This window comes from Dermacentor andersoni, chromosome 2 (genome assembly GCF_023375885.2).
Source record: "Dermacentor andersoni chromosome 2, qqDerAnde1_hic_scaffold, whole genome shotgun sequence".
NCBI classification, from domain to species: Eukaryota; Metazoa; Arthropoda; class Arachnida; order Ixodida; family Ixodidae; genus Dermacentor; species Dermacentor andersoni.
The window spans coordinates 42,473,221-42,617,399 of record NC_092815.1 but is presented as its reverse complement, the minus strand read 5'-3'; the positions used below and the strand labels follow the sequence as shown (position 1 = coordinate 42,617,399).

The 144,179-nt window shown below is 45.5% G+C and overlaps 5 protein-coding genes across 10 annotated transcripts; 3 read left to right on the top strand and 2 right to left on the bottom strand.

Annotated features, from left to right (window-relative positions):
• Window positions 1–7,765: 7,765 nt before the first annotated feature.
• Window positions 7,766–42,721, bottom strand: scramb1 (scramblase 1). 4 transcript variants are annotated; one of them, XM_055077220.1, is made up of 8 exons: window positions 42,617–42,721; window positions 39,709–40,017; window positions 36,336–36,440; window positions 32,559–32,636; window positions 28,395–28,534; window positions 25,612–25,776; window positions 18,253–18,414; window positions 7,766–17,698 (listed from the first exon to the last, which is right to left on the bottom strand). In XM_055077220.1, the coding sequence occupies exons 2-8, from the start codon at window positions 39,977–39,979 to the stop codon at window positions 17,639–17,641; spliced, it is 981 nt and encodes a 326-aa protein (XP_054933195.1). In that variant the 5' UTR covers window positions 39,980–40,017; window positions 42,617–42,721; the 3' UTR covers window positions 7,766–17,638. The 4 variants fall into 4 exon arrangements, with proteins under 4 accessions (XP_054933195.1, XP_054933194.1, XP_050045393.1 ...); XM_055077219.2 differs by lacking the exon at window positions 42,617–42,721 and adding an exon at window positions 41,933–42,020; XM_050189436.2 differs by lacking the exon at window positions 42,617–42,721 and adding an exon at window positions 40,944–41,321.
• Window positions 42,112–64,733, top strand: LOC126542385 (phospholipid scramblase 1-like). Its single transcript, XM_055077222.2, has 7 exons — window positions 42,112–42,203; window positions 48,703–48,818; window positions 52,748–52,825; window positions 56,801–56,940; window positions 61,420–61,587; window positions 62,990–63,151; window positions 63,800–64,733. Exons 2-7 carry the CDS (start codon window positions 48,728–48,730, stop codon window positions 63,857–63,859), a joined length of 699 nt encoding a protein of 232 aa, XP_054933197.1. The 5' UTR covers window positions 42,112–42,203; window positions 48,703–48,727; the 3' UTR covers window positions 63,860–64,733.
• Window positions 64,734–79,160: 14,427 nt separating this feature from the next.
• LOC126542379 (uncharacterized) lies at window positions 79,161–84,944 on the top strand. Its single transcript, XM_050189431.3, has 3 exons — window positions 79,161–79,584; window positions 83,728–83,982; window positions 84,048–84,944. The coding sequence occupies exons 1-3, from the start codon at window positions 79,285–79,287 to the stop codon at window positions 84,789–84,791; spliced, it is 1,299 nt and encodes a 432-aa protein (XP_050045388.1). The 5' UTR covers window positions 79,161–79,284; the 3' UTR covers window positions 84,792–84,944.
• Window positions 84,945–99,843: 14,899 nt separating this feature from the next.
• On the bottom strand, window positions 99,844–111,537 carry c12.1 (spliceosome-associated protein CWC15). Its single transcript, XM_050189439.3, has 6 exons — window positions 111,456–111,537; window positions 111,110–111,240; window positions 110,914–111,026; window positions 109,348–109,418; window positions 107,078–107,176; window positions 99,844–100,274 (listed from the first exon to the last, which is right to left on the bottom strand). Exons 2-6 carry the CDS (start codon window positions 111,238–111,240, stop codon window positions 100,041–100,043), a joined length of 648 nt encoding a protein of 215 aa, XP_050045396.1. The 5' UTR covers window positions 111,456–111,537; the 3' UTR covers window positions 99,844–100,040.
• Window positions 111,538–112,140: 603 nt separating this feature from the next.
• On the top strand, window positions 112,141–140,903 carry LOC126542382 (2-acylglycerol O-acyltransferase 2-A-like). Of its 3 annotated transcripts, XR_008614916.2 has the most exons (8): window positions 112,141–112,320; window positions 113,001–113,068; window positions 120,577–120,797; window positions 123,332–123,639; window positions 127,172–127,346; window positions 135,411–135,610; window positions 135,903–139,292; window positions 139,354–140,903. XR_008614916.2 is itself a non-coding variant. In XM_055077223.2 (7 exons), the coding sequence occupies exons 2-7, from the start codon at window positions 113,012–113,014 to the stop codon at window positions 136,052–136,054; spliced, it is 1,113 nt and encodes a 370-aa protein (XP_054933198.1). In that variant the 5' UTR covers window positions 112,141–112,320; window positions 113,001–113,011; the 3' UTR covers window positions 136,055–140,903. The 3 variants fall into 3 exon arrangements, 2 of the variants coding, with proteins under 2 accessions (XP_054933198.1, XP_050045392.1); XM_055077223.2 differs by having other exon boundaries at window positions 135,903–140,903; XM_050189435.3 differs by lacking the exon at window positions 113,001–113,068 and having other exon boundaries at window positions 135,903–140,903.
• Window positions 140,904–144,179: the final 3,276 nt, after the last annotated feature.

Below are 144,179 nucleotides of genomic sequence, written 5' to 3'. Positions count from 1 at the left end.
CACCCGACTTCGAACTTAAATGCCAATGCACAAGTTTACTTTCACAAACAAATTTGTGAAAACTGCTGCTAAATACATTGTGAATGCGCAGTGCATGAAGACAACTTCTCAATGTGTACAATACAGCGTGGCGTCCGAAACAGCCCGCAGCATCCGTGACTAAGACAATTTTATCTTCTTGGAATATTAGTGTGACAAGGTCACACAAGCACTTCGCTACCCTCTTTGCAGCGAATGTTCACTATCGTCGCTATATCAGCGCCAACAATATCAGACAAAATGGCGACACGCGCTTGCAACCAACGCTCTTAAATTCTAGTAACGTTGCTTGCAACGCTAGCATGCTTGTTTGTCTATGCTGCCTACACTAGGTAGGCGGAGCTACACTTTTCTACACCACAAAGGATGTGAAGTAATTGTATTAGGAGACATGAATGCGCATGTTGAAGATATGGATGGGTACACAGACTCCACAGGTAACATGCTGCTGGATATGTGTGAGAGGCTTAACTTAGTTGTCTGTAACTCTACTGAAAAGTGTGACGGGATCATAACATGGGAGGTAGGGGGTCGACACTCGACAATAGATTATGCGTTAATGTCACATAGGATGTACGATAGATTAGGAGCCATGATTATAGATGAACAGGGCTCCAGAAGTATAGGTAGCGACCACAAACGTATCAAGTTGAGTTTTAAGAGGGAAACTAAAGCACGAACGACGCGCGAGGAAACGCCAGATGTGATTTTTTACTCAGAAGACCAAGTGGAAATAGCGGCCAAACAAATTGAAGAGGAAATATCAGAGGGTACTGAAACTGATTGGACTTACCCAAAGTTAATGAGACTATTTGAGCGTGAGCTAGGTAAGGCGCGAGTCAGGAAAACAAGGCAAGGGATACGAAAACTCAAGAGCTGGTGGGATGAAGTGGTTAAGAAGGCCATAAAGAAACGTCAGGAAGCCTCCAGGGAACACAGGTATTCCAAAAGTAAGGGAGAACCTGAAGCAGAAGTAGAGAGGAAATGGGTAAACTACATAAAATGCAAAAGGGAAGCATCCTATTTGATCAACGAGAAAATCAAGACAAAAGGGTCACCATGGCTGTCAAAAATAAGCAATAAAAAAGATAAACAGGCAGCTAGAAAATTCTGGCAACATCTGAACTCCTTGGGTAATAGGACAAGCCTAGAGCAGAGGTATATAGTAACAGCTCAAGGTACTCGGTTAGAAGGAGAGGAGGCAATGGAGCATATAGGAACCATGATGAGGGAAAAATTTACAAAACAGAGAAATGGTACATGCAGTACGTCGGAGAGGGATAGCCCGGTCAACCCACTGCTTTCGCTTGGCCAAAAAGAGTGGGAAAGGGCTGAGAAGAGGGTACCAAGTAGCACATCGGCAGGCCCCGATGGTATTCCAATTACGTTAATAAAGAAATTGGGCCCGAAATCTAAGAAAGCATTGAGGGAGGTGGTGAGCAAAATGCTAGTGGATGGTAAAGTACCTGACGAATGGAGGCTAAGTAGGATGAGAATGATATATAAGGGAAAGGGGGACAAAGCTGACATAAATAACTACCGGCCTATAACAGTGACGTCAGTGGTTTACAGGGTGGTTATGCAGATTATAAAGGACAGACTGCAGGCATGGGTAGAGAACGAGGGGGTACTTGGAGAGCTACAAAATGGGTTCCGGAAGCATAGGAGGTTAGAAGACAATCTGTTCTCGCTAACACAGTGCATTGAAATAGCTGAAAAGGAACACAGACCCCTATGGCTGGCTTTTTTGGACATCAAGGGAGCCTATGACAGTGTACTTCAAGAGGGCTTGTGGGGCATTCTGGAAACTTTAGGAGTGCAAGATGGAGTAACCAATTTCTTAAAAAGATATCTATAAAGGTAACCGGGTGATTATACAATGGGAAAAGCAGGTTTCGAAGCCTGTAATGATTCGGCGGGGGCTTAGGCAGGGGTACTCATTGTCACCTCTGATGTTTATGCTGTACCTACAAGGTTTAGAGGCCAAAATACAGCAAAGCGGACTCGGCTTCAACCTATCATTTTTCAAACAAGAAAAATTGATTGAACAGTCATTACCAGGACTGATGTACGCGAATGGTATTGTATTAATGGCTGACAATGCAGAAGATCTGCAGGAATTAATGGACATATGTGGTACAGAAGGAGACAGATTAGGCTTGAAGTTTAGCAAAGAAAAATCAGCAGTCATGATTTTTAATGATAACATTTGCGGCGAGCATAAGATACAGGAGGCCACGCTGGAGATAGTCGATAAATACAAGTACTTTGGGGTGTGGATAAATAATGGCATTGAGTATCTGACAGAGTACGAAAAATATCTAACGACTAAAGGTAACAGAAGTGCAGCGATTATGAAGAGTAGGGCATTGTGGAACTACAATAGGTACGAGGTAGTACGAGGGATATGGAAGGGGGTAATGGTACCAGGCCTGACTTTTGCCAATGCAGTTCTATGTATTAGAACAGAGACCCGGCAACAGTTGGAAATTAGGCAACGTGGTGTGGGTAGGCTCGCTCTGGGAGCACATGGCAAGACACCAAATCTTGGAGTGCAGGGGGATCTGGGATGGTCTTCTTTCGAGGGCAGAGAGGCTAGTAGCAAGATAGCATTTGAGGAGCGATTGAGAAAAATGGGGGAAATTCGGTGGGCTAGGAAGGTTTTCAGTTACTTATACACGAGAAATGTTGACACGAGGTGGAGGAAGCGAACTAGAAAATTGACAAGCAAATACTTGGGCAGTAGCGGGGGGACAAGTAAGGAATCATCTGTCAAGAAAAAGGTTAAGGAGACAGAGAGGGGTATGTGGAGTACAGAGATGCAAACCAAATCGCCATTGGAGACATACAGGACGTTTAAGCAAGAAATAGCCAAAGAAAATATTTACGATAACTCTAAGGGAAGCTCATTGTTGTTTGAAGCCAGGACAGGTGTACTGCGGACTAAAACGTACCGAGCCAGATACCAGGAGATAGATTTGGTGTGCGAGGCGTGTGGAGAGGAGGAGGAAACGGCTGAACACCTGATACTTGCTTGTAAACAACTTCACCCTGCAGTTGAATCTAACGGGGAACTATTCAAAGCTTTGGGTTTTAAAGACAGTGAAAGTAGAATAGACTTTGAACAGGTAAAAATAACTAAACGGAGACTATCTGATTGGTGGATAATATCAACGCAAAAGTAAAGGAGTAAATACATAGGTATGCATGCATATAGAACCATTAAAGGCTAGGTGGCGCGCGCCGCCGCCGCCCGATTCAAAGGGTTGAGCCTCAATCATCCATCCATCCACGCAAAAAAGAATGGCGACTTCCTACACTGGCTACACTCGTGTAGCCAGTGCAGGTAAAAAAATAGCCCTATTGACTTGAAGAAGTGCCAAGTTTAAACCGTAAAGCGATTTATTATATCGTTCTGCTTGCTGCACTATACTGCTTATACGAAGGACTAAAAGAGACAGACACACATGTGCGCGTTTGCGGACACTCATTGCACACCTATGTGCAAGCAGAACAATGCCATACCATCTAACCCCAGTCGAAGCTTTATTGGATTTATTATAGTTGGCGTTGGAACGGTAATTGCAGAGCGAGTGTCATTCAGTCGCTTGCACGCGCAGCATTTTCAGGCAGCAGGGTGTGCGCACGTCTTGAGCGCGCGTGCATGTTTACTTCAGTTTGTGTGTGCATGCGAATTTCTGTGTGTGTGTGTGTGTGTAGTAGCTATTCCACTCTTTGAAGGTGGATGACCAGCTAAGCTGTAGCACATCACACAGGGTAAGACAAGGGGACATGTATCTATATTCATTATTTGCATGGCCATGGTAGTGACGATAGCTTTATTATTGTGATATACACTGATTGGTTCGGTCACAACTTTAGACAGAATCTTGGCCAAAATCTATACATGACTGCTGTTGAGCGACTTGGATCGGTGTGACACTTCGAACCAAACTCTTCTAGCACAATATGAGAGAACTGTTTCTTGTCTGGTTTTGAAATGTCCACATTGAGGCAATGATCACAGGGGTAGCGTCATCACGGCTAACCCAAGTGCGTGGTCATGAGCTTATCGATATCACACTTGGGTTTGCCTGGAGATATATACGCAGTGGATATCCCATTTCCATCTTTCTTTCATTTGTGCGGCACCAACCTCCACCCCCCCCCCCCCCCCCCATTGATATCTTGCGAGTCAAGGGAGTATCGGGGTACATACATTTTGTCCTTTGTGTATATGGCAATACTTCCCACTTTTTTTTATTCCTGATGATGCCAGGAAACCGAGCCTGACGCCACCAACGCTCAGAAATCTAATCAGTAGCGCGCACAATTTTCTCGCACACCTGGTGTGATGTACCATAGCGCTGAGCTGCTCCTTGTATAATGCAAGAGAATTGATTGTGCACTGTTGGGCACATACGTTTAAGCTCATGAACTTGATTTGCGCCAAAATAACCTGTCCAAGCGTTCACACTTGCTCTAAAGAAGTCTACAGCACCGTCGACATGTCGGCTATTATTTGTAACTGCACCAAATAAATATATCAAACCCGTATGAATCTTGGTGACATGATTTTATTATTCGAGTATTCACATTGGTAACCTCTAGATACGGAGTAAGTTGAGCAGTTGTTTGCATAGTAAACGAAGCTAGGGTAATTAAGTTTTCAACAATTGATCTTAGGTGGCGAAAGCGAATGAGTAGTTCGGAGCCAGCCCTCAAGATTATCTAGCTGAGCGAAGAAATGTTTATTCGACATGCTTCTCCAAGAGCCACGCGAACAAATATATGGCAAATAATCTCTTTGAAGGCATCACTGACCCAGAAAAAGAACTTCTGTGAGGTCGACCTGACTGCGCCCAGCCTTTTATTATAGCCATCAATGGTACGACTCCATGAGCATGTTTATGTTCCTTGCGGCCAGTCCATTTTCGATTTTTATTCACATGGTTTTTTTCGAACGCAAGCAGTTTAAAGGTTTGGTGTAAATATAGCAGCGAACGTGTGCCACCGCAAAGCTAGCTTGGTCGCAGAAGCGACGCACGATGCAGTGATGGTGCAGATTTAGCGCGCCGCTGGCATCAAGACAACACACTGCCACCGAGGGAAGGAAGATAACGAAGGTGAACAGCTAGGCAGTGCCGATGGTGTTTGCGCCATCGGACGAAATCCGAGGCCGCGGTCTTTACGCCTCAGGCGCTTTTTTTGTTCACGTTAGTTTCGCTTTCAGAAAAAGATCATTTAAATGCAGTGTCATTTGTTGTCTCGTGGATTTAAATATGGGTTTAAATAAACTCTAGATACAGTTTGTCTCCGAGCGTAAGGAAATGCACATATACACAAACACACCCTCATACACACAATATGCACTCACAGATACGCACACAAACACTCTCTCCCTCCACACACACACACACAATTTTTTATCCTTCACACACACGCACACAATACGCACGCACAGACATCCATGCACACACAAACACACACACACATTTGTTCGCACGCAGGCATGCTGAAACATGAACACACATTCGCACACATTAGCACGCGCCCACGCATGCACCGCAAGCATGCAAGCGCACGCACACATGCACTAACACGCACACGCACCCCAAATGCATGCATGCACACATGCTGCGAATGCTCACGCACACATACACGCACCCGCGCGCATACAACTGCAAATACGGAGGCACACGTGCGCACACAACCATACATACACGCGCTCGAGATGTGCACTCTCTCTCCATCCCGGCTGCCTCTCAAAAACCTGCGCGTGCAAACAGACTGCCTAACACTCCCTATACCATTATCGTTCCAATGCCAGCTATAATAAATTGCTTTACGGTTTAAATGTGGCACTTCTTCAAGTCAATGTGCCCTCTGCCGGGAGGTTGCAGAGATTTGCTCCTGTTTTGTGACTTCCCCACCCACAGCTGGCCAAAATACTGCTTTAACACAGCACCAATGTTACGACTAAATGCCATAAATGCATATATTGTTACAAGGGACTACCCTCATGTAGTCAGTTGAAACTTTTTGATCCTCGGCCGATATGTTGTAATATGTTTTATTTATTTATTTTTTTTAATTTTGCCCGTTCAGTTATGCTTGTGCATTGCCACGAACTTCCGAAGGGGAATGTCCCGAATTCTGGACAAAGAAAATCTAGGAACTGTATCCAAAGCATCCCTAAAATCTTGCCACATATAGCTTAGCCTCAGGTTAGTTAATCCTCTTTTTTAGCGATCGAAATATTAGATGTAACATCGCCACACCATTGCTGTTCACTGCAGGAGCCTGAGGCGGACACCGTGCCGCACCTTTGGCCATTCTTCGAAACGCACACACCAGCACAGGCCGGCATACTCACAAGTACGCTCACTCCGCAGTCATTTCACATATCGAGTGACGAAGAGTATGAATGGACGTTACACGGACGTTACGGAGTATGAGCGTGAGTGGGTGCCGATAAGTACGAGCATCGGTATGTGCGGGCACGAGTACGAACGTGAGCAAGTGCACATGAGTGTCAATGCAAGAGTGTGAGTGAGCACTTAACCTAGAAAAACATTAATGAGTATCCACTAATTAGAGCACTGCACGGGTCCGGCCCATGGGCCGGGCCGGGCCGTCCGAATCATTTTTCGAAGGGCCCGCGTCGGGCCCGGGCCGGACTCGCGCCCGCTCACTAAAGGGCCTAAGTCGTGCGTTCGAGCCCACGCGAACATTATGCATTCCATGGTCCAAGGTATTCTGTGCCAAGCTTAAGTGACGTGTGGAAAGAGCTGGCTCTTAGTAAACCTTAGCAAAGAAAATATAGACGCAGATGTTCCAATTTTTTTTTTCTTTTCCAGAACAGCAAACATCATTTCTGCGTAAGAAAAAAAAACTAGTTACACAGAAAACCGCTCTTTAAAGCATTTCCCTGTTACTTTTGCGATTGCACTATTACAACTCTCGATGCTAATATTTTAGCTCTAATACAAGGGGTGTCTTTCTACTTGTGCGTTTATTTGATGCTTTATTCTCGTGAATTCGCATTTATATATATATATATATATATATATATATATATATATATATTCACATGCTAAATTGCTTCATAGGGCCAAATTGCACGATCAAGGTAAATGCCTGCGCACCAGCGGAAAAATAACAGCCCTGGCAATGGGCCAGACCATTGATGTTCCCATGGGGGAAACGAAGATTTTGGTCTTTTATTGCTTCTACACTGCAGCTCATTAGACCCTGAGAAGGTGAGGCTGACACGTACAGTACAATCTGTAAGCAAAAATCAATGTATTTTTTTTTACTTACAGCCTGGGCCTGGTCATGCACATGCGGCCCCTGGCTAAGCTTAGTAATGAACACCTGGGCCCGGGCCATGCTAGGGCTTGGTATCACGGGATCGGGCTGGGCTCGTCTTTCATAAAGTGGGCACGGGCCAGGCCCATGCAGTGCTCTAATCCAGTTATTTCCCCGACGACCAAAACATTGCAGCCAATGTCCTCCTCAACTGCGCTACTCGTCTCTCTACTCCTCGCACACAACACCAGACAAGGCAAGAAATTCACATGCGCAAACAAGGCCACGCGATCGTCCAACAGCTACTGAGACTATTTATGACGCCACCGCTTTCACCGGCTAAGCTTAGAATATGTGATGTGCCAAAGGTCATGCGGGTTGTGCGATATATATTGCAAGCTGAAAACGAGCTCACTTATCCACGAGACAAGTATTTGGCTTTATTGTGTATGCCAAAAAGGGATTACAAGAGCATGGAGGTTACACGCAAAGCCTCGAGAAACAGGCAGTAAATACGTTTGAAGCTCTTGCATTTGCCAAGTCATAAAATTCTGATATACAACAGCTCTGCCGCTGCACATTACAAGAATATTAACACAGGCCTACAGTGCAGACTACTTGTAAAATAACCGCTTAAGGTGCAATACCGGACACAGTGCAGCTTTTTTTAGCCAAAATAGTGGCAGCAAAGCAAGATTGCTCGCCACACCACTCACATGTTCAGTGTGTGTTGCACTTATGAATCATGAAACCAAATAAGACCACCGCACTGCCCCTATAGTAATTAGTTTTAGGAAAGAGGGTCTACTGCAAAGCCACGTTAGATTCTACAATTAATGCACAATGTAACAAAAGAAGTTGTCCATCTGGCTTGTACACTGATTATAAAAATAGATTATCTATTTGCACTGCGGCTCTCTTAATAGCATTGTTTTTCGTGACTTCTATGGCATATGCTAAAAGCAGTCTACACTGTATGTGAAAACTCCATCGCTTAAACAGTGCTTGCAATTTCAACGTACAGCTTCTTGAACAATGCAAGTACAGGTCACAATTCGCTGGTCAATAACTCCGACCCAGTCGAAGGTCGAGGCATTGAAAATGGGGCGAAACCTCTTGCAAGCTGAGATTCAAAAAGTCGTGCAACTAAGGAAATACTGCCCACAGCATACTACTAAAATGGGGCTAGTGCAAGACGAGACAGTTTGTTCATACATCAGGCTTATAACAGCCAAACAACACAGGCTGCAGAATGCGGTTGAAAAGTATTTTCAGTGCGTTAAATGGCGTCTTCAAGTTAACAGGTAGCCATGCACTTTCCAACAACATATGACAGAGGCACAGGGAAAGCAGTCTTAGCAAGCTACACTAGACTGCAGAGCAGCATTTTACTTAACAGATTGGCCCAGCTGCACGAGAGATTGGCTGTTAAATTGTCGAAGCAATGCATGCGACCCAAGTACTTCTGCCGCACACTGCCGTGTATCTTATATGTGCAAACTTCCACTTGCGCAGAGAAGCATGGTTGCTACAAATTACACATGAATGATACACCAGGAAAACATCTTGCAGATGAATTGAGCCAGAAATAAGTTTAGCAGTAATAGTGAATGCATAAACAGGAGTCCATGCCCTCCATGTTTGGTAAAGGGTTAGGCACAAAAGTGATGTTGCATGGCAAACTGTACAGGAAGTGCTGAACACTGCTGGGTATACATGATTGGAGACAAAAGTGGCAGTATTTAGGCACTACTATTACTACAGTTTTCTGCATTACTGTTACAAAAAAAAGTGAGATTAGTTCTTTGAAGGAGTTCTGCATTAACTGCAGCGTACACAAACCACTTAATATTCAAAGGGTGCACCAAGCAATTACATAGAGCACCTATGACATATGGGAGTCATCGAGAAATACAGCTCAAGGTAAAGTGGAAAAGCACAAATTCAGATGTTGGGCACCAGCAATGAAATTGTCTTTCTAGTGGAAAGCTTTGTTGGACTGAATTCCCCTTTCACATAGATCTCTATGTAAGAACAGAAATAAAGCTTTTCGGCGACTAACATTCATGGCGACTTGAATATTGTGCATGAAAATAACAAATGAGCATTTCAGCCACAATTTCTGGCAACAGCTATGCTACTTAGGTACATATGCCATCCCATTGTGCAGTGGTGAGTAATGCATTATGCGACAATTCCACGGTTACATGCAAGTGCATCTGCAATCTAACTTTCATGTTACACTCGGAGGTTGCCACGAGCATTTTGCAATTCCCAGACAACTTCTTGCACCAAATGCTGTTAGTTGGCAACATCTGTTTAGCACCCAAGGCACAAAAGTTGACAAAATGCACTGCTTAATTACCTTCTCAACTATAGGAAATGCTATGTTGTCTCATACTTGTGCAAAATAGAACAAAGAATGTTTGCTACAATGTGATGTTCATCAAATCAAGGTTTGTTACACCATGGTTCTGGTGCACTATGGCACAGCAAATTTTGCCAGTGCTGTCAGCCAGCATTTCACTTTTTTATAATCCATATGGGATCCTTGACATGATAGTGTCAAGATGGAAACACAATATGACAATAAAACTACGCACTCGGAAGAACATAAAAGGTAGGTAGGACTGAAAGGAAGAGAGATAAAAGGCTAAAGAATAAAAAAATGCTTTTGCACTTAAGTAAAAAAAATGCCATTTAGAGGAAAGCAAGGCTACAAAAACATGACAAAAACCTGCCATGTTACACTATGCAGCAATTCTTATTGGCTAGTGGCATTTCATGTTACAGAGAAAAGCATAACAAAGAAAAGCTGTGCTTTCTTTCGAAGAAAGCCCATGAAATTTATCACAAACAAAAAACATGGCCATAGTGTCACTTCTGAAAAGTTGGCAATGTTCACAGACAATACACTCAGTTGACTCAAGTGAAACTAGAAAAAAAATTCAAGAGTACAGGTACAAGGTATAAAAGTAAAGAAAGATATCACACAGGACCTACTTAGCAAACCACAGTTTAGCATACAATTGTAAGGCAACTAAAATGAACACATCTACATAACACAGTGAATGATCTTGTGCTGCAGTGAGACTCATCAGGTCAAAAATCTGCATCAACCAGAGCCTGCATGATGCAAGTAGCAGTATGCAACAGAGCCCATCTGAATGCTTTCCGACTAAAAGAATATTGCCACAGTTAATCTATAGTTGTTTCTGTACGATAGCACAACTAACAAGGTAGTATAACAGGTCATCCTCAACAATAACATATTTACCAGCTGTACCTATGATAGCTTTACGAAAGCTTCAGCTTTCTTCAGGACATTTTTCAGGTGGAAGATCACAACTTAGCTGCAAAACTAACCACATGCTAATGACCTGCAGATTCTAAGTTCACGAACAAATTGCTATATTATTTGACGTATGCAGCATGACCATAAATACTAAAGAAGAAAACACTCCTTAAAGAAGGCGGAGCTCTCAAACTTGCATTGGGCCCCATACATTACATGCAGTTCCCTACAGTGCATGCACAGTTGTCAAATGTTCAGTAGAGCAGTAGCCACTTACTGAGGCCAATGCAAATTAATGGAGAAGGCAAACACTTCAGGAGGGCCAGTCAGGCTGCAGGCAAGAGTTCAGCAAGCTGCCTGTGAACTGTTGGACATGTGCTTTAAAGTGCCAAGAAGCAAGGATGTATTGCTACTGTAGTGCAGCGCAAATTATTGCCGCAACAGTTAACCATCAGTGAAACAGAAATATGCAACTAGTACTTTCCTTTTCAAGTGGCACAGCAGGCGGGGCCTGTTGGCATCTTCAATTAGCCATTACAGAGCCATTACAGTGGTTGAGTATGAGAGTAACTGAGCTTTATTGAGAAAACGAGCCTGTACGAACAGCTATAATGAAACCTAGTGGTAATTACCCTACTCCATCTCACAAGTAACTTGCAGCACTGCCGAAGGTACAAAGTGTACACAGGCAATATCCTTGCCCCACGCAATAGCAAAATTAAGAGTTCTATTTTTGCTTAGTATGCGATACTTTAGAGGTATGCGACATGTTATGCCTTTTGTGCAAGCACATCATACACCACAAATTGCTTCGGTGATTATTGCTAGTAACCGTAATAGCCATCCTAACCATGATTACATAGCAACATGGCAGTGCCCATACAGCCAGTGACCACCCGCTTCGATCCGAATCCACGCTTGTTACTGGCTTTCCACTTTGACAGCAAGATAGTAATTGTAAAATCAGTCACCACTTAGTCTCATTTCATGCTGAAGGCGAAGTATTAGTTTTGTCATTACTATTGAGATCAGCTGTTTGTTTTGACGCTGCCAGGACTACAAAGGCAGCGCTGAGTCATAAAAGTAGTCCAATTGTGGAATGCTATGAAGGCCCAAATTGTTCACTGCATCATAATATTACTACTCAGCTTTGCTATGGTATGTGATGGCAATGGCGAGCAAATGCCTAACAGACCCTAAAAAGACGATGCGGTGCGGGTGAACATTTACAAGGGCATTCCCCACTGCTACTAGCTAAGGAGGCTGTAAGGAACTGCTGAGAAAGTGTATAGATTAAGCGAAGCCCAACTGTCACATCTATGTAAATGCAGCTTGTGGTTACAATGCCAAAATATTTATTGCATCAGTCCACCAACTGTGAAGCATGTATCAACAGGATGGCAATACAACGGTACGCAGACGATGCAGTGCAGATGAACACATACTGAGGGGGATTCGGCTTTCGTATTGGCTAAGGAGTCTTCCAGATTCCACAGTGCTGCTAGGAACTGTTGAGATAGAGTATAGAGCACAATTCTTGCAATACAACTTGAGTGCTGCACTTCCCAATGTTCATAGCCTTGTCACAGCATTCAGAAATGACCACTCAAAGGTACCATGTGTACCATATCTGCTAAAGATATCATGTAAACTTAGGCTAGTCATTGTGATTACACACCTTAGCATAATCCATAATAGGGCACAGTTTTCATGCCATCCAATGTGCTAGCTACCCACAATGTATGTACAGCAACTGATTTCAATGTGCAACATGACAGTCAAATGGTCAAACGTAAGCTGCCTACGAATTGAGCCTGTAAATATAAATTTTACATGTTTAACACCTACTCATCTAAACTTACACTTTGTTACATGCTTGGCAACTGAGATTTTCTTTCTCACGTATTAACTGCAAATATGTTACTGGAGTATGCAACTTCTAAAGTGTAAGATGGGTGCACCATCATGAAATGTTAACTGTTTGACACTACCCTAACAAAATTGCTAAAGAAAGTGGTGCCTTTACATAAAAGTGTATAATCAAAACTGTAAAGAGACATTCTTAAAGTCACTCCATATATAATGAACGGTTATGAAAATCATTTTCCTGTGTTGTGCATATCAGTATAGGTAGACTGAACTGTAGAGCACAGAAGAGATGTGCAAGCTTGATCTTCAAGCATAGCAGGCCCCTTGAGGCTAGCACCAATAAAAGAGCAGACCCTTACAGTAGCTTGAGCTCTTCACATTGTCACTTGCTCCGAGTGCATGCTTTGACAAAGTTACTCAATTCTAACAAAAATTTCTCTCCAGAAAAGAATCGACGACAATTACGATACTTCCTACTACAAAATTAGAGCACAGCTCTATCCGTGTTTTCATTTCGCAATATATTAAGGTAAACAATTGGAGAGATACATGTAGCAGAGTCAGCGACTGTCAAAAATCTGATCTATGAGTCGAGCGCGTCGGCTTTTATACATGACTCATCGAAGGTTCCTGTGTAATCGCTGGTGCCCGCGTGGCTTCCAGAAAGTACTACACAATTTGCGTCGCACATAAAATCAAATTACAAAAAGCTTTGGTGATAACAGCCAACTGAAGAACTATCTATAACATTCGAGAAACTTTGATACATGCAGGCGTGTCGCGCGTCGAGGGATAATGTTTAACACTCGTTAGCCGATGAAAAGCAGTGACTGAAGAAAGATAAAGAAGTCATCAGTGCACAGATGACGGTGCGCTACTCTGGCGCCATCTCGTAGCGGTTGTCACCGCAGGCACTATGCTTGCGCAGCACGACGCTTTTCTTCTCACGCTTTTGCCATACCCTCCTCTTTCACTTTCCGCCTCATGCATCCGCTGCACCTTTCTCACCCCACTTTCCTCCTTACGCTCTTTGCTCTTGCTGCTTTTTTTCATGCCCCGCTGCGCTTGTTCGCTCGGCTACACCGGGAACGCCGACACTCTACGTAGAAACGGCCGCCTAAGAACTGCACTCTAAAATTCATTAGGATGCGAGATGTGCTTTAGAACCATAAACGAAACCAAATCTAAGATATGTGTCAAAATCCCACCTCCCAATCTTGAAAGGTATGCTTTGCCATAGTGCAAGTGCCAGAAGTTTGTCATTGTTGGACACCGTCTCTAAGTGGGGTCCAAATCATTCCTCTGACAACAAATCACTATTTCTCTGTTACCAGTGGCGTAGCTAGGTCGTCTGGCACCCGGGGCCCTAGGTCTTCTGTCACCCCCGTCTCCGGGTGTAGCCGGCGGGAAGGGTGTCTTCAGACGTATATGACACCCCTCCCCTCTCAGGCCCCTTGCACCCGGGGCCCACGGCCCCCCGGCCCCCCCTGTTGCTACGCCACTGTCTGTTACCAATAAAATCTGGTAAGGGAATAATCAAGGGCATTGCATTTAATATTTTTTGAAGTATGAAAATCAGGCTGCATATTACGATAAAAGGCACTGCATTTTACATTTCCACCTATGAGAAACTTAGTGTGCATTGCAATCAGACATTTTACTATCGAGTGTAAGTACAGTATTTTGGACCAGTAGGTGCATGTTCAAGGAATGCGAGTTCACGCAGCTAAAAACAAGGTGTAAAAACTACAGTAACAGAAATGGGCATGACCTACAGCCTCACTTTTCAATTCTGCACTGAGTGGTTTCTACACTTCGCCAACAATATATTCATGACATCAATAGTCGGTGTCTTGATACAGGTTAGGCAAAGGCTACTGCACCCTGAATAGGACTTGTGCTTCATTCAATTTCTTAATGTGACAAATTATTTGCATCATTGACGTCGTCGCTGATTTGTGTTGCCAACACTTGCTGCAGGCCAACAGTTCTCTGTTGCCGATACCTGTAGACAGATTGGTATACAGTCGCTGCTGAATATGGCTCAAAGCAAATTTCAAGCATTAGTATCAGCACTGGTTTATGAATCAACTTTCAGGTAACGGTCATGGAAGTCAGACAGCCTTTTTTTTTAATTCTGGGGTTTTACGTACCAAAACCACAATATGATTACAAAAGCACGGCGTAGTGAGGGACTCCGGATTAATTTGGACCACCTGGGGTTCTTTAATGAGCACCTGACGCACAGTACATGGACATTCTTTTTTGCATTTCACCTCCATTGAAATACAGCCACCACAGCCGAACGGCTTTCTTTTTTTGTCCTATCACACTGAAAAAAAAAAAAACTGTCAAAAACATGAATAAAAATAGTCACTGTTTCGGCCAAAAGGCGAAGCATCAATTGTGATAGCAAATTAGTAGACAACTATACAAAGTAAGGATAGTAGTTTTATCAGCTGTATAAACTTGCAAACATTCGCTTACTAACTGTATTAACTAGGCTGGTGTCAGCACGCGCAAGCAAACATGAACACATCAAATTCGATGAGTGCAGACACTCACTGTCAAAATGCTGGTGTGAACAGGTGCGGCAGCAGCAGCAAGCGAAGTGACCTTTGTGCCGTCTATTGCTTGAATGCAAGAGTGGTGAGAAAACAGCGCGCACAAAGGTATGAGCTGTCTACAGATCCCTTTCAAGATACGGTGTGCCCGACCGCGTGCAGCCATGCAAAGTATGCACTTGTTGGCAGAGTCGAAGCCGGCCCCCTCCCCCCCGCGCTGCCTCCCCGCTTTCCTCCATATATGGCATGCGAGATTGAGCCGTGATCGTCAGTTTCCCTTGCACATGGTCGCCAAATATGCAGTTGCTGCCAGAGCACAACGCCGCCGCCGCCCGCCCCCTCCCTCCCTCCCTCTTTCCCTCCTATCCTCCCCATGGCCTTTCGCGCTACAGAAAACAACGCATTTGCTCTCCGCTTTCTTCTTTCACGTGCGCAAGATTGAGCCGTGATCACCGGCTCACCCTCGCACACTTTAATTTGCATACACAGCATATGGCGTGCTGTGACGATTTTATCACCCTTGGACTTATAATTAGTGTCCATATAATTGCTATCGCAATGAAATGTTACATACCCTATTTTCTTTATTCCGTGCCCAAAATACTACAGGCAAACCATGACGGCCTAAGTGTGCACCTGGCCAGTTCATGGAATTGGCATGACTTGCCTGTGCTCAACACCTATGGACATACTCAAGTGAGAGGAAAGAGGCTGGCACCAAAACAATGCTAGGGCCCTCCAGAAAAGTTATTAATCCCTCTAGGAATGCCCTAGTAAGAACTTGTAGCATGTTATGAATTTGCTCGAAAATTTGCCAAATTAATGACCCAGCTGCACTATCAACACATCAAAAGCACATGTAGGCCATGATAAGGTCACCTCGAAGTGAAAGAAAGCTTCCTCTATATCCATTAAAGGCGTTTTTACCAGTATGAATTCTGTGTTGTTACAGGCACATTAAATGTGAAAGGGAATGCCTTCCCCGACATGTGCTTCCAAGTTCTGCAAGTTCAACAGCTTACCTTTGCACATGCGAAGTTTCATTTCTTTCTTCCACTAGCATGAAGCTGTATGAGAGACTTTTTAGAGTTCAGCTTCCAGCGAGGAATCTGTTTGAGATCTCTTTTAGCAGATAAAAATTAAATGCAATTAAATCCTCTATCAATTATTGAAGAGCTTGAACATTCAGCTGTAAAACTGAGGTATGGCTCATACCACAGCTTTGAATATAGCAAGGGTTGCATTTCAAGGCAAGAAATAGAATTAAAAAAAAAAAATTTTGTATTAGTCATGTAAGTTATTGACTGCCAGTCTGTTAATGTTATTTACAGTCAGGAATATGCTATATATTGCAGTAGAACACAGCTCTAAAATGAACACATCCCAACGGTTCAATTCAAACACCAGCTTTGCATGACCTGTGCACCAATTCTATTCTACAGCACAGATTAAAAAGTTTCAGCAACCTCCAGATTCATTAGAAGTTTCTCAGTGATTCGCTTCAGCAAGATCCACACTTGCTATGAAATGGCAAAGTTTTGAGCTATAATTATTTTGCTTAAACCTTCTAATCATGTACAATCACGCCAAGAAGATAATTGGCAATGACACTTGCTGACTATCCCAAGCTTCAAAGTTTGAAAACCTGAGAAATGCTTTAACTGCTCAGAGGAGTTTCCTATGTGTACTTGGCTTCTCTGCCTTGCCCAACCACCACCAATTGGTAATTGGTTGTGCACGCAGCACATTACTATGCCCAAGCATTTCTAGGCTCAATTTTACACCTCTACTACAATTTCAACCTAGGCTAAAGCAATTTCTCTATTACTTCGTTCTTCATGCAATGAGGAATGTGCGATTCCAAATTCATGCTCGGTGTTGCAGAAAATGCAACAAGCAAGGAATCATTCCAACTAAACATTTGGTAAGCCAACTTCCCAACCTCACTGATCACTGCAACAGAAGCACGTCTGTGCTACTTGAAAAGCCAAGAATATGAGCTCAACATCGAAATAAGTAAAAACTAACCAGCCAGAGGGCTGCTAATCTTTCGTGCTGGCTTGACATGCACAGAAGTGTCACGCAGCACATGAAACCACAGCAACCGGACTAGTTTGTGCGTCTGAACACACTCCATTACCGCATCGTATACAAAAGTACGAAGGTGTGTATATAGATTAAAGGTAACTGAACCTAGGAAGAAAAGGAAAAATCTACTACACCAAAATGCAAGAACTGCAAGTAAGAAAATTGTAGACAGGAGCGCAGTGCTATACGTAAATCTGTGCTGAACATCCTGCAGTCGGTAGCCTGGAACCTCGCCAAAAAGAATGGATAAAAATGCAGTCAACTTGTGTTTAGACTAGACGACAACTGTACATGGACAACAGGAAAGTTTTTAAGCGTAGTTTTGGAAATGGGTAAAAAAAGAGGAAGATTCGAAAAACAGGAACGATAACAGTACATGGTCAATATGGTGGCATGAGGACACGCTCCACACGTGGCATACAGCAAAAGCAAGGACATGTGGATCAACAGTTGGCTGCTTCCCGGTGATGTACTACAGCATGCCGGGTCTGTCATTCTCCTTGTTCCCAGACTTTTCAAAGAACATGTAATCCTAGAGCAAAAAAGTAAGAAAAAGATGCATTATCTTCAAAGCTCCGATGAAACAGTGTATGTGTAATGACAAATTAAGTACATTGTACACATTTAGTTGCAGGTATTCTACATTTAAAGAAGTCTTGCAATGAGATGAATGGCATTTAACAAAGACAGCATTGACCTTTGATATTTATTCATCCTTGAGGCACCAATTAATTCAGCCAGTTAAAAACTTGGTTTAGTCACTTTCTTGTTTCCTAAGGCATGCAGCAGCACCATAGACTTGAAACAGATTTTGATGTGCCCACACACATGGGCTCTATGCGACAATGCCAGAATAACTGAGATGCAAGAACCTTATAGATTATTTTATTGCAATTTGTGCATGGAGATTTGTGCAATTGCAGATGCCATTTTTATCTAATGATGTTAGATACTGTATTTCTATGATACAGTGAACTAATGACATAAATGCGAATAACATTCAATTACAAATTGCATAAGATCTCCCCCAATGTGAGAGGGGTATATTAGACACCCCACAGACAAGCACAAAATGTGTCTGCTTACGATCAGGAAAAGTGCTCCAAGCAGCACAGCCTTCATTTTAACATCCAAGTCCATGGGAAAACTGATGCCAAAATTGTCCGCGTCGGTGAAAGACTCTTTCAGCAGCCCAGACCACTGCTTGCTAATACGGCCGACTTCTACGGCACCATCCTTTGACAGCACCTAAGATGAAGAAACAAAAAGTAGGGCATGCGTTACAGATACGTTTATTAAGTGTATCACCTGCCAACACATATCAGTACTTTCTTAAACCTAACTTGCCCCTTTATATAATTTGTGCCCCCAATACCGCACCCAAGAAATAATAATAGCAATAAATCCGAGCATATTTGTGCAAACCATGCAGCATTAACAAGTTCATACAGTTAAACTTCAATATAACAAAATTCCCAATATAATGAAGTATTTAACTTTTCACAACCTTTTGTCCATAAAACACCAATTATTTCGAACCTCAATAAAAGGAAGTGTGTTTGTGTGCAATTTCAATATAGCAAAATTTCACTGCCGCCGCAAAGGAATGCCGAGACAATAAACGTAAGCTTCCACGGTCGCAGACAGTCAAATGATTGAACTACAAGTGGTTGCTTGCAAACGCACCTCTCAAGTCGCCCACCACGCCACAAGAGCAACTGCCAAAGTGGAGCAGCATCATGTTCCGCATAAAGTTCAAGCACAATAAGATACTATCGCACCCAACACACTGTTTGCTTTAGGTGCGAGTGAGTGTGCAAGGGTGAGACAAGAAAGATGGTGGCTTCATGAGTGCCGCCTTCTCGCACAAGCAAAGAGAAACGGGTGAAGGGGAGTGAGCTCGTGCCTCTTCGATCAAGTGTGCGCAAGGGGGCGGGGGTAGGGGGGGAGTGGAGGGCAAATTGGCACCCCTTTTGGCCGTGGCTGAGTATGGCTGCAAGTAAAACTAAGCACTTATCCAGCCGCACACCCTACTTTAGAGATAATCTGCCACCTGTGCAGAGTGAGCGTGCTGAGATGGCATGGCACCATGCAAGTTATCTTACTACGCGTTTAGTATTGGAGGTTGAATAATCTCGAATTTCAGTGACCGATTGGAGCGAGAGCTAGATGAAGCATTCGCTTACTGCTGCTGGCACTTTTCCTGATAGCGTCGCCCCAGTGCAGGAGATGCCATCAGCCGCGGGGCGGAGCGCATGCTAAAGCATGGCTGGCTTCACTTAATTTGTACTGGTGAGAAGATATCGTTGACGTACGTGCCATGAAACCATATCATTCGTCTCCGACTCCCAAATTTAACCAAGTGAATTGTTTTCTCATCCAAATTTGCCTTTTTCCATTGCCCATTAATTGGGAAAATTTTGCAGCTCCTTTGCAAGCAATAAAAATCGATCGGCGTCATCATCATCAGCCTGTTTTATGTCCACTGCAAGACAGATTGCTGATGATATTACCCTGCTTATCTTTCAGTGTATACATCTTGGTTTGTCCTATGCCATGTTTCCTTCTCACTGATTTCACGCTGCATCCATTTTTTACGGCCTCTTCCCTCTTTCTCACGTTATAGTTTCAAATATCACTTACTTTCGCCTTGTTGATCAGCTTTGACAGTGCCGCAACTTCTATCTTATCTCTGGAGTTGGACACTTTCATTCTTTGCCATTTCTTTATTAAGTGCTTTGTTACTTTGGAAAGCTTGCCTAATGGTTGCCTTGGTGCCTTACCTCCCGCTTCAAGGATTGCCTTTGAAGCCAGCCTAGTTACGGTTTCATTCATTACTTCTGTGCCAACTTCATCTCTCTGTTCTAAAGGCTGCATATTTGTCTGCAAGTACCAGCCTGAATTTGTCTGCTTTTACCCTTACTGCATCTAGGTTGGCCTGTTTCTCCTTAACCAATTTTACTCTTTCGCTCTTCAAATTGCGGTGAATCCTGGCCCTCACTAACCTATGATCACTGCGCCTTTACTCTACCTAATACTTCTACATCCTCCACTATGCTGGAATCGGCAGAAAGTATGAAATCAATTTCATTTCTTGTTTCACCATTAGGGCTTTTCCAGGTCCACTTTATGTTGCTACACTTCCTGAAGAAGGTGTTCATTATTTGCAGCTTATTCCTTTCTGCGAATTCTACCAGCATCTCTCCTCTAGCATTCCTAGAATCGATGCCGTAGTTGCCAATTTCTTGTTCACCAGCCTGCTTTTTCCCCACTTTTACATTAAAGTCACCCATTACTACAGTATACTGAGTTTGCATAAAAGGTCGAATTTCAGTATAACAAGGTTTAACTGTATGTGGCAACTCATTCCAATTGTCAATTCAAAGCAAAGCGTCACGAACATTAAGCTTGTTTCATGTTTGATCATCACTGTCTTCACTTCTGCTTACTGTTTAGAAGTTGGACAGTTTTTTGGCCATATAGAGTGCAAGTTTTACATGCAGAAGTATGGTAGATTCAGGCTGCCTTCAGACTTACTTTATCCCTTTGTGTCACAGTGACTAGCACAGCACACAAAGAACATACAAAAGAAGCAACAATTAACACGCTGCATCATCACCAATTTGTACCTTGTGTGTCACACTGCATGTGATTGGTATGAAATTTCAACTTGGCCAGCAGTCCAAGATATGCACAAGTTTTGCTCATTTCGCAGAGCTCACTATGACTGAATCACTAATGCAACTTCTGGTACTGCATTAATATACATAATCTACGGAGTGAGCTACATGAAGCTACACATGGGCTATGGGAGATGCCATGACAGAGAGTTCCTATCAATTTAACCAACTGATATTCTATATGCCTAAATCTAACTACAAGCTCATTTTGGCATTCCACATCCATCGGAATCAGACTGAAGTGGGCAAGGTTTCATTTCTCAGCAATGTGCTTAGCAGTAGCTAGAGTTCCAAGAGCAGTCAGCCACTGTCCCCAACAGCACCAGCAGCTTGGCATTGTGTCCCTTGAAATGCAAATGGCTGCCCGTGCTTCAACTACAGTATATCTCCCGATGGACACTGCCCATTTTGTTTTGAAGCCCTAGAGATGTTTTGCAGTATATCGACTAGAATTTGTATATTCCGCTAAAAGTATAGAGACATGCACTCATTTCGGTGCCTATCGTCATACCTGCCAAACCTCTCAAATGTTTCATAATGTTTACGAATTTCAGCTAGTTTTACGACTTTACAAATGTTGTCAAGTCTTACGAAAAAGGCTCAGTTCACAAAAAAGATTTCCAGGTGATGAAGAATGGAGCACAAGTTTTAAAAAATATGCATACAAGAAAGAAATTGTGACAGTGTCTGTGTCACACTATTGAGGCACCACTAGTCACTCTATAACTAGAGGTGTGCTTGCTTTGAGCAAGCTTATTCAGAGGATATTCTGAAGTAGGCAAATTCGGCAACAACAGTAACTAAAAGGTCACACTAATCTAAAAAAATATGTGTTGCTTGCCAGCCTAAAGGTAAATCATCATTAATAAAGTATGCATGTTTTCCATAAAAGGTGTGCACTCAGAGAAAACTGTCCCCTGCTTGATGTTACCTCTCTTTCTCTTCCCCCCTTTTCCCTTGTCATGTCCACAAAAGATTTACAAATTCTGATGTACACAGGCTGCCAGGTATACTATCATGTACATGTGCTTAAAATTTATGGTACCGATAGTACAAACTTTATGAACGCGCCTCATACTAAAATAAGAAGTGGCTTCAAATAATGAACTCAACGTTCAATGTTTGTCTCAAAGAATAGTAAATAATAAAGGGCTGGTTGGAGGCCATATGCAAACAACTCACATTTAAAACCTTTAATGCGTCTCGCACAACTGCAATTGAAAGTTCAGTCAACTATGCAACTCACAAATGAGAAGCAATTAAAAGTGATTACATTGTGTGTAATCTCAACAATGACTGATGAAAAGAGAAGACTACGTGCGACCAGATGCATGTAAAGTGTCTATCGCGTCTATTTCATAAAATGCTGACATAAGGCTGAAAATCTACTGTCTAAATGATTTAGAAAGGAGTCAAATGTAATAAAGCAAAATATTGTTAATTCAGATTTCACAGGACAGGAAGAAATGTCTGAATTAATTGAATGTTAAATTATTGAATTGTTGAAGGAACCAAACAAGTCCCCGCGACATGAACATGCCTTAATTACAGAAGAAATGCGTTATCTTTATATCTATTTTGTACGAATTCTCTACAAACACCACAATTCTTGTCATCTCGTAACAATAATAATCACTTGCAGCGGCGACGACGTCATGACTTCCTTCACAGTGAAGCAGCAGTGCAAGACCAGTGTCATTGTCCAAATAGGTAATGTCCAAAACATATTGGTCATGACATGTTTCCTGCTCCTGCAATAACTTCCGGCACTTGCAGTACAGAAAAGCATGGCCTTTAAGACTGGCTTTTGTTACTTCGAGATTGCGTGTCCATAGGCCTGATGGACACACCTACACGCTATACTGTGCGAACCTCAGCAACTAACTGTCCATCACAATGTAGTCGCCGGCAGGTTTGACCCCAGTACTTCTTCCACCATAAAATTGTCTTTCTAAATGTAGCCACTCATTTAGTACATATACAGTCGCCGACCGTTTATTCGGACCTCACGGGGACCGCGGAAATGTCCGAATAAACAGGTGTCCGAAAAAACAGATTCAGAAAAAAAATCCTTTATTTCCACGCCCTTATTTGGGCGCGGCAGCAGGCGCGAAGAAATCGTGAATGCGCCGTTGCACGCTGTTGCGTTTACGCGCAATTAGATCAGCCTCAATCTCAGAGAGGGTCGTGCGGTCACTGTAGGCGGCTGAAAGCACAGTCACTGCTTGTACAAGCTCCGCGTGCGATGGCAGCGGCGCACATGGTGCGTCATCCTCGGACTCAGAGTCATCATCCGGCGGGGCAGCACAAACCTGACGAATGATCTTGTCGTCGTCAAGTTCTGCGCACGTTAGTACAGCACTGTCAGCATCTGTAAAACTATCAAATGAGACAGTGTCCGGAATCGCAATGCCACCACTGCGCAAGTCTTGAAGAACATTTTCGGCTTCAGTAGGGAGCACATCTGAAGGCGACAGATCTGGGGCCTCCATGGCACTCACTTCATCGGTTATAACAAATCCAGCGTGCCGAAAGCAGTTATATAGAGTGGCAGGGGCCGCCGCCTTCCAGGCATCCGCAAGCATGTTTATAGCCGACAGAAGGCTAACAGCGTACTGCTTGCCGGCGTCGATGCAGACGACCATGCGGTTCAAGAGGCGTGCTCGGTATAGGACCTTCAAATTTTTTTATAATGCCCTGGTCCAAGGGCTGGAGGACACTCGTGGTGTTGGACGGCAGGAATTCCAAGCGGATGCACTCGAGATCATGGATGTGACCGTGTGCACCGCAGTTATCCACAAAAAGCAATACCTTCCAGTTTTGCGACTTGAACTTCCTGTCAAGTTTGCGGACGTAGTCGCTGAACAGCTGCTGAGTGATCCATGCTTTTTTGTTGGCCTCATACCAGACGGGCAGCGAGTTCGCTCCCTTGAAGCACCTCGGTCTTTTTGATTTGCCAATCACAAGTAGCGGAAGCTTCTCTGTCCCGGACATGTTGCTGCCTACCATGATGGTGACGTGCTCTTTACTGTGCTTCCCGCCGTGGCAGGGATCGCCAGACACAGAAAGGGTCTTATCAGGCAGCATCTTATAGAATAGGGCGGTTTCATCACAGTTAAAAACGTCGTCTGGCGAAAACTGGGACAACAGCGACTCCAGAGTCTCCGAGCGATAATTCGCAACAAGGGTCCGGTTGACAACACCACTCTCGCCGCACATCCTCTTGAAAGCGAGGTTGTACCTTTTTTTGAAGTTACGGAGCCATCCGTCACTGAACATAAAGCCCTCGATGTTCATCCGGAGAGCGAGCGTCTCTGCCTTCTGCTTCAGAAGGTCTCCAGACACGGGAATCCGCTTGGCAACTGTAGCACACAACCACATGCGGAGGGCTTCTTCGAGCTTCGGGTGGCTGCCGTCTCTAAAATTTTTCCTTTCCAAGCTGGAGGAAGACTTCGTTGCTTCGCCGAGAATCTTCGTCTGGTTTCTCATGTAATCCGAGACCGTCTGCTTCGAGATGTTAAATTCTCGAGCAACTCCGCTTTGAGACCGGCCGCTCAGGACTTGCTGCACAATGGCGATCTTTTTCGCCATTGACATTGTGGTATATTTGGTACCACGCTTGCCAGCATTTCCCAGCGCAGTCTGCGCGGGCACTATCGGCGCCATCGGACACTTGACGCGATGTTTCCGTATACTAAAACGTTCGATCACCGCGACCTCGACACAGCACACAAACACCACTACGCTGTCACGCCGGCACCATTCACACAAACTAAAAACGTGGCCTACTCGCAGCGTCGTGCACAAAGAAAGAAACAAATTAGCAGCTGGATTGCCTTGACATGGCTATGGTGACATGGCTTACTAAGCTGAGACCGGAACTGCTGTAGTCACTCATAGCCACTCTACTGAACCAGGCAGAAACGATGATGGGCGGGGATTTTCAGTAGCGCCACCTCGTGGGGCAGCAAGGAGGCTCAGTTCAAAACAAAAATGGCGTTCAGCAAGTCGAGCCTTGCACCGGACAGAGTCGGTGGGGGCGAGTGCCATCGATCGAGTTGGCTCAAGGAGTGTCCGAACAATCGGACGAGAGGTTGAAAGGTGTCCGAACTTTCGGCAGTTGTTATACATTGTGGTCTATGGGGAGAATGGCGGTGCCACGAAGCTGACCGAATAATCGAGCATGTCCGAATTTTTGGAGTGCGGAAAATCAGTCGGCGACTGTACACAAATATCCAAGAAAGTGTAAAGAAGGAAAAGACGCTGTCGCAGCTCAATCGGTGGAGCATCGTATGCGTGATGCGGTGATTGTGGATTTGGCTCCCGCTGGTGGCCGATTGCCTTTTGCCCCACTTCTATTTTCCTTTGTGAAGCTTACAGCAAATTTATTTATTTCTACGACTCTACTCTTTTTTTTTTTTTTTTTTTTGAAGTGGTTCATTTCCCCGCACTTACACTGTGTCAGTGACTAAGTGGCGATAGTCTTTCAGTCTGAGGTTGTGGGTTTGATTCCCGGCCGTATTCAGATTCGGCAAAATGTAAACATGCTTATGTACTTACATTTTGGTGCCCATTAAAAAAAATTCACCTAGAATACTCTATTACGGCGTCCTTCATTGTCTTGCCCACTGAGCAGTTTTAGATCCCACAATATTTAATTTTTTTTTTATTTCCCCCCTACTTTCCTTGGTTTCATTGTCTGTTGGCTTGCTATGGTTGCTACTAATAGTCGAGCCCCTCAGTTCCCTTTACCCTACTCACTCACCTTGAACTCGACATCTCCGCAGATACTCCAGGTGCAGATTGGGCCCTCAATCTTCAGCACACACTCCCCCTCTGCATTTTCCACTCGGAACTTGGGTGTGAGGATGCTCCATTCTTGGATCACATATCCGATAGGGGTGTATGGAGGTGATGACACTTCAAGCTTCTGCAAGGTGAAAGGACAGGAGCAATTACATTGTGACACCTAATGCAAAGGGGCTGTGTTAAATTCAGACAGCAAGAAGACCGGCATAGTACGCCCAACAGTAAGCACATATAAACATTGGTGGCACTGAACTTGGGTGTCGTGACTTGGACATACCTGATAAAGTAAACGGAAAAAAAAAAAATCTAATGTGAACCTACAGTACACTCGCGGAAATATCTGCAGCACCTCATCAGACCCTTATGTATGCTTATATATCTTGTAGTAAACCTGTGACAACTGTGCAATGATCTGCGATTATTATGCATGAACCTTGTAGCAAATTTGGTAGCCGATTTCAAATAGATTCAATGCTTAATACAGTCAACAAATGAATTTTCGAACGCCCAAATGTTCGGACATGCCTGATATTTCGGACGTCGTCGCAGCACCGCCACGAGCCCCATAGAATCAATGTATAACGACATCTGAAGTTTCGGATGCTCGAACCGCCCGCTGTCCAATTTTCCGGACTTTTTGACGCGACGGAAGGTCCTTTGGCTCCTCGCGCAGCGCCCTTGTGAAGGAAATCGACTTGCAGCCGAAGCATATCACCGCTTTGAACCACAACTAGCCGAATCTAGCAGTCACAGACCGATTTGGTCTGGCCACGCTGGCTATGTTCATCGCCGCACTTCCACCTCCGGCGGAGTTTCCAGAGCGGTGCCATTTCGTTTGTTTGTGCAGGCCACGTTTTGGCTAGTGTGGTGTGAAGTGTGCTCTGCGACGCTAGGCCTAGGTGCTTCGACGCTCGTCAGCGAACTCCACTGTTCGCAACTTGAGGATTTCGCTTGCCTTCGATGGCCCCCACTCTGTCTTCATTGCCCTCACCGATGGCATCGAAGCGCGGAAAGCAGTACCGTTGGTTAACGGAGAAGAAAGCCGCCATACAACAATCAACAAGTTCTTCAAGTCACTGCAACAATAACACCGGCTGCCCGACGATGCACATGTACATAATAAACCGGCAGTCGGCTGCATACAGAGTTTTTGAACGCCTCTTTTTATAACCACTTCACTGATGCCTTGGCAGCGTTTCGGAAGCCTGGTACTTCACCCTTTACCTCTAGATCCGAGAAAAAAAGAAAAAATGGTGTGTTTTTTTGCATGCATTCATTTTTTCCGACTACCTGAATTTTCGGACGTTCTTACGTTCCCTAGAGGGTCCGAAAAATCGGTCGTTGACTGTATACTATTTCGAGCCAGGCTCGCTGATATGAGTGGCTTGTTTCCACTGCAACAATTGCCCTACATTATTTCATACCGGGGAAGAGCCCATAACAGCTGTCACAATAAAATGTAGAGAAATGTTTGTAACCATTGTCACAGTGTGATGATGGTGAAGAAGTAAGAACATTACCAGAAAGGATCAGTAAAGAATGAAGACCTTCTGGGCAAGCTTTTGCAAAAAAAACAAAACGATACCGTCGAACCCTGCAATAACAACAGCTCGAGACAACAAAATCCTTGTCGCAACAAAATATTTTCGTACCCCCAGCAAGCACCCATAGGATTCAATTCATCATGTATCTCACGACAATGAAATGTCCCTACATTGCAATTCACCATTAACGAAATTTACCAGAATGTTAGTCCCCATATTATCTACCTGTGTGACGTTAAGTGTCCAAAAAGTACTCAAGTGCATTTGCTGACCAGTTAAACGGCATAAAACACCACCACAACATACGCACACGACCGTCGCCATTTTTGTTTACAGAAGTAGCAAAGCACCGGAAGCGATTGCAAGTGCCCGAAACACAGTCTGACCACCATCTTATTTGTCGATTCGATGTTTCAAATGGCACAACCGCATCACCTTCGACCTGGGATGTTATTCTAGACACATTAAAATTCCGTCATGTTATCGAACAGGCTATCTGGTCATCTCTGGTTAGCCCATAGAGCTGCTACGCCCCCTCTGATTTGCTCAAACTGCCACCATTACTGAATTTAACAACATGATGGAATTCAAGAACCTCCATAATAGCAACCCTGTACGGCATCCAATGAGTTGTGTGTGTGCATACTTTGTGGCTTGGCGTGCATTGAAGCTGACCCGTGATGTGCAGAGAAAACAAAGTGCAGCAAAAATGAAAAAGTCCATGTCCAACCGACGTGGACTTGTTTATAGCGCTTCAGATGGTGGCCGTTTCATGAGACGCCATGCCTCCGGCCATGTTTGAGAATTGGGGCCGTATTCTGTCACCGAGAGTGATTGTCTGAGAACGTGGCCCTTAAGCGTAGTGGTTTCAGTACCACACAGCAGGCATTGCATGAGGATTTTTACGGAGACATAACAAAAAACGGCTGTATTCTCAGTCGATCACTTTCGGGGATACGCTCACTTATGAGACTGCAAAACACTGGATGCGTCGGAGTCTACTGGCAACAGCATTCCTGGCATCATGCCAAGACGGCGTGCGTAGCACTACAGGAACGCTGTAGCTCAAATGCTGACATGCCTGGTGCTGATTAAAGTGAAATCTCATGAAAGTTCCTTTGCTCTGTGTAGGCTTGTGGAAGGCTGAACAGCAGTGTAGGTCATTTCCAAAAGGGAACTGCATGAGCAACCATACCTGCAGGCAGCATGGAAAGCAGCAGGAACTACAGCGCAGATTCCTCTGCAGATGAATCACTTCGTTTCCAGCATTGTCAGTCAGCTTGATGTCAAAGGGGCGGTTAGGACCGCAGCAGTTTCGGGAGCAACAATCAGTGTCTACGGAGAAACAAAATGTGCCATTAAAGTGATGGCCCCATGACGACGGTTTAATGGACTGCTGACAAAAAGATATAACGGACAAACACCTACGTCTTTCACCTGTATACACTCATAGATTTGTCCAAGTACAGTGAAATCCCAGTTACTTGAAATCTCTACATTAATACTGACGAATAATTTTAATGGATTGTGATCGGTTGGTCGCAACAGAGTCATCTGTATTTGAATAGGCTAAAGCTCCTACAAGTTCAAGCCACTAGAACCACACAAGGTTATTTCTAATGAAAGCCTCCTAAAGGGTACCTGTAGTACTACGCTTTGAATAAACTTCACTCCATTTCAAAATTTATCACTTTTATCAGCCACCTTTCAGACAAACGCGAGCCAAAAGTTAGCCTGATGGGTCGCTAGGCACCATAATGACACATACCACGCAAATTGAGCTCTTTAGCACTGAGTGAAATGCTAGGCCAACAGCGCATGCACCAGCTCTCCACAGAACCAGGGTAATGTACCATGCGAGCAGCATTTTAGCATATTGTCATCACACCACTGCTCCAGTGGATAAGCAAATTCATTATACAGTAAATAATTAGCCTTTTAAGGAATTCCTCATCACCCTAGAAATGGCTAGCTTTAAATGCAGTAGCACTGATCTGATAGGATCCGATAGACACCTAGTCTATGGGGCACACCAGTGCAGTTATCCTTGTCTTTGCATTCTCAGCTTGAATCAGCCACACTTGCGCAGTGATCCCTGATTTCCAAGAGAGCACTTGTAAAACTGCATGGTAAGGCACTAGGCCTCGGTGATATCGCACAGTCACCCACCAATAATTCGGACAGCTCCAAGGACATTTCAGACACCTTACAGTGTGCCACTCAAGAATTTGGACTCCACCCCACTTCACCTGCACGACCATCTGCCAATTCGGCCACGAGTTGACCAACCCAAGCAGAAAATCAACATTTTAATATGCTTCCAGCGCCTCCTCAAAATTGGAAGTGACAGTCTGACTAATCGCCTTGTAGATCCAGTCGTGGCTGATTGGATCCACGGCACAAGCCAATCCATAAAGTGGCCTATGGGGGACTGCATTTGTGGTTTTTCACTAGAGTTCCGGGCGTCCAGGTTTGTTCCTTCAATTGTTCAATTGTGACAGTCATGGTTGCCTTCTTTAATGCAATTACAGTTTTTTATCAGTTCCTATCATCAAACAGCACCAACCCCCCTCACAATGTCTCCATCAAAGAGGGTGGTGGTTAAGTAAGGTAACTATTGGACGATGACTGTAGCGAAGAACCCTATGCTCATACGGCTATCGCAGCACAGCCAGCCTTCGTTAAGTTACAGGGAAGGGAGATTTGGTGCATTTCGTGATCGTACTTTCATTTACCTATAACAGCAGCCGGGACAATGATCAATATACAAGCTGAACAAGTGACACTCAAGCATATATGTGCGTGTGCAGCAATGCATTGACCAGGTTTTCTCACCGCTTGTGGAATAAAGACTTACTTTCTGGCCAATTCAGTATTTAAAACTGTTTATTCTGAATATTATGCGGTCCTCACCAATTCCGAATTGCCAGTCAGCGACTGTACCACACATTATCAAGTGCATAATTCAAAGGGGCTCTCTTTCGTTTTATTCAAATAATTTTGTGGTCCCCTTGGAGTTTGATTAGTGAGGTTCCACTGTATTCGTGACGAATAAAGGTTATATTGCATCTTAATTTGGTTCTACAAACCATCCAGGTAATGAATTCAAACCGCAGAACTTCACAACATAGACGTCAAGGCAGCTCACAGCATAGTCAAGCTTTTGAGATATTCACTGAGTGCCAAACAGGTGCTAGGTGGAATGCAAGTGCAAGCAGCTACTGCTCTCGTTCCTCACTCAGGCCAAAGAGCAAAGCCTTCATTGACTCTGTACTGTCACTTTCAATGTATATCACCCCTTATCCTGCACATTGGCTTGTGATGTACGAAATGCAATAGATCTTAAAAGTGATGCAAAAGCAATGAACTGGTAAGACTTTACAGGAAATACCTCGACACATTTAACTCTTTTGTTACCAGGTCTATTAAGTTTTAACACATTTAAAGTATAACTGTGGAGCTCAAGTGAAGTAGATGAACGCTAAAGGAAGTGTATATATGTGAAATCTATAATTGGGCTACATCTGATTGGATGAGAAGTAAATTCATATTAGAAACAGAGGAAACAGAACTCTGACCAATATGGCATTATTAAAGGTGTTGGCAGAGTGAACAATGCTTCCATGTAGAAGCCAGAACATCAACCCCTTTGCAAACACCATTTTGGTCAGAGTTCTGTTTTTTCTGTTTCTAATATGGAGTACATATGTGCTGCAACTGACAGCAGGAGAAATGAGAATAAAAATTATGAAAATCAAAGCGCACCCAACCCAGGACACTTGCTGCATGGCTCAGTGAGTAACCATGATTACACTGTTGACCCCACTGAAGGTAATGGGGTCACTGGTCTGCACATATGAGCAGTATAATGAAAAAGTAACTACCACAACATATGTTACATTACCACTCTAGTCAAAGTTTAATGCATTTATTAATACTTGAAAGAAATCTTATGCTTAATCATTCAACTAACACAGGTATCATAGGTAGCACAAAAATTTTTTGGACTTTCCATGACTGTATCTTCTGCTAGTAATCTTTGTTCAAATCTCTGTCGTTCGTTGTTGCACTGTTACTTCATCACTTGACAGCAATGGCTACTCAGGGCTATCACTTGTGCAATATGTCTACTCAAATCTCCAGCTGGGCACAAGAACCTCAGATTGCAATTTTTTAGAGCGCAGCTCTTAGGCGCCCATTTCTGCCTTGAGCGTCGGCGTGCTTCGTCCTCCCTCGGTGTAACCGAGCAAGCGCAGAGAGCTGCGGTGAATGGAAGAAAGCGACAACTGAGAGAATGCAAGGAGAAAAACGAAGGAGGAGGCTACAGTGGAAACATGAGGTGGAAAGTGGAGGAGGAGAGTATGGCAACAGGGTGAGGGAGGAGCAGAAGACTGCGATAACAAAGAGAGCGTGAGGAGGAAAGCAGAGGTCACCACCTCGAAGCACCACCAGATGGCACTCGCATCTGCGCACCCACGGCAGCGGCTGCACCAGCCATTCGGGGGAAAGAAAAAAAACGCAGAAAGCTCACCTTTGCACACAGCGTTCAACGGATGCATTTTCTGGTAAAGATTACGGTTGCATAAGCTGCAGTTGCCGGGAAGCGGCAACTATGTGGCAGTCTATATATATAGTGCTGCACGTCTCGACTCTGCCAGTCAGTGCGGTGATCGGTGCAATGCCTCAATATATATCGAGAAATGAAAACACGTATAGAGGTGCAGTAAAATTTTGCATTAGGGAGTATCGTAATCATTGTTGCACTTGAATTTTTTTTATTTATTTACTTTGACTTGCACACAGTGTTTCACTAGCGGCATTTCTCTGCAGCTCCAGTAATGTTGAATACTTGCGCTGTTCAGGGCGTCTCTTCTCACATTCTTAATCAAGAAATGGTATGAATCCAAGCATGAACATTGCCCATGTGAAAGCAACAGATCGTCCTGGCACATGCATGACTGCTGAAATTGACATAAAATGTGCCAGCACTGGGAAGTTTTTTTCAGTAGGTAAAATGCACTGCACTCAAGTCATTGTGAAATTATGCCTAACCAGTATGGCAATGACAATGAGGCCTCAAGAGAGTAATCTCAGTGACTGTCTTCCTGCTAAATATATTCTGCAGACACAAAAAACTGTCCCTATCTGTACATCCACATGCCCTCATACATCTGCATGAAGGCCACTAGCATGTGCGCCATGCAATATTGTCTTAATACTGTAGTAACAAATTCTTAGAGAAAAAAATGAACTATGGTTTCTCTTTCTTAGGAAAGTTGCAGAGTTGTCCCTGTCTGCTCAATCAAAATAATTTCATAAAAGTACAGGATACAAGGTTATGCTATCTCTCCATACATACCTTCCACAGCTTTGTAGACCTTCTGGCCCATGCTGTTTTTAATGGTGTACTTGTTCTGAGTTTCAAATCCAAGAAATGCTGAAAAGCAAAAAATAATGAAATCCTCACCAAAGTCTCAAGGCCTAGAGCTTCTCACTTAAAGACACAAAAAGTATATAGAAGCTACACTTAGCAGAAAAGCCGAGAAGCGATGTGTATAAAAGTTAAAGAACAATAGTTTTGACAAGAAGGCGGTTAACTGAAGATGTTCAAACAGCTAAATATTTTAACATTTTCAGATACTAATTAATGTACATAAAACATAAGACATTTGCTCAAACCACCATCCAAGCAACAATGCTTACAAGTACTGCCAGCACTGTTGTAAGTAGGGATTCAAATCAGCACCAAAATGACATAATAAATGGCACTTGACTTCCACTCACAGCAGTGTTTTCACATTTTTACAGTTTATTTCTTGCACCATGTGCAAATCAAGTCAGCTTAACAAGATGCGTTTTGAGCAGGTTGGTTCGTGATACGGAATAAATTAAAAAAGCACAAAATGACAGACACAACAGGGAACAGCACAAGCACTAACAACTAATGCACTTCAGCAAGAAGTAAAAAGACAATCTAGAACAGTTCTCAAAGAATTGACTGATCTTTGTTTTGATCCCCTCTGGTGAAATTTGTTCTTGCGCATGTGCAGACCATGAACTGCCTGTTTACTTCTTCCTGAAATACTTCAGTTGCTTGCACCTATGCTGTATTTTCTTCCTGCCCATGCCTTTTCCATGTTCGCTTAGTTTATTCCAATTCAAGTCAGCCTATGTGCAAGCTGCATTCAGCCTATAGACTTGACGCACTCAGAATGTCTTCCGTATTCTCGTCTTCTCTGACAATGTGGTTTCTCAGCTTACAGAGAGCTGTGTGGCCACACTGCAAATAGATCTGCATCGACTGGGCACCAAACTGCAGCTTTCGTTGCTGAACCCCAGCGATGAGGTGCTGGTTAGGCCTAACGGAGAAGAGAATGTGGCCACGACTGGAATTTATTACTGGGCAGCATGGGAGTGTACGGAAAACTGTCCAAAAAGGTTTGCCGCTATGTTTATTTTTGCTTATGAGTGGCCGACATGTGATAGGGGGCCTGAGATCCCGCGAGTGGGCCAGACTAAAAAACATTTCATTCTGGGGTTTTAGGTACAACACCATGATCAGATTATGAGGCAGAACGTAGTGGGGGACTCCGGGTTAATTTTGACCACCTGGAATTCTGCAAGTGAACCCTATGCACAGTACACGGGCATTTTTACATTTCGCCCCCATTGAAATGTGCTCACCATGACTGGGATTTAATCCCTCGACCTCGTGCTTGGCAGTGCAATGCTATAGCCACTAAGCCACCACCGGTGGTCACGGGCTAGAATGAGGGCCATAGAAGTGGCATTCAGGTTCGCAAGCGACCAGCCGACAACTACAGCAAGTGTGTTAACCAAGTTCACCTCTTCACTTACTGGACAGAGTGGTTTAAGTTCACATATAGGCAGGCAGCACTGAGCTGAATTTGAGCTGCACAGCCTAAACTGCCGGCGTCATGCAGGCAAGGCTGCATGTGACATGCGCACGTCGCGACAACATGCGACACGCATCGAGCTGTGCAGAACATGGCCACAGCCTTAGTCATCATGAAATTTCAGGTATACTGAACTACACCATGGAGCAAAATTTTGTAGGTAATTTTTCTGTGGGATACTAAAAAACAAAGAATGCTGCAGAACTTGAAGTTATGCACGAAAATATCTCAATAACAGTACCTTGAAAATAAACTGTTCCGTGAAATGAAACTGTTTCTATTTTTGCAAGTACACACTTTCTTCAAAAAAGTAAACTTTTAGCTATTGAGCCAAATTTTTATCCAAATCCCACAGCTATATTTGAACTATTTGCTTTGAACATAGTGACATTATGCTTTGATAAATGTTGCAACCACTGTACTGAATGCACGATTATGCAATGGCATCAATACTGAAGCTGGTTTTTGTTAGTTTGTGATTATTTTCTCCTTTTAACTCCTGTATTCATAAATAAATAAAATAACTGCTTTTCATTCAGTGCACATCCCTATAAAAACTAAATTTTTGCAATCACCACTACAGATTTATTTATGCATAAAGCTCATTGTGTAGAATGAATCTTTGCAACGCTTGTAGTATTTGGCTACATCGAACTGTTTTTTTGCATACTGCCATATTTCCTTGCATAATGAACGGACCTTTCTCACGTAAAACTGAAGCAAAGTTTGCGGGTGCACTTAATAGGCCGGGTGAATTTTATGGGAACTGTTTCGAAGGAGCATGAATTGAAAAGGAAGTTGATAATGACCAAGGAAATGTGTAGTATGTAACTTAACTATCCAGTAAACATACTGCAAATATATTGTAAATGTAGAAGTAAAAATACTGCAGGTCCACTATTTGCAAATGGCGGGAGCTTTATTTATTGCACGTTACTCTGCATCAGAAGCCGACATCTGTAAAAATTGAGGAACTCCTAATAGCAAGACTGCATAATAGCAAGCAATAGCATAACTGTGTTTGAGAAGGCAGTCATTAAGAAAGAGGCATGCGCCTTCTCAAACACAGTCGGTTGCACCGCATGAGCTGTGTGGTCCACCCATTGCTCGCTTTAAAATGTGCGATGCCATGCTGTCTTGCCATAGCTTGTGCGTGCATCCTGATAATTTCATGCAAAATGACACAGCCTTCCTTTTGCCTAACATATTGGAACCGTCTTCCACACAAGAGAGCTTTCCGGTCCAGACCTCAGGAGGCGCGACACGTCCGATTTGTAGCAAGCTGCTTCTAATGCTGCTTCTGCCAGTCGTGCACGCACACTTCAACCACACCGAAATGCCTCCCGACAGCACGATTCCCATGCTCCACCGCAGATTCCATGGCCCTTGACTTAAAGCCCGCCATATATTAACTGGAATTACGGCCCATCGCCCACAGCAAAACAGGCAGAAAAGCAAGCAACAGATAATGCTGCCATAAAATGGATGCCTTCGAAGTGGAAAAAAGAAACTTGCGCACAGCTCATCACCGGCTCACCCGCTTCTAGCTGTGCAACTGTTATGCATTGTTTTGACTGGCCATTGCACTGGCACCATGGCAGAGAGCAATAATTTTTCCTCAGGGAGAGCACTTTCAATGGCATATACTATCATCATCAGTTGCAGTGAGTGAACTGGGAAACTGCGGCATGGTTGTTTGTTATCAGGACTACCGGGACCAAAGATCGGGGTACAATTATTACGAGGGGGAAAAAAACAAAATCACAGTTTTGAAGAGCAAAGCTGAGGGTGCATTTAACATTCAAGTGAGTTCAGTGTGCAAGTAAATACAGTAATCCTTTAAGTAGAATGCGTATATGTGACATGATCTGTATCTTTTTGATGCACTATAATGCGAAATATGAAATGCAAACAGACAAGTCCAAAGTACAATAACAACTCTTACAAGTAACAACTTAAAAGCACAATGCAACAGTGATATACATACCTTCACAACATGTGCATAGGCCCCAAACTAAGCACACAAGTTGAAATGAAATGAAGGCAGAAACGAAAGAACAAGCCCTAGGTAGCCCTAACTTGTTAGCTTTTAATTAGTCCACAGTGGTACTGTACCGTACTGTTTCTCTTGGTACAACCAATTGCTGCTATTGTTGCGATTCCCCTTACTGTGATATCCTCAGCCAATAGGAATACAGTGATAAATAATTTCGACTCACCTTCCAGCATCTCCACTTTTTGATGCATCAACAGTTGATCTAGCGACGTGAGGTATTCTAAACCGGGCGGGCAGCTTGGAACACCTGGCAACATCCCCACTGGTGCTGAAAAGTATGTGGCAATAGCCCAAATTTATTTGCATATAAGTGAGATCCAGTAGGGAAAACACATAATACCAAAACCAATTATTAGCAGTGGGGTTCCTAGAGCTACAAGAAAGTTTCAAAATTAACAAAAGGCTTCCAGAGTTTTATATAGCAGAAAAGCCAGCACTACAGAGCAACCATAGAATGTTCAAAAAAGGTGAATCCAGATAGACTTATTACAACTTAAAATAGTCACCTTAAAATATATCTCAAATGACCAGTGATGGCCTTATGTCATGTAGTCACTATGGAAAATCTGAGAGTTGAAAGAAAGGATAGTATGAAAGGCACACAAGCAGCCTATAATGAACAGAAATCAGACCACAGTGTCTTTACACAGCAAAAAAGAATGGAAAATGATATGGACTACAACAGACCAACCATTTAAGAAATGGTAAATGTAATTTCTTTTTTCTATGCAACTGGATTACAGGCGAAGGAAATCATCATGTTGTGCTGTTAATATGAAAGCAGTGTGGTCATAATGCAAATATGCAAGTGTTTAAGAAGTGCTTTTACGAAGTAAAATAACCCAATGAGCACGAGGCACCAAGGATTTTCACAATTTTTAAACCACACTTCAAACAAAAATGGTCTACAGAAAGCACTTAATTTCTAGAAGCTCCCCATTTTAACCTCAGGAATGACATTACATAAATAACAGTTCTTTAGGAATGTATAGACCGGTGTTTAAGCCCTGCCTTATGGCAGAAGAGACTTAAGCACCAAAGCTGCGAGTCAGCGGATGTTCATGGCATCTTCCACTGTCCTTCGTTGTTTGTGCAGTTCCCTTTTCCATTAAATGCTAAAGGCCACCACATTTAGAGCCTAAGGACAGTGTGCTACCTGTTTCTTCCACTTGACTGGGATGGCAGTCATCATAATGTACATTCAAATGAGTTGAATGGGGTGATAGTTCAGAAAATGTCAAACAAGAATTATAAGCAAACCAGATGAACAGTGGGCTAATACTAATGTGTAGGACAATCTGCCTAAACAAGTGAAAGGATTGGTCATGGGAGGCCATCAGTTTGCTGCCCATCAGATCTGAAGGGGCCCCAATGCCAGACTTGCATTTCAGGCACCACTTTTCCAGGTACTAGAAAAAAAAATTATAAGAAAAAGATCCCTTCTTAACCATTTAACCTTGCACCTTGCAAACTTTGCCTGTCTTAAAGGCTGAAGGGCACCCTTCATGATTAAAAAGTTTAGCTTGTTCTCTGCTGATGCATCAGCAGTACACCAAAAGGCAAATTAGACTCATAAAGAGGCACAACAGCCATGCGCTCATAGCTGCAATTATTGGGAAAATGCGGATGTGTCAGGTTGTCTACATTGCTAACTGCCAGGAAATTGAGCTTTAAAAAGTACTTCATTGAAAAACAATAAGGGAACCTCAGTATATTAATGTACTTCACATAGTACCACATAAAAAATGGACAAGTAATCAAACTTCGGTTAAATGCAATTTTTTTTTATTGTATTGCACCCTGTTTGTAATACCATGAGATACATAACATTCTTTTTGTGAGTGTGTGTGGATTCTAATACCACAGGATGCGATACTGCACATAAAAAAATCGGTACTTGAGAAGATGCCATACTGTTCCCACATCACCATTTTACTGGCTCAGGCATTATGCATCCCTGTAACCACACCATTTTTAAGAAAACCAGCAGCAACACATGTCATGGCATGTTAATGCTGTTGCTTTACAAATGACACAAAGTGGCACATTGTTAGGATTGAGGCTGAGTGACCTCTCTATGAAAAACAGCATGTCATGAGTCTACAGAGCAAATAAAATTAAAATAATTCTGTATTTCTGTATTGCCTGTTCAGAAAGCCCATCTAAAGAATAGCTGCAGTTACTAGACACAGAAAGAGTTACAACATTTACTGCAGTGCACAGTATTAAAATAAATCCTTTCATATTTTAGACCTTTTCACCAGATACAGCTTGCCAGTGTGCTAGAAAGAAGGAAGGCATCAAATGCCCTAGTTTGCTGCGCACTGTTACGAAATGCCCAATTCTTGATTTCACTTTCACAATCTTTACTGCAACCAATTTCAAGCTTGAAAATGTGTACCAACAAACAATTCTGGCAATACTTTCATATAGCCAAAGCTTACAAGGACAGTTTAGATGCAGATAGTCAGGATTTTCTCAAGCCATTTTATATAAAGCAGATTTATTTATCTATATTGTATTGTGTGACATGCAACATTGTTACAATGATGGAAATTTTAATTGAAAATCAATGCAAAGGCTAATACGATAGAGAGAAAGCTCATTTTCCGCAGTGCCAGGTGCGTTGACAGTTTGCATTTTTCTGTCACAACGTTTCAATGGCTCATAGTGGACAGGTGTATTGTCATCAAACAGCTGCAGCCTAGACGTTGTAGACGCGTTTCAAAAGTGTGCAGCGGCACAGACTGGGAAGCCTTGACAATGTAATTCTTTCAAGCGATCATGTCTACGTTGCCCATATATTTCACTGAGGGAGCACAAAGTGGCTAGTTCTCGCATATGGAGGCAGGGGGCAGGGGGGGTGTAGTATAAGCTAGAGTATGTTATCATAGCTGCAGTGAATTGAGGGATGCATCATTTTGACTGGCACACCATTTGTTGAACAACTGAATCAATTTCATCCCTCCCACCAAATTAAATTTTGAACTGAAAAGCATTAGTCAAAACTTCTTCACATTGCAAAGTACCCATGCACACAACCTTCAAAGCAACAATTTTGTGCACATTTTGCACAGAAATTCCCAGACAGCCACTATCACAACAGCCTTCATATTCGTAAGCCTGCAAAGCTTACACATATATTCACATTGCTTTGTAAGTTATTAAGGAAGTATTCCTAAATGACGCAAACCACCAGACTTTGCACTAATCAACCTCTTGACAAACTGAAAGTTAAACTCAATGACATAATCTTGCTTTCTATATCTCATTGTCGTAGTGCAGCTTCTTGATAGAATTCCTTCTACAAAAGGCATTTGAGCAGCAAAGCATACTGACACTTGTTCTTGCATTTCAATCTTTAAATTTTATAGATATTTCTTGAACAAAAAAAGTACTGCAAGCAACTACCTTTTTAAGAATATTTCCTACAGATGACAACCATAACTGTACAGCCTTTAAAGGTTATAATCAACCTATGTTTCAAAGAACATAAATCCTGAGGAAGACAGCCGAAAGGATGAAGTTCTGCTAACCAACGTCTCCACCAGGATGAGGGTAACCACCAGCGCCCATTGGTGGCGGCTGTATGACTGGCATTCCTGGACCCATTGGCATGAACTGCACATCTCCCTGTGGAGGTGGGTAGCCTTGGGCAGGTGGGTGGTACCCTTGTGCGGGTGGTGGGTAACCGTGGGTACCTTGAGGGTACCCTGGACTAGGCGGTGCATAACCAACATTAGGTGGCGGGTGGGGCTGAGCTGGGGGGTAACCACCGTCAGCAGGAGCATAGGGAGGATAGCTCATGGTGTAATCAGGAACTTGATGTGATCAACTGTTATAACCTGCATAAATAATATCCATCCTGGTTGGACGCACAGATGCAGTAATGACGTAACATAACCGCCGCGAAAGTGGGGCAGTGCTTAATGACAAAGGAAATTGTTGAGTATAAGTAAATTTCAACTATGTGGGCAACGATACAAGGCCAGTTCATTGGTGCAATTCACCTTGCTCAAAAAATGAAAGCGCCGTTTGACAAATATACGCTATGAAGAAATTAACAGCAGTGTTTATTCCAGAAAAAGAACAGTTTATATAAATCCTCCTTTATGTGCTGGACAAATATGTGGCTAAACAGTAAGTGTTGTGTTTATCAGTCAAGGTCTATCGGACTAAAAACAATGACTTTGCTTTCAATTCACTACAATGGTTCCCTTCCCTATGTATGGTATCGCTGAAGCTCCTACAATTTTTTTTCAACAGTGTTTACCAGACAATGACATTTATTTATAACTATGAAAATATGTATATAACACCTGCTCAAAAGCAGTCGAATATATATAACACATGAACGCGAAGGTGCAAGCCAATTCAACAGCATCTCGATTCAAACTGCAAAGCACTGTACTCCGGCAAATACAGGGCCGTGCGCGTTAAGGACCGCCGTATCACCTTGCCACAAATGTCATCAACATAGCGGCGGCATCTACGTGCTCTGTGCCGCACCGACTTCCTCGTTGAGTGGCATTCAGTGTCAAATCGCAGACGTGTTAAGAACGCAGAGTAATAAGAGAATTCATCTGTCTTTAGACAAGGTGACAAATGAAAAGGGTCAATAAGCGGAGGCCGGAGCCACAGGGATGAATAAAACTGATGCAGGAAAAACAGCAGGAAAAGAGCAATAGGTCACAGACGTCCATTTTGTTGCTGGTACCCGATCAAATCTTTTTTTAAAAAGAAGCAGAACTTTGAACGAGCTTGTACTTACAGAAGCGAGGTGATTCACTTTCCTGGCACTCGACGGCTCGTGGAACGCCCACAATAGCGACCGGCTCCGTGTTGTAAACAAACCTTCAGACACAACACGTATGTCGCGCGACGGGCCTGACGGGTACAAAAACGTACGAAGGCGGTGGCGAGGGTGTACCAAGGGAAAACAAGAGCCGAGCCAACGCGTAGTAGCGCAAAGGCACAGCTGATGAGAACAACTACGGGCGCAGCAGTCTGTCGACAAAATGTATCCAACAGTGCATCATAAGTGCACTTATGTCAGCAGGCCTTTTTACTCGATGTTATTTTTTGTAACGTCTTGGCCTGTTCGACGATGCAGACTCAGTAGTTGCAAGCAACCATATAAGGACGGAGAAGAACTAGTTTCGGTTTCGCTTCCGCACTGTTATGCTGTTTATGAAATGGAAACAAATGTACAAACGTTACCGAAATGTTTTATGTGCTGAAACATAAAATTAGTCTTCTTTCAGACTAAATTTCTGGATAAGCTATAGGGCAAATTACAAACTTATATTTCGTTTACGAAGAAGAGAGGGCGAGCTGATAAGTTATGATGGTCATGATCATAATTCAGCTTTTTGCAGTTGTGTCCGTAGTCGCGTAATGAAATTTTGAAATATTATGTATGCAAAGAGAAAAAGAAAAGAAATGCGCAGTGTCAACGTCCCTTCTATTTCTGTTGAGAGGTAGCTCGCTCGTGATCAACCACTTCTTTGACTTTATTTTTACTGCTTTATTTTTAATTTAGAGATGAAATGCTTCATTTGCGCTGAAATGATATTGATAGGGCACTAAAACCATTTCCAGGGAAACACTTGCCGCTGCATCGTATTTCGTTTTGAAGTTGTTGCAAATCAAATGTCAACAACAAATGATGCGTGCTCGAACGGTTGCGCATGCATGCGCTCTTTTGGTGTCTCCTCCAGTTCAAACACACCGAGAATTTCAGAAACGTAGCGCACTTACTGAGTCGCATTTCATAAACTGTATTTGTCCTTCGAGGCTTTGAGGTAATCTTTCTGAAGAATGATGCAGCCTTTCCTGTCGCCCGTACGTCGCGTGCATGTCGCACTAGATGTCCCCGTCGACCCCATGCCGGCACTCGATATCTGTAGATATATCTGGTACAGCAACCGCCACCTATTGACACCGCGGTGCTTATCGCCTACCGCTGTATGCCCTCAAACCGGCACTCTCGCGTTTTCCTGCTGTACGACCAAGACTGAGGAGAGCAGCGGTGAGTGGGGAGCGAGCGACTGAGCCGCTTCTGGCGTGCAATTCTTTTGAATGTGGTACTGGCAACGAAAGCGGATGTGCGTTCAAAAAACTGGCTGGAAATGTTGCTTCGCGTTATTTTTGCTTGAATGAACAGCAATTAATATCGGTGTGCGCAGCAGCAAATATATGAGGCAATGAAGTTCTCAAACGTACCTCTACGCTTGTTTATCCGCGCGCACGGTTAGCGACGACCCTGCTTTCTTTTTCATTTTTTTTTTCTTAAAACATGTATATATTTAGGCAAGCGGCACCGGTAAGCCATTTCCTAGTGTCCACAACACTGCTATATGCGACTAAAAACGATTGATGAGCGCGCCATGCAAGCATTAGAGCAAACTTTTGTAATAAGCGGCGAACATGCGGCGTACATACCTGGCTTCTCAGACAACGTCGATCATTCGAGGCGACATAGACAAAGAAAAAGCGCCGACAGTATACTACATCTGAATGTGTACAAATATACCCGGAAGTATTCCTAATCTAAATCACCGTCGTACATGAGCGTGTCCGGCACGTGTAGCCAATCGTCTCGCCGTCCCCGCCTACAACACCTCGCCCCCTCCCCCCCCCCCCCCCGTCCAACCCCTTCCTCCCACCGCTTTTCTTCGTATACTTCTTTTTTGTTGCGATGTCAATCTGCTTCAGAGTAGATTTCAGACGAAATGAACATTTTCAACGTGGAAGAGGCGTTTAAGTAGGGCACAATTAAATTTTGTCTATATTTTTGCCATGTGCGCTGTAGCTGTAAAATCGCAGCCGGGCATGCCCAAGGCCTGTTCGATCGACTATAATTTCGGAGGTTGGGATAATCGGTTGTCTTGCGATGCTTAATTGTGACCAAACTTGCGGTGATCAAACGCACTTTCTTTTTCCCTTTTATGCGGCTGCTACCTCCTTGTTATCAAAGAAAAAATTTACTTCAGCTGAATACCTGCACAGTATGTTCTAGTATAGTCTTGTAAAATGTATACGTAGTTATATACAAGGTGCTCGTTTTTTCTAGCTGCGCCAAGTTTTAAGAAATTGCCTGCGGCAGCTAGCACAATTCTAACCTTTGATCTAAATTACTCGATGAGGCGGCCATTAGTTCTGCGAGAATGGTTAATAGAACAATTAACAGAATTGCGCTAATTAACAGTTTAATTATTCACTTCACTGCACGTATTTCAGTCTATGAAGCGTAGCTAGTGAGTACACAATGATTAGTAACTAGTGAGTACACTTGGAACGAATTCGCAGTTTCGATATATCAATTTTGAAAGTGTCCGACGAAATGCACTGGCGTTCCAGTCACTTTTGTGTTTCAATGCATAAAACAGCGTTTTCTTTTTTAAAAAAGTAGGCGGAACAACGGCGCATTTTTACCGCAAGTTTGGCGGGGCATATCTCGAAATCGCGGTGCCATCCTCAGAATTCGTCCTAAGTCGACATACCTTGCATGAGCTACAATTCGTAGATTGAAATGTGTTCCGTAAAGTAATAAATTAAATGCTGCTTAGCGTAATTATGGTAATGATTCAATTAGGCATCTTGATTTCTCGTAGAAGTAATGGCGGCCTCATGAGTACCTTAGATCAAGGGTTAGGATTGTGCCATCTGTCACAGGCAATTTTTTCTTTTTTAACTGGTGCAGATAAAGTGAAGCGATACATTAACGGTGCGCATGTGCTGTTGCCGCAACGTGGGCACGCATCGCACTGGGCTGAAGTGAATTCTATGAGCGAGCTTTACACACAGCTAGAAGCTCGGTCACCTGTGGTCCTTATTTGTACCAGCTGTAAAATTAACTTAAATTTTGGCGTTTAGCGCGTCAAAACTACGATAAAGCTATGAGGCACGCCGTAGCAAGAGATCCCGGCTTAATTTTGGGTTCCTTAACGTGCAGCTAATGCGATGTACATGGGCGTTTTTGCATATCGCCCCCGTCGGTACCAATGTATAGGAATAGCCACACATACTTGTGTGTCTAAGTATGCACGTGATAGCTTGGTAAAGCTCCCTCGGTTGAAGCTATAGATACCCAGGTGTTGCACCTTTACAGACGTGTATTTAGTCAGTCTCTTAATGTATATTGAAAGTGGATGGAGGAAAAGATATCTAAAGATAATCAACAGTAAATTTTTGTGCACAGGATGTATACAGCCTGTATAGGTCAATCATACATTGTTTACAAACAGAATGAGTAGGCTGTGTGTTGTCTATAAGGCCATAAAGTTCGTGCGCAGTTAACAATCTATAGGACTTGTGGTCATACAATGACATGGTGCGACCATACGATTTCGTATATACAGTATTGTCTACGAAATAAATGTGGTTTTTGACGTATATACATGATGGACCACTATATGAAAGGGAAGACCTAATTTGCGTTTCTGATCGTAAACATGACTTTGCTTCACAGCGCTGAATTGAAACGGTACTATTTCATATTTGTTCGAACATAGGCCACTTAGCGCATATCATCAAGTCACGTTCCATCTCACCTCATACATCATCTACAGTAGTGGTTGCTTTGATATCGCTTAGGTGTTCCGCTTCATACTGATGCCCCTTGAGTACAGGCGCACTGAAAAACCCACATGGATAAAAAAAAAAAAAGCCTTTAAGAGACGTATACGGGAAATCTATTCTAGATTTGTAAGGGAGGATAGAACTCGTGTTTGAATCTTGACAGCTGGTTGCGAATGAAAGGACCCATTGACAGCTAATATAGTGCTCAGATTAGTTTATGCACATTTCCGTAACAATGTGGGTTCGCCCCTGGATTTGTGTAAATGGTTCTATGTACTGACTTTCGTCGTGTTACATTCTTTTCTTTCTTCTTTTCTTTTTCATTCTTTTATTGTTTATGCTGCTTTGTTTCTAACTAGCCTTTGTGCCAAAACTACGCAGTCAACTGTGGCACACACAAAAAAAAATAGCGGTCGTCGTTTATGAAAGAGAGCGGAGTTATGCTTTCCTAGTCCTCCAATTTGCAACTATAGCTTCCAGCATATCACCTCCGGGCCATTAGGATGTAAAGGAAACGGACCTGTCCACCGCACGAAGCACTCAGCGACATACGTCACCCAACGATGGCGCAAGACTTCCTTGTGCAAAGAGCGGGGGCGGGCCCGTTGGATTTCCCAGCGAGCACAAACTGTCGAGCTGCACTTTGGTCGCCCACACGGAGTGAGATAAGCAGCTGCCGCTGGCGACCGATATGAGACGATTACTCAGAGGCAAATCAATCCCCGTGTGCCTAAGCGGTGAAGAGTTGACGATACGAGGGGAATGCTTGCTTATGACGTTGATACGCCTCTGCCCACCCGCCGGTCTCTTGCGTCGCTTCTATTAGCATGGGCCTTACTGCGTTAAAGTTTACCTCAGCCGCGACCAAAGAAGTGGGACACGCGAATATTCGGTAAAAGATACGTGTCGAGACTACTTCACGAATATATATATATATATATATATATATATATATATATATATATATATGTGTGTGTGTGTGTGTGTAGACGCCAAACTATCTGTCTGTTTATTTATTTATTTATCTATCTATTTATTCATTTATTTAATTGGTGGATCAGTTAGGAAGTTGAAGCATATTATGTTACGTGCATAGCCATATAAACGGCCCCTTCCCTCCGCGCTCCAGAAGAAGCTCACATATGAAAGAGAGAGAGAGAGAGAGAAAAGGAACGATTAGCACGAAACAAGAGCGCAGTGTTGTAATCGCACCGCTGGCACGAGTTGTTGCAACCTCAGCGCTGACGCCCGTTGTTGCAAATGGGTCGCAAGCCCCAAGGGTAGCGTTGGCCTGGCGGCCTGGGGCACAACTGGAAGCATCCGAAGGTCCCGGCAAAGCATGAGTCGACTGGTAACAGAACAACTTGTTTATTCTAACATCGCAAAAAAGCGGGCGGTCAGGTCGACCGAAGTGGAGAGACGGGAGAGCACGTAACTCAACGGAAGAAATCGGAGCCTCTCTCTCGGCGTCCGGAGGCAGCTGCTCTTATACTCTCGGAGTCGAGGGCAAGAGGAAGGCCTCGTGACGAGACCACGTGACGGCGGGGCACGGACGAGCTGAGAGACACGTTGAGACGAGTGTAGTGACGCATCCGCCAAGCCGGCGCCTGTCAGACCTCCTCGCTTCACACTTGGGGAGCTCCTCTCCCCGGCTGCCGCACTTTGACAAGCGTGGGCACACACACACACACACGCACACACGAAGACACGTGGCACTGAAACACGCCTGGACGCGCTTGGCGGGGAGGCTTTGCGGGAGCTCCGAACGGGCCAAAATGTCCGCCGCCTTGAACGAAGCCCCGGCGTCCGTTGCATCCGCGCCGGCTATACCGCGCGTCGTAGGCGAAACGTAACAGCAGCAAGTTGCCCAATAAGAACAATTAACGTTAACAATGGATAAAGAAAGTGCAGAATATACACCAGGACATCACATAACGTTACAGTCGAAGTCACACAGATCTGAATATAGCAACTTAGCAACTATTCCGTAAAACGCAAGAATAAGGAGTCTGCAAAAGGACGTCGGTCAGCACGTATACAGTGTTAAAAGAAAATCACATGAGAGAGCGAATAGAGTTGCTGCATGGGAAAAAGAGAAGCACGGACTGGAGGAATATGCAAGAATCAGACCCGCGAAACCGCTATAGCAGGGTGGCCGGGAATATTTGAAGCGTGCGATGTCATTTCTTTCTTTCTTTCTTTCTTTCTTTTTAATGAGCAAAAGAGCGTCTGGGATGCCAGAGGCTTTCTCGCTCTTAGTAGTTTTTTTTTTTTTTTTGCCTCTAGGCAAGAAACGCGCCCTACTCAGTGTACTCATTATCTACACGAAAAGAGTGCAATGTAAGTGGCGTGACAAACAAGCGCTGGTAATTAGTAGCCCACGCTCGTAAGCAAATGACCTCTTCTGGCGTTAGCGTTCCGAAAAAGAAAGCTAACGCTGGAAAGCCTACCAGTTACAGAATCCGGGTGAACTATACCGTTAGTTGACCACCGAACAGTGAAGCGGCAGCAACCGCGCTGCGGCTTGCTACACTTTTTTTTTTTTTTTTTTTTGTCTTCAGCGAGATCGACGCACGAGAAAACAGGCTCTACGCTTGGCTCGCGTCGCGTGCACACGCCTCCGACATCGGAGATGCCGAGAAACGGCCCGCCGCTCCGCGTGTCTGCATGCGCGTCCAACCATCCCAGCGGCCCGTCACGCCTTCTCGCCTACACAGTTTCGCCTGCCTCACCGATATACACACTCGTCCGCTCGTTTATCGCGTATACATAGCCGCGGATGACAGCTGCCCAGGTGAGCGACACGTTTGGCGAGTTTCGCCAGGCACGTTTGATTTATTTCTCAAACAAAATGGAGAGAGAGATGGAGAGAGGAAACGATTGCGAGGACGAAGTCTGTATGTATATGATTTAGTGGCCCACGACCAACTTCTAATCAGCGACGACAGAAATAAGAGCCCCGCAACGACATCAGCGCTTCAACGTTTTAGTGATTCGATTAGAAGCACAATACGCAATTTGTCAATATCCTTCGGAACGGTATCTATGTACTCTCTAGGGCGACGTGTTTACAAGCGGTAGTGAGCATTGTTTCAGCGCCTCACGACCTCGATGTGTTGGTCGACTCACTCGTGTGCCATGCAAAGCGAAATGGCGCGATGTCGACACCAGCGTCGACGACTGCTTAACGGACGCGCTTGCATAGAAGCTCGCGCGAGGCTTGTCCGTAAATAGGGTGTTTCAGCGAACACTTTCAAAATTTTTTAAAGTTTGCCTGTGGCAGATAGGTCAATCTAAGTTTATGAGCCGGTCTACTCGAAGCGGCGGACACTACTTGCAAAAAAAATTGAAATGCGAAATTGGCTAATTAACAATAATTCACTAATTAACTTCTCAACGAATTATCTTATGACCCATATTGCAATTTACAAACTCTTATCAATGGTCTTCGCAAGGCGGATCCACTTGGAACGGATTTTCAAGAGGACACCAGTTTCGAGATATAAATTCCCGAACTTGGCGGAAAAATGCATTGGCGTTCCAGTTGTGTGATTCAGTGCATGAAGCAACGTTTTGTTAACAAATTAACTGGAACGCCAATGCATTTCTCCGCAAAGTTCGGGAATCTATATCTCGAAACTGGTGTCATCTTGAAAATTCGTTCCAAGTGGGTCCGCCTTGCTAACTCCACGGCTAGAATTTGTAAATTGCAATATGGGCCATAATGTAATTAGTTACAAACTTAATTAGTAAATTTTTATTAATTAGTCGATTTTGCATATAAATTTTTTGTGCAAGAATTGTCCGCCGCTTGGAGTAGACCAGCTCACAAACTAGAATTGTGATATCTGCCACAGCCAACTTTTAAAGATTTTTGAAAGTGTTCGCTGAAACACCATGTATATGCGTACCGCTCACGATCTTACTAAGTTTGTGCACGCCTGCAGCGCCTGATCTACTGCGGCAGCAACCATGATGAACCCGGCGCACATACCGCCAGGCCTCGAGTACCTTGGCATGGTCGACCAGATCATCATCAAGCAGAAAGTGCAGCTGCTGGAAGGTATGGCATGCATATAGCATATAGTGCACGGGGCTGAGACTTTGTTTTCGGTGCGTATAGTTCGAAAACCACCTTTCTTCCCTCGCGACGCTTCGACACTGACGGCAATTAAAATCAAGGTCTAACTGCAGATTCAAATCTTCTTCCCTCGTAACCTATAGTGCAGTCTTTTTTATACAACGCATTCGTCGCGGTGGTTATGGAGCTCCGCTGCATGAGCCAGAGGTCGCGGTGGACGCATTTCGATGGTGCGCGGTGGAATGCACAAACGCTTGTGTAACGTGCTATATAGGGTTGCACGTTATATAGAGAAATTCAAATTACTCCGTAGCCCTCCACTACAGCGCCCCTAATAAACTTCGCAGTTTCGGGAAGTTATAAGACCCCATAAATCCATTCACTTCTCCTTCCGCCCCCCTCTTTCTTTTTGCTTTACAGCTGAAACTCGATTTAACGAAGTGGTGACCACACTCGAATTATTTCGTTAAATAGGGAGTTCGTAAAATCGAGAAAGGAGTTTTTCTGTTCTTCGAAATCTAAAATTGTAACATAGCGACACGCAAAGGCTACCGCGGCATTGTATTTGTCACTAATCCAGTCATCTGTCGCATAAACCGTGAAGTAACGAAAGCAACCAGCGCCGCCTTTGCCGAGGCGGTGTTGAGTCGGCTGTTCCGTGCGTGGCCGTGGCGTGCGGCCTCGTCAAAATAAAGCTATGGATGCCACCATGGCGCCTAGATGTTTTAACGCGACAGCTTTCAGCGAACACTAGAGCGCACGCTCGAGGAAGAACCTGTCTGTGTAGAAATTAGAAAGAAATCATCACTTTTTTCACTCATTTCAGGAAAAACTTCGTTAAACCAAGTTCGGCCAAGTTTGTCTCGTTAATTAGGGTTGATGATAACATTGAACCCTATGGCTGCCTGCCGGGGAATGTAATTTATTCGTTAGATCGGGAACTTCGTAAAATCGGGTTTCGTTAAATCGAGTTTGAACTGCAATACATTTTTACCCGTCAACACAACTTGTGTTCCTGAAGAAGAGAGCGCATGGGAAAACTGACCTTAAATTTTTCTGATGTTTGTACAGGGGCACACATTATTAAGTGCGCAAATTCAGGCAGGTTTCGGTAATATACGTCAGCAGGGCTCGGTGGCAGAGCTTATGGAGCCAAAAATCGCAGGTTGGCGCCTGCAGTCCAGCGAGATGAAGTCCCACTGTTTGGCAGGTATATATGTATACCGTCGCCGAATCTGGCTGGGGCCAAGGCTTGGTCCACAAAAGGTGTTTTATGGTAGCTGTCGATACGGAAGCCGAACAATATTGGCAGGTATCTCCAAACGGTCCATGGAGATTTTGGAAAAACACGCAATGCACCTCACTTATGCTATTTGGTTAATCAATTTATGGTTGCAGCCACCGTAAACAGCCACCAGATAGCTCAAGTAGGTTTTTTTTTTCTTTTCAGCGGCGTTCTCCGCGTTCTCCTCCTCCTTGAGTCCGTATACCCAAGAAATGAATACACCTACAATTTTTAAAATGAGCGTAAATTAACTAACTAACTAACTAACTAACTAACTAACTAACTAACTAACTAACTAACTAACTAACTAACTAACTAACCAGCTAACTAACTAACTAAAATGTATAGGTGCGCCAGTATAAAACGCAGAAGTTTCATTTGTATGCCTGTCTCAAAAGTGCGTTATTCGCTCAAGGCCGAAAGCGTGCGAAACGCCACACACGTACATTCGTACATTTTCATGAGCAAACGCAATGTCACTTACAGCCAATATGATGTTAGCATGTTACGATAGTTACGAATACGTTAAATGTCTTTGTACGGTTACAAACGCTGGAATCAGTTCATACTTGATAGGTCTGTTAACTGAAAAAGACCACGCGTATATTTATGCGCTTGGTCCTTAAAATTCGGAACTTATAGGTCCCACGCCAACAAAGTACACCAGTACAGGTGAAGCACCAATTTGTCTGGAGTATCCGTAGTCGGTACTGTCGGTTAATTTCGAATCGCAAGTGCCTTCATGTCCGTTCTGCTGGAGTCCCCATGGGAAGTTCACCAGCGGCAGCGCAATACCTTCGGCGGAATATAAAAGCTTGACGAACTCCAAAAAAGCACGTTCTTTACGATACGCACAAATGTACGTCGTGGCTCTGTAATAAGGAAATATATTTGAAGTTATGTCTGCGAGTAAACACGTGGAAATACAGCGAAAAAAAAAAGAATCCAATTAGCACCACTAAAAATAACTTTCATCGGTGCGCACGTTGTTGCGTCAGACAGAAAATAGCTCTTGTCACTTCGTTGCACAGCTTTCACGTGGTTTACGATAACTGTGCCAGGTCGTTAAAGACTGCGTGCGTGTACTTCGAGCCAGCCGAAAGCGTCGGTGATAACGCTCCCATTTTCTACAAGTGGAGCGAGTGCGATACCACCGACAAAGAGAGCGGCATTCGAACCCACCCCGTGCGATATTCGGCCGCTCGGAACATCCGGCAGGGCTGAGGTTGCATGTACGTGTGACGAGGCGTGCGCAATAAGGGGGGTGGGGGCAACTAAAGAGGCTGCGTGCGCTCTTGGGCACGCATACGACAGTGAACTTTTCTGCGTTCCGATAAAAATTTACTCAGGCCAGCAGGTTTGGAAAGTCCCTGATATCTCACCAATAATTTGTGCGCAGTGTAGGTACAAACATGCAACTCTATAACGAAGAACACGTATACCGTACGTTTATTGAAAGCAATAAACAGGGCGTTGGGTTGTATACCTGCCATAACTACGTACTGTGTGTGCCAGCTAACATTAGCCAAGCTGTCCAACGAACAAAAAATATTTAGAACTCACGGCGCAAGATAATATTATCAGATCTACGGCGTGCAGTTGACAGCGTTCCGACAACCGAACACGGTATATGTCTTAAAATCGTTTCTTGCACCGTGTCTCTTTTTTCTTTTTTTAGATCAGTTTTTTTTTTTGTTGTTGTTGACCAGCTTGGGTAACGCTATAGCTGGGGCGCCCTATGCACACCGCATATTGCGGCGGCTCAACGAACTGATCGTAACTGGTGGAAAAGAGCGTGAGCCGGCCAGCGGAAGTTGCTGGCGGAAGCGGGCGAACACGCCGCTTCCTCTATACCGATAGCCCCTATACGGGGACTTGCTGGCAGAGCTCGCGTCCTGAGCTGCACGTAGACCCATCATGCAGCCGGCAACATCGGCACAAGCGGAAGACCAGCTATAAAAGAAGGCCAGATATATATATATATATATATATATATATATATATATATATATATATATATATATATATATATATATATATATATATATATATATATATATATATATATCAATTACGATAGGTTGAAGCTAGTGTAGAACTAGGTATTGTTTGAAACAGCTCTGTTTGCAATTTCGCGTTTGAGGCGCCGCGAAGGACTTAGAGCCCGAAGCTTGTGCTGAAAATTGCGCAACGGAAGACCGAAAATTTTGAGAAAGTTTATGGGGAAATGTGACATCAGTAGGCAGCCATTGGGTCGTCGTCTTCGTTATTTTATTCGCTACAACATTTCGAAAATCCATTAATCAGTAACGGGATTGCTGTGAGTACGACAGAGAGAAATAAAGGCAAAGGAAAGGCAGAGAGGTCAACGAGACGATATTTCCTGCTGGCCACCCCGTACCGTGGAAGGGGCCGGGAAAGAAGTGTGAAATATGAGAGCAAAATAAAAAGAAAAAAAAATAAGAGCAATACAAAACTGCGCTCTATTACAAAGTGTGAAGTCAAATAATAAGCGTCACTCTATGACGCGTTTAGAAACGACAACTAAAGTGTCAGTATAGTTGCATTTTATGTCTCGTAATGTGCCACAACATTCGTTGTTGATTTTTTTAAATTTGCTTTTCAGTGTTCACGGGCTTTGAGACGGCGAACAAGTACGCTATCAAAAACAGCATGGGCCAAGACATTTTCTACGCCGTTGAAGGTACGGGAGTCTTCGATTAACAGAAGTTATAACTTGCGGCTGCAGCGTCCCCAATTATCTGACACACGTGGGGACGTGTCAGCGGTCGAGAACAGACAATACAATGACTGGATTAGAACAAGAAAAATAAGTTCCTAGGTGAGGTAGACATACGTTGACAATATATATAGTAACGTGAGCTTCAGAATACTAATTAACAAAAATTCAAAAATTATCTTTCTTTATCGGCGCGTTCGGGTATATATAGTGTTCTAAATCAGAAACTTGACGGCAGTTACATTTCAATGCATCCACCATTTTCTTTATTTTTTTTTAATCTTGAAACTCGAATCTAATTCGAGATATTCATAATCGAATTTCCAAGCTCCATCGAGGCAACATAGAAACCGAGCGCGTCCCGCTGCTTCGTGTGACGGAAACGCTTCGCAAAAAAACTTGTGTGGCGCAGAGTTGGAATGGTGGCATCTCGCGGTGGCGAATCCCGGTATGGCCCGCAGTCACACGTGCGTGCCAGGCAAAAGCGTACCGTATCAGTAGCTGCCGCGACTGTGGTCGAGACGTTCAAACTTCCTCGTGCTTGTTTTCAGAGGACGTTTCCATACGGTGCAGCGCAGCCGCCTTCACTGCGTTGCTGGCGCGCTCGTTTACCATAGTGGCTGGATTTACCTTTGAAGTTCGATGGAGAACATCCCGAAATAATTAGGCGCGACTTTTGATATTCTTTTGCAGCGAAGCTGTTAGCCTCCAGTTGGTCGGGATATCTCGTGGGGCATCCGCGCGAAAAAAATAAACAAACCTGCAGCGATTGAAGCGAAAAGTGCATACCTTGGCCGCCATATTGTACAAGTTCGTAAAGCCGACGTTCGATTTCGCCTCGCGCGGTTGTCCAGGCTGCTCCGATATCGCGGCCTAGGCCAATCTAGGCCAATCGCGTGAGGCGAAATCGAACGTCGGCTTTTCGAACGTGTACAAGATAGCGGCCCTTCTTTGGTATCATGCATGCAACATACAGCGGAGCATTCGTTTCGATAAACAATGAGCACAAAACGAGCATTCAAATTACATGATCGATGATAAGGCGCTACTGCTAACAATGCGAAGCGCATAGCGCGTAGCGCATGCGTTTCCCGGTAAAGATTGCTTTTGCGCAAGCTGCCTCGGCGACGCGGGGAGTGATATCACTAGCCTTTCATATATAAAGGAACCAGCCTAGCAACCGATTTCATTGTTGTTGCAGCACCGCTATGGGTAGGCAACGCATAGTTGGGACTCCCGAGGAGCAGCGCGAATACGAGGAGCGGCAAAGGGAAAAGGAATGTCAATACGACCGGTGTCGGCGTGCTGCCAAAATTACCGTAACTCCCATTGCTGTCAGCACTCTAAAATACCATTACTACCATTACTCTAAAGCAACAAAGCATTGCATACGCCCCTCAGCAGTTGTAGTGGTGGTTTTCAACAGCTTCGCTGGACATCCACTTTTACAGGGTCGGTACCACGTGTCAACTTTTTTTGTTAAATATGAGGGTGTGCACTAAATTGTGGCTGCCTCCAAATTTACCATCTGAACAACTGTCCTTAAGGCACTAATAAAAAAACAACTAATTGATATATTTTGTTTAACATTTTCTAAAGCTCCCATGATTAGTGGCAAAGTATGCGCCCTCGCCTAGATACTATATATATATATATATATATATATATATATATGTGTGTGTGTGTGTGTGTGTGTGTGTGTGTGTGTGTGTGATTTGATTTGATATACCTGATTGATTATACTCCCGACTCGCTTGGATTACATGTTTGCGGAGTCCCCCTCGTCAGCATTTGTTATGAGTCGTTTAGAACATATACGTTCGCGCCGGTAATACCGTAAACTGCTTATAGTCACCGCAATGGCATAATTGCATTAACTAACTTTACCGTTACTAGCTCTACATAAATAAGCGCCTAGTATCATGATGCGACAGTGAATCACTTGCCTCACGTCAGGCACCTTGCTCACGTTAGTAACCTACATTTGAGTTTCTATCAACGTAAGTAACCGAAACACCGGTTCAACTATCTGGGGTTATCGAAAGTATTTCAACTTTACTTTCAGTCCGCATAGGCGTATAGTCCGCATTGTGCGAAAACTCGTCTTTTAAAGACGCGTGTGTGTCCTGCTGACCGTATGCCCCGAAAATAGGGTACTAGCCGAGGGCAAACGTAATTAGCGCGTGTCCTTGCTCCATTTCATTAGTGTTTGTTCCAATTATATGCTCGCGCGTGTCCAAAAGCGCCGCCACGCGCCATCCAGCCCAACAAGCTGTCCCGTTACGCTCAATAAAGGCGCAGCTCGACATCCGATTGCACGCGACGTGTCGACGCCCTGCCCGGCACGCGAAGGAGAGACGCACCCACCAAGGGTCTTGCAACAGCACCTTCTACCACTCGTCTGCGACATTCGCTATGTTATGCGGCGACTTTCCTCCTCATCGTCGCCGGGTCGGTGACGCTTCCTTCCGACACTGAAGGCCACGTCAGTCACCGGTTCAAAGCATATATATATATATATATATATATGAAGGATGAAGGCCAAGTATATCTCACTGTGGAGGCCTCACATGCGTAGCTCCAATACTGAGTTGGGTGTCCATTAACGCTAGTCAGCTACGGGATGCAATCGCATAGTGAATCAATGAAATATAACGAGAGCGAAGCTTACCTCAAGCACGACAGCCACGGTGCATCACGATGGCGTGTTCCACTTTGAAGAGAAAGCGTGATAGCTTCGCTGGTTTTTGAGACCAATGATGCTGCAGAGTCGTGCAGTCTTCTAAATGATTTTTTTTTTTGTATGTCGCGTTGTAGTGGGGCGCGTCCCCTAGACAGACGGGAAAGAGGAACGAGGAAAGAATACAATATTTTGGTGGAACTCGTCCCTTTAACGTGTCGAGTGGAGCAGCAGTGTATCCCGACAACTACATACACAAGCTTGTACTCGTTACCGACATGGCAGCATCATCAGGACTGCCCTACACTACACTAATGCGAGCGTTCGCGATCGCATTTTTTTTATTCCCACTGATGGCCGAGGGCTCGTCCCGCTTTCATTATTGCTATAGAAGGGCACAACCACGATTAACACGTGTTCCGACTTGCCACCAGCAAATCGATGCAAGAATGAAAGAGGGAGTTCACAGAAGGACGTGAAATGTTTATACGACGTGCTTATATACGTGGGACAAGAGAGAGAATATGAGAATAAGGAGAGATAACGGTAGCGAGGTTAACTAGTAAAACGTCTGGTCGACTTCTACACAGGAAAAGGGGTACGGGGAATAAAAATATGAGAAAGGGAATAAAATAAGACTTCATGTGCCTGCACGCAAACGCGGGAACACGGAAAGCGTCACATAGTCAAAGGCGATCACGCAGGCCTTTCGGCCTTGATACAATTACGTCATCATAGCCTCGTGCGCAAATGAAGGGTTAGGTGTGCGTTCCGGAATCTTCTCTGAAGACGAATCTCGGTCGTCCAATTCTACTAATGTAATGGAGAATTATTTTATTTCTGCGTCAAACTGAGCACAATCACGAAGCAACAAATCCATGGTCTCGGCACAAACAATTGTCTAAACTATACGTTGACATCGCGAGCTCACACTCAGTGCATGCTTGCGTCTCTCCCGTGTCCAGTTTCTAGCACTATTTTTGTTCTTAGCGCTGATTGTGCTGCAAGAGAGATGCGCCTATGGCGTACTCGTAAATGGCCTCGAATTCCAAACTGTGAGCATTCACTATGGCCGTTATATACCTTCGTTTTTATGAAGAGCACATAATGACCTAGTGCACCGGTCTGTACACATTTACGTACGTGTTCATGGTACGCTTTCTGTCAGTTACGCAATCCTACAGTAAGCACAGATTAAAAAGAAAACCAGAAAGCCGGACTGCAGTAGCCTCGCGTGCCAATTGTGTACGCCTACGCAGACACCGACTGCTGCACCCGCAACTGCTGCGGCCCTATCCGGCCGTTCGGCATTAAGGTGCTGGACAACTTCAAGCGCGAGGTCATGTACATCGAACGGCCGCTACGATGTGACAGCTGCTGGTTCCCCTGCTGCCTACAGGTATGCCGCACATCTCTCCATCACATCTCTCCATCAGCGCTGCATTGCGTACGAGGTCTTGCGAGGTCACAGTCTTAAAGTTTATTTAGCATAAGAAATTTAATGCAATTACAATGTAAACGCTGTTGGCATCCAACAAACTTTTAAAGGGTCCCTTACTGATTGTTATTAAGAAAAAAAAACACTTTTATGGCGGCTGCTATTTCTGCAGCGTAATTACTTAAAACAAAAACAGCTAAAGTAAACGGTAACACCTAGTTATAACGAAGCTGAAGGGGAAGCCAGAATAACTTTGTTATATTCGTCATTGCATGTTCTGCACTATGACTCTGCGGGGTTTTCAGGAAGAATTTCATTTACTTCGTTATATCCATTATTTCGTTATATACCACTTCGTTATAACGAGCTTTGACTGTAAAACAGGAAAGCTGTAGTAGCAAATAAAGTTTTGCACACCCTATATTAATTTCCTATCAGTTTTCTTTCGCATTCTCAGCACAATCTTCAGAGGGGAAAAAAGGTGAGGTTGCATACATGCGCGCGCAATGTTATGCATTGTCAATTAGTGGTTGCTTAACTATTATTTCTTTTCCAGGAATGTATGCAATGTTAGTAGAACTTAGTTGTTATCAAGGCTGTTCCGAACTAAGGCGCCTATAAACTGTAATGTATAGTTCAGCCGTGGTTAGCGGTTATCTTAGGCAGTGAGAAAAACAATAGCGCGACGCACCTTCCACAGCACGACGTGAGGGGCAAAGCGAGACTGTTGAGGTGAGTTTACATTAACTATTTGATGCATAATGCCGGCGATATTTTGTGTTGTCAAATTGTAAACACTGAGGATGTTCACAGCTTTAAATAAATCTTCGCTCCTAATGTGCGCGTTGTGGGGTGTTATAATGCAGAGACATTTTTTTAGAGTGTAAACATGGGGGGACAAATGAGTTTTGTATGTGCAAACCCAGATGGACGTGCACTAATTAATGTGAGAGTGAAAAAAATGCGTAATATAGGTTCATAAGCATGTCGGGAGTGAAATTATTTAGACATATTTATAGCATGTGCGAACCATATAATGCCTTAAGAACTACAGAACGCACATGAAGGTGAAATTTTGAATCACTATCTCTAACAAGGTCAAAAAACTATTTTTTTCACTGGATTGGTTATAGTATGGTTATTGTAAATGACATATGAATGGATAGTATTTCTTTTTCAGGTTGATATCAAATAAAAACTGTTTTCCTTGGGTTAACGGTGCAACATTTATAATTCAGAGACAAGCTTATTGATTAGGTTGTATTCCTCGCGTACAGCGATTACAAGGTTAGTGTCGTCTCCACAGAGTACTGGGGTAGGAGTACTTCTTGTTGGGCTAGTTGGTGAGACATAAGTATTAGAAGATGGGCGCAAATTAACACATACACAGACGAAAGAGACGGGGCGAACGCCTCGGCCTGCCTCCTTCGTTCTTGTCTGTTCTAATTTGCCCTGCTCTTGTAACAGTATCTTGAGGAACGCACACAAACTGGGAGGCCAAGTCATTTATATAAAGAAATATAAGTCCAAGTATAGACCCCTCGGGAACGCCGAGGTTAGTAAGCGTGGTGTTGGACCGAAAAAAGTTGCCACGTTCATGTGCGACGCCATGATCTCACGTGTGCAGCAGTTGCTCGAACGCCCACGCAGTTTTTGTCGAACGTGCATGCACGTTCTATCCGTGTAGCACATCCTGTCTGTGTCCGCCCGCATTTTGTCAAATTCGTATCTGCGGGCGTTTCGATTTTGTGTGAACGCCCTCTGCGCCGGCGTATTATCTAGGCCAAGCTCGTACGCGATTCACAGGGTTGAGTCGTTCAGTAGGAAGGCACTGGGACGTTATAGCACTCGAAATCAGTGTCGCCGTATTCTTTTGGCTTGTGTCGCTTAACTGAGGCAACGAAGTGGCTAAATTACCGCTAAATCTTGCATTAATGTCGCTAAAGTTGTCACTAAAATTGTCGAGTGAAATTAAATAACGCGGACGTTTTGGGAGCACTCGACTTCAGCTAACGTGACTTGAATCATGTACCGAAGCGTTTTAAGCGTGTATACTGTCCGCGCAGGTGAGAAATAAGCAGTAAGTTTACAGGTATGGGCTACAGGGTATTTAATTTACTAATATATCGGCATAAGAACGGATGAAACAAGCCTAAATTTTACGTATACCTTCATATTGTAAGACTACAAATCTATAACAAGAAAGAAATAACATGGGCACTGTCATTTAATTTCTCTGCACAGGAATCAATACACTTGGACCACCTTTCCCTGTAAATCTTGTCGTTGTCGGTGCTCGTGAAATAAGCCCAAGATTATTCCCCACGCATAGTCTTATGTTGTTAACATGGCGATAGCAATTGCGCGATCTTGTGCAGCTCAAATACTATGCATCTGCACCTTGATTCCTAAATACTTCGTGCAGTATTTAGTTGCCCCAAAGCTGTGAGAAACGGAAGAAGTGGTGCGTTCAGGTTCGCAAGGACGAGCCCAGCCGCTCCGACATGTGCGCCTTTCTACAGTCGATCTGTCTAATTACGCACCTGGCGCGTTCTAAATTTTTTCTTCCTTATTTTTATGTTTCGGCATCGAAAACGGCGATTTATGCGAGCTCTTTTGCGACACATCCACTCGTACTGCAAACGTAAAAAATCAGCGCGGAGGCTCTTTTGTATAATTATGGGACGCTCACCGGGACACACAGCAAATTTTGGTCTTACGCTGGGAGTTGTTACGTGCCCTCCAAGGAGTGTTCTACTGCAAAAACTTTTCAAATTAGTTCATTAATGACAGAGATAAGAAATATTTGAAGTGTCGCAAATCTACGATTTCAGGAGGCGAACGTCACCGCCAACATACTCGTAGATAACGAAGACCCCCCTGTAGCAACCGCAAGCGAAATCCCTTCCCTGCGTTCTACCATACCGGAGCCGGAGGATCGCGTGACGAATACGTACGGGCCCCGCCTTCTTTATTTTATAGCGAAGCTGTATATGGCTAGCCGATTCGTCCGTCCGTCCGTCTGCCACCTGTACGTCGAAAACTCCACTGCCGTACCCCCATACAACACCCTTCAACGGAGCGTGGGAGGAGCTGCTGGCCAACGAGAGCCTGGAAGATCAGCTGAGTCTGAGGGACCGGGCCCACAGAGCGGCTGCCGCAAGCGGAGCCCTGAACTGAGGGCCCCACCCATCGCAAGTCAAGAACCTCCGACCACTTAGAGCCTCTCCGCAGCAATTTCACTGGCAATAAATAAGTTCTCACCACCACCGGTGCAACCCCATGTGCATGCGCGAAAAAAAAAAAGAGAAAGAGAGGCGCGCGATTGGCTGCACCAATAGTGACGTCATTGCTCTCCGTCGCAGCCGAGCGCGCATGCAGCAGTTTCTCCCTGGCTCCGAAATGGGTAGGCCGCGCGTTATACGTACTCCTGAGGAGCAGGCAGCTTTCGATCAGCAACGCCGCGAGTAGAACCGCGGGAACGAGCTCGTCTACACCATGCCGATGCTGCAGCCCGAACACAAGAACAGACTCGTGCAGCCTAGCGCAAGCAGCAACTACGTACCGAGGGTTCGGCAGCCTACCAAGTCGTTGTTTAGTTAACCGTTGGGATTAACCCATGCAGTGATAAATATTGGGGCCACACGTTTGAGCTTCGCTGGTTAACCATCTGTATGGAGTGCTTAGGCGGTGAATTTTCTTTCTCTCGCGCGCGTTTTTACTGAGTGACGCACTTCCAGTAACGATTCCGAGCGCGAGCTGTTTGTCTCTTTCGCGTAGCGGACGATTTTGCGCGCTCTGCACAAGAACACCGATTAGCGGTATAAGTCAGTGCCACAATCACGAGCACTGAGGCAAACACGACAGGATGAAGGATAATGATCGCGGCGCTGGAACATGGTAGAAGGTGACATAGTTTCGTTCTCTGCGTGCGCGACCACTCGACGTGGTAACAAGCAGAGGAAACGGAAGTACATCTCTCTTGCTATGGTACGAAGCAAAATAAAAACACGCAGAAATTCGGTTTGTATGTCTGATTATTGCTCTAAACGTTCATTCGTCTATTGAAGCAACAGATTAAACAAATAACTGATGTTGCCTTGAATAATTCTCGAAGCCATGTGTCACTGGTAGTGACATCACAGCACTGCCATGTACGTAGTTGCACTTGTGCTATTGACATCGACTCTCCGGCTGGGAGCGCGGCGCCCTCGAGGAGAAGGGCAGACGTCATTTGGCTTGAAATTTAAGTACTTTCCGCGGCGCGTAGGGAAATACTAGTTAGCAGGCACGATCGTTAGCGTGCATTTTATAGGCGCTGAGCTTGCCAGCTCAAAATGGCCAGTCCTGGTTTAAACCATCGAACTAGGCTTCTTACGCGGTCGAAAATTTCGCTACAGATGGTCTCACACTGCTCCTTTTTCATTTTCCTTTACAAAGACCATGGAGGTGATGGCGCCGCCGGGAACGACCATCGGTTACGTGGTGCAGGAGTGGAGCATCATCTACCCGCGGTTCCGCATCGAGAACTCTATGCACGAGACGGTGCTGCGCATCGAGGGGCCTGCCTGTCGCTGGAACTGTTGCTGCGGAGACGTCGTGTTCCACGTCAGTTTGCGCATGCCTGTGGCAGGCTGCCAATGCTTGGAATTCGAATCTTACGTGCATTGCAATATGTAGTCGTCGCTATTTCGTTGCTTACACCACTTGCGGCTCCCAATACAGCTTCACATTACAGTGAGACTACAGGATCCCGATGTTCAGATGGTACAAAGGGGCGCGATCAAGCGGACAAGACGAAGTGAATCGCAGAAGAACCCCTTGTGGTCAAAAATTAACCCGGAGTTCCCCACTACGGCGTGCCTTATATCATAATTTTGACACGTAACACCCCAGAATTTTTTTTTAATTTTATGACGTAACTTTTTTTTTATGTTGGCTTCTCCCCACAATGTCTCTAATTGCGGAGAAGCCAGCTTCGACGTAAATTCTTTATTGAACCGGCGCGTATGCGCGCACACGTACGCAAGAAAGGGCAGTTATTTCAGGGGCGTCGCAAGCTATTGCCTGTAAGAGGAGCCCGCCTGCTGAGCTCAGAAACGAAGCTTGGTAGAATAGATTGTTAGCGCTGGTTAGTTGCCAGGAGCCTTTAGTGATCGCAAAAGGTGCGATAATGGTAACTATCCGCGCGTGAAAGCATTTCGGCCAAGAAAACTAAAGCAGCAGCAGCGGCTAAGCATTGTGCATGCTTCAACGTTTCTTCTCGAGTGAGTATTAAACATTCGCTCTCTCGGCATATTTTAGAGCGCAGCTCTTTAGGCGCCCATTCCTGCGGCGATCCTCGGCGTCATCCCTCGTCGTTCTCGTAACCGAGCGAACGAGCAAAGCGAAGGATGAAAGAGGGAACGCTAAGCGTGGATGAAAGACGGCGATAGCGAGGAGAGCGCGAGCAGGAAAGCGGAGCAGGAGGGTACAGCGGAATCATGAAGCGGAAAACGTAGGAGGAGGGTATGGCAAAAGGCGCGAGAGGGAAAACGTATGCCGCGCTAGACGGGCTTTGCGGCGACGATGGCTACGTGATAGCGTCAGAATAGCGCGCGTCATCTATTCACCGGTGACGCCACCGATACTACATGTGGCAACAAAGCGCTTCATGAGCGGATGTCTGTCTGCGGTGGCTGCTGTGAGTCGCGTCCACGCGTCACCTACGCGCTGCATCTCGCGATCTTCCGATTAGCGAGGCAGTCGTGCCACACTTCGCCCCGTTTGCAACGTTCCGCACGAGACAGATTGTCCGCGCCAGCCAATCTATCGCGAGATGAAAACACGTATACAGCTACGCACAAATTTCATATTAGGGAGTATCGTAATCGTCGGTATATACTTTTTCTTCTTCATTAAAAAAAAGTAGTTATACCCGGTAAACATATCTTGATGAAAGATCAGTCTTTGGGCATTGATGTCAAATCTGAACTATAAGCAATGCCTGTGATCGTGTTCTTACGCGCAGGTCCTTTCAAAGGATGGTCAGACGCAAGTCGGGAAGATTTCTAAGCAGTGGTCCGGTCTATTAAAGGAGGCCTTCACGGACGCAGAAAACTTCGGTATCTCGTTCCCAATGGACATGGACACGAGCATCAAGGGAGTGCTCATTGGCGCAGCCTTCCTAATCGTAAGTGTTGCTTCCGATTATTCGAAAAAGAAATATCAAACCAAATTTCGGAGACGCGGCGTTAATAATTAGAACCTTCTACGCAGCAAATGCAGTCGATGTTTTATCTATTCAGTGCAGTGGGCTTAAGGAAAAGAGCGTTGACTTGCCGCTATAGATGGATATTTGCACTAAATCGCCAAATTCACACCGCGTTGTTGGAGCAAACTGAACTTACCTTGTGGCTAGAACTCGTATTACACGTGCGACACACCGCGGTAAAGCACTTCCCCACCCCAAACACACTTAAAAACAATAATAATAACAATGGAATACCAGCTGCAGTGCAAGCACCAGCGCTTTATGATGATCTTAAATGGAATTTGGCGCTTTTGTATATATAAAACAAACTACAGATCTTTATCTTGCATGTGTGATCCTTGTTGTATGAGTAATATGTAGAATAACTTTCAGGCGCGGTGCTTGTCACATTCCTTCGTCCAGTCTCTAAAATTTCCTAGCTTAAAGGAAAGGCCAGCCGCGAATCAATTTTGCAGGCCCTATACTTAAATAAGTCGTAAGTGCAGCCTGAAGTCACATGACATTGTTTCTGGTCCATAGTTGTTGAACTCTAGCTCGAAATACACTCTGTACTTCTTTTCCTTGCAGGACTTCATGTTCTTCGAGAAGCAGGCCAATCAAGAACAAGATTGCTTTGGAATGTTTTAAAAGGAGCCACATGAAACGTGTTGAAGTGAAAGGATAATCGCGCGCTGGGCTTCTTCTTTCGTTTTCATGTAGCAATTGAGCAAACTGTGATTGCCATGCGACAGCTAAATGCACGCACATCGACACGGAGTATTTCTCGCGCAGATAGTTTCAGCATTTCGCGCAGTCTCTATAGTGAATAGCTGCGTTTACGTGAATGCGACAGTAGCGTGGAGCATTGCTCGCCGCACTACGCGACCGTGTTCGCATCTGGCGCATCCACCTTCCTGCGCAGCAAGCCGGAACCGGTTTCCAGCGAGCGCATTTCGCGGGTGAGCGGAGGAGGTCAAAAGGAGGCATGCGGAGGCAGCCGTCTGACTCCTTTCTCTCTCCCTCGATGCGATAAGCTTGCGTTTGCGGGCACCGCGTGAGACGATTCGACCTACCCTCTCCTGGCGCGTTAATGCGATTCGCCTTCGCAGCGTATTACCGACATTTATACATGAATGCGACGAACTAGAAATTAGATGCGATTCGCGCCGCTGTCTCATTCATATAAACGCCGCCTTTTGCGATGCATTGTGGCGCCATCGTGCGGTGGCCACGAGAAACAATTTGGCAGGCGCCGCGACAGCCGCCCCACGCGAGACTCGCGGCCAAACAAGCAACGTGTGAGACAAGACCGAAACAACGTGTACGCGCCGTCATATTTTGTCATCGTCAGCTAGCCATCGAGCCCGCTGGTGATTGCTTTGTACCCGGAGGTTTCTTCAGCGTGACGAACGGCTGGAAGAAGAGCTTCGGCAGCCCTTTACAAGCTCCTCCTTGGCCTGAAACCGTTGCACCTGTGGCGTAAAGTGAATAAGTAATAAAACAGTATGAGTACGCACAAAAATGCATGACTCGAATAGGGCATGAGGTGTAGTTTTTAGGGCAAATATCACGTTTCACCACTGCATGTCTTGCTTTATGGTGTGCCATAGTGCTAGGCGTACATACATACACAGGCAGTGTGGACGCCAACAGAATGCCAAGTTACATACGTTATTTACCCACATAAAGTGTGTGTACATCTACGAAAATGCCCAAAAAATGGTCAGAATGACCAAAATCGGTGATACCCCGTTTGTGGGTCGCCTGTCTTCCTCTTAGAACACGCCGCGGTATGAACATAGCGGTCGACCGCGTCCTTTTTTTGAAATGATGCGTGTACGCAAGAAAGCGTCGGTATTTTCACGTAGTAGTGACGACAAAGAACACAGTAGCATTACTGTGAATGAGTAAACTAGCTTTTATTGGCTGAACCTGCGCCTACAAAAACATGCTACGCTTAAAGCACAACGATAGCGGCGAACACTGTCGGTCGAAATCTGATCAGCGGGTCAAGCGCGTCAGCTTTTATACATGAGCCATCGAACGTTCGAGAGTAATCACTGGTACCCGCGTGTCTTGCAAAAAGTTCTACACCATTCGCGTCGCGCATACATGCAATCAGATTACACGAGGCTCGGCGACAAAAAGCAGCGGATAGAACAATCGATAACATGCATGCTGTCGCGTCCCGCGCTGAGCGATAACATTTGTTTGACGGTGAAAAGCGGTGACCCGAAAAAGATAAACAAGTACACGTGTCAGTATGCAGTCCAGATGTCTGGGCGACAGCGAAGGCACCCTTGAAATGTGTCAGTTACACAATAAGACTTGCCACTCGACTCCAAAAGACGCCGCATAAGAAAATGAGTCTTAGTACATACCGTGCTACATCCCTGTTCGCTAAAGGAACATAAAAGCCTTCTGCAAGTAAATATTACTTTGTGCCGACAAGAATGACGAAACGACAACTATAGCAACGATTGCTAACTCGCACCATCAGCTACTTCAGCAGTGCACGCTGTTTCCCACGTCAGCCCGGCAGTGCAGGCGAGCTTGGCTCTGTTGGAATCGCACCGCTGGCCCGAGTTGTTGGGGTCTCGGTGCTGACGCCCGTTATTGCCAATGGGTCGCAAGCCCCAAGGGTAGCGTTGGCCTGGCGGCCTGGGGCACTGGAAGCATCCGAAGGTCCCGGCAAAGCATGAGAAGACTGGTAACAGAACAACTTGTTTATTCTAACATAGCAAAAGAGCGGCCGGTCAGTTCGACCGAAGTGGAGAGACGGGAGAGCACGTAACTCAACAGTACAAATCGGAGCCTCTCTCTTGGCGTCCGGGGGCAGCTGCTCTTATACTCCCGGCGTCGCGGTCCAAAAGGGAAGGAGGGAAGGTCACGGGATGAAGGTCACGGGACGGCGCAGCAGGAGCCCACGACGGCGCGAACTGTCGGGCCGAGAGACCTGCTGAACCGAGTGTAGTGACGCATCGCCAACCCTCACCCACACGACGGCGCGAACAGTTGAGCCGAGAGACCTCCAGGCTCCTCATTCGGGGAACTCCGCCCCCCGGCTGCCGCGCTTTGACAAGCGAGGGCACACACACACACACGCACACACGAAGACACGTGGCACTGAAACACGCTTGGGCACGCTTGGCGGGTAGGCGTTGCGGCGGCGTCGGACGGGCCAAAATGTCCGCCGCTTTGAACAAAGCCCCGGCGTCCGTTGCATCCGCGCCGGCATTACCGCGCGTTGTAGGCGAAACGTAACAGCTCCGACAGATAACTACGCCGACATCACGAGCATTCGCTGAGTGTTTATAAAGCTGTAAGTGTGTACGGTATGAAGTTGCTAAATGACTGCGTTCTAGCGACGGACGCGCAGAGACGATAAAAAAAAAAAAAACAGTTCGCGTTTCGCTCAACCAGGGCCGCTATCTTGTACACGTTCGAAAAGCCGACGTTCGATTTCGCCTCGCGCGATTGTCCAGGCTGCGTCGATATCGCGGCCTAGGCCAATCTAGTCTAATCGCGTGAGGCGAAATCGAACGCCGGCTTTTCGAACGTGTACAAGATAGCGGCCCAGGTCGTGCGAGCTCAGAGATCGTTTGTTTCGCTAGCTCAAACATACATTTGTGCCTTCGTCGAGATTATTCGTATGAGTCAGTAATGACAAAAACGGAGAGGTAAACTGCATATGCCAATACATACCTGTCACAATGTGCAGCTCTAATCCAGGCTTCACTGCGCTTTCGATCGCGTTTTATCGACGGAAATCGGAAAAGCCGCATTATCCTGCTGGGATAGCCATGGGAGGTGCAGCCGCAGATGACACGCGACATTGGCATCGCGCCAAATCTATGGCAATAATGTTCGAAAGGCATTCCGTGTGCGCGGCAGCGAGAATGGCAAGGCTTACAAGTAAGTGAAAGAACTTTATTGGAATTCCGGCGAGGACGCGAACTCGTCGCGCACCCGGCTAGTCCCACGTCGGGACTGGCAGGTCTAGCCTACCGGGCCGGTCACAGGCACGCCGGACAACCCGGATTTGCTTTTCTAGAGTGGGGCTACGCAGAAGCGAGTGAATCGAGTACTGCCACGGCCGTACTCGATTCACTCGGAGAAGAGAGTCGAGTCCGGCCGTGCACCTGCCAAATTGCTTCGGTCATCAGCCGCTAGGGCGCTGCGCATGCGCAGTTCGTCGTCGCAAAAGGCGGAGCTTCCGATTGCTTGGGACGCCGCTCACCTGGCGTGGCTCCTTCATCGCCTTGTTTTAGGGCATTTTAGACGCCAGGCTATTAAGAGGACTTCCGCAACGATTTTCGTGCGGCTGTGAAGGCCGGCGCTTCGACGGCGTGGACGATATCAAAATTAAATGCAACGTAACGTGTTCGGAGCACCGAATTTGCTTTGAAACTTAATGATAAATTATTGCAAAATAAAAAGTTACATGGTGCATGTCTCCTTCGAACAGATAACTTGTATGCGCGTTCTCTTGTTTGTTTGTTTGTCCTTCTCATTAGTAAGGCATAATTTTTGTTTCTCACGTCGCATTACAAAGGCCCCACGTTGGAGGCTGCAGCCAGGAGCTATTACGACTTCGGAGGTGAAAGCTGACGCCGTGGTGCTGAAACACAGCCTGCGTGGGAGCCGTCACCAAGTCTCGAGGCCGTGAACCAGTAAACAGACATCCAATACTCCCGACGGGCGTGAGAACACGCTTACACAGCTTCCCGGCCTTTGGCGTATCAGTTGTCAGGTTGGCATAGATATATGGAGCATATATTTTTTTTTTATTGTAAGTCTCTGAAACCCTTAACTACGTCCTACACTAAAGAATAAGTAACTATGAAAGGAGGCTTCACTGTGCTTCGAGAATCAAACAGGACAACGACACCACACACTAGACAGTATACTAAAAGTTCGTAGTGATTCTTGAGCGTATTATACGTATGCACATTTTATTACTTCTGTCATTGGTCGCGAACGCAACCCAGCTGTAGGTACAGTCTTGATCAAAAGTTCCCAGGCCGCAGCGGCCGCGCCCGGAGCAGCCACGCTCCGCTATCGCGGCGCTGTCACAACGGCGCTCACAGACGCTCGCTGGTTGCGGGGATAAAAGAGAGCTAGAAGGAACATCGATCACGCTTTCGTACGCTCAGAGATAATAGAGTGTTTTAGCAGAGCGTTTACGGTCCGCTCCGCTCAGACCGGCCTATCACAACAATTGGCACGCAGCCGCTCAGCAAAACGCTACTGGGAAAACTGACGCGCGTGCGCACAGCACACATAGCGGCAGCGGAACGTGGGACGCTGACCACGTTCCGCTAGGAACCTGATTTAGCGGTGCGTCAGGGAGCGTGTAGTTGCGTTCGTAATCGTTTTACCGCCAAGCTGAGAACACGTCAGTGGCATCTCTGGGAGACGCTCTGGTTAGATAAGCGAAATCAATGCATTCTGTGCAGCCACCGGTGCGTGTGAAACGTGTGCGGAGCGGAGCGCAAGCAAGCGCTCTGCTAAAACTGTCTAATAAAGTGGCCCGTCGGCTAGTGTGTCAGTCAGCTGCGCTTTCACCTTTCGTGTTCCCGCCGCGCGAATGCGCTGCGGACAACAAATAGCTGCCGCCAAGGTGATGCCGCAATGCTCCGTAGCCTGCTGTTTAGTACCGCGAAGCTTAACTGCACGACCAAGGTGTTCTGGTGAGGTAAAGTCTCGGGTTTAAAACGCGATAGCAATTGTAATTGGAACCAGCCTCAGAGTTTCCCCAACCAAAGACCTACGATTTTGAAGTCGATGCCACTGCATGTTATGAAGTAGCCCTCTGATTTTTTTTTTTTATTGAGCTAAAAGCATTGTATGCATATAAGCCAAACCCAAGACGTGGGCTGGGCGAGGTGACACAACTGGTGTGAAAAAGCTTTGGAGCGCTCCGCCGGGAGCACGAAGATGTCGAGGGAACGCTCCTGGCGAAGCACCGCATCCACAGGATCGCCGCTCTCTAACGCGAGGAGTGCCGCGAGACTTGCACAGGGGCATACGGAACAGCTAGCTAGTTCTTGCCGCGCCACAGCATGACAGCGAGAACGATATTCCTTCCCACCCTCCTTCACTGATGGCAGGGCCGCCGCGATAGCGGAGCGCGGCTCCTCCGGGCGCGGTCACTGCGGCCGGGGAACTTTTGACCAAGACTGTACCTAGTAGATTTCTTTATCACTGATCGCGAACACAACCTACGGATGACTTCGAACACCCATCACGAGGCTACGGACGTCTTGGCTCTTTGGTTCCTTTCGTTGTTATCTGGGCGGTGACCTAAATTCCCACTCGTCGCGATTAAAGTTTAGCTCGGGCGTTACGTGGCCTTCACGCTACTTGATATACGCGCTCCTGAATGCGCAGATATGTTTCCGAAGGATAACATTTTGCCCTCAATATTTCTGATTTGTTGCTACAACATCTATGTAGATGTAGATCCCTGGAAATACTAATGCCGTCCATTTCCCCCTCTCGTTTAGTTTTGTTTCTTCTTCTACTTCTGTTTTTGTTTCATTTCTTTTCTCTTTCTTTTTTTTTGTTCTTGTTAATGGCTATATCATTTTGTAGAACTTGACAACAGAATGTTGCTACAGCAACAACAAAGTGTTGCACTACAAGGACACAAATGGACCTAGATCTTTCGAGAGTTTTCGCATCCGTGCATAAAACATCCCCCTTCTACATTGCGATAAACATACAGCAAGTAATAAAAAAGACAAAAAAAGAGAAAAAGATTTTGCTTATACTACTGGTGTTGACAGATTTCGTACGTTTGGTATATATTTTTACTTTTCCTCTGAAATTGCCACTTTAGGAAGCCTTCCGTTAGTATCATGAAAGTGCTCCCAGCCCGACAAAAGGTTTAAACTATACAACCGTTGCTCGTATATAGCGTCTCGGGGCTGAAATGGAACAAGCACGGGCACATGAAACACGGCGGCGTACGTCGTGTTATAAACGCACAGCTGTACGCGGGTACTTGACGCACAATGCACGCAAAGCGGTCTCCCTTTGAAGTCGTCATTCGAGTACCCTCGTAAATTCTCACTGTATATATTGCAGCACTATAAGTATACTGCTCGCAGGTGTAAACGAAAGAAAGGAAGTCCTACACGGCAGTTACCGAGAGCTTTCGGGGTGTAACGCCATTCGTACTTTACGAAATGTGAATGCCCCAATGCCTGTGCAGGTGCCGCCAACATAAATTGAAACGTGAACCGGAATTAACCATATCACGACACAAGTTAAGCGTAACCACGTAGCAGTGATATGTCCAATCGCTCCGTAGACGGTTTCTAAGCATGATGTAGTCCTAAACATAAATTTTATAGAGCCTGAATTAGGTCACTTACAAGTGCCGCTGAATGCGGAAACGCCAAAAGCGCAGTGTAGTCGATTTTCCCTTGTTCTCATTTGTATTACGCCACCAGCGCGTTTCTATGTAGTGTTCATACCAAGCAAACCTCAACGTATCCGCGACGAACACGATTGCGTCAGCGATGAAGCCATGTTACATTCTTTTTCTAGGAGCTTGTCAAGAATTATTATTATTATTATTATTATTACATTTTTATTTCACGAAAACTTCTTGTTCTTACGCGGAAACGTTATATGAAACTGCCGTCCTCTTCCTGTGAAAATCTGCAGCAGAATAAGCTGCGTCACATATCTATCCCACAGTCGGGTCGTGAAAACGAAATGCTTGCGAAATATTCTTTCCCAGCCACGTGTAAGTTCCCCCTGCTGCAGTAGTGCTACTGCAAAACGAAATTTTGACAACGGTTTACGCATGGCGCTTTGAGCATTTCTTTCCCTTGCATTGTGCGTCCGCGGTGCTTATTTTTTTCTTTCGTTTGATTTCCAACGCATAAACGTTTCATGGACAATTCTTTCGTCACCTTGCCAAGCAAGATCTCCACCAGACCTTCCTTCTCCACTGGCACAGTTCGGAATGTGTTCTCTTACTTCGCTGAAGTCGAACTGGGGCGCAGTTATACATGCATGATTACGGTAGCGCGGCGTTTCGCTCCGCGTTCATCTGCTTGAATTGGGGAATGAAATAGCGTTACATTTTTGTTTTCCTAAGGTGAACCCAGCGTTTGTACACTGTCTGTGACTCTCATTTCCAGAAGATAAACGCTATAGTTGTTCTTTTATTATGAAATAATAGAGCGCGCTCAACGGTTAAAAAGAGCGCATCGCAGTAAACGTGAACGCGGCTCTGCTACCCGGCAGTACACTTTTTTTGCTTGCTGAGCAGCAACGTTCAATGCATACACTGTTATTGAAGTTGGCCTTCTTGAGCAACCGGTAAGCAGAAGAACTTCCGTACATCACATGTGCCGGATCCACGTCTCGCTAACCTGCAAGTTATAACTAAAACGTATAGGCAAGCCCCCCAGTATAAGTACAACACTAAAGTTACGGAGGATTGAGTCAGCACGAAAGCACGGACCACAGGAAACGCATGCGCAGCGCTCGTGAGATACACTTTGCACAATACGCTCTCTGACCAAATATGCGAATCAAGATACTGTTCAGCTAGGCACCTGTCCATGGCTGCCCGTAAGAATAAAATGGCAGTAATGAATGTGTCGCTGAAACGGCGCGCACCAGCCATTTCAACACAGAGATGACGCGCTTCATCATTTCTGTACATTGCGCCGTGTCATCAGTAGAACGGTACTCGTAATCGATGCCCACAGGCAGCTGTGCTGCGCCTGGCGGAAGGGCAACGAATACATGATAACCCAAGTGTCCTTTGGTCGATAGTATCAACAGCATTACCTTCCCCATGAGGTGGTGTTTTACTTCTTTAGGCTGCCAAGCCAAAGGTACATTCGTAGCATTTTTTACTATATATAGTATCGCCGAAGGCAAGCATTTGCTCGTCCAGGCTGCACGCAGCTTTGCTTCCTTGTTTGCCAAAAGAAAAAAAAGAAACTATATATATATATATATATATATATATATATATATATGTATGTATACGATCATTATTAATTAATATATTTGATTAATTTAGCAGCTTCAAGGCCTTTCTGGCATTGTGAAGGCACGTCGAAGATGTGCTCGTAACATTAAGCGGTTCTCTGCACCAGAGCAGAGCAAGAAAGGTAAGGGGGAAATACATGCGGTCTAACATCGTAAAAGAGACACGTTAAACTCAACAGAATATTAAGTTAATTCACCAACTCTCAAGAAAGAAAATTAACCCCGTGAGATACGCGATACAGCTTTTACATGTGCTTTATGGTTTTTGTATATATTAAGGAGAGAGAAAATGTATTCTAGGAAATGTAGATATCATGGCCTGAATTGTTCTGGCCCGCTACTCTGAACATAAGATGGAGGAAATGGGACAAGAAGGACTTATGAAAAAATGACGAGGAGGAAAGGAAAGAGAGGCACGCATATACGTAAGCACTTAACGCAGCGGTTTCATTAATGTCTCGCATACAGTTCAGCGCTCCGCCGACAGTCCGCAATAGCCCTCGTAACACAATGCGGTCAAACTTCCATCTTTCAATAGCGCCTGCCTTCCTATGTCTGCCACGTCGTATAATCCAGCGTCTTCCGATGTGGCACGTAGGCAGGGCAGTCGTAAAACACATGCTGCAGCCTCTCGGACACCTGGCTGTATAAACAGTTCGGACTGTACCCACAGCGCGGTGAAGCGTGCGCAGCGTCGAGTGAAGGCTACGTACGCCCTAGCGAGTTTAATGAGTGCAGTCAGCGTATTCTCGTTCGATAGAAATCATACGCCTAGCACCACTGTCAATTAATACGTCCTCAATACGAGCGGCGAAGCGCACTGCTGTTCCAGTGAACATTTACGAGCACTGCATTTTTCTCAGTTCAGATAAGTGTTGACTGAAACGTCAATGCGATTGGCCCCTTATTCTGCGGGCGTATTTTTGGAAACGTGCCTCTAGATTTCTAATAAACGGAGCTATGCTTCTGACCGGCTTCCATTCTGCAATTGCGATACGCGTGCCTAAGAGTAATCATTTAAACAGTTGTTTACCAGACCCGCGAAGGAGCATAAATCATTTGTAAAAGCAGCAGTTGCGTAGCTCGCAGTCTTTTTAATAAAACTGGTGAAATTAAGCCGTGCGTCCCAGCCTACGTCAGCCAAGCTGTTCAACGAAAAAAAAAATTAGAAACATGGTGGGAAATACAGTTACAGGACCTTTGTTGTTAGGTCGTCAGAGAACTCCGTAGGTCTTATAACTGTATCATGCACCTTCTATTCCTAATCTTTTGATGCGAAAGCATTCTGTGCCCCATTGAGCGAAAATCCTTCGTCGACGTGACTGAAAGTTGGCACCAAAAATGGCCGACGGCGCAAAGAGTAAAAACACGTTTAAAAAATGCTCAAATTGACGTCTAAGTTCTCAGGGAGGTTCCTGTAAACAAAGTGAGTTCAAGGCTTTGATAAGCAGATTTGGTAAATGCGGGTCTGAGTGGGAACCGAACCAAGGCCCCCGGGATACGAGACGAACACGCTTCCCTGACGCCACGGTGGCGCTACGCGTCGCTGCACGCATCGCATCGCAGCCATCTGGCTGACTAAAGGTGTGGCCTAGTGCGCGCGTCATAGGACACGTGACAGCGAAGCCAATGGGGAGGAGGTGGCGCCACGTCATGAGCGTATAACATGAGCGCGTTCATCGCGTTCCGAGGTCTACAAACGGTATAATGCTTTCGCATTCTCACGCGCGAGCAGTCTCAGGTGTCTCTGTCAATTTCTTTTTCGCTGAACAGCTTCGGCGAACGTTAGCCGAGACAACACCCTATATAAATTTGAGAGTTCAATATACAGGGTCCTCAAAGTTATCAGTAATTTTAATAAAAATGTCTCTCACAGCTATTTTGCTTTCATAGGTGATCTATGCGCTTTGGTCGGTGGACGCAATTTTCGCGAACCAGTATAATTAGCAAGTGCATAATTAGAAAGAAATTATGTAATTTCATTTTAATTTGGGATTATTACATGTTTATAATAGAAGCTTGAAGGCAATTGTATTCGACGACAGATCCACTTCATTTGACACTTTAAAAGCGTTTATGTTCCGAGATATACAATATCGAACCTAATACGGATGTCACAGGGTGCACTTTCGATCGCGATTGGTTTCATTGCGCAAGCTGCGGAAGGGAGCCAATCGCGGTCGAGAATTTCTATCCGGGTCGGGTTCGATCGCGATCGAAAGTGACCGTGTGACACCTGTATAACGCTCGGTACTCTATCTTCGCATTCAGAGGCAGAAGTTCCGATACGAAGGCGAACCCCTCCCCACCCGTGAACCAGCCGACCGCAGAGGAAAGGGGTAACCTGTCTTCTTTTTACCAGCCGAGAGCAAAAAGAGTGCCGCTGTTGTCCGCTGCGTTCGGATTCTAGACTGGTATGCAATACAGAATCAGCTACCTCACATGTGTGTGCGTGCGTGCGTGCGTGCGTGCGTGTGTGTGTGTGTGTGTGTGTGTGTGTGTGTGTGTGTGTGTGTGTGTGTGTGTGTGTGTGTGTGTGTGTGTGTGTGTGTGTGTGCGTGTGTGTGTGTGTGTGTGTGTGTGTGTGTGTGTGTGTGTGTGTGTTGCGCATCAACCGCAAGATGGTCTCTTTTTCCTGGAAATGTCACTTCTGTGGCACGCTCAGTTCTTTCAGATCATTGGGAGCTTCGTATGCGGTTTGTAAGACTGAGCGGATACGCATGACACTTCTTACAATAACCAACGTGCCTCTCATCATCCCACATAATGAATCTCGGTGCCGCGTCTAACGTTCTCCAAGGACGTAGTACGCGATTCGAATAACTCACCTAAAGCAAGAGGAAGAATACGTTCATTCAGTAATTGTTTCCAAAACTCCGAAATGATCTACGCACTTGAAAGTTTCGGCGCAAATCACCCGTAACATGACCATCATTATCTCCAAATATAAAATTGCTGCCAGCCTTGCTTCTCCCAGGGCATTGGGGAAACTTTAGTTACGATACGTAGTGCCTCACACTCACACTCACACGCTTCCAAATTACCCTTTTGAGAGGCAGCTTTACCTTGGGGCCAAATCTGATTTCCCCATTCGAATACACGTAAAATGCGCTTACGAGACACCCGCTGGCCTACTTTGAATTTAAATCGGTGGCATCTGAGAGAGGAAGTTATATTTTAGGAACTCAAGAAAGCGAAATTTTTATTTTAGATCTCGAGATTTTCAAAAGAAAGAAAGATTTTATGGAAAATCGGCGAGCCTCCAAAAAAAAAAGAAGAAAAAGAAGAAGAAAGAGAAAGAAAGAAAGAAAATGAAGCACGTAATTAGGGTGGTTGCTTGAGCTAGTTGGTAAATCATGATCAAAAATCGCTGTGTATGTCTTCTTCGCAGTCCTTGTCCTTCGCGCTGTACGTTATTTTTGAAGCACGTAAGTTTACAAACCCCTAACTGCGCAGCAAAAACAGACATCGTATTTCTGTCAACTGCATATCTGTTAGAGAAGCTCAAGCAGACAAATGTGACATATGAATTTGCAGCTTGCGTGAAATTGTTACGATGTTTACGAGGGTGTTGCAGTTGTGCTGCTCACGAACAATAATGGTATATAATGATGTACATCAACTGTATCCCCGTTAGGAGTATTATTAGATGCAGTTTACAGAATTGTGATGTCATTCTTTATTGCCGAGCAACAGAGCTTTAAATTTCATACTTAATCTTTTTTGCGAATTTCAAGAATATTTCTAAAATATTTATAGCGTAAATTGAAAAACCATTTCTTGCAGTTTCTAGATTATAACCTTTCCTTTCAAATGCAACGAACCACCTCATCAAAATCGGTACAGTACAGTTGTCCACAAATACGATTTCTTCGTTCCCATGCACTTAGAACGGAGCTCCCAAACTCTTATGCGAGTCGATAATGTCAGGAGGCTCTCTCCCATTGCTTTGCCCAACGCCTAGGTGGCGTTGTAAGCGCCCACACCATAAACCACACCATAGTGCAGCGCCTGTACAGAAACAACATAGCCATTGCTCACTTTGGGGATGCACTATCCGCACCTGTCAAGGTGACGAAGGGACTACGCCAGGGATGTCCTCTATCCCCACTGCTATATATCCTGTATGTGGCCAATCTAGAACGCAAACTTCTCAGTAGTGGTCTCGGTTTCCAGCTAAAGCTTAGTACAAAGGGCATGGATGAGAGATGTCGACTACCTGGTCTTGCCATTGCTGACGGTCTTGTATTGATGGCAGAGTGCCCTCAGGACCTACAGGCGCTCATTAACATCTGTCAGGCAGAGATAAATAGCCTTGGGCTCTGCTTTAACTGCAAAAAATCTGCGAAAAAAACTGCGAAAAATCTGCAATAGTCCCCCTCGCGGGCCCAGGCATAGATGAGGGCGATATAAGGCTAGGAGACGAGGTTCTGATGGTGTGCTCGACATACAGATACTTGGGAGTCCTAATATCAAGTGAACCGGAGCTCTGGGGCCACCAAGAGGAGATCCTCCGCCAGGGCGCAGTGCATCCTTCGTCGTCGATGTCTGTGGCGCTGCAACCGGTTTGTGATGGTTCGCGACCTATGGAAAATCGTTCATGTACCGGCGCTGACGTTCGCAAATGCTGTGCTCTGCCTCTCGGCGCCCACGCGGGAGTGGCTAGAGCGACGCCAGCGAGAGGTTGGTCGGATAGCTCTCGGTTGCCATGGTTCGATGGCCAACGAGGCTATACAGGGCGACCTAGGCTGGTCGAGCTTTGAGGCTCGGGAGGCGGTCAGCAGAATTGCATACCGTGGCCGCCTGCTCGACATGCCTCGATAGCGGTGGGCGCGGCGTGTATTGGATTACTTGTCAACGACATGCATGCGCACACCGTGGGTGAGGCGCCTATACCGCATAGAAAGTAAATATGGCCTATTTCGCTCCCCTATCAGTGCAAACTCACCGGCGGATTGGGTAAAACAGGCGCGGCAACGAGTACAAGATGAAGAAGAAACACGTTGGATGCGAAATATGGCAGTGAAATCGACGTTGACTGTGTAGCGATGTCATAAGAACTCTATCGGCATGGTGCACCTATATGACAATTCCCTAGGGAGTAGGTTGCTCTTTGAAGCAAGAGTTGGTGCGATCCGTACATTGTGCGCCTTCGAAGCAGAAACAGTGATGTGAGTGATGTGCGGTGTCGGGCGTGTGGAAAGGCGGACGAAAACATTGAACATGTGGTGCTGTGGTGTGAGGGCATCGGGCCATCTGCCGCGCAGGGTTTATCTCTGGAGGCTGCTCTGGGTTTCGATCAGACTAGTGGAGAGGACGGTGCATGCGGTGTAGCCAGAGCCGTAGTCGCGGAGGCAAAGAGGCGCCTTGAATGCTGGCGAGCGGCACTTGCGGATGGTCCCCAATCAATGCTTATCAATGTAGCGTGTTCTCCCCTTTTCCCTTCTCTCTCTTTTGGTGTTCTTTCCTTTTCCTAACTGTGCCTGCTTTGCTCAATAGATAGGCAGTAGAGCGTCATTCTGGCTTGGGCGTGGTTGCCACGTCCACCCAATACAAAGGGTTGGCCACAACATCATCATCAGCTACAGTGGAGACTTCAGTGGAGGAAAAGAACTAGAAAGCTTACCCGCAAGCATGCAGCATGTATGATGAGCAGCACAGCAACAAAAAACGTCAAGCGGAAAGTCAGAGAGGCTGAGATAATCTCATGGGTGGCGGCAATGGAAAAGAAACCTGCCATGAGTAAATATATACTTAAGAGGAAGAAACGAAATCAGTAAAGAAACAATTTATGATAACTCAAAGAGAAGCTCATTACTTTTCGAAGCGAGATCAGGATGCCATAGAACACGCACTTATAAAGCGAGATATAAGAAGGAAGAACAAGCATGCGCTTGCTGCGGTAAAGCTAGGGAAACGATGGAGCATGTTTTATTAGAATGTGAATATATCTGCCCAGCGGTCGATTGAGGAATCACTGGCCTCCTTGAAGCCCTTGGGTTCAGCGAGAGCAGGAGGAAGGTAAACATGTCAGAAATAGAGATTAGTAAGAGGCGATTGGAAGGTTGGTGGAAGAAAAGTAGGGAAACGACAAACGGAGGCATACAAAAACAAAGTTGACAAAAGGGGTTCATAAACATTGGTTACGGGAATTCAACGTGTTTTTTTTTTACTTTTCTTTTTCCTTTCGTTTCTCTTTAAACATAGGAAGGACATTAGGCAATAAAATAAGAGCTTAGTGGAGCAACCCAGTGCCCCATTCCAAAGGGGAGGCTCATAACATCCATCCATCCATCCATCCAGCTAAAGCTTCGCAAGATTGCCGCAAGCTTGAGCCCCTCTACCGCAAACTAGAACCACTAGAACCCCTTGATAGCGGCAGCCTTTGCGACCAAATCGGAGCCGAAGGCACATGTAACGTTTACGTCACAATGTCTGCCTTCCCTCTTTCTTTTTCCCGTCTCCCTTCCCGGTGTCGTCTCCCTTCCGTCCTTGTTTGCTGGCGCTAAATATGCTTTCAGCTTCGAAAAGACAGTCTTTCGCGCTCCGCGTGTTACGAGTATCTTCGAGTATTCGTGTTCGCTGCTGGCTATATGCATTTGTGCGCAGTAAACGGCGGTACACGCGGAACCGACAGCTTTTTCACGTCGTCTCAGGTTTCGTATCACGGCGTTGCCCATCGATATAGTGTGTATCATCGATCTGTCGATTGACTGATGGAATTTAATACCAGAGCAGCAAAAGAACTACGAGATACGCCGTAATAAACCCTACTTCTGACCACCCATAGGCTATTTGACCGCGCTACCAAAGCTCGGTGCACGAACGCGTCTGCATTCCACCCTCGCCGAAATTCGCGCGTATCACCGACAATCGAGGCCGAGCGAGCGCTCGAGCAGTGTCGCACTTAACGTGCGCGGCGGGATGGTGCGGGGACGAGGGAAAAGAAAAAGAAAATCAAGATGGTGGTGGCCGCCGGCTGTGCTGCGCCATGGTGACTCGCGGGGTGCGGCGGGGCGCGGAATGATGTCCTCCGCCGCTGCGGCACCATGTCGTGGCACTCGACCGCCTTCTTCTCGTCGCTGGCCCTGTGGACCGTGGCCGTGCTCTTCGTGTCGCCCGAGACGCAGGAGAGCCGCACCGCCTGGAGGCGAGGCGGCGTCAGCGCCCACGACCACCTCCTGCTCGGCTGGCGCAACGTGACGGTGGCGCTGCTCTGCGCGGCCATCATGTCGCTCGGCTACTGCAAGCTGCGGCTCTACCTGGACGAGATGTCAGACGCGCTGGCCGCCGGTCGGACGGGCCTCAACCCGTACAACGTCAACGACGGCCGCTTCGTGTTCAGTAATGTACGCATACATGCAGGGTGTCCGGCGTAACTCAAGCAAAATATAAAAAAAAATGCGAGTGCCACGTAGCTGGACAGAAGCATGAAGGTAAGTTGCTTGCCGTCGCGTGGAGCCGATCAGATTATTCTTTTTTTTGCATTCTGCTTAATTACATAATTATTCTTAATTAATCAATCAACATCTCGAATATCATAATTGGATTAAAAGTGTCAATGAGAAAATTGTAGAGCAACATGAAAAAACTCCCTGTACAGCTTTCTGTTGCTCAATGTGTACTACATAAAAGTGTTTTCCCAAGCATGAGAGAGGCCCACGAATACACGAAAAACTGCCTTGAGCGGCCAGTCGCGCGGCAGGTTTTCGTGTATTCGCGGGCTTCTGTATGCTTGGAAAAACTTTTATTAGCATGTATTGAACAGCAGAAAGCTGTATCGGGAGTTTTCCATGTTGCTTTACAATTTTCTCATTGACACTTTTCATCTAACTATAATATCCGAGAAGTTGATTTATTAAGACTAAGTATGTAATTAGGCAGAATGCAAAAAATAATCTCAGTATCTCCAAGCGACAGCAAACGATATTACCTCGGTTTTGTCCAGCTAGGTGGCATTTGCACACTTTTAAAGTTTGGATCAAGTTACGTGGGACACCCTGTGTAATGTATATGTAGTATGTTATGTATACGAATCTGACGTTCTCCTTAAAGCACGTTCGTCCCTATAACTATTGTGACACGCAGGGCTTGAAACAGGGCTGAGAGGCAGGGCTGAGACGCTTGAGAATAGCTACAAAAGGGTGTAATAGACTCGCACTTATACGAGAATGGGCTTAACAAACAGGCAGCTTCCGCGACGACGGAGGAGTGGACTGGTTTCTGGCACGTGGATCTGTCGGCTCGCTCCGAACGCACGAGACAAGAGGGTTTGCCGGAGGAGCGCCCTCACATCACTCCCTTGTTTAGGAAGACGAAGTCTGTTGGTTGGGCAGGCTAAATTAAGCACACCATTGCAGTTTTAGTTCAGCAAATATAACAGTTAAGCGCAGACAGTCGAGGCACGAACACACAATTCGGTTAAGTGCATAGTCTCTGAGGTAACCAAGAAACTGACGTTGACGTTTAGACAGCGGCTCGTGTGTTTCTTGGGCGAGGTGTGTCTTGGTGAGCACAGTGGGGAGAGAGTCGTGCATCACTACCAGGTGGTGGTGTGTTTACTGATTCCACAGGTGAGGCTGGGGCGGCGCAAAGCTTGATTTGAGAGAAACGCACTGTTCTGGCATAATGGAGGAGGCGAGGTCCGGAGCCAAAAAAGTTTGAAGAGCGTTAAGTATAGCTGGGGTCATCTGTCCAGTCAACCGGCAAATGCCACTGAAGCTAAGTGCGAGCTTCTCGTGGGCTTGATCGCTAGCCCACGAGTTTGTAGGGCCGTAGGGCCGATGAGTTCGGTTATGAAAGAGAGCATTCCTTGAGATAGCATTCAGATCTGTCAGAATCAGTGGCAGCTTGCGAAAGCTGACTCGTCACGTCAGCGTCAAGGTCATTCATTCATTTCATTTTTATTTTATTGCTACTCTTGCCATACAAATTATCAAAACACTGACTGAACCCACAGCCAGAGGCTAGTGTGGGGTTCAGAAACAAAAATACACGATGGCAATGACGCAGCACTTGTGTAAATGGAAGGTCGATAAGAGCAGGCTGTTGGGAGTGGGCCATACAGTCGCAGGGGAACCTTGGGTATGCACCTTCGTTATTTCAAACGGTAAGAACGGAGTGCTTAAATTGCGACCTACGTTTATGGCGAAGGCTGCTCTGTTTCTTCGATCTTCTGTGGCTTGGAGCTTGGATGGGGGTGCTCACATTGTGGTGTCTACTGAAACACGTGGATGTCTTGAGCATTTGAAGAGAAGCTAGTAACTTTGAAAAGTTCCTTGCGAAACGCTGGTACAATTAAACTAGCGATTTGCACCCACGAGATGACTTGCTTCTGGTGCTTGGGAATCGGGACGCGGCACACGGCTGCGCTTTTGTCCGGTTCTGTGCAGTCACCTTCACTTGGGATGACGAATCCAAGGGACTTGATGCGTGAAAGGGCGAAGCGACGTTGGCGTAACGATACCTTGATCACGCTGGTTTGTAACAAACTCAGAGCTTCACCAAACTTCATCAGTTTTCTTGTTTCTAGAGACAGCCTGTCGTTCGGAGCATACCCGTCAGGACTGACTCGCGTAGGCGCCGACTACAGGGGCGGGGGCGAGCCCCCTCCCCGGCGATGCCAAAGCCAACCCCCACCCCCAAACACACACCTCAAGCGTCATTACCAGATTTTTGTCATCCACATCACTTGATTTTTCCTTTGACTTGCCTCTACCTTCTCACTTAAAATTTTACTGTGGGCAAACGCTTACTGCATCACTGTTGGCGCTGACGTGCACGGCCTTTAATTCGTGTATATATAGTTTCGCTTTATTTTTGCCAATCCTGACAATAGGAGGACAAGCGCATTAGAAGCACCAGCGGCGGCTGCCTCATCCGTATTTCCTCACTTCAACATGTTTTTAAATTTCCACTGTATATACCATGCACATGCACAGTATATTTAAATATATACACAGGACAAATTTTATTATATTTTTAAAACAGGAGGAGGTAGCCAATTAACAATTATTTCTAAAGGTATGGATGGTCTATGATTGGTTGCTGTACCTTCACCTCACTTCAAATTGCTTTGCATGCTTTTTTGACCCCGAAAAAAACCTATAGACTTCAGTGACCCCTTCGGCAAATCCTTTTATCAATGGCGTGTGAAATGCACGAGGATTATGTATATTTCAGTATTGCTTCTTTCCAGTAAGCGATGCTAACGACTCATAAAGAAAAGAGAAACTCTTCCAATAAGTTACAACATTTATTAGGGATGGAAACATCGTCACTTGCCTGCAGAGGTCATCAATATATACAGGGCGGCCCAATTAACTATGACGCACCAAGATTTAAAAGAAGTGCAATTGCATTACTCGACAACCTAGTGGATATTGTTTCCAGTACAGTATAATATCCGCCAATAATGTTTCGTTACAGAGATTTATTGAGGTAATTGTAAATATCTAGCACAAGAGTCAGGGTAGCACACCAACTACCCTGACTATACAAGTGTCAATGAGGCATTTGTAGGCACAGCCAAGGGACATCTAACTGCGGTATTTTCAGCGACGTGCTAATGGCGTACTCATTTTTTCCGACTGATAAATAAACCCCGCAAAATATGAAACATACCACGTGATCATCCATCAGTAATGTGACTTGTGCGTTCATAGCACACTTTTTAGCCATTGCCATATTTTTATTACGTGTACACTTATGAACTTCGACTGTTTTTAAGGCCCCTATATAGCCACAACACCACAGCGAGAGAGAAGTGCAATAGCAGATAAGAGAGATTTGCTGCTTGTAAATACGCGTACTTACCTCAGTAGATTATCAGAGTACGCCATGAAAGAAATGCACCAATTTGGTTGCATTACATTCGTCTCTAAGAGCCCCATCGACACCTTCTGGAATGTACAGCTTTACATATCTCGGGAGATATCAAGTTTTTATGCTAAACGTCAACAAATACAAGGTGAATGCACACAGACGGCCAGGCCATCGAAATCTTTTCTCCTGCTGCCTACCGAACGAAAAGTGATGTGCTGTTTAACGTTATAGTGCTGTCATGGGCAGGACGGACTAACGCAAAAAAATAAGAAGGAATTATTGTGCAGATCCTAGGCATTGTGCGACGCCTTCGACACCTTCATCCGCTTCATAACAACGCCTCCGATATTAGGCCACTTTGATCCTTCTCACCAGGTCTTTGTTCTTGCCAATATCGGCCACTCAAACAAATGGGCGATAAGAAATCAACAGAATCGAATAATCCTTACATCATACGATTCCTGCTAGCCAGATGTCCAGGAATACGACGGAATGTACGCAGCTTCCTGGTGCGCACGCGAGTAACGGTTCCCCCAGACTTCTGCAACGATTTTTCAGGCGGTGTGGTGGTGGGGCACTATGACGGCTTTGACCACGTGACATACCCGCAGTGTACGTGATACAAAAGTTTTCAACAGCTGTCCGTGAGACCGTGTTTCTCAACGCAGGACAAGGTCACGATGACACGGAGCGTACTCAACTGTCACGACCGTGCTACAGAATTTCTGGCATCGTATAGCAACGAGATCGCCGAAATGGAAGAGAGCATGCGCGCCAACTTCCGGCTGCTCATCGAGGACATCACCAACTGGCAAAGCGAGCTTTCAATGGTCACCCGGGAGCTGCGATCGGTGTCGGCGTCAGGGCAGTCGACGGTGCCGCCGAATGCGGCGCCATCCGACGTGTCGGGCATCCCCGATCAGGTGAGTGCTACGCGGACCCTGAATGTGGGCAGTGCGCGCAGCGACCGTGTGTTCCGCCGTTGCAGGGGGCCGCGGGAGGCGGGGGTACTGGTAGCTCGGGCACCAACACGCCACAGCAGGGTCTCGGTCCGCTCAAGGGGCCGGACACCCGGAGCATGCTGGTGACGAAGAATCGGCGCCAGAACAGGCACACCGGCGGCAGCTCGTCGGGCGGCGCCACCGAGCGCCCGTCGCGGCCGCCGAAGCTTCTAGGCGCGCAGGCGGACCGCGGCACCGAAGAAGTGGAAGTGTGGCCCCCAACGACGCGGGGCTCGGCGGCGCGCACCAATGTGATGGCGTCGTCGCGCAACGCTCGCCACGGGGACCCCATGCGCGAGAACACCATTCTGAACGTGCGCCGGCGCCTGAACAGCTCGCGTACCTCCGACCACAGCCCTCCCGAGCGACACGGGTTCGACGACCCCCGACCGCAGGCCGAGAACGTGCGCATCGAGCTCGAGGAGAGGGCCGGCGTTGCCGCCGTGCCATCCAAGATGCAGCAGTGGCAGCATGAGGACGCAGCGCCCACGGCAACACCACCGTTCAGGGCTTCGGAGGAGGGTAGCCAGTTAGTGCCCTGGACAGGTGGCGATGACCTGGACGCGGACATTGCGCCTTCGCCCAAGGAAGACGACTCATCAGACTACCGCGCGGCATCGCTGCAGCGCCTGCCACAACGCAACGAAAGCCAGCAGCAGCAACAACAACAAAGGAGGGAGCAGACGGAGCCGAAACCTGGCGACGAAGAGAACACGGGTGACAGACTATGAAATCATAAGTTGGTATCTTAAAATGCTGTAAATGGAAAGCGATCAAAAAGCCATGTCTATCGTCTAACTCACAACAAGGTCTCCCAACAGTCTTCGAAGTGCTGTTCTTTCTTTTCCTGTAGCAAACGCTTCATAAAGTCTATACGAACGTCAGTTTTTCTTTCCTACCTAGATTTCCAAAAACACGCCTCAACATGTCGGCTCTGATGGCTTTATGGCATTTTCCATTGTGCTAACAGGTCGGCACAGCCAAAATTTTTTTTACGTGGGATTGGCATTCAATTGATCGGCGACGGGGGACTTGGAACGATGCATACTAGCACAAACTTCGGGGCAGGGTTGCCAGGTTCAAAAAGTGACAAGTAGCCAGAAAATCGTGAGAAGTAGCCAAAAAGGGCTTAAAGAGTAGTCAAAAAGTCGCCAGGCTGCTGCCATGGCCAACCATAAAGAAAACATAGCTGTAGCCATTTATGAACTGCTCCTTTTGAAGATGTTCGCTGTCCTGCGACTTATTTAAAATGTGACTGTGGGGATCAAGTTAGAACTGGTGGCTCCATATTCATATTCAGGAATTGTTATCCCTATATGGACGATTAAGTAAACACAAGTACTGGTCACTGAACTCTAGTACCAGCGAATATGTTGTGTGAACAATTCTCGCTCTTTAGTCATTCGTCAATGTATCCCTGTGCCATATCTCAACTTTGCATGGGAATATCATATACTATTCAGGGCTTCTTATCACTTAAATTTTCTAAGCAATCAACTACAAAAGGAGACATGCCATGGAATGAGCCAGGAGGTGTTCCTGTCGAATGAATTTCGTCGGTTGCAAGGTGGAGGTTACATCCTCCTTTCCAAATACACATGGTGAGGATGGTCGTTGCACATCGTGTGTGTCATAAGAGACATAGTACAGCAAATTATACCGCATTTTTGTAATATTTTGTCTGGTTTGTCTATAGTTGTTATAGAAAAATGTTGATTTTAAAGGTAGCCAGAAAGCAGCCAAGTAGCCAACCCAAAAGTTTTCCCGCCACAAGCCTTCAAAAGTAGCCAATTTGGCACAAAGTAGTCAAACCTGGCAACCCTGCTTTGGGGGCGGCGCGCCTGTATGGATGGTGTGCCACACCCTGGCTATGCCACTCTGTACCCCCACTGGAAAGCTGCACCTCGTGCAAAGGAGTAAACATGTATATGTGCAGGTGTTGCCATTCGTGCATGCCAACTTCAACGAATGATATTCAGTAAGCCACAAGCAAGCAGAGCATGACACCATAGGAAAGATGGCATCTTGCAGTAACGTCTCCAAGAATCGCAACATCATTTTGCACTTATGGCATAGTGCAACGCTGAGAAACGCGCTGGCAGTATTTAGAGCATTACCAAGGAGATTATGCAAACGGTGCAAGCAACCTTAATAAAAATGTGTTAAACCTGTTGAGTAGCTTTAATCACCGAGGATTGTCAATATATAATATGTATTACTATATAACGATGTACATAATAAGCAAAACTTGGCTCCGATGTCCACAGCAGCGTATGCTATCCACAGACAGTTTTTTCACCAAGCCCGAGGGGTGGTTCAGGACCCCTTTAAAGGGAAGCTGAAACACTTTTCGAAAAAAATGAGTTCTCTGCGGCATTCTACAGTTTTGAGTCCCCTGAACACGAATATCTGGTTCAAAAAGGGCGGAAACAAACGCAAGCGGCTGTTTTTTCAAGAAAACGCACACCAGCGCCTCAGGGCATCGCGCGAACGCCGCTGTTGCCCGTGATTGGTCGGGGCCACTGTGACGTCATTGGCGGCAGTCGCCGGTCGGCGCCGCCGTTTCGGAGCGTAGCACGCTGTTCTGACTGTTCTGTTCTGGCTTCATAGCTGAGTTGTAAGCATTACGGAACGTTCTCGCGGTCTCGGACAGCTTGTATTTTCGCCGTACATGTTCGAACCGACAGCCGATACGGAAAACGATGGCGGCAACGACGATGTTGAGTGTGCCAACAGCGAGAGCGATGTGTGCACCTTCTCGCGCGTTGGAAATCTTAGCTGGTGCTTACGTGTTTTTTTTTTTTTTTTAATGTAGCTGCACGTTCCAATGACGTGAGAAAAATGCGCTAATGTGTCACTGGGAACTTGCTGCTGGAAGAATGCCGAAGCACTAACTTCTCATTAGATTGTAAACACGGGTGCAATTCCGCGATGTCAAGCACCTTGCCGCTGCTTGTCTGAAGTCCCGTGGTTTTTTGAGTGTTGATACACGATCGCGAACATAAGGGCCGCGTTTCAAAGCGCGCACATGCAGTGCTGCGAGGCATGGAAGTTGCTTATCATACACATCCAGAGATGGCCAGAGGTATTATATGTGCAATATTAATACTATGGTTCGACGACTTTGCGATTTTGGCTCGATCAAGTATCGGTATGCGTGCTCCATGCTAGTGTTGACATAAAGATATTAGGCAGTTTTAGCACCGCCGTGTGGTAAACACGATAACTGCAACCGTACGTCGAATGTCACTAGGCAAGCCTACTCCATTTCATAGCTCAGGTGCAACGCTTTCGAAGCTACGCACGAAGTCCGGTCACCAAAATTTATTACTGCGCGCGTTTCCGTCTATGCTTCGCAGCGTGCCAGCGGCGTTTGCTCGCGCGAGCATGCACGTGAAGCTGCTGCGACGGGCTGCAATTAAAAAAATACCGAAAAGAAAATTGATTTAAAAGAACGTGTTAGCAGCCGTATAAGTACACGGTTTGTTTCCATGGGTAAATTTTTACTTTTTTCATTCAGAACTGAGCTTATATATGGAAAATTTTCTCAAAACTCGGGTCAAGAAACACCGAACTTTTTCTAAGTGCGAACGCAGCCACTGCAAGAAGTATTTCAAGCGGAACAGCGGAACAACGCCGGGCTTCAGTCGCGCCGATTTAACTGGAATACCGATTGCCCACATCGTTGTCAAGTTCCGATGATAGTCACTGCCGCGGAAATGGTCCGAGCACAGCACAGTTGATTTCGTCGGCACGAACGTATCTCTCCTCACCGCACGGACCCACGGCGCTGCAAGCTTCTTGTCCTTCGGGAACCTGTGAAACACCACATCGTCTCGCCCGCCTGTGTTCGCGCAGCCGAATGCTGCACAGAACGAGGGCATGTTGGGCGCCCTTGGCTGTAGGCACTCACGCAGCACAGAAGGCAAGAACAGCAGCTTACGAAAATCGCAAAAGAAAACAAACGTGAGCGGCGGCGGCGGCAGATCTCTCGTAGCGTCGTTCAGTAAAGCGCAGGACGGAAAGAGGCATGCCAGCACATGCCAGCACGCCGGTCCGGCAGCTCGGTCGCCGCGAATGACGTCACTCTCGCCGGTTCTCTCCTCTGGCAACCACCTCACCCGGTGCTCCGGGAAGCGATGGGGGCGTGTCCGCGGGGGTGATTTAGAAAGCGATCTCCGCCCCTTATATTAACAAAACGAAGAAAAAAATTTCGGAACCGTAAATTATTAGGTCTGTTCTTCCCAATCCCAGCAATTCACGGAAATTGAAAACGGTTTCAGCTTCCCTTTAAGTGGTCTTTTAGTGTAAAGTGCTTTGGTATACTGAGTTGGAAGGTAGACAGCTGCAAATTTGCCCTTGGTGTCAGTTAGTCGTCATGTAGCAAGTTCACTTCTTTCATTGTTCTCGCAATGTTTTGCATGAGACAGGTGCTCTTCCCAGGTGTGTCACGTCATGTAGCAAGTTCACTTCTTTCATTGTTCTCGCAATGTTTTGCATGGACAGGTGCTCTTCCCAGGTGTGTTAGACATGAAATAATTATTGTTCTCATATCTGACATTCCTGTAAAGAATTCTCGCATGGAGTTCACATTCTGTGAACTTGACAGAACTTGTCTAGGAATTGAAAATTCAAATTCGTTCTGAAGCTGTATGGTTTTCATGATTCTGAAGGTACAATAAATATAATGAAACTAAACTTTCCATGAGTAGAATCAATTGGTGCCTGAAGGGTATAACTAGACAAAAACATTTCCAAGCATACCCATGTCATGATAGTAGTGACAACGGTTTCACGCGGTTACATTTCATGTAAAAAATAGACGTAAATGAGCACTCAGAACCCCAAAATGTGTAAGAAAAAGAAATCCAACGCATGAGATTACAAGTGCACCTACATTGCAGACAAAAAAAAATTTGGGAGTAGTTGACCACGTTTTACAGATGGACGTAATTGATCGGGTTCTTGGCTCTTGTTACCACGCCTATAGAAATTGATAAAATTTGATAGATAGTTTTTCTATGCATTATTAAACATGTCTGTTGAAATTCTTCTAACGCCAACGCATAAGATTACAAGTGCACCTGAATTGCAGAGAAAAGGGATTTGGGAGTAGTTGAGTTGACCACGTCTTGCAGATTGACATAATTGATTGGGTTCTTGACTCTTGTTACCACGCCTATAGAAACCAATCAATTTGACAGACAGTATTTCTATACATTATTCAATATGTCTGTTGGAATTCTTCTAATAGCAGCATCATGCACCATCAGAAATTCTGACTGAACTTCAACTGTTTGTCATATTTCATGAATTTCGGCACATTGGAGAGCCTGGAAAAATAAAACTGACTGGCGGTATCGTCGAAACTAGCCTCCTGTGCTCCTAGCAGTTCTTCAATAAAGGACGAAAAGTTTCAGACGAACACCTACCCCAACCCCGTAGCCTATCACTACTACTACTCGGACCAATACCCTAATACATGTAAGCATTGTAAGTAAAAAGTGGATCTGTTCCATATTATGTGGTCGTGCCCAGCCGAAAATCACACAAATCACGAAATAAGTAATACTGAGTAGTGGGAGGCCGTGTTGCTGAGCTCCGACCCTGACCTGCAGGCCAAGGTCATCAAGAGAGCTGAAGAAGCCGCCCGGGCCCAGGGGCTCGTGGCTGCGTAACAACAAGGTCATCTGCCAATATCTTGTTTTCAAATAAAGTCTTTACTCACTCACTCACTCACTCACTCACTCACTCACTCACTCACTCACTCACTCACTCACTCACTCACTCACTCACTCACTCACTCTGGCTTTGGCCAACACAATAATTTTTTAATGACAGCAGTAGTGAAGACAGAAGTGTCTCTGCGGTTGTCAATTTTATGATGTGACATATAAGCTGTTTTACCTGTCTCAAAGAACCACAGATGCTCGTGAGTGCGTGTTATTTTGATAATTGTGTTTGACTAATATCAAGTGCAACATTTTCCCCGTCGTGGGTTTCTTTTATCCATCAGCGCTTCAACAATGTCATCATCATCAGCCTGGCTACGCCCACTGCACGGCAAAGGCCTCTCCCATACTTCTCCAACTGCCCCGGTCATGTGCTAATTGTGGCCATGTTCTCCCTGCAAACTTCTTAATCTCATCCGTCCACCTAACTTTCTGCCGCCCCCTGCTACGCTTCCCTTCTCTTGGAATCCAGTCCGTAACCCTTAATGACCACCGGTTATCTTCCCTCCTCAATACATGCCCTGCCCATGCCCATTTCCTTTTTCTGTTTTCAACTAAGATGTCATTAACTCGCGTTTGTTCCCTCACCCAATCTGCTCTTTTCTTATCCCTTAACGTCACACCCATCATTAAATTCTTGCCATAGCTCGTTGCGTCGTCCTCAATTTAAGTAGAACCCTTTTCGTAAGCCTCCAGGTTTCTGCCCCGTACGTGAGTACTGGTAATACACAGCTGTTTGACACTTTTCTCTTGAGGGATAATGGCAACCTGCTGTTCATGATCTGAGAATTCCTACCAAACGCACGCCAGCCCATTCTTATTCTTCTGATTATTTCACTCTCATGATCCGGATCCGCGGTCACTACCTGCCCTAAGTAGATGTATTCTCTTACCACTTCCAGTGTCTCGCTACCTATCGTAAACTGCTGTTCTCTTCCGAGACTGTTAAACATTACTTCAGTTTTCTGCAGATTAATTTTTAGACCTACATTTCTGCTTTGCCTCTCCAGGTCAGTGAGCATGCATTGGAATTGATCCCCTGAGTTACTAAGCAAGGCAATATCATCAGCGAATCAAGTTACTAAGGTATTCTACATTAACTCTTATCCCCAATTCTTCCCAATCCAGGTCTCTGAATACCTCCTGTAAACACGCTGTGAATAGCATTGGAGAGATCGTATTTCCCTGCCTGACGCCTTTCTTTATTGGGATCTTGTTGCTTTTTTGTGGAGGACTACGGTGGCTGTGGAGCCGCTATAGATATCTTCCAGTATCTTTACATATGGCTCATCTACACCCTGATTCCGTAATGCCTCCATGACTGCTGAGGTTTCGACTGAATCAAACGCTTTTTCGTGATCAATGAAGGCTATATATAAGGGTTGATTATATTCTGCACATTTCTCTATCACCTGATTGATAGTGTGAATATGGTCTATTGTTGAGTAGCCTCTACGGAATCCTGCCTGGTCCTTTGGTTGACAGAAGTCTAAGGTGTTCCTGATTCTATTTACGATTACCTTAGTAAATACTTTGTAGGCAACGGACAGTAAGCTGTTCGGTCTATAATTTTTCAAGTCTTTGGCGTCCCGTTTCTTATGGATTAGGATTATGTTAGTGTTCTTCCAAGATTCTGGTACGTTCGAGGTCATGAGGCATTGTGTATATAGGGTGGCCAGTCTTTCTAGGACAATGTCCCCAGCATCCTTCAACAAATCTGCTGTTACCTGATCCTCCCCAGCTGCCTTCCCCCTTTGCATAGCTCCCAAGGCGTTCTTTACTTCTTCCGGCGTTACTTGTGGGATTTCAAGTTCCTCTAGACTATTCTCTCTCACATTGTCGTCGTGGGTGTTACTGGTACTGTATAAATCTCTATAGAACTCCTCAGCCACTTGAACTATCTCATCCATATTACTATATCCTTATTAATCAGGAATCCGGCTCCTAGTTCTCGTCTCTCCGCTAAGCCCCGGTAGCACAGGACGCGCCCGCTTTTTAGCACTGTATATGCTTCATTTGTCCTCCTAACCGCACTGAGTCATATTATATCCCATTTAATGCCCGCTAATTCTTCCAATAGCACTGCTAGACTCGCCTCACAAGGTAATGTTCTAGCGTTAAACGTTGCCAGGTTCAGATTCCAATGACGACCTGTCCGGATCCAGGGATTCTTAGCACCCTCTGCTGCATCACAGGTTTCACCACCGCCGTGGTCAGTTGCTTCGCAGCTGCTGGGGACTGAGGGCCGGGGTTTGACTGTTGTATTCATATAGGAGGTTGTGGCCAAGTACTGCACCAGGGTGGCCAATCCTGCTCTGATGAGAGAGTGCGTTACCGGTTCAGGTCAGCGGGATCAGGCCGCACTTCAGGCCTGTTTATGCAGTTTTATCAACACGCGGATTTTTTTTAATCCGCTGGAAAATTGTGCGGCACCGGTATTCGAACCACGGTCCTCTTGCACACGAGGCGGATGCTCTATCTCCACGTTATCGCTGCATCTTCAACAGTGTATGTACAAATAATTACAAGTCTTTATCAAATTATTACAAATCTTACATCTTGAACACCGCCTGTGCGAATTCTTTTAATCACTGCTGTACAATATTGTGAAACACTCCACATTACTGTACAGCACTGTACAGGAACTGAACAAAGCATGTGGAGGCTCCTGTGCCAGTTGAACGCATGCTAGAACACCCTGCTTGCATAGAAAGGCTCATGGAGCGCAATAATAAAGTATGAGGAGGTTTCTGCATGCTCCCTGACTTGATAACCATTGCTTTTTGAGCCTAAAGAATGCATTAAGAAATGAACCAGGGGTCTTCTACGATGAATAAAAACAAATGCTGCTTGTACAATAGGAGCTTACCCATTTTCGCATTTGCAAAACTACTACTTTTCCGCATAGGATGAGCATCACTATGGCTAATATTGACTCCAAAAACAAGCCTTCATAATTCTTTCGCATGAGCTGAGTTATGAAAGTTGGAACTAGGAGCCAGGTGCATGTTCTGTATATTTTAGATTTTTGTTACTCTCAGTATTTATATTAGAAACAGCAAACTATTACTTCCATTCGTGTTCCTTGAACTTTCACGTAAGAATTCTCAAAAATTGTCAAAGCAATTATTACTGCTATACATCCTTACAAAGACCAGTGATCAGGCTATAATTTTATGTATTGCAGCATACGTTTCAACTACTACATCATGAAACAAGTCAGTTTCGCCCGAAAGGTGAAGCATCGATTGTGATAGTAAACTTGTGGGCAGCTATACAAAGTCAGGATAGCTTTATCAGCTGTACAAATTTCTAAATATAGGCATACTAACTAATTTAACAAGCATGGTGTCACGCGTGCGCTCACCAATATGAACACATCTTATGACCGCGGAAACTCGCTGTCAAAACGTTGGCGTGAAGAAACGTGGCAGCAGCAGCGAGCGAATTGACCTTCATGCGGCCGCTCGCATCCCCCCCCCCAACGCGAACTATGCCGCGAAAAAACAGTGAAATGCGCGTCCCTTTCCTATCCTCCTACCAGAGCCGTGCGCATGATGGAAGGCGCTGCGCTCCTCTCCGCTTTCCGTCGTTGCCTGTGCGAGATTGAGCTGTGATTGCCGGCTCACCCCAGCATGCTTTCACCCACACATACAGCATATAAAGTGCGGTGATGATTTTATTGTCCTTGGACTTTGTACGGAACCTCACGGCGACGCCGATGGCAGAAATGCACCGGAGTGTTAATATAGTTGCTATCGCAATAATAAAATAATGCATAAAAGCACGGACAATGAGCACATCCTTAGTGGTCAGAAATGAGCTAAAGGAGGGTTCTTTTAAAATGCAGGCATGAGGTCATGAATATTGTTAAAGGGCCCCTCACAAAGTCTGGCCATTTTGAGCTGACAAGCGCAGAGCATAGATTGAGCGATAATGATCATGTCTGCAAAGTATTACATGGCTACGTGCCGCGGAAAGATCTGAAATTTCAAACCGAACACCGTTTTTCCTTCACGCGGCCACCAAGCTCCAAGCCGGAGAATGACGTACTTGTGTGCCTGCGCCTACGTATTCGTGTCCGCAGTGTGACGTTGCTCGTGGTGACACGTGACTTCGAGAGTTATTCAAGACATCATCTGTTATCTGTGCGATCTGTTGCTTGAATTGGCGAATTGAAGTTTAGAGAAATAATAAAACACACAAACGGAATGTTTGCGTGTTTTTTGTTTTACTTCGCACCGAAGCAAGGGAGATGTGGTTCCGCTTCGTCTGCTTGTTCCCACGGTCGTGCGGTCACGTGGGTAGGTACCGGAACTATGCCATTTCCGCGGCAACCCATGCCTCTAACGGGGGCTGGTACACCATGCCCGACGAGCAGCCACGCTCAGTGGTACCCGGGAATAGGGGCGCCCACCCTGTAAGACGAGAGCCACCATCGACAAGAAGATGGAAGTACTCGGTCTGACCGCTGAATGACTGTAAATTAGAGCAATAAGTGTATCCTATCCCATCTACCGTGCTCCAGCACGTGATCATGCTCTGCGATCGGCTTGTTCTGCCTCAGTATTTCTGTAGCACTGAACTATACCGCTAGTCATGTTTCCTTGTGCACAGCGCGTAAAATCGTGCGCTGCGCGAACAAGGTAACAGCTTACGCGCGACGCCGTTAGCAGAAATGCGTAGCGCCGGAAAAAAAAAAAGAAAGCGAGGAGAAAAAAAAAATGAAGGTGGGGCCTATGACGTATGCGTCCCGCGATCCTCGAGTTATGGTATGGGAGAACGCAGGGAAGGAGGAGGAGTAGATTTTAATGGAGAGAAAGGAGGAGAGGTCGGCCTGGAGAGCGTGTCTCTAGCCTGCTACTCCTCACTGGGGAATGGGGAAGTGGGAAATACAGGGAAAGGTAGGTGGCGGATGATTATTTCGCTTGCGAAGGCTAGACGGGCCGAGTGGAGAGTGTCTTGCTTGGCAATGGAGCCCACCTGCCGAAATCATGGGTTCGCGGCACTGAAATATTTCTATCTCGGCTGTTAATGAGCCTATCTGAAAAATTTTTGAGGCAGAACACTCCCTTGAGGACAGGTAACAACTTCCAGCATATAACTAAAATTTGTTATGGGGACTGGTGAGGGGCCCTTTAAGCGGTGCTGTTGCCTTTGCTTCAGCCAAATGTTGTGCCTGTAGAATATAGAGGGATGGGCCCTGTGATACAGCATGCCTTTTGCCCTCCTTTAGTAGTGTATATGCTTACACTTTGAATAAAGTTTACCGACACAAACATTTTATGTGATCTTTCCTCTTCAATTCCTAAAATGTGCAATTAATTGTATCATTTTCAAATACTAACACATGTTTGAAAATGTGAAGTGCACTTTTTGAGGCATACAGTATGTTGAGCAGGGCTCTCACCGAATGTTGTAGCCGCACGGTATTGCAAATCACTGACATGCCCGTCACTCAGATCAGTGCTGGGGTCGCAAGCCACATCGTGATCGTGTTAACGAAAGCTGGGTGCACATCACCCACATGGGCCATTCATTTCTCCTTTGCTCTGTGTTTCTCTGCATTTGACCCGGGATAAGCCAACACCTCCTAGAAGAGAGCTAAGTGGTGTTGCTTCTGAGCCAGTGTTGGTAACCGTTTAAAGATGGCTGGCAGCCTCGGAGTAATTATTTCTAACGAAGAGTCGCCAAGTGATTATGATAATGATACTTCCTCAGAATATTGCCTTTCATATGTTTTAGTTGTCTTTATTGTTTCTAGATGCCTTAATGTGCTTATCCACGTGATGACGAGTGAACAGTCAATGTAAGAAGGCAATGTAACCACTGATATATTATAACGGTAAAGGTGCTTTGTATGAAATTCTATGAGCGTGATCAGGTTTGCCAATGCCTTGACGATTGCCATGGAACTACCATCTTCCATTTTGATGAAAGCCAGAAGTGTAGTCACAATTATGTTTTCTAAACTTCTGAAGTAGCACGCCACTTCATCCAATAACTTTGTTGAAGTACTGCTGTAGCAACGGCACAGTGTCTGAGAGGTTGATTCTTGCTCTGCCAATTTGTTGGTTGTAAGTTCTCACCTTCGTAGCATAAAGAGAACTTTTCTTTTTGTAATTATCTTCTAAAATATATTGGTTGCTGTGGTAGTCTCTCAGCTCAAGAAATCGAGAACAAATGCTGGGACGAGATCGCCTCATGCATTTTGCCACATACTTTTCACTAGCTAGCACGAGAAAACCCCATGTCTGTCAGCCTCATTTGCTTTACGCGAAGCTTTCCGACATCCTTCTCCAAGGCATCCTGGTGCTCCACGTAATGTAGAGAAAGGTCCCTCGAATAAACGAAGCCCCGGAGAAACTGAATCATCTCCAGGGCCTCCTGCGAGGACAATGTTGAGAGAGAGAAAGAATAAACATCTTTATTGGGTGAATGCAGCTTAGGAGAGGCGTCCTCATTCCAGAATGCCTTGAGCTCGGGCCGCGTCCTGGGCCCTCGTAATCAGACGTTGCTGATCCTTGAGGTTGGAGCTGGCCAAGGCTCTCTCTCAAAGCTTGTTGGTGTGGTAAGGGTTCGGAGGATCTAGGTGCTGCTCTGCAGCTCCCTACTATGTGCCTGAGGGACCCAGGCTCTGCGCAGAAGCGACGTTGCAGAGAGAATTGTGTAGGGGCTATGAGGTGATTTCTGGTTGGGAGGGGGAATGTATTAACCTGTAGAGTTCGGAGGAATCGCTCCTGCTCTCTAGGTAGTGACTTGTGTGGGGGTGCATATGTTCTGCGGGCTAACTTGTAGTGTTGTGTGATGTCTTGGTACGAGACTAGAGGGTGCATGCGCTCGGGTTGAGATTCCTCAGCATCGGCTCAGTGGGTCAAATATCGAGCCACGTGATTGGCGACCTCGTTGCCAGGAATGCTGTGATGAGCTGGCGCCTAGATGATCATGACTAATCTCGTTGGTGGCTTTTGATTGATGATCTGGAGCGTAGTCGTATGAATTCTGCCACTAGCAAAGTTGCAGCACGCCTGCTGGGAATCAGTCACTACGACTTCAACCTCAGTTTGGGAGAGCGCAAGGGCTATGGCCGCTTTCTCGGCTTGGAGGGGATTGTTTCATGTGAGCGAAATGCTGCTCCAATGTTCTTTGTTGATGACTACGGTGGCTGTTGTGGCTGCGCGTCTGGGGTAAGGCCCTGCATCCGTGTAGGCTGTAGAGGGTAAAGTCCCATATTGCTTGTGTATGGCCAGGGCCCGGGCCTCCCTTTGCTCTGCGTGATGCACTGAGTGCATGTTGCGAGGTAGAGGACGTACGATGATGTTGCTCCGGATGGCTCCGCCGCCTCAGACTGTGAGGCGGCGGATGGCTGAGAGGGGCAGAGAGCCCCAAGGGATGGACCTCCCCGCTTCCGTAACCACCTGCCTTGTTCGCTGACTGGATAAATGTGCCTCGATCAGCTCCTCAGCCGTGTTGTGCACACCTAGTCATAGTAGGCATTCTGTGGACGTACTGATCGGCAGGCCCATTGCCTGCTTATACGCCTTTCTGATCATTGTGTTGATTTTCTTGAGTTCCATCGCATTGAGTAGTGCATATGGAATAGTGTAAGTTATTCGAGACAATGCAAAGGTTTGGACAAGCCGAAGCGTGTCCGCCTCCCCCATGCCTCTTGCCTTGGTTGTTATTCGCCGGATCATGTGGGTAACTTGGGCTGTTGTATTCTTAAGCTTGTGAACTAATATTGTGTTGGTGCGATCCGACTGGAAAACCATTCCCAATATCTTTACCCTCCGAGACGGAACAATGGTGTGATGTTGAGACAGCCTGCCTTACCGTGTCATCGCTGTCGCCATCGCCATTACTGTTGCCGGCGCTACCTGATGCAAGCACATTTGCGATGATCGCGGCCATCAAATAGAAGTTCTGATGTTTCTAATGCGTTGTCCTGATGTAGAAACTCTTCAAGTCCTGAAGCATCGTCGTTGACTGCGGACCAAAGTTCAGGCATCACTTCGTCAGGGGGAGCTTTCCAGGCATCATATAAGTTACTGCTGCCTCGGACAAAACATGCTTTTCTAAAAAAGTCCCGCACCATAGAAGCGCTTACTTCAAACCACACACCAAAGATAAACTGCACGGCCATCAACACATTGATCTACATGTCTGGTTGCTCCCTGCTTGTCTGCGTGGTCATGTCCGTTAACAAGACTAACTTGTTCAGAACACAGCGACGATACATGATTTTAAAATTGGCAATCACATCAGACATCCATGGGCTGCAAGCTTGCTCTCGTGTTTGGCGGCAGGAAAAAAACTTTCATGCTTGAGAGCTTAGGCGTGGAGTGGTCGGCACTACAATTACCCAGGATGAGCGCCACCTTCCTCTTGGGTAGCTCGATATGTTGATCAAACTTGAAGAGCCACTCACGAAAGAGTTATCGCGTCATCCATGCCTTGTGGTTGTGACGGTAGCGTACCAGTATCCAGCTAGTACGGTGGAAGCAGTGGGGATTTTTTGATTTCCCAATGACAAATACGGGGCTTCTGTCCTTTCGCTCCAGTCCATGTTGGCGCACAAAAACACACTGACACGCAGCTTTGTTTTTTGCCACCCTTACAGCTGTCTGCTTTGAATGCATGTGTCTTGGACGGCAATATCTGGAAGAACCGTCCTGTGTTGTCGCATTATACATGGCACTGTAAACGTAGTTGTCGAGGATGCAGGGCAGCATTTCCTCCACCCACTTTTGCTTTGGCTCCATGTCAAGCGAAGCTCCCCTCGCTGTTAATGGCTTTTTAAACAATGCCTTGCCTCTCTTTGAAGCGCTGTACCCAGCTGCCACCTAGCTGTAAACACATTGTTCATGAGTAAGGCAAACTGCTTTGCCTTTGTGGACAGAACTGGCCCGGTGATGGGCAAGTTCATGGCACAGTTACTGAGAAACCACTCGTAGAGTTCTTCTTCCAGCTCCTTATAGGCACCTTGTCAAACGCGTTTATGCCCATTGTATATTCAGCAGTTTTCTTTGTCAAACTCTTTGCTGTTTTTGAGATGAGTCAAACCAGGCGGAGAAACCACGTGGCCAGGAATGACTTCGATGCAACCAACAATGACGAGCATGAGCGACTTAATCTGTTGGCAGAACAGCACAGAATGAGGGGTCAGTGAGCAATCTGAGAGCAGCGCTGCCAGCGTAGTTTGCACAGCCCATTCATGTTTTGGAGGGTGGCACAGCATAGAGCTTTGGGTGCAGCTCATACGTGTTCAGAGGGGTGCAAGGGCGACGGAAGAAAGGCATGTGAAGCTGGCAATGCGGAGAAGACTGGAAAACAGGTTCTATTTTATGAATGTGCACAGCCGCTGAGGCGGCAGGCGAGAGTGCAGCAGCTTGAATTTGTTTTTTCATGATTTCGCATTCCATTACCTTTCAGAACGGACACCCAGCAGCTAGACTTCATCGTTACAACTGATAAGGCGGCACGGGGCATTCTAGTAAGTGGGTTATTTCACTGTCGAAAACATATGAAAGCCGATGGTGCAGCAGCTTCTCATTGTTATAACCGATATGCTGTTAAAACTAGTGCCGTTATAAATGGGTTTGACTGTATGTAATTGGTAAGAAACCTAAGAATGCAGCGCAAGCTCCACCTACTAAACCGCATTACATCTGCCCTCTGTGCTCCTATGCCCAGAAACATAGTTCTCAAAAGATGCCGATATTGAAGGAAGTTCATACCCACCATGATGTCATGCAAACAGGCCAACATCACAAGAAATTTACATATTTTCTATATTTTTCTAGAAACCACATGGCAGCTCTGCACTGTCAAGTCTTGTAGCTGTAGGGGCAGGGCGTTGCAACTTCTTTTCCTGCCTCCCTAAACCTGTCCAAAATAAAATAAACTTCAAATGTTATTAGATGGCAGATCTATACAAATTTTGCAGCCTTCGATATCAATGAACAAGGACATGCACTGAATGGGGTTTCTTGTCAAATTCTGTGTGCAACAGAGCGATTTCTTGTTAAAAAGAAAGACTGCAGCAAGCATGTAGTCTTCACAATATGCTTTATAATCACTACATGAAAGAATGTGTGTCAATGTGCGCACGAGAGCAGCTCTCCAGTGCTTGTATTCCGCCAATGAGAAAGGGTGAGTGAGGGGCAGCACTTTACGTACCGCAAAGTGCAGCTGGGATGTTCATGTCAGGTGATGCCGGAACTGTCGGACAAGTGAAAATGTCATAAACTACTTTATGTATTTCTCCATAAACTTCTTGTGAAACTCTGAACGCAGAGTGTCGTTGATGAAATGGCGTTCCTTGCTGCTCTCGAGATCTCCCTTGGCACAATTCTTGAACACGACGTCGTCGTCCCATCGTCGCTTCACCTTAAACTCTGCCTTGCTCGAATTCAGCAGAGGGTTTCCACTTAGGATGTTCTCCATTCGAATCCTCTCCTCTTGAATCTTGCGCTCAGCTTCCTAAAACGATTAACAAAACACCATACTTTGAGCACAAGGCTAAAAGTGCCTTAACCTATCAAAATTACATATATATGTATGTAGCTTCCTTAGCTATCCCAGACAGCTTAAATATGACTAATAAGTTCACTTGGCCTTTTGAATGCCACATCATAGTGTACCTGAGAAAGCCCCATAGTAGATGCTCTGCAATTCTCCACTATACATGCTTTGTGCTTTCTCCAAATGCCCTGCTGATTGCACTGAGTACTTATTCGATGTCTAATTTCCTGGTACAGTAGAACCCCATTGATACATTCAAGGGACCGCAGAAAAAAAAAAACCATAATAGCCGGGAAAACGCAACAGTCAGGAGGGGTGCAAATCGTCACAGCAACATCAGAAGCAGCCCTGAATGGCTGCTGGTACAGTTATTAGAAATCTCAGCACTCGTACTGTGACCAGGAACGCTGTGTAGAAGCGCATGCGTATGTTTAAGGGTGCTGAACAACTTTTTATTGAATTAGAGAAATGCATTTGAAGTTAAAATAGACTACTTCAGAAATGCTTCGCTGCAAGAAGTACTTCAATGCGTTGAAAAGAGGAGTTATTGGCAATCAAAGCTCGCGTATAATCCCGTTTGCTGTGTACCCATTCCTTCTTCCATGTCTTGCACTTCGAATGTTACAGCGGAGTGGGGTGTGTTAACAATGCTCCACCTACTGAATGTCACCGAGGTGTGCAGTTCAAATTTGATTTTGGGTGTTCACGTAGATGCCATTATTTCAAATTTTGGCATTTACGACGTGCCAAACTTAGCGAAACTAGGGTGGCTAGACTTGGCAGGCATGAAGAGCGTGGGACATTTCCCTTGCCTGCAAGAGCTGTCTTGCACGATCCCTCTGTTAGGTCGAGATAGAGCACTGTGGTTGCGGGGCGTGGGGACTGGTCAGCTGTTGAGATACGCAAGAGACATTTGAGTATTCGAGTAAAGAAAGCAAGGAAAAGACTGACAGACTGGAGTCATTACATCCATAGGTTAATGTGTTTTTGCAAAGCTCCCTCATATTAGCATGCAATCAAAACGAAAAAAAAAAGGAGCTAAGTGATGGTGTTTTGTGCCTCAATGCAATTTGGGGTACAAATCGCTGCCGGAAAGAAGTGTCCCTTTTCCATGCGCCGGATATCCCGCGATGACGGAGCTTTATAGGAGAATTCCACTGTGTGTGCACTGCAGAAGAGGTTCTACAGCAAATTGAGGCTCAACAGGAAGGTCTAGCTAACGCTACAGTTCCCATGGAGACTGCAAAAGTGACCGTGGAACATATGCTGACTACACAGAGCAATGCAGCGGTGCTCACCTTGTGCACTATATTACAGGCAATGTGACATGTGGGTTCTCCCATATGCCTGCGATGTGCCAAGGGACAGACAGTGCTGCAGTGGATTTTGTAAGGCTTTTGTCTTCTGTAGCCATCAGAGTCACTGTACAACTTGATTCACGGTGTCGAATGTTTAGCACAATGAGCATGCATTCAAAGATTGTAAGCATCCTACATACTGCAGGCAGTAGCGTTCCACAACCTGGCTGCCAAGCATTGCACAGAATTAGCCTGATTAATTGTTAGATCTTTTGTTTTTTCATCAAAAGGATTAATTTCCTTATAAAGGGGCTCAACTAAGCAGCAAGTGAAAAAAATATAAAGTAAGGAGGCTGAAGCTTTGTGTAGCTTAATAGAGTCTTGAACCACCTCTCGGGCTTGGTGAAAAAGCACAATCCACAGATAGCCAGCGGATTTGTTGTGGCACCCTGCGGTGGTAACGGTATCTGTGCTCCATAGCAGACCGCAGCTACATGCAACTATAGTGCGTATGCTTTGTGCATGACAAGGCTTGAGTGCGTGCATGTGCTCCAGTCTGGCTGTGCTAATGTGATGCAGACCAGTTTTGTCCTGCACCACCTTGACCGACAGATAGTAGCTACATTCAACATGTGTGTTTTGAAGCACTATCAATAGCTCAATACGAAGCGTAGTCTGTCAAGGCGTGTAACCAGGAGCGGCCAAGAGTGAGCGCGTGCTAGTAAGTGTGCGTGTTGTTTTTCCTTAAGTTTCATGTGGCTTGAGGCTAGTTGAGTGTCTAAACTAGTCTAAATTAGCAAGACCTGATGCCTACAACACCGGTAAATTAGCTAGGCTTGATGGCAACGACACCAGTAAACAGGGTGGCCAAAGTGAAATTCCTACACGGGCGGCCTAGCATGAGCAGCTAATGGTCGGCTTCTTCTGGAATTATGTAATTCTTATCGAAATTAAAAAGCGGATTTCCGTTTACTTCAGCCTTTTCATTTAGCTGCATCAATAAATATACACCGTTATAGTAGGACAAAGTGCACCTATCCAAACATCCTTCTTGATTGGTGTCAGCTATTGGCCAATAGCAGCTATGTATGGGAATCTGCTACATTACGAAACAAGGTGTCCAGAAAAGAGTGAGGAGCAGGCTTCTGTCGAAAAGAGAGCATTTGAGAAAAAGGTGACTTTGCGGTCCGCTTGCAAGCTCCATGCGCCACGCATGAGTGCATAATTTGGCATAGATGTTCACAGCAGTGTATGCTAACCACGAAATGTGTTTTTAAACCAAGGCTGAGGGGCGGCTCACGACCCCTTAAAGAGACACATAAGATGTTCTGTGACTGTGGCCCCTTTCCATTCTTAATATGCTTCATCACATAACACAGCTTCATTGTGGCAAGGTTGACTAAATATTGTATTTACTCGCATAATGATTGCACTCTTTGTAAAAAAAAAATTGATGCGAATTCAGGGGTGTTATCATTACGCGGGTTAAATTTCCCACATAAAGAAACACTTTCTTTTTTCATCCTGCATTTGCTGCAGGATGACAAGCAGGCAGCTGCTGCTGTCAGTGTGGGACACCAAAACAAAAATAGTAGCCGGTGGAGCAAGCCGAACGCGATTATTTTTCTTCTCTTGAGTACATTACACACATTGAAACAGTTTCTTCCTTATCACTAATGAATAATATCGTTAATATCAGCAAGTTTGCGACAGTAACGTAGCCATGTCCACTTTGAGGAGACAGAAACAGAAATGGGTGCACTTAGCTGCCAGTGATAGAAACACATGGTGGGCAAGCTGCGGCAACAGCGGCATTTATCTTCACTACTATCTTAATACGGCATGTTTCTGCTAAGGGTGGGCGAATATCTTAGCTGCGTTACAAGCGTCGGCGTATGAATAGGGTACACTTCTAACGTATCAGTGTAAACACGGCCACTATCGTTGCCGCTTGCGATTTGTTGCGTGCCCACAAGTGCAGACGGGAAGAATCGAAAGGCGCCTTTTATGTTGTTGTCGACCAAAACCATTATGAAGCCTACAAATAATGAAGCCAAGGCAAGTTTGGCTGTAGCTTTTCTTTTTCATGGAAGTGCAGAAACTGATGAAAGGAGTGAAATGGGGCATCTGCTTAAAAATGTTGGGTGCGTGCAGACCGCTTGGTATGTCTTCAAGGGTCGTTTGCGTAGCATTCGACAGATGGTAAGCGCGATCATCATTAGCTAGACTTGGCACACGACACATCGCTGCGACAAGTTCAGGGTGTGATCACTACACGGGAAAGAAAAAAAAAATTAATTTCGACGACAAAATTCAAGGGTGCGATCATTATGCGAATAAACACGGTAGAACAGGTGGCTATACAACGCAAATACGCAATGCCCTTGCAGGCTCCAAAATAAATATAGCCCTGCACTTGGTGGATTTGGCCCAGTTTGTGTGTTTCCCGGTAGGCTCTAACCGATGCACACTTTTTAGGGTGCTTTGCCATATGCTCTGTGCATGTTTTCTCCAGACGTTTGTGCAGTGCCTGGCTTGTGAAACTTTGGCTGCTTATTGCAAACTTCTGTGGCTTGTTGGAAGAACCAGTTGCTTGTTCTAACGTACCGGTCACTTGTAGCAACATGCGAGAGCACATTTCTCTCAACACAAAATTTACGTGACCGCTGCGTTCAAGCATAACATACGATGCGAGAACATTACAGAATGGTGACATATCAGATGGAAACAAAACACATGGGAGCCAAAAAGATTTAGGCCAGGACCGTGAAAATGCACCAGCAAGGAGTGTATCAATTGGATTCCACTGTACTTTTATCTTGGTAGTAATGCTCTTTTTGTTTTGCCACGACAGTCTTCAGCTTTGTCACACAGGGACGTACCATGATGGTTCAGTAGCTGTGGCCTTACGAGATCACAGTTTCCATTCTTGGCAACTATGAACGCATAAGCCACAGTGACATTGGTCACGTGAGAGTCAGTTACAAGAAAACCGGTGTACTTTTGATTTTGACATGCATGAAAAAAATTTAAGGTGGTCAACATTAATATAGAGCCCTCCACATTGGCCACTCCCAGAGCCCAAAGCATAGCTTTTGAGACGTAAGGCACTAGCAATTCAATTCCTGATATGGCAAACTGTCAAATGAGGTAGATGTGCTTCTAGAGATGCCCCATTTGAGAAAATATTAAACAATTTGATGAATTAAAAGCTCGTACGACAACACACTGCAATGATTTTGTGATCCAAGGTAGGCTTTATGTAAAGAAACCTGCAATGAGCCCATTACATTGAATATTCAGCAAAAGAAATAAATGGAAATGTCAATTTAAATACCTTCCAGCTTGAGAAAAGTGTGCTACCTTATACAATGCTTAGTACCCAGTTATTAAGGTAAAATGAGTATTTAGAACATGAGGAGGAAAAACACAGTCATGCTGGCCCTGCATGCTCGCTGGAAAACTTGCCTACTGATTTTTCAACCAACTTGATTATTTGGACTTGCCTGCAGTGTCATCTCCATGCACCCAATGTTACAAGGAGCCAGTGGGATAGCGAGTAGCAAGTGGTCATGGCAAGCTTGCCATTATTTGCTTATACAGTGGAACCTTGACATAATGAACTTGCAACCAACATGAAAATAGCTTCGTTATATCCAATATTCATGATAGACATACATGATGACATCGAAAAACAAAAAACATTTCTGATCACATCTATGCCGAACAAGATGCTGGCTCCCCCGTAACCAAGAGCAGATGTAAGCATGAAATGGCTACCGGCAAAGCAGATTGGTTGGAGATGATCCTTGCCACAATCTTAAAATGGGTGTAGTGCACGTTCGAAACGGCACACCCTACCCCCCCCACACCACACCATCATACTGTGCACTGGACAATATGTACACAATCGTTTCCTGTCACATACAGAACCTCACTGCAAGTCTTGTCTTGGTCAAGCAACAATCTGCAGTGTGCACGACGCTGCTGGCGCAGTGGATATGCCGTAGACGTCACGGACCACTGGCATTTGACCACTGAGACAGACAACTATGTCTCAGAGCCAAAAGATGAGAATCAAGTGTACAGTGCCCTGTACCTGCCCTTTGAACGTTGCTTTTGGAAATGTCAAATAAAGCTTCAGCGTACTGGAAGTTACAGCTTCAGTGATATTGTGAACAAACCTTTGGAAGAACTCGGAAGCAATATTTTTTGTAACTTGTTCGGGAAGTAGATAGCATATGTAATGCGGTCTTGATTGCTTGCCCAGATGTTCTTTAAGTGCCTGGATAATGAATCTGAATTTTGGCTCAAGTTCACATGAAACTGGCAGACAGCAGGAGCTAAAAGCATTTCATGCTTACAAACAAGTGCAAATACCTCCAGCAGGTCAGCAAAGGGTGTCCTGTGGATTTCGATTGCTGGGCAGTGGCTTACCACGCCAATACATGACAAAAAATAATTACTACATACATATGCTTTGCAACATTGCTAACATGCTCCTAGTCCGCTCTCACAACCACGCAAGGTGGCAGTATGGTCATGAGAGACCCAGCTATGGAATTTGTGCATTTACAGTTTACGATTCTTTAAATGACGGTAAAGAACAACTCTTGGCACACTCTAGTAGATGCATGTTACCTGAAAGTTTCCAAATTACTGCCAATACCCCAAGTAGAGTCTACTGGCACAGCAATCATGTCGCTTTGCTCTGTGACAAACCACTGTCATCAAATCCTGCATGCATGCCCTGTAAGATCCCTTTAATGTACAATTTGTCACCAAACATGCAACCTACTGTACATCGGAGGTAAAGTTGCCTGCCTGCATTATCATCAAGGTTGAAGCCAACTCTTACTGCTTGCAATTGCTGATGGATGCACCGTCAACATGCAGAAGCTAACACTTTGAGAGCACATGCTCCTAAAAGATTTCTGAGGAGAGGCCTGCATCATTTTGTAGTGCTGACTTAGGGTGAAGCTGCGGTGAATACCTGATCTCATGCACAAAAGAAGTTTAAAATAAGTTGCCTGTACACATAGAGATGGTATAGCTGACTGATGGAGTTTGATGTCCTGAAGTCATACAGGGCCTATGAGAGAAACCGCAGTGAAGCACTCAGGATTAACTGCGACTGCCTGAGGTTCTTTATTGAGTACCCACAGCTCAGTAAAATGGTGTTATTTTGCATTCTGCCCCCACCGAAATGTGACCTCCATGGCTGGGAGTTTAACTCACGATGCTGTGCGCAGCAGCGGAGCCCCGTACCAACTGGGTCACTGTAGCGGGTTTGCTTTTATAAGGCCTAGTTTGACAAACACTATTTGCCCCGCTACCAAATCTGGGGCTTTGGCAGCAAACAAATCAAGCTCATGACCGTGTAAGTCAGCCGTGCGGTACCCTGTAGTCACAGCAAGGGTGGCAGATTAAAATGGAGGTTAACTGTCTGAAAGGACAACCCACCCTCTTTGCTTCTTCTTGTGCACGTTCCTTCTTGATTCTGTTCAGTTCTGCCATTAGCTCAGCGGTGTCGTCTTCATCACTGTCATCAGAGTCTTCATCCTGCATACAGAATATTCTATTAAAGCTTAAGACAGATTAAGAACATTGAAGTGTGAAATGTTTCTGGAACATTTCTTTTAATCCAATATATTTGCAAGTAATTAAATGTAAAACAAACAATTGTGGAGAGCACTGTAATTGTAAGCTTTGGAAGTTGTGAGCAGTTACAACAGATAGTCACTGCACAATGCAGTTAAGAAATTGGAGGCTTTAAGAAGGTTTTGAGCACGTGTTACTTAGTTTCGTTGTTTCATAGTCAAATAACAATGTGGTGTTTTATATATTGAAATATACTAGTTTGTTGTCATACATAAGCTGCAAATAAATTCAGCATTACGTAAAGCTGAGTTTAAACCTTGACATGTGGTCATCAAGCACTACTCTTCAAGAAAGTACGAAATGCATATGCATGCTTATGGCATTACTTGTAATATGCCAGCCACTTGTGACAAAACGGTAGCTTGCAAATGGCCTGTGTGCATTTCCAGACAGCAGAAAATCAAAGTAACAGCATCATATGCAAAAAAATTAAATAATTGAGACTACACTACATTGGGCATTCATGAACCAATTCATCCATGCAGTTTTCATCAAATATATACTTCTATAGAGACCTTTCAGCTGCCACCCGGTGCACAATGGCCTCCAATGGCAGAAATTTCATAAAAGGCATGTAAAGCAGACGACACTCTGGATTTAGAAGTGCTGCGCGTGTAGCATGGTTAGCGTCTTCTGCCACACCTTTAAAAAGATTGCATTTCGTAATTAGATTTGCTACTAATTAAGAATGCCACTTTCCACACGTTTGATTACATACAAGAAAAACGTGTGTGAATGAGACAGTGAATACAGTGCCAATGCTATATTCAGAGTGCAATTAAGGGTCCGAGCAAAATGAAATTTACATCTATACTAGCGACTTGCAGCACCATCTCTGACACAGCTGATCGCAGGGGACAAGGGGAAGCTAGTCTTGTTTTTACAAGCCAAGAGCAGGAATGCAGCAGTTATCCATTCTACTAGTGTTCTACACTGGCGAGCTATACGAAATGAATGACGTTATATGGGGGGCTTGTCTTTATGATGGGAGTCCCGCCATTGAATGTGTAATTAGCATACTGAGTGTTAAGTTTGATGGTGAATATTTCGGAACCCAAGCACTCTAGAAGAATCAAACAAAATGATGTTGGCTTCGAACAAAATTGTCTTCAAGTTTCTAATACTATAACCATATGTACCGCAGCTGTGAAATTAAAACAATAACAAATTTTCTTAAATTATGTATTTCTTTATTCTTCTTGTTCATGAAACTTGTGTGAGCAGAAGTGCATAAAGCACCTGTGCAAGCAACATTGGTGAAGCTAGCATAGTGTTTCTATTAAATAACTGATAATTTGACTTTGAGGGCACATTATTTAATGGCATCAAACCCTCATTAACTTGGTGATATTTGGGGATTAAACGGTTAATTCGGACAACCCTTACAGAGAAGCAAGCATGAAGAGCTGCCATGTGCAATGCAATAGCAGCCCTAGTATCTAGCGAAATATGCCTCGCAACAGTCATTGCTTGTAAGGATATTTTTTCACCTGCTCCTTTTTGCACTCTGTGAGCTTGGAACACAGAGTGGACAGCAGGTGCAGCAAGACTTCATGCAAGGTGTGTTGTGTGACAGGTGTTGCGAAAATTGTTGGAGGAAAGAAAGAAATAAAGCTGCTTCAATAGCAACCTGCTGCATCGACAGTAAACTAGCCAACAACATTGTGATGGGCGAATAGCTTGCCTGCCAGCTGGCTGATGATAAGATGGCTGGGAGATGTGCTCGGTTGTGCATAGTGCTATTGCTCATATAAAGGTCATGGAATGTGTCACGCTAACATAATTGCCGCACTGAAAAAAACATTGCAAGACACTTGCTCTTCTGGAGTGCTGCATGCAGGTTCTTACAACAGCACTATGTCATTAACAGATGTTGAGGAAAATATCAGCTTCTTTGCAGACTTTATTAAAAAATACAAACAAAGGTAGCAGATTTCCGCACTGTATAAACAAACACTGGAGCAGCAAATTTTCGTTAGCTATTTTCTGAATAAGTTCCATACCATTAATATAAGTTTGACATTTTTTCCAGTCCCACGAAATCCTAATTATTGAGATATTAAAGTACTAACCTCGTCTAAGGAGTCATCAGCATCGAGATTTGATGCAGGCGCCTGTTCCAGTCTTGGCCTCTTTGATGGCTCTATAGAACAAAAGAGATGAACATGTGCACATTCACTTAACACAAATGGTCTGGTCAATTATGAAACTACACACATTTGTATCAGTAAGAGAAGAAAAGGCTTTCACAATTACACACATTGCACTAGTGGTGCAAGTGTTTATACGCTCTCCCAAATGCAGGCTTTGAAAATAAAAAAAAACAAAGCCTTTTCATTTGAACAACACAGTTAACAACCACCAAAATCGTATCTGTCCTGCAATACGGTCATTATATGCACAGGGCTTGGTGACCTACTTCACGAAAGGCCACTATCTTGCCTGAAGTCCTCATTACACCAAAGGAGCCTGGCAGACATCCCAATTCACAATGACCCGCCGTGGTTGCTCAGTGGCTATGGTGTTGGGCTGCTGAGCACGAGGTCGCGGGATCGAATCCTGGCCACGGCGGCCACATTTCGATGGGGGCGAAATGCGAAAACACCCGTGTACTTAGATTTAGGTGCACGTTAAAGATCCCCAGGTGGTTGAAATTTCCGGAGTCCTCTACTACGGCGTGCCTCATAATCAGAAGTGGTTTTGGCACGTTAAAACCCCCATAATTTAATTTTAATTTCAATTCACAATGCTATATATTCAAACCAATGTAAAAGAAGGAGTTTCAATAGTCTAAAAATATCAATACAGTGACTTTGTAAGTATGTCATACTGCAAAGCATGTTTACTTATAACTTGTCTGTCAGGCCATTATAGCTGCATGGTGGGAAAATGCTGCAATTTTGGACGAAAAAAGGATAGACGCACATCAGCGCTGGTGTGCGTCTATTCTTCTTTTGTTTGTGTAAAGTGCTGTTTTTTTCCACAGTACATTATTACTAACTCACCAAAATTTCAGCTCTCTAGAAAGCCATTATAGTTGTTGCTTCCAAGAATACCTGGGGGATATTATGTATCTACCTAGTGCTAGTGGACATGTCGATTTCGTCTGCTGCTTAATTTCTGATTGGCTGGACTGAGGTGCAGGTCAGGAGGAAACAGGCACCCCCAGCCAATTCAACACTTCAGCAGCAGACGAAACAGACATGTCCGATAGGTGGTCACTCACAGAGTACCTCTGCTGCCGAACACTGAGATCCATCTCGCCATGCTTATCCTAGCAAAGCTGACCTGCACAATGTACCTGCTGTCACAGTTTACCTCAACACACACAAACCAATTGCAGTTAAGTAAAGCATGGTGAAAACTGCTTTGCCTCGATATTTCACAAACGTAGAGGGGTGAAACCATTTTGTGAAGAATGCTAATCTATCCGGTTCTCCTGACATCTATTCAGATTTTCGTTTTTGTCAAGTATACGCTATATGCTGTAGTTACAAGCAAGCACACGCTGTGCACACAGGCTATGCACAACTGCACTACGAAGGGTCAGGCGCATTTGTTTAGGCAAGATAGTGAAAGTGTGCCGATGTCATTTCAGTAGAGAACAGTGAGCAAGGCAGCCTGCCCAACCTACTCACCCCTGATTATCTTCTTGCCGTCTCTTTCGTAGAGCGCAGCACGCTCGCGTTCCTCCAGCTCGCGGCGGAAGTCCTTCGCCTTGAGCTCCTCGCTGGTGCCCTGACCAGGTTGCCTGTTCAAAAGAACGCACAGACCGGGTAAGCCTCACAGTTCCGAAAGATATGTGCAGGCGCTCACACCGTAAGTTTTACCCACCTGTACTTTAGCTTGTTGTGTCCCGGGAGATCCCTGCTCGAGTACTGTTTTGACAAGGCCCCCAAGTCTTTCTCATTCCGGCCACCCCCACCCCGGGCCGGCTCAAAGGTGGGCCTTGCAGCTGTAGTCATCTAATAACAAAGAGAGATAGTAAAAAAAAAACCTGCGACAGGTTTGGATCACTCCAAGCAGTCGCGGTTTACGCTGGCCACTAACGCCAAAGATCACATCCGCGCCGCATTCAAACGCTTCACCTAATAAAAATCATTCCAGGTGTTACGCTGACATAGAAACGTGAAGAATCAGCAAAAATATACAGCGAATTTAAAGAAAAATCCGAGTTTACCTTGGATCAAAAGATTCTTCGACGCGACGACCACCGTGCGACGACAACACGCTTGATGATTACCGCGATTGTGCTTCTGAAGAAAACACTACTCTGTCATTGACACCGGATTTCGTTGTTTCTTAGCCAAAATGAGCGGATAAATAAGTGAAGGTTTACGCCGTTGTCGCTTATGAGAAATTTAGGTTAATTGGTTAGACAGAAAATAAAAAAAATAATTTGAATTAAATTGCTTTGTAATTAAGAAAATGAGACCGCCGTAAGTGCAGTGAAGAGGCGTTTCGTGTTCAATGCAAATGCTTTCCAATACTTCGCAAATAAGTGAGAAATTTAAATATAATATCACCCTTTCGTATAGCACAATGCCTTTCTTTATTGCTATTGTTCTTGGTTCTCCATTTGAGTCGATGGAAGTGATAAGAAGTCGCATTTTGTTCCGAGAATAAAGCGTTCTAAAATTTTGTAAACAAGGAACGTAGGGCCGAATTCATGCGTTTGCCAGTATTTGTGTCCTTCGGAAACTAACAAACAAAATAAGCTAAAAGAAAGCCTATCTGATGTTTCTTGAAAACGTTGCTGGGTTTTTGGTTGAGCGTACTAAGTGGCGCGGCTGATAAGGACATCCTGGTTGCAAAGGGACCTTTATCGCCGGAGCCGAAGTGACAGCGAATATCGTCTGGTATGAGCGAGACTGAATACTGGAATGACAGAGAGCTTTTTTTATCGCTGCGGAGGAGGTTACTATTCAGAAGTGTCGATTTCGCTGCTCTACAGATTAGTGTATCGCAAATTATCGCGGCGCCTCGCTTGTACGCAGGCAAGTTCGCGTCCCCTTGATCCGTTCAGAGCTCTACACACATAGCGGGTGAGTTGCTGTGTCGCCATTTATTAAGTTTATGTGTATTATTTTTTTGCTTGTCGCTTAACATTACACTGGGCTTTGCAAGCAGAAACTCTTTACTACGGTAACGAATAGGCGTTCCCTCGAGCAACTACCACAAAACTTGCAATCATACCACAGCGCGGATTTCATAAATTGCCTTCAAAATACATGTGGCTCGTGATTTGCTTTAAAGTTTTACCACCTCATACTGTCATATCAATTACTATACCATGTAAACATGCAGGGCGGGGTACCAGTGCTTTCACAATTTGCACGTATTTAAATTGTCTTTATCGCTCGCAGAAAGCACAGGCTTCTCACCGACGTTATAGTTGTGACGACGAGTAGTTATTTAAGTCCAGAACGCAGCATTCGGTGGCAGCTTTATTAAAACATAGACGGTGTTTTAGTCAAGTTCCTGCGCAAGAGTTCCATGAAAATTACAGATAGTGACGATGAAAACCTTCATTATTAAACCTCGCGCATCTGTTAGTTACCGGGCTACTAAAGAAGGGGAAAAAAAGGTAACAAAACTGAATCGACCATCGGAGCTTCTGTCCCTTTAGCAGCAATATCAACGTTGTTTTTTATGTCGCCTTAGCGACTGCACACTTACTCATGTTTAAAAAATAATGATATATCAATATTTTTTTTTTTTTTAGTTTTCCCCTATATGCTTCTGCGTGCTGCAAAAGGAAGGCATTCTACGACCACATATGCAATTAACACGGTATGAAGCTCGATCACAGAGCCCATTTTAAATTGTGTCATTTATGAAGATATTCTAACAAACTACTATGTGGACCGTCCTGTGCAAATTTGTGGGCCATTTGCCGGATAGTGCCGCACCGTCGTGTATAACGTCATGTGCTTGTCGCTTTCGTGTCGTTCTTCAGAGTGGGCATGTTCCATTTTTGTGTACTTCTTTTTAAGTTCTCTCTCCGCTTCTTTTCTTGCTGTCATTTTTCTATGTGCCTTCTCGGCCTGTACAGCTGGCAGGCTTTGTGGTGCACTTCCTCGTGGTAGCACTTGCGAGCCAGCTCTTTGCTCTGTTCTCTCCGTGATCGTATTATTTTGTATTATTTTAGCAAGCCTAATACAGCAACACCTGTGAAATTGAAAATTATCGCGATGAGAAAGAAAACGTAATTTTCATGAACCATTTCTCGGCCACTGACGATTAAGCTCGTCATGACAACACGTCTCTGGAAATCTCCATTTCCTGTGGCGCGGAAAGGGTTAAGAAGTGTAACTCATCAAAACTGAGAGTTGGGCGAGTTGGTGTGGTTCCATCATAAAGAAAAAGTGCGCGAAAAAGACGTAGACGAGAAAAAGAGCGTCCGTGTTTGTCATTTCTCTTTTCTCGTCTACGTCTCTTTTGCGCACTTTTTCGCTAAGAAGGGTTAAGAAGCTCGGGTTGGCAACCATGTCGGCTGTGCCTTCTAACCAGCACATCGTTGATTACGTAACGCAAAGCTATTTCGACGATACGTGGTAACGAAAGCATGAAGCGGAGCATCAAGCAGTGACAGCAGGCTTCAGTTTACGCAACAGTACACCAGATGATGGAACCGAGATGCAGTAGTCGGCGTTGTATACAGCAGCGAAGCGGTTACACGTGCCCCGAAGGGGTAGCGTTCTGTGGTTAGACTATAATGTATATATTTGTTTTGTTTTATCATGTATCTGTTTGTTTGTTTTATGAGAAGAAACGCCTGAACAGCACCAGCACTATGATTATCTGTGTACCATACGGGAGGCTACCCCTCCAAGGCTCGTCCAAACATTTGATCTATCTATCTATCTATCTATCTATCTATCTATCTATCTATCTATCTATCTATCTATCTATCTATCTATCTATCTATCTATCTATCTATCTATCTATCTATCTATCTATCTATCTAATCTCTCTCTCTCTCTCTCTCTATATATATATATATATATATATAGAGAGAGAGAGAGAGAGATATGTGTGAGAGAGATATATGTGTGTGTGTGTGTGTGTGTGTGTGTGTGTGTGTGTGTGTGTGTGTGTGTGTGTGTGTGTGTGTGTGTGTGTGTGTGTGTGTGTGTGTGTGAGGAGTTACGGCTGTAGAGCTAGCCAAGATACGGAGTCAAAGCAACTGCAACGGCGCCTGTCAATAATTCTTCTTTTCTTTAGTGATAGTTGGAATAGTGACGTTGCATTGTTGAAGTAGCAGTCGCGACGTCGCAGTAGGCAGTACCTGCATACCGGTGTCGTAGGCCGTTGTAGTCGTAGCTACTCTGTAATAATCGTCATCATCCACGCAGGCCACGTGCATTTACTACCACGTGCAGGCCTTGTATCATATATTACTGTTTCATTTCCTCGAACCATGGCACTATTTTTATCTTTTGACGTGCAGTGATGATAACGATCATTATCGATGAGCTACGTTTACAACGATCTATAGGTACGACAACACCATACGGCGCTTACCTACAGCAACGTTTCGACTACTGCTGCAACATTGCGACATCCAAACACCACTAGAAAGATCACTAGAAAAAAAAAATATTGATTTGCACCACTGCAGTGCTGTGCTGTGCAGTTCTGTGCAGCACAGCACAGCACAGCACTGCACCACTGCAGCAGTGCTGTGCTGTGCAGTTCTGTGCTGTATTATTACCGCGAAGTCGGACGGCGTTTAGCGACATAAAAAGAAAGCGTGTGATTGGTCTTTCGAAACTATGTTTACTGCATGTCTCTTTTGATACAGGCTTTATACACGTTGATAAGTGCGTTTCCGAGTGTGAAAGAAGCCCGCGAATGCAAGCGAAATTCCCGCGTGACTGGCCGCGACGATGACTATATTGTGCTGTTAAGTGTACTCGTACGCGTTGCACAGGAACAGGCCTGTGCAACGCGTACGTATATGGTGGATATGATGATAAAGAGGGCTCCACAGGCCCGTGGAGCCCTCATTATCATCATATTCACCATTCCACCACACTATCTATCTATTCTATCTCTTTCGTTCCCCCCATATGGTTCCCCCGAATCCTTTCCCCAGCGTGGAACAGCAGGCTAGAGGCATTTCACTCAAGCCGACCTCTCCCAGCTTTCTGCCATTAAAAATTATATATCTATATACGCGTGCATTCGCGTCTTGCACGCTCGGAAAAACACTTTTATGTAGCAACATAAAGCTGTGTCGGGAGCTTTTTATGTTGTTATAGAACATTCTCCTAGAAACATTTAATCTAATTATATAATTTGAGAAGTTAATTAATTATTTAGACTAAATATGTAATTGGGCGGAATGCAAAAGAATAGTCTGAGTATCTCCAAGCGACGGCAAACAACATCATCACCTTGGTTCTGTCCAACTACGTGGCATTTGCGTATTTTTAAATCTTGGTGCATGATAGTTGGATCGGCATATTGAAGAATATGCCAATCCAACGCACATGTTGGAGTCTATGCGAAACGAAGCTGTAGAGAAGCGGTGTCACGCAGTGATGTCATGGTCACTGAAGCGATATATGATAAGAATGAGAAACGAAGCCTCTGCATATACACGTCTGCAGCTTTAAACATATGAACCCACATTATATGTGCACGTTTTATGCCGTGATTTATTGTTCTAATACGCAGGACAGATGTGCACTCACTGGCACTAATTTGTGGTAGATAAGAATACAACTTGGAGCTTCGGGCAACACATACACAGCTGCCAAGGAAGGGGTATATACGCCAAATGTACGCAGTTAGCCTAAGTATATCAAAGCCGTTGAATATCATGCACTTTTTTTAAATAAGATATCTGTGTGTTTTAGAGGTTAGTGTGAGCCGACATTATATGTACATGTTTCATGTCATGATTTGATATCTTAATATGCTCAGTACATAAGTGTTATCGCCGTCGCTATCACGAAGGTCAGTTTCGCGCTACAAAGCTGGTTTGCCGAGTCCTACACGTTGGGGCAGCACAAGAAACCCGAAAACCGGGACAGTAATCGAGGAAAGCTTCACTTCAAAATTGGATATAGTCACTCGACTCCCCCACTTGCAACAATTGAAGCAGGGCGTGAGAGCGGGCTAGTTCGTATTCCATGACGATGTAACCAGCGCAAAGGGGGACACAGAACACAAGGCGACAAGGACAAGCGCTGACTTCTAACTGGCGTTTATTACAAAAAGGGATGAATATATGACCTCGCGCACTTAATCACAACCAGATATAAATGTGCAAGTTAACCTGAGCCCCGCAAATCAATAAGAGCGCGCCAAGTCCTAAGGCGGTACCCCACGTACCAACCCCAAGTAAGCAAATTCTTTATCAGTCAGTGCTATAGACGGTTTACTAACGCAGTTGCCTCCTGCAATAGCCGCTGCCTCAATTATAAGTCTTGTGTTTTCACGTACTGACATACCTTCTTAAAAACCTAAATAATTCGAGGCTATAGATTTCTCACAAGCGATATAAACCTTTTATAAACAAATTTAAGGGTGGTAGAGTTGAGAACCTGGAGCATTTGATGTGCTGTGACCCATGTGTCGTAAAAAAAATTATTGGCAGTTTTCTTTAAGATAATAAATGAGAAACAAAAAATCTTACACAAAAGCAATATTGAGTTTATATGGCTACAACTTAAACTAAACATTCAGTGTCATAAACTGCGTAACCACATAAGGCATAAGAAGGTGGACAAATAACGAACAGCTGAACATGGTATATATACTTATTTCGCTGATATTGGATATGTTGAACATGTGTGACAGGCCTGCTTTGCCTTCCACGCTAGCATTGACCATGACAATGGGGTCGCATCAAAAGAAATACTGATGGTGCTAGAAGAATAGATTGGCAGCATTAAAGTGTTCAAAAGATATACGTCGTCCCGTTTTTTTTTTTTGCTTAGAAAATATGCAATATGTAAAAAAATATGGTGTCTTAATGCTATAATTATCATTAAACAATAGGCGTGATGGCGACAAGTCGAGGTAAACAGATTTGGTCGATGGGCATGTATCCTCTGGGAAAACATATTTTCTTTAGGCTTAACCGTCCACAATTATGCACGTGACCGACGCTTGTCGTTCAGAGACCTTTGCAAGTCGAACACTTCATCTGTTTTTCCTTGAAATCACGCTGCCGGCACGCTGCCAACGATATCGCATATATCGCATGGAGAAGTCGCAGCAGCGTCAGTGTAAGTGTTTCTCAGCAGGATAAGCTCGTCCGCTCCTGCGCTTGTTTCCACAAATAGGCAACCCTTTCGACAGGTGCCACGAGACACTCCTGTAGCTGTGCTTTTGTCCCCGTACTTCTGTGCCTCTGTCCTTCGCAGTCGCTGGTCCACTCAGTCATGCGAGGCCCTCTTCAAACGTGCTTCACTCAATAAGGAAGCTACAACTGACTGGTTTCCTTGTTGGAGAAGACAAAAATTCTGGGGTATTACGAGCCAGAACCGCGGTATAATTATCAGTCATGCCGTAATGGAGAACTAGGGATCAATTTTCCCCACCTGGGTTTCTTCAACGTAGGTGCGAGGAAAGCCATCGAGCCCCTATTGTGTACCTTCCCTCGCTACGACGTGCAACGCCTCTCTCTGCGGAAAACTTTAAACCGACTGGACTCGAGACCGTTCTCTGAGTCTCGAGATACTCGGACCGTGACCGCACCCGTCCCTGGCACAGAAAGCGATTCGTGCACTAGTACACTACTTGAAGTGCACCGGCTTAAGACACCACTTATGGTGTCCCCGTGCATCCTGCCACGAGCACTCAGGGCTCACTGTCTCCCTTCTTTCCTCTTTTTATTCCCTTACCCCCAGTCTGGGGTAGCAAACCGGGCGCTCGTCTGGTCGACTTTCCTGCCCTTTCCTGTCCTTGCTCTCTCTCTCTCTCTATCTCTCTATACCCTAAACATGGCTAAACGAGCGTTCTTACATTTCGTACTTTATATCAAAATGCTGCTGCTGTGGCCCGAATCAAACCGGTGGCCTCGAGCTCAGCAGCGCAACGCCATAACCACTAAGCCACCCCGGCGGGTTGGAGAGAACACAGTGCATTCACAGGATCACTAAAGAAAAGGAAGATAAAAAAGACTCTTCAGCTCCTGGGCACCTCAAGCACTTCCCTTGATAGCTTTAACCCTGCTCTTCCTCGTGGCTTTATGCAACTTATCAGCTGCAAAAAAAAAAAAAAAGAAACCTTGCAATTTCTAGTGTTTGTGGCCTCACTAGCACATTTGAGAGCCCCCCTGAGATCGACTGTGTTAAATTATTGATGTGCTAAACATGGAAACTTGCGCAGTCAATCGTTGTTTTCACTTCGGCCCCTCTGAACTGTTCCATGCATTATGTTTTTACCGAGAAGCTGTTAAGGGATACTTTCCCCATTAACGTGTCCGCGTGTAGAAAAAAAATCCCGAAGATAGTGCAATACCGCGCCGACCCGTGGCCGAAGTGAAGCAGGCGTTAAACACTTCCCATACGTGTGCCGATCCCAAAGATAGTGCAATGCCGGGCCGACCTGCGGCGGAGGTGCCCTTCGCCATTAAGGGGCCCACATACAGAGCTTCGTTGGTCATCCTTCTTCACAGAGAGGAAGGGCACTAAATTTTTTCGTCTTGGTCGCACAATGTAGTGCATTAACATGTTTTTTTTTTTTTTTTTAAATGAAGTGTAGAGTGTTTGTGTGCCCTCTTCTGCTTGCAGCTTGAAATGGCTGGCCTCAGAATTGTACTAATCATAATAAACCTTTAGGCTTGAGCACTTCCAATCATTTCCATTTCTTGTGTTGTCGACTTCAACAGACGCCGCAGACATCCTTGTCCGCTCCTATTATATTAATCTTCTCTGGCTGTCTATCTTACCTCCGGCGGCTGCTGCGTATGACGCGGCCATGCGTGGTCTCGCGGGTCATATCTTGAAAGCGATCTGCGTTGGAGACTGGTGCTGATAGCTTCGTGTGCACTGCGTTTTCGCCGTTTAGCTGGCGTTGAAGCGAGAAGCAGCACAAAGGTCACTTCGTTCGCTGCTACTGCCGCGCTGCCTCACTCCAGCGTTTTGACGGCGAGTTTCCGCGGTCATCGAGTGAGATGTGTTCATGGTTACTTGTGCGCCCGTGGCACGATGTTTGTTAATTTAGTTAGTAAGCGAATGTTTACAGTTTATACGGCCCTTACCTTACTTCGTATAGCTGTCTACTAGTTTGCTATCACAGGCAATGGAGAAGTTTCTTGCACTTATCTCACCCCCGTTGCTCTCTGCGTATGTATGTATGTATGTATGTATGTATGTATGTATGTATGTATGTATGTATGTATGTATGTATGTATGTATGTATGTATGTATGTATGTATGTATGTATGTATGTATGTATGTATGTATGTATGTATGTATGTATGTATGTTCCTCGAACTTACCCCTTAAGAGTGAGAGCACTATTCACGGTACTAACCAAGGACCCTTTATACATCCATAATAATAATAATAATTGTGTTTGCGTGAATGGAGCGGAAACTTAAGGTGCGAAAGAACGGCTGCTTTGATGATAGACATTGCAGAATCCCTATAAATCTTACTTGTCAGCGTAGCCTTTCCCTGGCCCCGCCACGTTCTCCGAACTACCAGCCTCCATTCCTTCACTTTATTCACTCGAATCGTGCTGTATATAGCTCGACGCAGAGCATTTGATGCCCGGGCTACTCTGCCATTCATGCGAGAACATGCCACCTATTTCTACGAATTTTCTTTCTCGTATTTCTCTTTCTTTTTCCTTTGCATCATCCCCAGTGTATACGGTAGTAGACAGGGGGCTCGCCTGGTTGACCTCCCTGCCTTTCCTGTCCTTGCTCTCTCTGTCTTTCTCGCGTGTCAGCCTTCGAGCGTGCTCATTTCAACCGTTAGAGCAAACTCGCCAATGTTGGCGTTCATATTTAAGCGTCGACCTGTACCACACCCTCAGGTACCATATATAGACAATGAAACCTTACAAAAGGTTGTACGATAGGACAGGATGAACAGGATTGTTTCAAGTACATTGTAAGAGATGCTTGAGTGTGCGTGCGTACCTACGTATCTAGTACGTGTGTAGACACAGCAGACACAAGTGCCTAGCTTTTTGAGTGTTGGGCAACATTATTCGCCCTTGTGGAATGCGCGGAGCGATTCTGATATTGGAACAGGGCAACGCGTAGATAACGATGTGCTCAAAAAAAAAAAAAAAATAACTCGCATCTTGTCTCTCTCTCCTTTTGACAGCACCTGCCGAGAGTCTTGGCGGAGGTACCTCAGTTTGCCATGAAGGTGCTGGGCGTGGAGTTCGCGCCGCTGAACGTGCCGCTCAAGCGACGGCTGCAGACGGCGAGCGTGCTCTACCTCGCGGTGTCCTTCGTGTTCGGAGGGTTCTTCTGGAGCGCCCTGTTTGCCTACGTCTTCTTCTACACGAGCTACTACTACATACCGCTGCTCTACGCCATCTGGTATACTGTCTCAAACTTTCTAAAGTTAGGTTAGGAAAAGTTAGAAAAAGAAAAAAGCTCCAAGTGAAAGTTAGATTGGGACGTTGCAAGTTCTATAACAATTCCGCCGGAGTGCCTTGCAGAACTCGAAGCAATGTAGAATCGCGCAGCACGTTTTATCGCTTCAAACTATGACTGTCATACAAGTATAAGCGGCATTAAATCATCCCTCAGCACCCCTAGCCTAACACTTCGCAGGAAGATTTCACGACTTTCCCTTTTCCACAAACTATATTATAATTTCCCACCCTCATCTCAGAAACACTCTTCTACAACCGCCCAACCGCTTTTCTAGGCGTCTCTTTAACAACCTGAGTCTACAACGTCTCCATGGTTCCTCTAATGCCTTTAACAACTGTTTCTTACCTAGTGCTATTGAATTGTGGAATGCTCTACCCAACAGCACAGTGAATGAAAGTAACCCAGATAAATATAGACACCTATTGTCATGTTTTTTAAACCCTTAACCTACCACTACTGTGCTGTTACTCTAACGTCTAACTTTTTGTTTTTTACTTTTCTGTTATATTGCCGGTTGTGTTGCCATTTCTACTGCCGCTTCGTACCTTACTTTGCATTTTTTTAAATTTTTCTTGCCCATCGTCTACTAGCATGTACACTACGTTTTGTTAACCGTTGTACAAATGAGTTAACCATTGTATAATAATGACCATAGTGTTTCTTGATGCTTTTGCCCCCCCCCCCCCCTTATGTAATACCCTGAAAGGGGTTCTTGAGGGAAAATAACTGGTGATTTAAACGAGTTATAATGCGCGATTCCTGCATGCACGGTTAAGAAGGTATTAATTGCGTGAAAAGCCACCGTTTTCAGTTGAGCAGTGGAATTCACAAAGCTTTTAGTTCGTAAGTACCAAATATTTGCTACTGGTCGGCCGCCTTCGCTAATAATATTATTACGGTAATGATAGCTTGTACAGTGTACGAATTTAAAAAAAAAATATACAAGGTGGTGGAAGGTGACATCTGCTGTGCCCTTAAGACATGCATGACCTTATCAGCTTCGGACATCAACTTCGAACATCCCTGTGTGACACAGAGCGAGCACGTCCTGAATGCACGTAAAGAAATGATTCAGTATACATCTGGGCACGCAAAGCGAGGCCTTTTTGGGCGGCGCGCTGACGTCTCGCAGGCCTGCCAAATAACTCCCGAAGCTTTTCCTTGCTTAGTGTCCAACTGGTCAGTTATTTCTCATGGGTTTCAAGCCATATACCTTCGCTCTAATTTTCAGGTGGAATATCAGATGCGCCGGCACGAGAGTTGGGCCCCATCAGTTATGCAAGATCACGCGCTTTACGTGTGTAGCCTGTCCTCTATGTCTACGCAGTCGGTGCCTGAACAGGTACCTGGGTCTCGTGGTTGCACCAAGAGGACGGTGGCCCCGGTAGTTGAAGACTCGGGCGCACTGTAACTATGGGTTGGCATTTGCAGAGGCAACCAGAGAGTGTCCACCGTGGAGCTCCGCCGCGTGTGAAGTAGATACCCGGGAACCGCGATTCGTGCGAGAGATACTGAGACCAATACTGCGCATCTCCACATACACAAAAAAAAGTTACGGGGAGAAGAGAAGCGTGAAATATATTCAAGGAATATTTACGATGACCTTAGCAGATGGGGGCCAGCACGCGAAGTTCAAGAGCGACGTCGTCTTCGGACAACTCTTCAATGTCTTCTTCATCAGCGTGTTACAATACGTGCAACGTCATAGTCGGCTCGTATCCGCTCTTACGAACAGTTCTTGCGCAAGACATTTTTTTGGCAATACAGGCCGAGGCACGTAAGCGCCTCAACAGAAGGTAATTGTGCATTTGGAAAAGAGAGCTCAAAATATCAGACTTATGGGAGGAGGACGCCGAAGACGAGCTGGACGGCGGAGCTGCGGCTACTTCACTGCCACGGCAGTACCTATCCATAAGGGGCGCTAAATATATGCTCCGTAAACTACAGCACCAACTTATGCTCTCCTATACAAACGTTCTAAAACCACTACGCGAGGGACCAGGTGCGTCGTGTAGTGTTTGTGTAGCACACTCGGCGCTGCGAAGCTTAGGAGAGTGAAGAGGCACTGTCCTTTATACTCTATAGCTTGATTTATGAAATCACGATTTATCAAACACTACATTTATCAAATCAAGTGGTTTGTGTGCACACCTCTCTGATTGCGTGTTATGTCAATTGTAAAGTTAAACTGCTGTTTTTTGTATCTGAACTGCATGAAGGGGGTCTCTATAACGCCTGTCAGTCGAAATTATTTCACTTTTGGTTCGAGCCTCGCTCCATTTTCTCGAACGGAGAAATAAATTGTTCTTGTTCTCCCGAGGCCTTTGGAACAATTCTCAATACGTGGCCAGGCCGCAGGTCTGATTACGCGCGTGGTTGTTTGAAAATTTTAGGCAAACAGCGGCCTTCGTGGGCGACAGGTTGCCGTTGCCACAATCCCCAGTAACGGTACGACGGTTAACAACTTCACGCAGGTATCTGTACGACCGCGACACGCCTAAGCGTGGCGGCCGCCAGAGTCGATGGGTGCGCCAGTGGCGGCTCCTCAAGTACGCCGGCGCCTACTACCCGGCAAAGCTGGTCAAGACGAGCGATCTGACTCCGGCCAGGAACTACATCCTGGGATACCACCCGCACGGCATCATGTGCATGGGTGCCATGTGCAACTTCGGCACCGAGGCCTCCGGCATCGCCGACCTCTTCCCGGGCATACGTATTCACGTCCTCACCCTGAACGTCAACTTCATGTTCCCAATTCAGAGGGAATTGCTGATGTTTCACGGTGAGGGCAACCAAACGCTGTCCTTGTGGCGGTGCGTTGATGGCCGGTTGGTGACAGGCTGGCGGCACAGATTAAAGCACTAACCAGAGATAGATAGATAGATAGATAGATAGATAGATAGATAGATAGATAGATAGATAGATAGATAGATAGATAGATAGATAGATAGATAGATAGATAGATAGATAGATAGATAGATAGATAGATAGATAGATAGATAGATAGATAGATAGATAGATAGATAGATAGATAGATAGATAGATAGATAGATAGATAGATAGATAGATAGATAGATAGATAGATAGATAGATAGATAGATAGATAGATAGATAGATAGATAGATAGATAGATAGATAGATTAACGATATCTGGAAAGATTAGCATAGTGACATGCTTGCCACTCCGGGTGATATGGTAAGGGATCGAAGAAAGGGACTGAGATAACAATTATGCAGATCCCACGCGCTGTGAGGATCACGCGAAGCATTTTGCAAGCTGTGCTAGCAATCCAGCACCGTTTGGGGTTTTGCAAAGCATTGCCAAATGGACTATACCGCCTTTGTCTACACGTCAATTCATCTCGAGTGTCTGAGGTGAGCGTGCGCGTCAGAACAACAGCAAGAAGATGACGACAGCGATGACATTAGTATGCTGGCAATGCCATCGCGATTGATTTTTCTACTCCGGCGAGAAAAAAAAAAATGTTTCATGAAGACGTGGGCCGGTCCCGAAGGCGGAGCAGTCTAGCACAGCGTTTCAAAGCCCTATAGGAGCCACGAGGGAACGATGGGGGAAATTAGCCCGCTCATGCTTTTACAAACATCTTGCTCATGTGCAACACGGCACACGTGAAAAAAGACAGTGGTAAAATCATAGAAGCTATAGATTGCTTGCACGCGACGTCATGGACGCAGCTTTTCACGGTGCTGTGTCGCAAACATGGCGCCCAGGATGACGTCAGTGCAAGCCATATATATGGGTAATATTGAATATCACCAGCGCGTTTCATTACCGGGTCTGTGGCTGAATGGAAAAATGACGCGTGCTCACGCACGCATGCTCTTAGCTCGTGCTATGCGACATGCCACAGCGTCAGACGTTTGGAAGAGCTATAGCTCGTATTGTCGCATGGACATGAGACCATTAAGCATGCGTGTGGTAGTAGCCCAATTATTAAAGGAAAAAACAATATATTGATCGTAAGCTAATTGCTTTGAGCATTGGGCTGTTGTGATGGGGGACCGAAGTTCGATCCCACAATCGGACACTCGAATATTTCTTCTTCTTTTATCCAAGAGGCCCGAAACGAAGCTAGACAGTAACGAGGTGCCCGGGAGGAGCCACAGAATGCTTTGTTGCATTAAGACATAGCGTACACATAGGGAAGGACCTGTATTCCGCGGAAATGCTATAGGCCTCTTGCACAATGCCGGCAACCCTGTGCTCACATTGGGAGCCCGCCCACCATCGCGGAAGGTGTACACACGTGCGGGCGAGCGCAGGACGCACGCAGAAAGTTTGTGGGCCGCGCGGGCTCTGCTACAGGCCATTCGCTCGTATTTAATCCTAATTGTAACGGTTAAGTGCGGCTAAAAAGGAATGCATACAGCGCACCACATGGCGATCGAGTTATGCGTTTTTCACACTCGTGATCGAGGCGCTACGCCTAAAGACGTGTATGCGGCAGCTATCACGTTTCTTTAGCCAATTAAGGATGATACGACGGGCAGCGGCGGCTGCGACAAGCTGACCCGATCATGTGGCCGAATACTGTGGCGCTTGCGAGGCCGCTTGGGCCGTGCTAGATGGCGACGCTAGGTTGATACACCAGTACACAAGATAGTTCCGTTGTTTCCTACGATTACTAGAGTTTTAACTCTGGCGCTGCGATCGTTCAGCCACCATGGGGAATGATGGGTAGCCCCCGGATTTGCCTGATCTTCATGCACGCCTGGTAGTTTCAGACATTCTTGTGGATTCGTTTGTTACGCTTCGTCCGGACATAAATTGGCCGAAATTTCAAAGCAATTTTTTAATATGCAGAATGTAATAAGACTCTGCAAGCACGCATAATTGCTGCTAATTGCAGTGATTTCGCGTGTCCACCCGTCCGTGGCGTAATGGTTTCGATATCGGGCTTCCATGTTAGAGGTTGCGTGTTCGCATGCTGCCGTCGGGCAATTTTGATAGGCCTCTTATTGTCGCCGCTTTGGTATTATTGCAGTGAACGACGCCTTCGTGACGCAAGCGCGGGGCCATGCCAAAATATATTGTACCTATCCTGTTGCGTGGCACCAAACTTGTGTTCGCAGAGACGTGTTATAGAGTGAACAAGCTATGTGTATACCCGAACACTGCACTAAACTCTGCACCGCTCGGTGTGATCGCATGTATACACGTGAAGGCGCTTGAGAGCGTGAGGTGGCCGAACGATGCTTTTTCACCAAAGTGGCAATGTCTGAAGGAAAACGGGACAGAGCGCTCTGTCCCGTTGTCCTCTCTTATGTGCCGCGTGTTGCTCTTTGGCGCCTCAAAATAGTTATAATGAATCTGCAGGAAGAAAATGTGTATGACACAATTACCACTCGGTAACTAGTGCAACAAGTTTATTAAGCAACTTGCCTAACCGACATAATTGTTACGCGGTCTGCGTATGTGAATCAAGTGCGAGGCAGAATGCTTGCCTCGATCCAAAGGTTGTATACGTCGCAATGCCTGAGGTGGAATCCTTACGAATCCTTGGTGAAACATCGAATTTGACCTCATTGCACAGGGGAAATTGCTTTCCCTATCATCATTATAACGGAATGTTTACAAAACAAAAATATTGTTCATCGCTGGTTGCTAGCTGTAAAAAAGCTTTTTTTCTTTTTTCAAGGCACTATAAAGAGGACCTTCAAAGCACCGGCAGCTTTTAATTTCTGCTTCAAGGGTGCGGATCAACCATTGCTATAACGCCGCACACAGGAAACGACAGCGGCTGAAAGGTGCCATGCCCCACCTATACTATATGCCTAAAGGACGGGCCCCGCCACCTTTATAAATTGTTCATAGAGCAGGGAAGCTGTCTTAGACTGTTTTACAAGGACGTATTCGTACGACTATACAGATAGCTTTGTTTACACAAATTCAACGTGAGCGGGTTGATTTATAAATCGAGTTAATCCAGGCTGACCCGACTGCATTTCTTGCCAAGCGTGTTGAGCCAATCCACCTTCCCCTTGCGGCCGCGTTGGCCGAACTAGTCTTGACGCTCGCTCTGCCCGACCACCTAGCATTAACCAACGACCAGTTTCCGGCCCGACACGCCCTCTCGACCCGATTTTGTCGCGTTCACGTGAACGTACCTTATGCAAATACCGGTAAGCTCCTCTGAAAAATCATTCTCCCAAATGTTTCCGGCGCCTTTTCTCACGCGATACCAGTGGCTCCCTTATGCAAGCATTTTAGCGCGTGCTGCTGTTTTTCTCTCTATATAGAGTTCTGCAAGGTGATTGGCATGACCCTGTTTGCCGGCTTCTGTGCGTCGCAGGCCTGTGTTCTGTCGACAGACAGAGCCTCGACTGGATCTTGACTAAGCAGGGAACGGGCAACGCCGCCGTCATCGCGGTGGGAGGGGCCCAGGAATCGCTCGATGCCCACAAGGACAGCTACATCATCACTCTCAAGAACCGGAAGGGGTTCATCCGATGTGCTCTCAAGAGTGGGTAAGAACAGTAACGTCACTTGCAGCGTCTGTTGTTTGCTCACGGTGGCAGGACTGGAGTGGACAGCTGAGTATGCGATCCCGAAGGTTAAGTATGTGCATGGTGCTGCTGAGAGAGGTCACGCAGATTACCTCGATGCGTCGTGCAGAAGTTTGTGACGAAAGTCTGCGTTACTGTTTCGAATATAATGATAACGTCCACGTAATGTAATGATAATTAATTCTGAAAAATAGACCTAATAGTACGACTATAATGTCATTAGCGATGCCATAAACAAATGCTTTTTTTTTCAGCACAGATGGCCCCCGCGGTTCTTATGCGGCTTCAAGCTTTTTCGTGTTGTAATTTAGCAAAACATGTCATGAGGCACCAGTAAAGCATTTACGCAAATTGCCCAGCTGTGTTACAGAAACAGCTGCTAAAGATAATTTAGGCAGTTTTCATAACGGTATCGCCGTTATCATCGCCATGTTTATCACCGTTATTCCTTGGCAGAAGAAATAGACGGAGAACTGTTGCCATGATTAAGAGGCTATTCACCGAGTCCCATCGAAGATTTGGCGATACATATAGAGTTCAGCGTTCTTGGTTTTTATTTTCCAAGAATTCGGGTGCCCTTTTTTTGGTATTATTTACACCAAGAAAATGTCTTTTTTTTTCGGTGAGTATATTTTCTACATTAACTTTCATCGGCATCTTTTGGTAGACAATTTCTTGCGTTGAACTTACCGTCTCCTTTTTTTTCGTTGTCACTATGGCTCCATTGGATATATAGAGTAACACAGTTTTAAAGATGCAGTCTACCGGACCTGTACAACGCCATATGGCAATGTGACTATGCAGGAATTAAGGCATTGTATTTGACATTCGAAAACAGATAGAATGAGGCTTTATTCTTTGCATCATGCAGGTGCGGAGCACTAACGAATAACACAAAAAAACATTATTCTGGGGTTTTACGTGCCAAAATACGAGATGATAAGGAGGCACGTCGTAGTCTAGGACTCCGGATAATTTTAACTACATGAGGTTCTTTAAATGCGTCCGCCGTGGCCGGAACTTCATTCCGGCTCCCCCAACCCTTCGGCGTACTCCCTCTCCTCGAATCTCGTTTTCGCAAATCATAATAGAGTAAAGACTGCTTGAGCAGCAAGTGAGTTTGACGTCGGCCGGGCTCCTTGCAACGGAGCGCGTGCACGCTATGTCGAGGAGTACAAGTCCTTATAACCAACGCACTAGCAGGATATCCTGCTATTGCGTAGTCATGGCGTACGTCATGGCGTACGTCATGGCGTATATACGCCATGATATACATTATCGCTTACGGCAGTGGCGGCGGCGACGCCATGACCCCGACCGCCCGCAATCACCTCCGCGCTATACATGCTGAAGGGAGGTAACTCCGAATGTGCATCACCTCCTGTGGGAATGCGAAGGACTCCAGACATACCGGGATAGACTCCCCAACCTGGGCCAGGCGGAACTATCGGGCGCTCCTCAGCAGCGCCGCGCGCGGGAGCAAATGAAGTCGCCATGACCCGCCTGTGAAAGTGCTCGCTGTCGGCACGCCGTACCAGCCGTTAGAGCCGCCCGAGCCCAGGCAATCCGAAAGCAACGAAAAGACAATCCCGAGCTGAGGGAGCGGGAGCCGAAGCAATCTGAGACCGTTACATGTTGGTTATACTTAACCGTGACGAAGGTCAGGTGCACAGAGGACAAGCTTCGTTTACCCCCACTTTCCTGCTGAAAGTTTGAAAGTTTATTTAACATAAACGGCGTATACAATTGCAAAGTACACACTTTTGGGACCCGACAAATTTGTTAAAGAATCCCTACCGATTGTTAATAGGAAAAAAAAACACTTCTATGGCAGCTGCGTGCTTATACATGGCAGCTGCGTGCTTATACTGTAATATCACATAAAACAAATATAACTGAAGTAAGCAAAACAAGGAAATACCATAGTAGGGAAAATTTGACAAATGAGACACATTTTTCTAACAATTTTCTGTTTTTACATAATCGAAAACGTCGGCACAGGAAAAGAAAAGTGAGGATGTGTTCAAGCATGGGCAGTGTTGCGCAGTGTCAATAATTGAGGGCTTTAATTGTTTAAGAAATGTACGCAATGTTCCTAAAGTGGTTAGGTTGCTACCAATCCTATTCCAAAATGAGGTGCCGGTAAACTGTAGTGCAGAGCGACCGTAATTAGTATTTACCTTAGGGAATATAAAAGAAAAACGACAGCGAGATGCGTTCCCAACATTGCGAAGTAAGGCAAAGAGCGAGACTGTTGTCAAGGCTAGTTTTTCATTAAGCATTGGTCATTTTTTTTCTTGCACGCGAGCTGATGCATGGCGACGCCGCTCTCCGATAGGGGAATGAGGGGTGCTGGCGTCTCAAGGTCCACTTGAGGTTGGGAGCCCTGTATGTACCGGCTTAAGGAGGTGACATTGTTTGAGGACTGGGTCCGACCGCGGGCTGGCGTCAGAAAGACACTTAACTCACTGTGGAGCTACGCCTGCGAAGCTTCCAGGTTGAGTCACACTCCCCACTTCCCTAAATATGCTATCATTTTAAGTACATATATGCTCTCTCTCTCTCTCTCTCTCACACACACACTCACTCTCTCTACACTCGCCGGTGCAATCCGATCGCCGTCTTAGCTCTCTGGTAAAGTTGTTTTCACTGATCTTTTCCTGGTTACAAACGAATTTCTGGATAAAAAAAGTCGGCGTACCATGTTTGGCTTAAAACGAAAACACTGAGCCCCAGTTAGAGAGAGTGAGAGATCGAGCGTTTTTTTCTGTATGCTCACGAAAAATCGAGGCAAAGTTAAAGGAATTTAAGTCCATCCCGAGCAGAACAGACAGACAGACTGTCAACTACCTCCAGGGATAGTTCGACGTGCGGCTAATTACGCTAATTAAGCTGCTCTTCATGCCGACGAATGCCGCCAGCTCGCCAGCTCTTTTTCCACCGAGGACCAGTGGCAGCAGCAACCCCGTCAACCTGCCGACCATTCTGCGCCAACTTTTTCTCCTGGTTCTCTCGTATGGCTTCGGGTATACTGAAAATAAAGCGACAAACGGCGTCACATCAAGTAGCGCCATCCAAGGAGTGTTTTGCCGCAAGAACATTTAGTAAGGACATAATATATATATATATATATATATATATATATATATATATATATATGCCAACCGATATATATATATATATATATGCCAACCATATGTCGATGCCAACCCGATCAAAAGGACGTGCAGGACACGGTAAAGGTTGCAGAGGGCCTGTCGGATGAAAAGATGTCTTGCGTCGCTGACAGGCTGCACATGACCGAATGTATTTGCGGACATAAGAATACATGCCGCGCCAGTAGTACCGCTGGCGGAGCCGCTCGTAGGTTTTCAGGACGCCAGCATGAGCTTGTTGTGGGTCTGCATGGAAATACGTGCATACGTCGGAACGCAAATGGCGAGGGAGGACTAGCAGCCATTTGCGACCGTCGGGCTGATAGTTTCGGCGGTACAAGATGGCGTCCCGTAGCACGAAGTGGGTGGCTTGGCGACGAATGGCTCGAGGGCATGTAGACGTTGAAGGACTGCTAAGAATGTCAATGAGAGACAGAATCCACGGATCTTTTCTCTGTTCAGATGGCATGTCAGTAACAGCAAGCGTAGCAACCGGGCACTCTATGGATGAAGGTGGCCTTTCGTCGGATCGCATGGGCGCACGGGAGAGCGCATCTGCATCAGAATGTTGGCGCCCGGATCGATAAATGACGCGAATGTCAAATTCTTGGATCCGAAGAGCCCAACGTCCAAGACGCCCCGACGGGTCTTTCAGTGACGCAAGCCAGCAGAGCGCGTGGTGGTCTGTCACAACGTCGAACGGACGGCCATACAAGTAAGGGCGAAATTTGTTTAAGGCCCAAACTATAGCTAAAAATTCTTTTTCCGTGACAGAATAATTGGATTCTGCCTTCGTGAGAGCACGACTCGCATATGCAACCACATATTCTGGAAAGCCAGGCTTCCGTTGTGCAAGGACGGCCCCAAGACCAACGCCGCTGGCGTCGGTATGAACTTCAGTGGGTGCACTCGGGTCGTAGTGGCGTAGAACAGGCGGTGAGGTAAGCCGACGACGCAAAGTGGTGAAGGCTTGGTCACATGCCGGAGCCCAGTCACGAAGGTCACCAGAGCCAGCCAGGAGCTTCGTCAGGGGAGCGATGATGCAGGCAAAATTGCGCACAAAGCGGCGAAAATAAGAGCAAAGACCGACGAAACTGCGGAGCTCTTTCACTGTAGTCGGCCGCGGAAATTCTGCGACAGCACGTAGTTTGTCAGGGTCGGGAAGGACGCCTTCTTTGGGCACGACATGGCCAAGTATGGTCAGCTGGCGGGCTCCGAAGCGGCACTTTTTCAAGTTAAGTTGAAGGCCGGCGGTGGTAAGGCAAGTAAGGACTTCGCGTAGACGAGAGAGGTGAGTGGTGAAATCAGGGGAGAAAACTACCACGTCGTCTAAATAACACAAGCACGTCTTCCATTTGAGGCCTCGTAGAAGATTGTCCATCATCCTTTCGAATGTCGCGGGTGCATTGCAGAGGCCGAATGGCATTACTGTAAACTCATACAGGCCATCAGGCGTAATAAAAGCTGTCTTCGAGCGGTCGGATTCATCCACTGGCACTTGCCAATAGCCCGATCGCAAGTCCAAAGAAGAAAAGAATTCGGCACCATGAAGACAATCCAGGGCGTCATCTATGCGCGGTAGAGGATAGACATCTTTTCGTGTAATCTTGTTGAGGCGACGATAGTCCACACAGAAACGAATCGAGCCATCTTTTTTCTTAATGAGTACTACAGGAGATGACCAAGGGCTGCAGGATGGCTTGATAACACCACGTTCAAGCATGTCTTCAACTTGCTCGGCGATGACACGACGCTCGGTGGATGACACGCGGTACGGACGCTGGCGTAATGGTGCGTGGTGTCCCGTATCAATGTGGTGAGAGACGGTACTCGTGCGGCCTAATGATGCTTGGTTGCAGTCAAAAGAGGCGTGAAAATCATTTAAAAGAGTAATAAGCCGCTCACGTTGTGTCGGCTCGAGGTCATCTTCAATAGAGCGACAAAAAACATCCGGTGGTACTCGGTTAGATGGCACATGGGGTGCCAGTGCTGTTACGTTGGCAGTATCCACGTCGTCGGGAACAGGGAACTGCACAATAACGTCAGCGTCCACAGTCTGGATGGTACCAATAGTCTCGCCACAGTGCAAAGCCAAAGTGTACGAATTTGGGTTAGAAATCAGTATTTCTGCAGCCCCATGGTGAACCGTGAGGAGGGCGAAAGGCAACAATATAGGCTGGCGGCGAATGAAGACGGCAGCGGGTGAAAACATGACCGTCGCTTCGGCAAGCGATGCGCATGAAAGAGGGACAAATACCGCGCTGTGAGGGGGAAGGTCAGTATCTGAAGCTACACAGATCCTGGTAACATCATGAACTTGAAAGTCGTGAGATGGAAAATCGCACAGAACGGAGAACTGAACCTCAGCACGTGCACAGTCAATGACCGCGTGATGGCGCGACAGAAAATCCCAATCGAGAATCACATCGTGGGAGCAACAAGTTAGCACAAAGAAATCAATCGAATACAAAATGTCTCGAATCAACACCCTGGCAGTGCACATAGCGACTGGCTGAACTTGTTGTGCACTGGCTGTTCTAAGCAATAATACCGAAGGCATCATGGTCACTTTCCGTAATTCACGGCAAAGTTTCTCGCTAATCACAGATACAGCAGCACCTGTATCGACGAGCGCAAGACATTTGATGCCATCAACAGACACTTCAATAACGTTAGCGGGGGAAAAACGAGGACTTTGATGTTCCGACGATGACGCAGTTCGTGCCTCAGGAACTGCGGAAATCAGTTTTCCGCCTCAGTAGTACTGGCACTGGGCCTACGACGCATGGGTGAGAGTGAGCGCCGACGAGGGGAAGGTGAGCGACGAGTATTGTAGAGCTGTGACTGCGGTGCTGGTATGTCATCAGCAGCGTAGACTTCCGGTGGTGGTCGTGAAGGCATACGGAAAGGTCGGAAGACGGAGCTGGGTGGTCGCGCGGTGCCCACGAAGGCCGGCAAGCGCCGGCGGCAGAAGCGCGCTACATGTCCCGGTGTACCGCAGGCATAGCATATTGGGCGGTTGTCAGGAGTGCGCCAAGGATTTGTACCTTGCTGCTGTGCGCTGAAAAAGGCAGCGACCTGCTGGCGAGGCGAGGGCGGATGAGAGAACACCGGCTGGAGAGGCGCTGAAGGCGGAGGTGAGAATCCCGGCAGACGAGGCGCCCGTGCAGCGGCTTCAGCATACGTCAGAGGCGCGGCCACAGGAGCCGGCTGACACGGAGGTGGAAGAGCTTCGGTCACTTGCTCTTGAATTACCTGTCGGATCGCTGGAGCCAAATATTGAGAAGGCTTCTCCGTGGTCGGCAAAATCGAGAGCTGTCGCGCGACCTCCTCGCGCACAAATTCTTTTATTTGCGTCAGCAAAGTTGTGTGGTTGTCGCCAATAACCAATGCTGCTAACGAATCTTCCGTAGGCGGTGGGCGCCGAGCTAAGATGCGTTGTTTCCGTAGCTCGTCAAAACTTTGGCACAAGTTGATAACTTCTGCCACGGTACGCGGATCCTTCGCTAGCAACATTTGAAATGCGTCCTCATCAATGCCTTTCATAATGTGTTTTATCTTGTCCTGTTCCGCCATTGACGGATTCACGCGCTTACACAGGTCAATGACATCTTCGATGTAACTTGTGAACGTTTCACCGTGATGTTGCGCGCGCCCCCGTAAGCGTTGTTCTGCGCGAAGCTTGCGCACAGCGGGGCGCCCGAACACTTCTGTGAAACTTGTCTTGAATCTGCTCCACGTTGTGAAATCGTGTTCGTGGTTTCGGAACCAGAGGTTCGCGACGCCGGTTAAGTAAAACAGCACATTGTGCAACTTCGTGATGTCGTCCCACTTGTTATGCTGGCTCACCCTTTCGTAAGATGACAACCAATCCTCCACGTCATGATCATCGGTGCCGCTAAAGATGGCAGGATCACGCTGGCGCAATGCACCGGAAACGATGATCGTCGGAGGCTGTGGTGCATCTTCCTGGGTGGTTTCGTCAGGCATGGTCGCAGCAGTCGGTAGCGTCCGGCTTCGGAGTTCCAGTTTTCGAGGTTACCCCGCACCTCCACCAAATGAAATGGGGTTTATTGTAGCTCGTTCGAGGGATCGCAGGTAGCTCTAGATCACGAGTCCTAGCGCTTCGCATCAACAACCCGCGCTCGTGTCTCGCGCCGCAGCGGTGGCAGTCCGCACAGTGCCACATGCATATTACCCACTACAATATATATATATATATATATGCGCTATCTTCTGCAACGTATCATAAGGTATACAGTAACATATATTTGAATGTCATATGATTGCAAACTGTTTGTGACTAATTTCACTGTTTCAATGACACTTAGTCAATGGCGCTTCTGCGCTAACGTAGTTTGATTACAAAATCAAACAGTCCTAAATTTTTTCCCTCTCTTCCTTTCTGTCTGCGCGACATTTTTACGCTTTGTGCATTTCATGAGAAGTCCTATGTGTTCGCATTGCGAGTGACCATTTGTGCGTTGACTGCAGCAACGCCTCCTAGGTAAAGACTTTAGGAAGTATTGGGTGCAGGCATGACCAATGCAGGCGCGACGTGGTAGGCGACATGCAAAGAGGGGCGCGTTGGTTTTTGCTTCAATTGTCAGCTGCTCGGTCTGTAATTGCGTGGTGTAATCTTGCGAGAAACGCCGGCGTTGGTCAGCCCCAGATACTGGACCAGCGTTCTATAGTTAAGGCAGTGAAAATCAATTAGAAAAACGCCCTAGCGAATACGGCTAAACAAAATGGTTCTCTTTTCGTAATACGTATAAATAAGTCAGTGTTTGAGAGTCACTTTTTGAGCAGCCTTCTACGTGCAGCATGCATGACTTTGACGTTCATGCATGTTCTCTATTTCGTGTTTTAGCGCCGACTTGGTTCCTGTTTTCTCGTTCGGCGAGAACAACATCTTCTACCAGCTGAAGAACCCGCGGGGCTCGTGGCTGCGATGGCTGCAGGAGAAGCTGAAGAGCATCACGGGAGTCGCCCCGCCCATCTTTTACGGGAGAGGAATCCTGCAGTACACGTGGGGATACATGCCGTTCAGGGAGAAGATCGTTAGTGTCGGTGAGCAAGCGGCGTATCATCCATTCCTGTCCTAAGTTGTGGCTCCATGAAAGTTATAACAGTCCATTTGTCAGCTACTAGCACGCACGCACGCACGCACGCATACACACACACACACACACACACACACACACACGCACGCGCGCGCGCGCACACACACACACACACACACACACACACACACACACACACACACACACACACACACACACACACACACACACACACACACACACACGCACACGCACACACACACACGCACACTTTCTTTACTTTCTTTCTTTTTTTTCAGTGGGCAGCCCTATTCGTGTGGAGAAGAATGAAAACCCCACCGATGAGGAAGTGGACCTGCTGCACGAAAAATACATGGCGTCGCTGAGGCAGTTATTCGAGGTCCACAAAGAACAATATGCTTCCAAAGAATGCACTCTGACAATCGTTTGATTAAGCCGCAGTCTAGAGGTCATTGTTACGATTCAGCCACAACACATCGCCATGACGAATGCAGGGAAGACATGTGGCCGCATCAAGCACGGCAAGCGCGTTTCAATACGTAGGTTACAAGACCGGCTATATCTGTTCTAGTCACTAAAACGTTCACAAACTGCGAACGACGTTCATTCTCATTTTTCAGTTCACCAGACAGATTCCTTTGCAAGACTGAAATGCCAAGCGTGCTCGCAAGATTCCTGTTATGGGGATGACTGCTTAACACTGTTCTTTGCATTTGGTACCTGATACAAAGGCTGCTAATTAAACTATTGGTTACAGCGGCTCACACGAAACAATTCATCAGGTAGGCCTCCATTAAGGAGATCAGGACTCCAATATATGGTATTCAGCATTGTCGCACGGCGAAGGAAGAATTCATTGCGATTTTTGTAGTAGCGCACCAATTCAGGCAATAGAGGCAATTCAAAATTACGCAATAAGTGCACGCAAGGGAAAATTACTTGGAAGACAAGAAAATTGTCTTCGTACGTGGGTAAGGTTAATTGCTCTAAAGTATCTTAGAGCGGGTATATGCGGTAAATAGAGCAACACAGTTGTATTGAGACATCCTGATAAGCTGAAACCTCGCTACCAGCGCTTTCATTTCTGTTTCAAGAAATTCTGCCTTACTGGGTTGCGACGCAAAGATGAAGTTTGCTAGCGTCTAATCATCATCACGCAGTAACACCTAAATCACTGCCATATTTAACAAGTGCCCCCCCCCCCCCCCCCCCCAAAAAAATAAGAAGATATTGTAAAGTAAGAACATTGACTGAGTAATCACGGTGGAAAGATGCCGTTTTAACCAGAAAAAAGCGCATAAACACACGCAAGAGAGATGCTGCTTTTTCTTGTCGAAGGAGGTGAATGACACATTACACAACTGGTATCACAGGCGTCATTGTGACCCTTTTTCTTCCCCTCTTCCCCTTCCCTTACGTAGAGTAGCAGGCCAGATGCTCCATTATCCGGCCGACCTCTCTACATTTCCAATCATTAAAATACTTCTTCTTCTTCTTGTCGAAGAGTAATGGCAAGCACAAGAAAGAGACATGTGTACGAAAGCTCTAAAGTCATTCTTTATTTTATAATAGAAAACGGGAGTGAGACTTGTCCGTACATGCTCTGACTAGCATGTATTGCGAGCATCAGCCCTACGTCGGTGATTTCGCAAATAAAGGCTTTTTTTTCGGCACCACAGGCTCAGTTACCAACCTTAAAAAAGTTCCCCTCGAAGAATACATAGCAAACTGACTCCCTCTTTAAGATCTGTGTGCTTTATATTCTCCGGTTTGCACATCACTTACAGGCTACTGGTGCAATTAAACGCTCAGCGGTATCCTTAGTGGCAGTCTTAGGGGCACCTGCTTTGTCGAAGGCAGTTGGGTTTAACTTTTCTCCCGGCACTGATATACTTAGGTTTTCCTTTGATGCTCAGTTTATTATTATTGTTATTATGTTTTATACATTAGCTCATCCCTTGGCATCACAAATTTTCTACGCGTCATAGTGGAGTCCTGTCTCCCGCGTTAGACGGTTCCAGAAAGAGCGCGTGTGTGGCCCATGAGTCTCGTTGGGTAACATGTAGGGGCCACTCGGGATGCGGACTCACACGGCACAGGGGACACATTGACGGAGGGTTAAAGAAATTGGGGGGGGCTTTACGTGCCAAAACCACGATATGATTATGAGGCACGCCGAAACGGGGAACTATACTGATTAATTTTTGGCCAGCTGGCAATGGTGCACTTAAATGTAAGTGCACGGATTTTTTTTTTTTTTTTGCATTTCGCCCCCAATAGAAATGCGGCAGCTGCGACCGGGAACGAGCCCACGCCACTTCGAGCTCGAGAAGCACTACGGCATAGTCCCTTGGGACTATGGCGTAGCGCTTCAAGATTTAAGATATGCTAATTTCCGTGAAATTTGCCGGATTCGAAATAAAGTTGTTTCCATCCATCCAACTGCGAAGCAGCTGGGCAGAACCAAGGTAACGTTGTTTGCCGGCGCTTGGAGATACTCAGATTATTTTTTTGCATACCGCCTAATTAAATAATTAGTCTTAATTAATTAATCACTTTATCAAATATTAAATTTAGATTAATAGCGTCAATCAGAGAAATGTAGAGCAACGTGAGAAACTTCCGATACAGCTTTGTGTTGCTCAATACGTGCTACGTGAAAGTGTTTTTGCCGAGCAGGAAAGAAGCCCGCGAATACACGCAAAGTACCTGGAGCGACCGGTCGCGCGGTGATTTGGCGCGCTGCCTATCGCGATCTCCCGATTAGAGACAGTCGCGCTGCACATCGCTCCGTTTTGAACGTGCCGCACGAAAAAGATTCTCCGCGCCATCCGATATATTGCGAAATGGAAACACGTGTAATGCTGCGCTCAAATTTCGCATTAGGGAGTAGCGTAATCGTCGGTGAACAGCAGGCTGCGCGTTACGTTGTATAGCTTCCCACGCTGCTCTCTAATTGAGACAGCCGCTAAACCATTTTGCGTGACGATATTTAGGTAATTTAGGAATTTAACGCAACGGCCGTGGAATAATACATTATATTTGGCCTTTCACACCCGCCGTGGTTGCTTAGTGGCTATGGTGTTCGGCTGCTAAGCGCGAGGTCGCGAGATCGAATCATGACCCCGGCGGGCGGATTTCGATGGGGGCGAAGCGCGAAGCTTCGCGTTTCGCCCCAATCGCCCCCATCTTACACGGGCGTCTAGACGCCCGTGTAAGATTTAGGTACGCGCTAAAGCACCCCAGGTGGTCAAAATTAATCCGGAGTACGCCACTACGGCGTGCCTTATAATCAGATCATGGCTTTGGCACGTAACACTTTTTTTTTCAGCGCCTTTTATGTCACGTGACTTCAAACAGCAGGCCCACTTAGTAGAGAGATACGCGTTAACGCCGGTCGGACGCATTTGGCGCCATGGTAGTTGGCATGTTGTTGACCTGCTACTGACGACGCATGCGTGGCCTGCGCGTGGGGATTTTAGGAGGCCTCCAGAGAAGCGCAGTGGGTCTTGTTCCAAAAGTGACGAAACAAGGTGAACGCTCAGCCGGTTCTATATACAGGAGTTACGTGCGCAGCGTTCTGGCTTCAACTACGGGCATCAGCGTTGTGCGCACACAATAGCGTTCGTGATGAGCAGCTGTGTGCAAGTACCGCACCGTGTTTGAACGTAAGGCTAAATTTATGTAACAATTTATTTGGACGGTGACTAACGTCGACGTCTCTTCTAGTTCTTTAATCACAACTCGTGCCTCATCGACACACCAGCGTTCTGAGGCGCCTTCAGTGCAACGTTAAACCTTGCTATCGCTGTCAAGGCCTCGTCTTCTGGTAAGACTGACAATTTATAGCGCCTCATTTTGCACCTTCTAATTCTATTGCGGAACGTCTGTACGGGACCTGGGAGTGACTAGACTATAGGTGCTCGTAAAGTGCAATCGAGATACTTAAAATGTGCAACGATGTGCATCGATGTTCGAGATGATATGTTCCTGTATTGTGTGAAATACTGGGTGCAGAACTGTAGCTAGAACAGCGGTGCATTTCACGACACGTGTTCTGTCTGTATTTCTTGGAAGTGGTTCTATAGGCGCAAAGTTTCTAGCAAAATGGTATGCTATAAGCAACTGGATTGACTTCCATTCTGCGGTTGAAACATTCTACCTAACGAGTATAATTAAAAAGTAAAGATGTTTTCATTATTAATACAAGTGCCGCACAACGTTTGATTTTCTCAAACGCATTCGGTTACTAAAAAAATTAGCACAAAAATGTCGCTTCAGAATAAATTTTAGCTGATGTCAGTGACTCTGGGTGTATTAATTGGTTTTGCCATAGGTATATCTTGTATCTGAAGATACACGATACTTCGTATGATGTATTGAAGTTACAGATACTGATACATGTATTGTATCATGATGCAGATACAAGATACCCAAAGAGCATTCTTAAGATAGTATCCAAGATACATAAATCTTCGATACTGCCCAGCCCTGCATCTACGAAGGTGGCTATGTGCATAATAATATACCGTGCGATGATGTTGATGGACATGTATGGTATTACTAACTTGTTGCTCGGCTTTTTCATACTCGTCATGATGTAAAAGATGCGAAAGAAATGAAGATGTGATAAAGCAGCGCAAGCAATCTCTAAAAACTTCCTAGCCGTCAAGACATGTTCATTCACCGTTTGCGGTTCGGTACCGCGCGTTCTACAAAAACACTTTCTACATAAACTTTAAACAGCTGATAGTCCGGAATGCACTTTTGGCCACGCGGATGAGGATGTACAGCATGTTCTTGTAGAATGTCCGCGATACGACACACACACACACAGACAACGCTTAGCACGTGATTTAGTGGCATTAGATAGCAGGTCTTTCAGCCTCGGGAAGATCTTAGGCTCTTGGCCAGCACAGTCATTGGAAAGACGAGCCTTACTGGCCCTTCAAACGAGCAGTATTCTCGGGAACTATGGAGTAGAGTGTTTAAATGGGATAAGCGCATTCTATAGCTTTTCTTTTCTTTTTTGGACTCGACTTTGTCCAATTCAATACCTGGGTTTATGTACCTTCTCATGAATCTAATCCGTGATTTCTTATGTGCCCTGATTTTAGTCTAGTTATGTGACCGGATTTTGTGTTTACTTTAGCGCACATATGTGACTGGACTTAGTGTTGCAGTGTTTATGAGTTGACTTTCAGTTTTAGTGTAGCATTAGTCTACTTATGGGACTGGATGATGATGATGATGAAATAAACTTTATTTAGTTGGTGTTATTAGGACTTCATTGTCTTTTATTATGGTTTATTCTTTTATTTTAAATCCCTACGTGAAAAGGAGTAGCCGGTGCCAATTAAAGGCGACATCTTCTAAATACCATATAATAATAATAATAATAATAATAAGGACCTGCGCCAACAAGGTAACGACCGAGGCCATCTCACTGTGTAAAGTACTCACTGCGTTAATCAAAAGTGTCGGTGACTCTAAGCATGCTTTTCTATCGCTATATTACAGTGCAGTGACCCATAAGCCAGATAAATACTTTAGCTGTATTGCGAATGAGCGGCATTAAAAAAATTAAATTACGGGGTTTTACGTGCCAAAACCACTTTCTGATTATGAGGCACGCCGTAGTGGAGGACTCCGGAAATTTCGACCACCTGGGGTTCTTTAACGTGCACCTAAATCTAAGTACACCGGTGTTTTCGCCCCCATCGAAATGCGGCCGCCGTGGCCGGGATTCGATCCCGCGACCTCGTGCTCAGCAGTCTAACACCATAGCCACTGAGCAACCACGGCAGGTAAGCGGCATTGCTGGCAGCAAAACAACAGTCGATATCCATCTATCAAAACATTTTATTCGATTCGCTCGCTCTTAAAATGCTGCTTTCTTGTGGTCGTTTCTTCTGGTAGATATTGTTTCGCGTCGTTTACGCCACAAGTTGGGGGAGGTTGTTTTAGATGTGGGGACGAGGAAGATGTCAGCTTGATGGACGGATTAGAACCTTGCGCCCTGATATCATTATTCGCCGGTCCCTGACTCATTGTAGGGCCCGTTTTTCTCTGAGCCGGAGCAACGCATTACCTGTGCGTGAAGAGCGCTATACAAAAGAAGGGCGAACGAATCGCTTAGCTGAACGTATGTGAGGGGCTGTCGGTGTTCAAGTCACCTCGTAGTTGTGAGCCAGATTGACCTGAGTGAGGAATAATAATTAATCCCCACCAACTAGACGGGGCACACTGGTGAGAAGATACCCGTGTCACCGATTTTCGACGACCTGTGTAAACCTGGCTGCATGTCGCCCACCTAAGCTCACAGCAATCAATCGTTGCTGCATAACGTTTCGCCAAACATTTCCTACAAAATGGCAAGAAAGTATTTTGAAAGAACGTCGACTAAAGAAGTCGTTTGTTCCTATTTCGTGATCTTGTTTTCGCGTTCTGCTTCATATACCAGCGCGTAATTCCTGCGGAGCATTTTTTCATATTTCAAGAACAGTGCTTTCGTGGAACTATCGGGCACTCACTTCATACGTTTGGATATGTTATTTTACGCTTTCTTCCGTTTGGTTTCCCGCGTCGCATGTTTTCTCGCTCCACGTGTGTGCACGTGCTAATCGAAATGATGACGATGTTTGCTATGCTTGCGAAAATTGAAGAATTTCCAGTTTGTCAATATTTGTCGATTCATATGAGGCACCGTGCGTGACACACTGGCGTCGCGATGCTGTAGAGCAAACAGCTCTTCGTTATCTGAGCGAGATCACGTGGAAAATGTTTTCTGTTGTTATCGTTCGAAACTCCTTGTTACCCCGTTTTGCAGGATTATAAAAAAAACACCTAAAACTCTTGCCCTGGTCGATGAATCAAGACGATGATTTCAGGAGCGCGCGAAGGGGGTGTTTTCTGCAGCGTCACAGAGCAATGCTCGTCAGTGAAGCTTTTGACACTTGGCCTCCACATTTACTTTGTCTTCACTGCATCTTGCGCCATCGAAGAGAAAGTCTCTAGCAAGCTATGACTACCAAAAAGACACCTCTAGCGACAAAAGTTGTTTGTAATAGTAGAACATGACGTAAAACTGAAAATGTTTGTTTAATACCTTGTCATGCTCTAAAATATCCACTTAATGACGTACAATTATATGGCAACGATCTGGCTCAAAATGGTTAGTCAGTTGCTCAATACTAAAGACACATACGCTGCATTCAAAATAAATAACCTTCAAACTACGACCTTCAAACCGTATTTCAGTAGAAGCGCTAGTGGATATCTTCAAAATAGCTCCTTCTAATGTATTTATGTGTGGAGACTTCAATGCACACAACATTTTCTGGGGCAGTGATCATTGTGATGCACGTGGTAATGCTATTGAGTGCGCCATAGATAAATGCAACTTGATTGTTTTAAACGATGGATAGCTAACATTATTTCGTTGATATAATTGTTTAGGCTGCATAAATGTTACCCTGTGTTCGCATGATCTAGTGAATGGTGTGGGATGGACAACAGATATGAAAACTCGGGCAAGTGATAATTTTCCCATCCTTGTAAATAACCCTAGCATGCACTATGATACAAGGCGTTACAGAAGACTAACCAACTGGAAAGCTTTTCGGTACCACCTAACGGATCAAATTAATCAACGTACAACGGTGGAAACGTTTACTGAATTTTTGCAAGTTAATGTGAACACATGCACAAAGAAGGTCTCAATTCCAAAATATTATGTTGCAGTTGATGGAGAGTATGAACACCTAACAGCCATCAGACGCCGATCCGAAACAGCGTACCGACGGAACGGAAGTTTAGAAGCATGCAAAAATGCTCAGAAAATTCCCGATGTATTGCGCAGACGCATGGAAAATTTAGGCAAATGGCGCTGGTGCGATTTCTGCGTCACGCTGTCTCCTCACATGTCTGGCCCACAAATTTTTCTAGTATTTTGTTCTTTAAGCGGACCTGTAACACAGAGCTTCCCATTTCGTGCTCTCGCTGTAGCTCGGAACACGTGTGAGATAACAGTTGCAGATGAATTTTGCGAACTTATTTCTAGACCTGCTTTTTCATCACAATGTGCAGAATTCGATAATTCAGTAGTGTTAGCTAAGCAGAAAGTTACTGCTTGCTATTAGGCACAACATCCTCAATTAGATCATGCTTTCACATTAAGCGAGTTTTAATGTGCAATCGCATCATGTAGCCAAAAGTCTGCTGCTGGGCCGGACGGAATTACGTACACTATGCTAAGAAACCTCGGGCCGACAGGTGAAAATACTCTCTTAAACATCTATAATAATCTTTGGATAGAAAAACCTGACTCTTGGAAAGTCAATCGAATCATCCCAATGTTAAAACCGTGTAAGACGCCCTTGTGCCTTGAATCCTCCCACCCAGTTAGTTTGACAAGTTGTTTATGCAAAGTAATGGAGGAAATGATTGACGCGCGACTTCAATGGTGGTGTAATGAAACGGATGTGTTGTCCAACTACTTGCCAAGTTTTAGAAAACAGAGATGTGCAATGGATGCAATATTGGATATAGTAACC

Coding starts and splice junctions, on each gene's coding strand:
- LOC126542385 (XM_055077222.2), top strand. CDS start 48,728: ATGATGAACCCGGCGCACATACCGCCAGGCCTCGAGTACCTTGGCATG. Junction 56,941..61,419: donor GGTTCCCCTGCTGCCTACAG/GTATGCCGCACA, acceptor TCCTTTACAAAG/ACCATGGAGGTGATGGCGCC. Junction 61,588..62,989: donor GCGGAGACGTCGTGTTCCAC/GTCAGTTTGCGC, acceptor TCTTACGCGCAG/GTCCTTTCAAAGGATGGTCA.
- LOC126542382 (XM_055077223.2), top strand. CDS start 113,012: ATGCTTCTGCGTGCTGCAAAAGGAAGGCATTCTACGACCACATATGCA. Junction 113,069..120,576: donor CCACATATGCAATTAACACG/GTATGAAGCTCG, acceptor TCCTTTTGACAG/CACCTGCCGAGAGTCTTGGC. Junction 123,640..127,171: donor GGAATTGCTGATGTTTCACG/GTGAGGGCAACC, acceptor TGTGCGTCGCAG/GCCTGTGTTCTGTCGACAGA.
- scramb1 (XM_055077220.1), bottom strand. CDS start 39,979: ATGAGCTATCCTCCCTATGCTCCTGCTGACGGTGGTTACCCCCCAGCT. Junction 18,415..25,611: donor GCGGAGATGTCGAGTTCAAG/GTGAGTGAGTAG, acceptor TCTTCATCTTAG/GTGCTGTCAAAGGATGGTGC. Junction 17,699..18,252: donor TTGGAGCACTTTTCCTGATC/GTAAGCAGACAC, acceptor TTTTTGCTCTAG/GATTACATGTTCTTTGAAAA.
- c12.1 (XM_050189439.3), bottom strand. CDS start 111,240: ATGACTACAGCTGCAAGGCCCACCTTTGAGCCGGCCCGGGGTGGGGGT. Junction 107,177..109,347: donor CTGATGACTCCTTAGACGAG/GTTAGTACTTTA, acceptor TTCTGTATGCAG/GATGAAGACTCTGATGACAG. Junction 100,275..107,077: donor CACAAGAAGAAGCAAAGAGG/GTGGGTTGTCCT, acceptor TAATCGTTTTAG/GAAGCTGAGCGCAAGATTCA.
- LOC126542379 (XM_050189431.3), top strand. CDS start 79,285: ATGTCGTGGCACTCGACCGCCTTCTTCTCGTCGCTGGCCCTGTGGACC. Junction 79,585..83,727: donor GCCGCTTCGTGTTCAGTAAT/GTACGCATACAT, acceptor TTCTCAACGCAG/GACAAGGTCACGATGACACG. Junction 83,983..84,047: donor TGTCGGGCATCCCCGATCAG/GTGAGTGCTACG, acceptor CCGCCGTTGCAG/GGGGCCGCGGGAGGCGGGGG.